This window comes from Castor canadensis, chromosome 3 (assembly GCF_047511655.1).
Source record: "Castor canadensis chromosome 3, mCasCan1.hap1v2, whole genome shotgun sequence".
In the NCBI taxonomy this organism is placed as follows: domain Eukaryota; kingdom Metazoa; phylum Chordata; class Mammalia; order Rodentia; family Castoridae; genus Castor; species Castor canadensis.
Window position 1 is genome coordinate 65,972,443 of NC_133388.1, and position 144,179 is coordinate 66,116,621.

Here is a 144,179-nt window from a genome sequence, read left to right on the forward strand (position 1 = left end):
AGTGAATCTTTATAAATCATTTCAAATGATTTAACAGTAAAATAAATGACAGCATAAAAGTAAAGACAGTGTCCTAATAAACAGTAAGGGTATGTCATTTTAAATGTTTTCTTTGCCTTCTCAGTGCCTCAGATCTACTTAGTAAGTTGCAGCCTTAAGAACAATTGGGAAATAAACCATTCAGAGGCACCAGTTGTCTTCATCAAACATTCTTTCTCAGCACACAGCTATAAACTTTCCATTCATTCAGCACTTGCTCATGGGTGAGACAGGCTCAGTCCTTCCCCAAAAGTGTAGATGGCAAGACACTCTTAATGGGTCTGGAAAGACATCTGGTAAGAGCTATAGAGCCACCTGGACTGCAGAGAAAGCTTTCTAGTTCCAGCAGGAAAACCTTATGAGTTCTTTTCTCTTGACTGTGTCTGTGACAGGCAGGTCCCCCTTGAAGGAGAATTTAAGTGATCTTCATGGGGTAAGTTCGCCCCCAGTGTCCCAACAAAGATGACAAAAAGAAGTTGGATATTGGTCCAAGTCAATGATAGTTGCAATGTGAACTATCTCTTAGGTATTATGTGTCTTACAGACTGTAAAATACATGGAATATCAAAACTTGGAAGAATAAAGGAATTATTAACTATGGCAGTGATGACAATGAGTGGATACAGGATCATCACTAGGTCCTACCACTCTTTAGTATCTGTTAGTATCTTTCACTTATGTAGGTATAAATACATGACAGCTTATTCACACTGTAATTATAAGGAAAGGATGGAAAGAAAATATATTAGAAAAAACTGAATCATATATCTAGTCAACATTGCACTCTTGCTTAGACATACAAATATTTCTATTAGAACACACACAAAGATGTTTCTTTTATACAACATTAATTTGTATTCCTATTTCATTCTTTCATAAATATAGCCATCTCTAACAAGCTTTCCGGTGATGAAAGTGCTGCTGGCCCATGGACCATACAAGGAGGAGCAAGACTTCCCAGGAAGATTTTCCTAATTCCTATACAGGAGAGATCCATTCAGGACACCCACTAGCCTCTGGTCCCCAACAGAGCACTCTTGTTTCTCTGGCTTTCCTTGTTATCTAAGCACCCGCCATCTTAACTTTGTTATCAAATTCTATGCAATTTTGAGAGCAGTTAAATCTACATTCAGTGATAAGAGCCAGTGTCTCTTAATAGCATAATGAGGATCTAGGGAGATGAAAGTCCAAATCCCACACCTGTCTACCTAGCTGAATTACCTCAAGAAAGTATTTTAACTCCTCTAAACCTTAATTTCCTCATCTGTAAAATAAAGGTGCCAATAGTAAATACTTCAAATGTTCATTCTTAGAATTGCATAAAATAATCCATATAGCACTGTCTGATAAGCACTCAACAAATGCCAGTTATTGAATCTATTGCAATCCTTCAGCATCTATACTTCATGCAATGTATTGAGGATACACACCTTTATTGATGATAGCTTTTGAGACTTGAAAATCTTAAGTTGACTACCTAGTAGAATATTTTGGTGATGCAACAACCAGCTGTACACATCTTCCAGGTATGTTAGTCAAAGATTTTTTTCTTAAAAATGCTGAGCAAAGGTCAACCCCTCCATCTTTATATGTATATTTTAGCAGAGGGGGTATTTATGATTTTTTTTGAACCACCTGCCACTTGAAACTATTAGTAAGGGCTTTTACTTGCAAGCAAAAGAGTTGGATTGAGGTTGTTTTAGCAGAAAAGGACTTACAGAAGAATATTATCTAGCTCACAGAATCCCTGAGAGAGCCACAGAACAAGTTTGAGTGTGAACTGACAGGATCAATGAGCCAAGAACTGTACAATGAGAGAAAAGGCATAGCATATTGTGGGTCAGTTCTAAGAGACCCCTTTGACAGCCCTACCAATTAGTACACTTGGTTTTGTTTTCCACTTGTTTGTTTGTTTGCTCATTTGCTTGTTTGTTTGTTTGGCAAATATAATGAAATGTCTATCATTGGCTTCAACACTATTTTTTTTTTACTTTTGAGATTCACTAATCCCTTTCATTTCAGCATATCTTCATTTGGCCAGTTTTATACTTACATAAAAGTAGAATAGAAAGTATAAAATGTTTTCTCCCTCCCATCTCACCTGCACTTCAGTCTCCCCTATTTTGTTAGTTGACACATAATAGTTGTACATATGTGTTGGGTACAGATGCACTTGATTCTGAATCCTAGAGATCCCTCAGAGTCACTCTGGAAAAAATCACCTTCACAACTATGCTTACAGAAGATCCAGTCTCCCAGAATGCAATCATGCCCTCACATGACTTGGCTCTGTACCCCAATCTTACACAGCTCTGCAGAAGCAATGAAGTCCAGGAATGGAATTCATCATATCCTGAAAAAGAGTAATCTTGAAAAGTGTTAGAATGGGTTTTGAGTACGCCAACCTACACTATTTGTCACAACTTACTTCCTATATTTTAAGGAGGCCTCACTTTATGAGACAAGGTATTAATGGGATAGGTGGCAGAGCCTGTCACACCTTATAAAAATGCAGATATTCACCTGCTAATGGATCTCCAGTGCAAGCATGAGCCTATGACCTGTGTTCCATGCATCATATGCATCCATTTTAGACCTCAAATTGTGAGCCAGTGAAGCAAAGAAGAGGAGAATGTCAGCAATTCACTCTAGCGATGACAGGAGCCCGAGCATATCATTCATGGGGTATCTGGCAATGGCAGCAGAACAAGTGGTCACACTCCAGGATCCATTACTACTGCTGTCAATGACACAACATACAGCATCAGGCTCAGCAGCAGCAGCAGCAGCAATGGTGCCATACAGGACATGATTTGGGGTATTTTAGCCCTGGAGATTCTGTGTAAATAAGTGTCCTTAAAATGAATTCATTTTCTGTTGACATCATGCAGAGTTGCTTTAACTAAAAACACTGACTAAGATATAAATTAGTACCAATTGCAGCTGCAGACAGTCATCCTTTTGAAGAACAGAATTAAATAAAAATTTGTGAATGTGGAAATTGAATCAATATTAAAGGGTGAAAATCTGGAACACTGTTGCATGAATTATCTTCAAGAAATCCTCAGTGAAGACAAGACTAACAAGGACATAGAAGTATATGAAAGGCGTGAGGAATTCAAGAACTCTGGGGCATGGAAGATGCTTCTAACAGTGCTATACCGCTTAAAGGAAAAGAATGACAAGCTGAAATCACAAATTCTTGGCTAGAGGCATGAAGTGAAATCCCATGTTTCTCTGACTGCTAAAAGAATCTCTTATCGCTTCCAGCCGCAGGGCTGAGATAACTGAAAATCAAACTCAAACTTTGATCCTGCAGGTTTCTAAATTATAATGTCAGTTGAATTCACAGCCCACTGAGATCACTTATGTGAAAGAAAAAGCATTGATCAGGATAGAACAAAACTGAGATATAGAATGGGGGGAAGTGGATGGATTTGGATTTCATAATATCCTAAACCCACCAAATCCCATGACAGTTCTTTGCTGGCCAAGGCAGTCCTATTTCCCTTTTATGATGAGCCATAGAAGGAATAAATTATCTATGATAATGGAGGTGGCTGTCATAAAAATCAAGTTTTTAGGTAGGAGAGAGAACAGAGCTGATAGCAGCTTCTGGAGCCCATTGCCAACAACATCAACAGTCAAAGCTATAGTTCTTAGCAGCAATGACAGCAATGTCCCCACTGAGCTGGTTCTGCAGCATGATTTGGACTGTTGCTTCCAGTTGCACAACCTCAGGACTGGTTCTCTATCCTAATGTCCTTTGTATAATAATTTTCTCCTCAAATCAGCCAAATTTGGTTTCTATTGCTTGCAACTATGAACTATATGCTTAGAAATGTCCATGAAGACTTTGTATTTTATTTTTAATTCTGCTTTTCCCTCTCCCAAAATGTGACCAAAGTGGAAAATATCTCAACTCTATTTGGTTGCTTTAGAACAATAATTCCATAACCATTCTAAATTTTCCTACAACAAGAACTCATACTCAGCGTTACAGGCCTCCTGCCTGTAAAATTTAATAAGAGATTCATGGCTATTTGTTCCTTACAGAGAAAATTTATTCCCTTCTACCTTTATCCATCTTTGTCTCTTTTATATGCAATATTATCATTCATGATTTTGCAGTGAATTATCAAAGAAAAGGCAAACGCAAACTGCTTCCTATATAGCAGCACTCATCTACTGTATCAAATCATAATCCACAAATTCCAACATGAGTAATTGCCTGGCCAATCTAAAATCACAACAAAATAAATGCTTGATAAGTAGTCACATCCCGTAGAAAATTGATGGCAAAGGCTTTCAAAACTTCGAGCAAAGGGCATTAAGGGTATGAAGACAAAAACCATAGATCAAGTATAACCCATGCCCTGTTGATAAGGCTATTTGAGTCCTTCAAAGTCTGAATATGTGTGTTTATGATATTCTAGACTACAAAGAAAAGTTGTTCTACTTCATGAGACCCGTCATAGTTCATTCTCCTCATGCTTACTCCATTGGCACCAGTTTATGCATCCTTCCAGATAAGGTCCACCACACCATCTCCTGGGCCTTAGGTGTTCATTCTGGGAGAACCCATCCACCTCACCAGCCTGTCTCCTCATCTCCTTCCTTACCCAGGCAAGGTTCAGTGTGGCCTTCTTTTCAGGGCCAGGCGTTAGGCACAGCAGCAACTCCTATTGCATCTAGGTTTACATGAAGCTCGTGCCCAGAGCATGGACTCTGACTTCCCCAAAGGTCACCCACAAGTACAGCATGAATTTTGATCCCAGGGGTGAACTCTGATCAATGTGGGAGAGATCGGAAGAAGCTGACAAGAAAATCCATGAGGATTTTAATTCTGCATGAGTTGTCTGCATGGGCATCTGAAGACACCCTTCATGCGTTTCTGTATGAATCTGAGGTTGGCATGATAATGCTATCTCTTATTTGCTTCCCATTCTTCCCTCCTCTCACACATCTTTCCCCTTATTCTTGGTGCCTTGGATTATATTTTTCAAGATAGAATTAGTATGTCAACTTTACCACAGGTTCCTTTTATTTTTAGATAAACCAGGCTAAGACAATTACATTTAGAATTAGAAATGGCAAAGAAGGGACTAGAGGTGTGGCTCAAAAGGTAGAGCACCTGCTTTGCAAGCACTAACACCTGAGTTCAAAACCCATTCCCATCAAAAAAGAAAAAAAAATAGTAAAGAAGGGAAATGAAGTAGACTTGCACAGACAAAATATTCCTGAAGGGAATATTGTTCATGAAAATTCCTGTCAACATATATCTCAAAATGATTATAGAAATTGTTATTACCTATATAGTCTGTCTTCCTTTAAGGACAATATTCCATTTATTATAGATACAGTTTGCACAATTATTTTAATCACAGGTTCCTACTCTGAGGAAAACCTGAGTACACAAACACCCAGAAAGAGGATCCACAAGGCCAAAGACTGGCCCTGAACAAATGTTAATAAAAAAATTCAAGCCACTGGTGAATTGATCAAAAAACAATAAAATATGCCCAAATAACAGTATTAGGAGTAAACAGATATAGCAATTCATATTTATAATTCATTCTGTTCCTTCACCTAATAAATATTAAATGGAGTGCCTGCTATATACCATACAGTTCTAAGTGCTGAATATATAGCCTAGAAAAAGAAAAGGCCTAAATTTAATGAGGAAGTACAGAGACTAAACAAAGTATTTTTAAGGGTAATGCCAGAGAGAAAGATAAAATGGAAAAGTTGGAGGTAGGAGATTCAAATGGAAATTTTGTATTTTATTTTAAATCTTCACTTTCAGCCAGAGAAATCATTACAACTTTATGTTTATAAAGTTTAAAACTTATATGAAATAGACAGTTTTCTTCAAAAATACAGTTTTAAGACCTGGCATAAGAAGAGTTAACTCAATACTCTTAAAAATTAAGTTTGAAATTTTAAATTTAAAGCATAAACACCAAAAATCAGCAGCAAAATTTACAAAGCTGGTTTCATCGGCGGGTTCTAACAAACCATCAAAGATAATCCCTCCCTGAAAATCTTTGCTATCTCACAAAAAATTAATAACTGAAACACATAAGGAGCTCAAAAAATTAAACCCCATTATCACAATGAAACCCCTTCATATTGTTAATGTATGCAAATTCAAAAATTACATTAAAAACAAAAGCTAAACTCCAAAGAAACAACAACTCAATGAATAAATGGGTAAATGAATTGAACAGATAATTCTCTAAAGAAGTACAAACAGCCAAAAAATACAAGAAGAAATGCTTACCATCCCTGTAAGAGGCTTGCACACCCATGTTTATTGAAGTACTATTCACAATAGCTAAGCTTTGGGATCAGCCTAGATTCCCTTCAACCAATGAACAGAGAAAGAAAATATGGCATTTATATACATACAATGGAGTATTAGTCAGCCACAATTATAGAAGAATAAAATTATGGAATTTGCAAGAAAATGGATGCAACTGAAGAGCATCATGTCTAGCAAAGTGAGTCAGATTTAGAGGACAAAGGTTGAATGTTTTCTGCCATATGCAGAATCTAGGCCATATATATGTGTATATCTACATATATAGATATACACATACATATATACATATAAACATGGCTATAATCAATGGAGTCGTGGAAAAGTGAGGTTGAGGACAGAAAAGGAAAGAGAATGATGAGAGGGACAGTGCCACATTACATTGTGTCTATGAATGAAGGTGGCACAAGGCAACTTAGTGAAAACTGTTGAAAAATAGGGAGGCTGGGGATGGAGAAGCCTGATAAATTACCATATGTGCATGTATGAAACGTGTGGTGTAACCCCTTTGTATAATGAGTCTACCCTAATAAAAATTCTTATTTGAAAAAGATAAATAGGAAAAAAGATAGCCCCTCCCTCACACAACCTATTGTGGAGAATATAAAGAGAGAGAAAATTACCCAACTCATTTTTGAAAACTCATTTTTGATTAGTATTATATAAAATTAAATATGCAATGATCCATGGAAGTTTATTCCAGTAATACAGGGTCATTTAATGTAGAAAATCTATTAGTATAATCTTTGACAGGTTAATGAAAGAAAAAACAATAATTTTATTTTGTTCAGAAAATTATTTATTGATATTCAATATGATTTTGTAATTTTTAAAAAAACCTCAGTAAACTAATTCTAGAAGCAAACTTCTTAAACATAAGTAAAGATTCTCGCCAAAACCAAAGTATCTTATTAAATTAAAAAATGTTAGAAACTTCCGAAACATGTCAGGATCAAGGAACAAATGCCACCACCATTTGTATATGATGTTGCTCCAGAAAATTAAGAGACAAAGTGTATTGAAAAGAAAGAACAGACATGTTAAAATTTGTAATCAATATAATTACCTACACAGAAATACTGTCAAGTGATTCAAATCAAAGAAAAGGTCCACACAATGTGTTCCTGCAAAAGCCTACCCATAATGTTTATGGCAAATTTAATCACAATTGCCAAAATCTAGCAACAACTAAGATGTCCCTCGGTGGGTAAATGGATAAACAAACTTGTGGTATATCCAGACAATGGAATATCATTCAGTACTGTCAAGTCATGAAAAGACATGGAGGAAATTTTAATGCTTCTTCCTAAGAGAAAGAAGCCATTCTGAAAGGATACACATGGTATGACTCCAATTTTGACATAGTGGAAAGGGCAAAACTAAGGAGGCAATAAAAAGATTGGTGTTTGACAGAGTTTGGGGGGAAGGAAGAGATGAACAGGTACAACACATAGCATTTTTAGGACGGTTAAGCCACTCTGTGTGACATTATAATGGAGGATCCAAACCCATAAAATACACAAAGACAAAAGTGAACTCTAATGTAAACTACAGTGATGCTATGTCATTGTGGATGTTGATTATGGTGGAGGCTATACATGTGTGGGAACAGGGGGTGTACAGGAATGGAATCTCTGTTAGACAAATCTCCAAAGGATTTGATAAACTAAAGCTAAATTCACTTTTAAGTATGAAATAAAGAATTCCCAGGACTGGGATGGGTGTGGTGGCTTATGCCTATAATCCCAGCTATGTGGGGAGGTGGAGATTGGGAAGATCGCAGTCCAAGGCCAGCCTGGGGAAAAAAAAATTAGCAAGACCACATCTCAACCAATAAGCCAGGTGTTGTGGTGTGTGCTGTGGTCTTAGCTATGCAAGAGGCCATAGTTAGGAGAACCCTGCCCAGGCTAACCCTGGGCAAAAACATACCCTAGCTAAAAAATAATATAGAACAAACAAGGCTGGAGATATGGCTCAAGTAAGGCCTTGAGTTCAAACCACAGTACCATTAAAAAAAATTTCTAAGATAATTTTGAAAAAGAACCAAGAGGAGGAGAAAGAGGCGGAAAGACATTTACCTTATCAGTAATCAAAGATTACTCTTACCATATATCAAAAATATAAAATTCCAGTGATTATAATAGTGAGCCATTAGTATTGGGATGTATCAATAGCAGATCAAAGTAAGCAGATTATAGAGTTAGAAAGTGACCCACCCACATATAATGGCATATATAAAGATGATATTATAATCTCTCTGAATAGCTTTCCTTATCTCAACTAGCAAAAACACTTTGTCTTTCTTATTATTGCTTATATCTACTCTTAACAAAATTGGAGAAAAAGACAGAACAGTTTCTGCCTGGAAGCAGGGTTGGGGAGGAGAAGGAGGGGATGAGGGCCAGGGGGGAGAAATGGCCCAAACAATGTATGCACATATGAATATATGAATAAAGAGAAAAAAAAAGAAATAGTCATTAGGAATGCAAATTCTTAATATGTAAACAAATAAAGATATTACAAATCAGTGAGAAAAGAATGGGTTATTCAATAAATGGTGTTGTGGCAACGGGCTATGAAATTCAAATATCTAATAGAAAAAATACAGAAAAATATCCTACCTGTGAGATGAGAAAGACATAGCAAAAAGCAAAACCAAAGGCAAAGTTTGACAAATCTGAGTGCATTAAAATTTAAAAAGCACTGTGTGATACAGAATGTCATAAACAAAGTTAAAAGTCAAGCTTTGGAGAAGATATTTGTAGCATGCAAAACCAACAAAGGAATAACATATTTTTATTATATAAATAGGAATACAATTCAATGTGAATCATTAAAGAAAAACAATTCAACAAAGCCAGGTGTAATGGTGCACATCTGTAATCCCAGCACTGAGGAGACTAAAGCAGGAGGATTGTGAGGTCAAGGCCAGCCTGGACTACAGAGAGACCCTGTCTTAAAAAATGAAATACATATTTTTAAAAGGTGATTAAACAGGTGAGGCACAGCTGGCTCATGCCTATAATCCTAGCTACTCAGGAGGCAGAGTTCAGGAGGATCGTGGTTTGAAGCCAGCCAGGGCAGATAGTTCAGAGACCCTATCTTGAAAAAAAGCATCACAAAAAAGGACTGATGGAGTGACTCAAGGTATAGGCCCTGAGTTCAAACTGCAGTGACAAAAAAACAAAAAAAGATGATGAACTATAGGAATACACAGAAGAGGATATTCAAGTATATAACAAATATTTAAAATAATGCTCAATCTCACTAGTAATTTGGGAAATGAAACTCAAAATAATAACATGATATTTAAGATCTATCACATTGCAAAACACAGTCATAAGTCACTTAATTATGGGGATACATCTGAGAAATGCTTCATAAGGCAATTTCACTACAGTGTGAACATCTTAGTGTATCCTTACACAAACTAAAATGGCTACAGTATCACCAGGTAATATAATCTTTTTGGGCTCACATGTGATCTGTCATTATGTGGCACATGACTATATTTGAAAGACTAACAATCTCAAACGTTGACAGGACATGAGTGAACCAGAAACCTCAAACACTGCTAGCAGAGTGGAACCAAGGGAACCACAAATTGAAAGGAGATGATGCTCACTGTCCTGGGACAGTTAACTTCTAGAGAGACACTCATATTCACACAGATGTGAAATAGCATAAATCCATACAGGAATTATCTATCATTTGTTAAGAAAATCCATAAATAAACTGCATAGGGTCATTCAGTAGAACCCTATGCAATGTCCTGTATGATAGAAAAATTTAATGGATTAGAACTACATAAAACAAAATAGATAAACCCCCAAAACACGATGTTGAATCAATAAAGTGAGATAAATAAATATGTGTATAATAGAGTACCATTTCACTGAAAGCTTAAAGACACCAGTCAATACTCTGAACAATTCTAAACAATTCACACATATATATTGACTATATTTAAACATGTATGAGAATAATATACAGCTACTTTAAGATAGAGCTTACACCTAAAGAGGGAAGGAGCAGAAAGATGGTGAGAACTTGGCCATGTCTATATCTGAATAATAAACATATTACCATTTATTTTTATAGTGTATTTAAAATTTTCAAAAATAAAATTTTCAATATTAAAAACATTTATTCATATTGATTCCATTTTCAGACTACAGTTTGCTAACAGGATTATATATGAATGAAAAGTCTTTTGTAATAGGACCTTTCTATCTCTCATGACACATTTCAGACAAACCTAGGTGGATGAAACTGATTGGATGGATGGATGGATGAATGAATGGATGGATGGATGGAAAGACATAGCAACACAAGTCAGTAAACAAAATATTCTGCTTCTCAATGCTTGTTGTGTCAGCCAGGATCTGTTCAAGAATATAAAGACTTCACAAGCTATTTTCAAAGAGTATTATTTAATACAGTGCTGCTGAAAGGGCTGGTAAAAAAAGATTAGCAAGAGAAGGAAGTTATTTCCTCCACTACAGCATCAGGAAAGAGGTGTTATTAACAAAGTCTAGGAGTTGGACAGGCTGCCAAGAAGTGTAACCGCAGTGACGGCTGCCTGATGGAAAATGGAACAAGAGAGAAAATGCAGCAACTGGGGATGGTTCTAGAGTTGAGGAAGGAAAGGTACTCTGGCTTCTCTTTTCCTCCTGCAAGTGTAACCAGAGGTCAGGTGGCAAAAGTGTGTAGGAAATGTAGTTTGCGGGAATTGGTCCCCTGAAAAACAGACTGAAACAAGAGAACAAGAAATAATATTGAGGGCAAACAGGAAAATAATGAGCTCATTTGTTAATGGAAAAATGGTGCTACTATTGCTGTCTGTAATTGAGGGGATCATGTGGGTATAACTAAAATTAGCATATGTATTTTCTAGCAAATAGCCCATATGTAGCCATATTACTTTGTTTGCACAGAAGTGGTCACATGTATGTCGGAGTCATCTTAAAAATAAGGGTTATGTCCAAATATTCATTTACTTTTTCAACAAATATATAATAGGCACCTCCAATTACATAGACCATGAGCTTACAATGGTAAACAAACTAGAGCTCGTCCTTGCCTAAGTGGAGCTTATAAGATTGTGAGTGAATGAAATTCATTTAATAATCATATAAATAAATATAGGTATAATTCCTAGCTACTGTCTGGCATCAGCAGAACGGTGCATGACTCAGATGTATTTAGAGTTGATGCCTCTGAAACATCCAAGTGGAGAGTCTTCTAGATGGCAGGAAACTTGGCCTGGAGGTCTGAGGCAATGTCAGAATTGGAGATCTATATTGGCTTTTTGTCAGCTCATAAATAAAAAGACAGTGGCCTGTGGGAATTACGTCAGGGAGAGCCACACAGTGAGAAGAACTAATATTGAGGAACACCAACATGTCAAGGCAGATGAGGAAGAAAATAAGCTTGTGAAATGGATTAGAAGGGAAAAGTCAGAAAAGAGACAGGAAACCCTGAAATGTTCCATGTCATGAAAGTCAAGGGAAGAGACCTTTCAGCAAATGGATGTGGTGAGGTGCTCCAGTGTAAGATGAGGCTTCACAGGGCAGATCCTTCTTGTTATTCAAACATCAGCTCAAAACTTACCTTCTTGAAAGGGCCGCCCAGACAATATAATCTAAAGGATTCCCCCATTCATTCTCTTACACCTCCCTCTTTTATTTTCATCATAACCCAATGTTCTTGTTCATTTGAGCTCCAAAATGCAGGAATTTCATAGGCCTTGTTCAACACTACCCTCAACACCTAGAGCTCAGTAATAGCAGCTCAGAACTGAGGATCAGCTCTGTTCCTGAATAAATATTGAAATTTTCTTATTTCAGTCTTTATTGAAGAGGGGATGAGTGACCTTAGCCATTTCAATAGCATTCTACTGTAGAAGGCTAATTGAAGAAGATAAGAGGTAAGAAAAAGGACAGCATGTAAGTCAGTTATTTAAAGATGAGCAGCTGGGAATATTGCTGGAAGAGTGAGACTGAGAAAGGGAGACTTTTTAAGGTGAGCAGATAAGGATATGTAAATGCCGATGTAAGGGGAAGAACTCAGGATTCAGACACTGTTCTGCTTTCATTCTTACCTTCACTCAGTCTCTTGGGCTTAGGAAACCAAGTGAAACTAATAAAATGACTAGCAGACACTCTTCAGGAAAAGCATCTGCTGTGGGAAATAGTTTCAATAACCAACATATTTGTGTGACAGAAGCATTTATGAATGCAGTGAAGTGAATAAACAAGCTGAACTTTTTGTCATTGGCCCTCAATGGGATAGCAGTTTTCCAGACAAATTCAATCTTTTCTGACTCTCACAAAACAATTGTATGTTCCAGGAAGAGTCTGTTAATATTAAATCTTAGGACTGAGGAGACTACAATGACTAACTCTGATGAATTTAAAAAATAGAAATAATAACCATTTCATGGTATAAAATGCTATCTTTCGGTAGCAATGTAAAAGAAGATAAAGAGGAATGTTAATTCTTTTCTTTCTTTTTTTTGGGGGGGGTGCAGGGAGTGGTACTGGGTTTTGAACCTGAGGACTTGTGCTTGCTAGGCAATCACTCTAACAATTGAGCCACACATCCAGTACTCTCTGCTTTAGCTACTTTTCAGATAGGATCTCTCACACTTCTGCCTGTGCTAGCCTCAGTCCCTGATCCTCCCACCTATGCCTCCTGCATAGCTGGGATAATAGGCTCATACCACCATTCCCAACTGAGTATTGGTTATCTTCAGATCTTCCATTGATCCATACAAAATACTAATTTTCAGAGTTGTCCATTTTTGCCCTTTTATTCTTTCAAAGTAAACTCTTCTTATCAAAATTAAGTTTCTCAACCAAGATAAATGTTATATAGTATAGCATAGTCATCTGAGGCAAACTCTGTAAGTGGTCATCCCAAAGGAGGCAGTAGAAATAGGTGATAAAACAAGAAAAGCACTTTTTTCTATATTCCAAATTTGAATTTGTTTATAAAGTAACACAAATAATAAAGCATACTGATATGCCCCTGACTCCTATTCCCACTTAAAATTACCTAGAGTTATTTAATATTTAAAAGAAAAAAATCCACATGCTATATAGAGAATAAAACAAACATAATTAAAGTCAGGGAAGGTGGCACATGCCTAGAATCCCAACACTTGGGAGACAGGAAGAACAATATTTTGAGGCCAATCTGGACTACATAGTAAGATAAGGCCAGCTTAAGATACACAGCAAGACCCTGTCTTGGAAGGAAAGAAAGAAAAGGAAGGAAGGAAGGAAGGAAGGAGGAAATATTTCAATCAGTATTTTAGAAATAATTCTCAAATACAATAGTGAACACACAACTAATATCATCAAAATACTTTAAGGAAAACAACATAATGAACAACATATTGAAAAAGAAGCACTAACCTCAACAGAGAAAACAAGAACACTGGATTAAGTAAGAATTGTTAGGAGAGAATATAAAACAAATTTAAAAGAAATTTAATTCATAACCTATGTGAAATAAAAAAGGACATACTATTTATTAAATAAGATCAAGCTATAAAAAAGACTCAGTTAAAGATTTTGCAAATTAAAAATACATTGCAAAGTAAAAACTCAATGGGCAGGATGAAAAAAGATTGAACACAGATAACTTTAAAGATTCCTATGCTATAACACAAAAGAAAGAAAAAGATGAAATGGTTTTAAATTCCAATGCTAAATTTCTTGATTTAAATTAATTATAATTGATTATATAACAGAATGTCCTTGGACGGGAATGTAGCTCAGTGTTAGAACATTTGCCTAGCATATGCCAGGACCTAGGTTTAAACCACAGCAATGCAAGAGAGACAGAGAGAGAGAATGTACTCACTCCTGGGAAATAAATACTACAGAATTCAGTTATAACAGAGAATCATCTCTGTGATTTACTCTCAAATGGTGCTGGAAAAAGTCTATATATATATCTTTATAATATCTTATATATCTTTATATATAGTCATATTTATAAATGATAAAGCAAATATGGCATAATGTTAATGATTTCTGAATCTGGTTGGAAGGTATAAAGGGGTAATATTTTTATTGTTCTCACAATATTCCTTTTTAAATTATTTATAAATAACTAGTATAAAAATTTTAAGCTACATGCAGGGTAAGTTCAGAAGATCCCAACTTTACCTCTCAAAGTTTCATAAGAAACTATTAGAAAGAAGGGAGCAGAGAAAATAATCAGAAAACTAATGCAAGGCATCTCCCCCAGCTTGTCTTAAAATTGAAGAACTGTGTGTCACTGAACTGCTTCCAGGAGACAGGCGAAGGAATTAATGAAGACTATCCAGTAGAAACTCATGAGCATTTGTCAACATTCAAGAACTCCATTGCTGCTGTGGGTTAGAGGCAGAAATCAGTTGTTGCAGAAGTTGGACCCACATATTACATCCAATGTTTTGGGTTTGCTTGGCAACTCAAGGAGTTAATCTTAAGGAGCATCCAATAAAGCAAGCACTGGAAAGGATCACAGTACTTATGAACAGAGTCTGAGAAATGTCAGGATAGGAAAATGCTGCCAAGTTTCAAAATTTGTTTAACAATTTTGCCCCTTCTAGGAACCAAAACTTAAAAATACATTGAAAGTTGCTAATAAAGGAAAAAGTAAAGGTTAAACTTTTGGTTTTGATGTAAACATATTCAAAAAGTAGATCATTTTCATGGTTTTCACAAAGTAGATGACTATGTGGCAATGCAAGGCTTAAATATACTCCTTTGTTAATTCATATATATGCATACATATATATTTACACTTTAAATTTGTGACGCCAAACTCCTTTTTCCCTGAAAAAGCTTTAGTTGTCTTTATTGATTTTCCTGTAGAGCACCCTGTTTTTTTACTGTGTTTGAATTGGTATATATTAACAGTACCTGGAGGTTCCATTGTAGTAATTCCATACATTCCATACATGTGTACCATGTGAACAGGTTCAGTTGTCCATTATATTCCCTTTATCTCCTTCTTCCTTGCCCTCTTTCTACACACTGTTTGGTGGGTTCCATTGGGCTGTCTTCAAACATACACATGTAGCTAATTTTGGTCCTCTTCCCCCTAAAATCCATTCCTTCCCCTTTCTATTGATCCTCCCTCAAACCATCCCCCTTTCACATTTATTTATTATTATTGTTGTTATTGTTATTGTTGTTGTTGTTATTATTGTCAGTTTTTCAACATCATCACCATTTTAGATCTAGGTTCCACAAATGAATGAGAACATGTGATATCTGGTTTTTTGAGCTTCGCTTATTTCATTCAACATGATCTGCAGTTCCATCCATTTTTCAGCAAATGACATAATTCCATTTTCTTTATGGCTGAGTAATATTTCATTATATATACATATATAATAAATATCATATCATATTTTCTTTTTTTATTAAGACCTTTAATTAACAGGTGCATGCAGTTTGTTGACTTTTTTGAAAAAAATCAAGTTCTAAACTTTTATTACAAATTAAAAATGAAGTTCTTAAAAATCTCAACTTGACCAGATATGAAACAATTTAAAAACCTTTAAAGGTGTATTGAGAAAAAACAGGTTTTTTAAAAAAAAAAAACACATTTTGTTACCAAAAAGAGATGTCTTTAGGCAAAAATAATAAAAAAACCCATGCTGCATAGATAATGCTGATAGTTCTAGTTATCTGGTCAATGGGCAAAATGTAAGCACTTGATTTCTTCAGCTCCTTTCCATTCTTTGGTTGTTGGACCTCTCTGCTGATTCCACAGTTTAGTTATTGTGAAGAGAGGTACAATAAACATGGGTACTTAGGTATCTCTCTTATATATTGATTTACACTCTTATGGGTATAAGTCCAAGAGTGGTATGGCAGGATCATATGGAAGTTCTATTTTTAGTTTTTGGAGGAACCTCCATACTGATTACATAATGGGTATACCAATTTGCATACCTACCAACAGTAGGTGAGTGTTCCTTTCCCCACCCCCATCCTCACCAGCATTTGTTGTTTTCTTGATGATTTCCAATCTGACTGGGGTGAAATGAAATCTTAGTGTAGTTTTGATTTGTATTTCCTTTATGGCTAAGAATGTTGAACAGTTCTTCATGTATTTAGTACACATTTGAACTCTCTGCTCAATTCATTTGCCCATTTATTAATTGGATTATTTGTTTTCTTACTGTTTAGTTTTTTTAGCTCTTTGTATATTCTGGGTATTAATCCTTTATGTATTGTATAGCTATCAAATATTTTCTCACATTCTGTGAATTGTCTCTTGATTCTGGTAACTATTTCGTTCAATGCACAGAATCTTTTAAATTTGGTACAACCTCATTTGTCAGTTCTTGCTCATTTCCTGGACAGTTGGTGTCCTATTCAGAAAATAATTGCTTATGCTTATATCTCCCAGAGTTTTCCCTGTTTTTCTTTCCTGCAATAATTTCAAAGGTTTGGTCTTACATTAAGGTCTTTGATCCACTTGGAGTTTATTTTTGTACAGGGTGAGAGATTGGGGTCTGGTTTCAGTCTTTAGCATGTTGATAACCAGTTTTCCCAGCACAATTTATTCAAGAGGCTGTCTTTTCTCTGATGTATGTTTTGGGCTCCTTTATCAAAGATCAGATGTCTGTAGATGTGTGGTTTTATTTCTGGGTCATCTGGTTTATTTCTGCATTACATTGGTCTTCATGTCTGTATTTGTGCCACTACCATGCTGTTTTTGTTACTGTAGCTCTGTAGTATAATTTGAAGTCCAGTATTGTACCTCCAGCATTGCTTTTTTTGCTCAGGATTACTTTTGCTATTGGGGATCTTTTATTTTTCCATATAGAATGACATTAGAATTTTTACAGGCATTGCATTGAAGATCTATATTGCTTCCAGTATTATAGCCATTTTCACAATATTGATTCTGCCAATCCCTTAACATGGGGGAATTTTTCCATCTTCTGGCATCTTCTTCAGCTTCTTTCTTCAAGGTTTTGTAGTTTTAGTTGTAGAGATCTTTCACCTCCTTAAACAGGTTTATACTGAGATATTTTTTAAGGCTATTGTGAATAAGATTGTTTTCCTAATTACTTTCTCAGTCTATTCATTGTTGCTATACAGAAAAGTTACTGATTTTTGTATGTTGATTTTATATCCTGCTCACTTCCAAAAGTGCTTATCAGATCAAGAGGTTTTTTGGTGTAGCCTTTGGGGTATTTTTAGTATAGAATTATATCATCTGCAAATAGGGACTTCTTCCTTCCTTATTTGAATCCTTTATTTCTTTCTCTTGTTTTATTGCTCTGGCTAAGAATTACACTACCTTATTAAATAAGAGTGGGGAGAGCAGACACCCTTGTCTTGTTCCTGACTTTAGAAGAATTGATTTTTGGTCTTCCCCATTTAGTATAATGTTGGCTATAGGTTTGTCTTATATACCCTTTGTTTATATTAAGGTATATTCCTTCTATTCCTAGTTTCTTCAAATGTTTAGCATGAAAGGATGTTGAATTTTGTCAAAGGCTTTTTCTGTATCAACTGAAATAATCATGTGATTTTTGTCCTTGATTCCACTTATATGCTGATTAGATTTATTGATTTACATCCCTGTAATGGAACCAACTTGATCATGGTGTATAGTCTTTTTCATGTGTTGTTGAATTTGGTTTGAAAGTATTTTATTAAGAATTTTTGTGTCTGTTTCTTAAAGAGATTGTCCTCTAATTTTTTTGTTGTGTCCTTGTCTGGTTTTGGAATGAGCGTAATACTGGCTTCATAAGATAAGTTTCATGGTGTTCCTTCCCATTTAATTTCACAGAAAAGTTTGAGGAGTATTAGCACCATGAAGTTATTAACATTGTGATATATATTTTATGCACAGTTTACCATCTCTTTTGACAAGACACTTATTTCCCTACATAGGTCGATCTTGGAATACCATTTTGTAAGCCACTGTGAAATTTAAATTAAATGTCCTTTGTAAACATTCAAATGGATCATGACTTTATGAGATTTACCATCTGAAGGCTGAAATGATAAGGATATCCATTTTTGATACTAAGAAAGAATTAAATGACTTAGATGTCCACTTTTATCTGTGCAGTTAATTCACTATGTTCTCATGATTTTAGGAACTGTTACTTCCTTGATATTCAAAGTATAAAATTAAAACTTTAAGGTTGTACTTTAATTTTTGGCAAGTTGCCACAATGTCTCATTTAAAATAAAATATATTCTCATCAACTTTAGATGGGAAATGGCTGCATTTTTGACTGATACCATCTTAATGAAGGTTATAGATATTGTATAGCTAAAAAACATACTGAAGTGCTGTGGAAGATGTATGAAAAAAGACCTGCACCTGGAAACATATTCATATAATTTCAAACCACCAAAGATAATGTAAAATATATGGAAGAAAAGTGAGGGAGAATTCCAAGATGTTGGCTAGAAGGATGAAGAAGAAAGTGAGCCTCCTATAGTGAAATCTTGGAGAGATGCCGGAGACACAATTTGCAGGCATAATCACTGAGAAAAGGCATAACTTTGACCCCTCCACACCGCCAGCCAGCACAGAGAATCTCCACTTCACATTAAACAGAGAAACGAGGAGGGCCCCCAGGCTGCCAGTTGCCAGCACCCAGACGGTTTGGGAAGATGCGGACCAGGTGAGCTAGGTGGTACGCAGTACTCCCACAGACAAGCCTGGGCCAGAGCAGCATAGCCCCCTGGACAGACTGACCTCCACCCCAGGAAAAAAGAGAAACTGAGTAATAAGCAATAAGAACAAATAAGACACGCAGGAAAGAGGGTGGGGCGCCCTGAGCGCCGAAGATTGGGGGAAGGGAATCCTTCCTGGAACTATAAATAAACAAACCAGGTGGGCCGGAGAGCCTCTGGTGGGAGCGGGGGCACACACCCAGCAACCAGGAGTGGGGAAGCTGGTGAGAGTGGCTGAGGGAGGAAAACTCCACAGGAGAGGAGGGAAGACCCACTTCCCACGTGAGCTGTAAACAAACATGGTGGCTGGCAGGAGCAGCAGCACCGCCCAGTAACCAGGAGCGGGAAAGCTTGTGAAAGTGGTGGTGGGAGGAGAACTGCACAAGAGAGGGGGAAAGACCCACCTCCCACATGAACTGCAAATAAACACACAGGCCTGAGAACGCGGGTGCAGTGTCACCTTTCCCAGTGCTTGGAAAGGAGAAAGTTTGTAGCAGAGGCTCACGCACAGGAGAAATCTGAGCAACAAGGCCTGTGGGTCCAGGTGAGTGCTAAGCTCACCCCAGAGATCTGCATAAATACGCCTCCAGCAACAGCAGGCAGACAGCAGCAGACAGGCAAGCCACAGTTGCAGAAACCGTTCTCAGAACTGTCTCCAGACTCTTTTTTTTTTCTTTGTCTCCCTACTTTTGATGAGAGAACAACCGAATTACACCAGCAAGCTGAAAAACTTACTGAAACTGTATTGCATTTGAACTTGGGACACTTGGTGGGTTTATTTTTGTGCGTGTGTGTGTAGTTTTGTTCTTCTTTATGTGTCCCCTTTGATGAGACAACTACAGAACAACATCTGAAGCACCATCTCCAGGATTGGAGACTGTGACTTCACTGCATTTGAACATGGAGGTTTTTTGGTTTTTTGGTTTTTTTTAAATATTCTATTTTTTCATTTTCTTTTAATGCATTTTTATAAATAGATTTTTCTTTAATTTACTTATTTTTTATTTTTATTCTTACCTTTTTTTTTTTTTTTGATTTTCAATCCTCTGTCTCTCTAATGTCTGTTCAGCTGACTGTCGATTACTACACTAACACTCCCTCTTTATACCTTTGAAATCTTCTTGTCTGACACCTTGTTCTGTTTTCTCCCTCCAGTCTATGTATTTGTTTTTCCCATTTCTTTAACTTCTTGCTTTCCATCTCAGCTCACCCTTCCATTCTAAATATTACTACTGTTATAATTACAAGCTAGAAAATACTTAACTGCACACAGTACAGGGACAGTAACAACACCAAAGACAATGACGGGAAGACAGAAAAAACAGGGAAACCAGTTTCCCCACAGCAAAAAATTAGTGCAGGAACCAGACGGGAATGAAGAAAACAGATACTCAGATCCAGACTCCAGCAAAATGAAGATAAACTATGCCAAAGGACCCAATGAAGCCCACAAGAATAATTTAAAAGAAGACATGCTACAGGTAGTCAATGAGAATTTAATAGAGATGATACTGGATAGGGTCAACCAAAATGTACAGGAGACACTCAAGAAATTCCAAGACAACAAAAATAGAGATTGTGAAAAAACAAGAGAAGAAATAAAGGAAACCATAGAAGCACTGTATAAACACCAAAGTGAAAGAGAGAACATGATGAATAAACAGATAAATGAACTCAGGACAAAAATAGACAACATAAAAGAGGAAAACAGCCAGGATATGGAAAACCTCAGAAGAAAGAATGAAACAGAACTGCAAAACAAAATGGAAGGCCAATCCAGCAGAATAGAACAAACAGAAGACGGAATCTCAGAACTTGAAGATGAAAAGGTAATTAAAGGAAAAACTGAAGAACTATTAATTAAACAACTCAAGACCTGTGAAAAGAAAATGCAAGAACTCACCGACTCCATCAAAAGACCAAACTTGAGAATCATGGGCATCGAAGAAGGAGAAAAGGTGCAAGTGAAGGGAATGCATAATATATTTAACAAAATGATAACGGAAAATTTCCCAAATCTAGAGAAAGATATTCCCATACAGATGCAAGAGGCCTCCAGGACACCAAACAGACAAGATCAAAATAGAACTACCCCACGACATATCATCATTAAAACAACAAGTTCGGAAACTAAGGAAAGAATATTGAAGGCTGTAAGAGAGAAAAAACAAGTAACATACAAAGGTAAACCCATCAAAATCACAGCAGACTTCTCAACAGAAACATTAAAAGCAAGAAGAACGTGGAGTGAGATCTTCCGGGCACTGAATGAAAATAACTTCAACCCCAGGATACTCTACCCAGCAAAACTATCATTCAAAATAGAAGGAGCAATAAAAGTCTTCCATGATAAGCAGAAACTAAAACAATATGTGACCACAAAGCCACCACTACAAAGGATTCTTCAAGGGATTCTGCACACAGAAAGTGAAACCCAACTTAACCATGAAAAGACAGGCAGCACCAAACCACAGGAAAAGAAAAAGCAAGAAAGTAGAGAGTAACCTGAACTTAGATACACATAATCAAACCTTCAAATAACTAAGACAACTAAATGACAGTAATCACCACATACCTATCAGTACTAACGTTTAATGTTAATGGACTTAATTCACCCATCAAAAGGCACCGCTTAATGAAATGGATTAAATTTGTTGCTTACAGGAGACCCATCTCACCGACAGAAATAAGCATAGGCTTAGGATGAAAGGCTGGAAGAAGATTTACCAAGCCAATGGCCCACGAAAACAGGCAGGAGTAGCAATACTTATCTCTGACAAAGTAGACTTCAAACCTACATTGATCAAACGAGATAAAGAAGGACATTCCAGGGCTGGGATGTAGCTCGGTGGTACAGTGCTTGCCTAGCATGCGTGAGGCCCTGGGTTTGATCCCAGCACCAAAAAAGAAAAGACAAAAAAAAAAAAAAACCTCTCCCAAGAAGGATATTCCATACTAATAAAAGGGAAAATAGACCAAAAGAAAATAATAATTATCAACCTGTATGCATCCAATGTCAACGCACCCAATTTCATCAAACATACCCTGAAAGACATAAAAGCATATATAAATGCCAACAAAGTGGTTGTGGGAGACTTTAACACCCCTTTATCATCAATACATAGGTCATCCAAACAAAAAATCAATAAAGAAATCAAAGATCTAAAATATGCAATAGATCAAATGGACCTAGTAGATATCTACAGAACATTTCATCCAACTTCTACACAATATACATTCTTCTCAGCAGCCCATGGAACCTTCTCCAAAATAGATCATATCCTAGGGCACAAAGCAAGTCTCAGCAAATATAAGAAAATAAAAATTATACCGTGCATACTATCTGATCACAATGCAGTAAAAGTAGAACTCAACAACAAAAGTAAAGACAAAAAAACATGCAAACAGCTGGAAACTAAATAACTCATTACTTAATGAAGAATTGATCATCGATGCAATAAAAGAGGAAATTTAAAAGTTCCTGGAAGTCAATGAAAATGAAAACACAACCTACCAGAACCTATGGGACACAGCTAAGGCAGTCCTGAGAGGAAAGTTTATAGCCATGAGTGCATATATTAAAAAAACTGAAAGAGCCCAAATCAATGACCTAATGACACATCTTAAACTACTAGAAAAACAAGAACTAGCAAATCCCAAAACAAATAGGAGAGAAATAATAAAAATAAGAGATGAAATCAATGAAATAGAAACCAAAAAACCATACAAAGAATTAATGAAACAAAAAGTTGGTTCTTTGAAAAAATAAACAAGATCGATAGACCCCTGGCAAACCTGACTAAAATGAGGAGAGAAAAAACCCAAATTAGTAGAATCAGGAACGCAAAAGAGGAGATAACAACAAACACCATGGAAGTCCAGGAAATCATCAGAGACTACTTCAAGAACCTATATTCAAATAAATTTGAAAACCTTAAAGAAATGGACAGATTTCTAGATACATATGATCATCCAAAACTGAACCAAGAGGAAATTAATCACCTGAATAGATCTATAACACAAAATGAAATTGAAGCTGCAATCAAGAGTCTCCCCAAAAAGAAAAGTCTAGGACCTGATGGATTCTCTGCTGACTTCTATCAGACCTTTAAAGAAGAACTGATACCAACCCTCCTTAAACTGTTACACAAAATAGAAAGGGAAGGAAAACTGCCAAACACATTTTACGAAGCCAGTATTACACTTATCCCAAAACCAGGCAAAGACACCTCCAAAAAGGAGAACTATAGGCCAATCTCCTTAATGAACATTGATGCAAAAGTCCTCAACAAAATAATGGCAAACTGAATTCAACAACACATCAAAAAGATTATTCACCATGACCAAGTAGGCTTCATCCCAGGGATGCAGGGGTGGTTCAACATATGAAAATCAATAAACGTAATAAACCACATTAACAGAAGCAAAGATAAAAACCACTTGATCATCTCAATAGATGCAGAAAAAGTCTTTGATAAGATCCAACACCATTTCACTATAAAAGCTCTAAGAAAACTAGGAATAGAAGAAAAGAACCTCAACATTATAAAAGCTATATATGACAAACCTACAGCCAGCATTATACTTAATGGAGAAAAACTGAAACCATTCCCTCTAAAATCAGGAACCAGACAAGGATGCCCACTATCTCCACTCCTATTCAACATAGTACTGGAATTCCTAGCCAGAGCAATTAGGCAAGAAGAAGGAAAAAAAGGAATACAAATAGATAAAGAAATTGTCAAAATGTCCCTATTTGCAGATGACATGATCCTATACCTTAAAGACCCAAAAAACTCTACTCAGAAGATTCTAGACATCATCAATAGCTATAGCAAGGTAGCAGGATATAAAATCAACATAGAAAAATCATTAGCATTTCTATACACTAATAATGAGCAAACAGAAAAAGAATACATGAAAATAATTCCATTTACAATAGCCTCAAACAAAATCAAATACCTAGGTGTAAACCTAACAAAAGATGTGAAAGACCTCTACAAGGAAAACTACACACTTCTGAAGAAAGAGACTGAGGAAGACTACAGAAAGTGGAAAGATCTCCCATGCTCGAGGATTGGTAGAATCAACATAGTAAAAATGTTGATACTCCCTAAAGTAATCTACATGTTTAATGCAATTCCCATCAAAATTCCAATGACATTCATTAAAGAGATCAAAAAAATCTACCATGAAATTTATATGGAAACACAGTAAGCCACGAATAGCCAAGGCAATACTCAGTCAAAAGAACAATGCAGGAAATATCACCATACCTGACTTCAAACTATATTACAAAGCAGTAGCAATAAAAACAGCATGGTACTGGCACAAAAACAGACATGAAGACCAGTGGAACAGAATAGAGGACCCAGATATGAAGCCACAAAACTATAACCAACTTGTCTTTGACAAAGGAGCTAAAAATATATGATGGAGAAATAGCAGCCTCTTCAACAAAAACTGCTGGGAAAACTGGTTAGCAGTCTGCAAAAAACTGAAACTAGATCCATGTATATCACCCTATACCAAGATTAACTCAAAATGGATCAAGGATTTAATATCAGACCACAAACTCTAAAGTTGATACAGGAAAGAGTAGGAAATACTCTGGAATTAGTAGGTATAGGTAAGAACTTTCTCAATGAAACCCCAGCAGCACAGCAACTAAGAGATAGCACAGACATAAAGCTAAAAAGCTTCTGTTCATCAAAAGAAATGGTCTCTAAACTGAAGAGAACACCCACAGAGTGGGAGAAAATATTTGCCAACTATACATCAGACAAAGGACTGATAACCAGAATATATAGTGAACTTAAAAAACTAAATTCTCCCAAAACTAATGAACCAATAAAGAAATGGGCAAGTGAAGTAAACAGAACTTTCTCAAAAGAAGAAATTCAAATGGCCAAAAAACACATGAAAAAATGCTCACCATCTCTAGCAATAAAGGAAATGCAAATTAAAACCACGCTAAGATTCTACCTCACCCCTGTTAGAATAGCCATCATCAGCAACACCACCACCAACAGGTATTGGCGAGGATGCGGGGAAAAAGGAACCCTCTTACACTGTTGGTGGGAATGTAAACTAGTACAACCACTCTGGAAAAAAATATGGAGGCTACTTAAAAAGCTAGACATTGATCTACCATTTGATTCAGCAATACCACTCTTGGGGATATACCCAAAAGACTGTGACACAGGTTACTCCAGAGGCACCTGCACACCCATGCTTATTGAGGCACTATTCACAATGGCCAAGTTATGGAAACAGCCAAGATGCCCCACCACTGACGAATGGATTAAGAAAATGTGGTATCTATATACAATGGAATTTTATGCAGCCATGAAGAAGAACGAAATGTTATCATTCGCTGGTAAATGGATGGAATTGGAGAACATCATTCTGAGTGAGGTTAGCCTGGCCCAAAAGACCAAAAATCGTATGTTCTCCCTCATATGTGGACATTAGATCAAGGGCAAACACAACAATGGGATTGGACTTTGAGCACATGATAAAAGCGAGAGCACACAAGGGAGGGGTGAGGATAGGTAAGACACCTAAAAAACTAGCTACCATATGTTGCTCTTAACGCAGAGAAACTAAAGCAGATACCTTAAAAGCAACTGAGGCCAATAGGAAAAGGGGACCAGGACCTAGAGAAAAGGTTAGATCAAAAAGAATTAACCTAGAAGGTAACACCCATGCACAGGAAATCAATGTGAGACAATGCCCTGTATAGCTATCCTTATCTTAACCAGCAAAAACCCTGTTCCTTCCTGTTATTGCTTATACTCTCTCTACAACAAAATTAGAAATAAGGGCAAAATAGTTTCTGCTGGGTATTGAGGGAGTGGGGGGAGAGGGAGGGCGAGGAGTGGGTGGTAAGGGAGGAGGTGGGGGCAGGGGGGAGAAATGACCAAGCCTTGTATGCACATATGAATAATAAAAGAAAAATGAAAAAAAAAATAATAAAAAAAAAATAAAATTTAAAAAAAAAAAGAAAAGTGAGGGATTACTTATATTTAAAAAGATCAGATTATGTCAGGACACCAACACTATATTCATTGGGGAAATATCTTCAAAGTTCTAAGTGGAAGTGATTTTAAGCCTGACAAATGTCTATATTTAGTCCAAATATGAAGGCAAAGTAAATGTATTTTCAGATTATCAAGAATAAATAAATTTAATATCTTAAAATCCTAAATAAACAACATGTGAATAACAAAAAAAAAAGAATCAATGAAGTGTTCAAGAAGAGACAATAATCAATAATGAAATAGGTAAGAAACATCAGTTAAATAGTTTTTCATTAAATAATAATGATCTGAAACCAACATCTTAGATGTTCTTAACACAAGAGAGGCTGGAAGTAGGAGGCAGTAGGTTGAAGAAAAAGATCCTAGGTTCCTGCCTTGTTCAGCAAGGAAATATTTACTTATTTACTTTAGATCTTGATAGAAAAATGTTTAAATGTGTGTCTTCAAAAGTAAAGGTTAACCTGTAGAGTCTAGAAGGACAGGATGCATAATTTCCTAACCATATGAAAAGAAAATAAAGTGCAAATATTTTTTATAAAAATAAGGACAGAAAATTGGGAAGATGAGAGGAGTAAATAATTTGAAAGTATATAAAAATACAAATTATAAATTAACAGAACAATTCCAGAGATATATGCAATGACAGCAAAGAACAATTTCATTAAATTCCTCTATTAAAAATAGAACTTGAGGGCTGGGGGTGCACCTTTGTAAGAAAAATGATCTTTTCTATCAAAGTATTTGTTACCCTCTTAGATTAATTAAAAATCCCTCAGGTAGCCATCTTAAGTGACTTGCATGTTTAAAGGGTCCTTGCTTCTTCTTCCAGATTCCTGTATGACTCCATTGCCCACCAAACTGCATGCCCTAACCCATCCCCCAAGTCTTTTAGCCAATCAGGAAAGACTGTGAAACTTTGACCTGGACAAATCCCAGGTGAGGGGCAGGTATGACTGCATCAGGGAAAAAAGGAAGAACCACTGTCAGCCATTGTGTGCCTGCGTGCTTGCTTAGCTGGAGTGAGCATGCTTGCACCCTCTTGATCAAGAGAAAATTGTCTTGTCAAGATTTTCTGTCTCCTGTGTGTCTGTTTTTGGCACCAGAGGGTTATTAATTCCAACACCTTGATAGTAGAGTGCCTAGCACAAGGAATGAACATGTCCCTGAGTTTGATCCCCAGCACTGCCACAATAAAAAAAGAAGAAATTTATAATACATTATTAAAACCAGGTTAAGCTACCTATTAAAACAATATGTCTCTGAATAAAATCATGGTGATATTAAATGCCTTTTAAAAAGCAAAACACAGTAAATCAAAGATTGGAATTAAAAGTCAAAATGTATTTTAAAGTAGTTATGTGTATGTATAATTAGGACATTTTATATGATAAAGCATGCAGTTAAGATATATCTTGAAATTCTAGGGAGAGTCTTAAAATATATAAAATCTGAAAGAAATGCACAAATCAAACTACACACACAGTAGGAGGCTATAACATTCTTCTCTTCATGAAAAATCAAGTACACAAGTATAAGTAGGGATATAGAGATTTTGAGTAAAATAGTTCAGATATGACATAATTGACATGCAGAGAAGGAATATGACATAATCTGCTTACTAAGTCATACTGACCAGAATTTTAACAATAATCCTAGAGGTTATAGAATGCTTATACAAATTTATTTCTGACATTGAGAAGCTGTTCCAAATCAATCACCCATATCATGATGAGCCAACTATAATAAAACAACTGCAGGCTGAAGTCTTGATGACAGCACCTCTCAAAGACTAATAAACACATTAGGAGAGAGGACAGGCTTAGGTTTGAAGGAACAGTGGCAGATGGTAAAGCCATTCTTCAACATGGAAAATTGGGAGTCAAGTGCATTTAGACCAGGAAGTACAGCACATATCCTGTCTTTATTACTGGGTTTAAAAGGTAGAAGTATAAAATGTTATGACCTTTTTAAAGTCATTGGCTCATTGAAAACTTTGACATTTGTAAGCACAGCATCTGTTACAAGTCATCCATTCTTCTTGCTTTTACAATTTCATGTACAAATAACTATATTATCTTGTTCAGGAAATTTGATTTAGCCCTAGTTGAGTGAGAAAAAGATATTTTTTCCTTTAGGACTTAACCCATAAAATAATTTTAAGGGAGAAAAACACAAAAAGTTAAAACTAGAAGTAGATATGTTGAAATTACTACTCTTTCTTGTTGACCGTAATAATTTATCTTATAAAATTACTCTTTCCACAATGATAAGGGTGTATTGAGTCCCACACAAGTATCTCCTAAGGGGAAAGTAGATAGGATGGTATCTCTAAAAGATTTGCACTTTTGTTTTCTTCAAACTATACATCCAAAAGAAAAGATTTGCACCTCTTAGAATTGTTTTGCTTTAAAATATTATTTCATTTGTTTCAATAGAGTTGTTATTTGGAGAATAATAATTTATCTCCCCTAACTAATTTTTCTACTAAGGGCATTGAACAGTAATAATACAGAATGTAATCAAAACAAAGACTTCCAGAAGGATGTTTTGAAGACTTTAGCATAACCTCTCCCCAAAAAAATAACATTTAAACTTAGCAAAAATAGGTTCAATTAGTAAAAATAGAGCACAAACATATTTGAATTCTCTGTTAATTATCCTAAGGGCACACAGGAAATGGAACTTTAAGAAATTCTACTATATCCTAGTAAAAACAGTAAAAGTCATGACATTTAAATCACACCCTGCTCCTATCACCCCTAACTCTATGTAATAAAAGAATCTCCTCCTGAGGCTCTAATCCTCCTTTCAAGTCTTAGTCTTGACCCCACCCAGTTCCTCCAAGCTCCAAGTCTCCTATTATCCCCATCCCCATGTTATAGAAACAATATTCTAGGAAGGTATGGATGAAAAGACTGGAAATTCCTTCCCCTACTCAGCTACCAGTCTCAGGACAAAGGTTCTACCCCAGACACCACAGACTAAGAAGACTGGCACCTTTCTTTCCCCTTCCTACCTCATAGGGAAAAGTCAAGAAGATCAGGAGCTACCACCAATGCCCACTCACTCAGTAGGGATGTCACTTGAGAGAAGAAAGTCACAGTGCCTACTTCCTAGTTTTAATTCAGAGGAGAGAGGGGAAAGACAAGCTGTAAGGATGGAAGGCTCTGAAGCTCTAGCTTCAGATTTATTTGGAACAGAACTTAGTAAAATTAATTTCTAAGGAATTTGCCAAAATTAACAGAGATTTTGGTGATGAAGAATTAAGAGGGAGTTAATATTCCCATAGTAACAAATGAAATGGCAGACCAGCTAGAAGTTTAACACAGAGAACCAACAAAAGGAATAGCCAAGAAGAGCCCTCTTGGGATTATAGTCACCACTGGATGTCCAGAAATCTGTATGTGCTAGACTGCACCCACTCAGGAATAATCAGAATAGGATGTGGGGAAGGCTTGGAAGAATTTCTCAAACTACATACAGATTCGTCAGCATAATTCAGAATACTTATTGGCTGAATTGACTTAAGTAAATTCTGGTCCAACACTGACTGAATACTAAACTACACTGACCCAGTGAGGACTCATCCCTGGTGATTCAGAAAACCATGCATGCCCAAGGCTGTGCAGTCTCAGGAGCCACCAGAGAGAGAACTTCTGAAGTACCAGTTCATGACTAAGTGCAGAGAAAACCATTTTGTACAGCAGCCACACATGTCCAATTCCAAAAGGTGAAAACCTAACCAGAGAAGGAGACTTTGGTCAATTTATAAAGACCCAGGAGCATACACTAAGAAGCCAGTCTAAAAGAAAGCAAAGTAAAAATATAAACAGTAGAAAAAAAGAGAGAGATTTAAAAATACAAGCAACATAAAAGGCTACATACTAATAGTAAAATAAATATCTAGAATTATTCCACAGAAGCCACTAAACAATGAAATGACCAAAGAAATAATCACAACAATTTTTAGAATACAAAGAAGAGAAAAGGTATCCAGGGTTGCTATAGTACATTATCTAAAATGTCCAGTTATGATACATGCAAAGAAAAAGTGTGACCTATACAAGAAAAGGATATAATAAGAATTGTCTTTTAGGGGCCTGAATGTTATATGTACCAAAGATTTTGAGAGCAGCTATTATAAATATGTGCAAAAAACAAAAGGAAGCCATATTTAGAGAATTCTAAAATGCATAATAACAATGACTCATCTAGTAAAGAATATCAATTTAAAAAGCCAAATTTTTTATGAAAAATCTGGAGTTGAAAACACAATAACTTCAAGGCATTGTGGTTCACACCTATAATTCTAGCATTTAGGAGGTTAATGTGGGAGGATTGGGAGCTCAAAAAAAGATGGAAAAAAGCACAAGAAGAGAAATGAAAAACTCACTAAAGAAGCCAAAAAGTAGATATGAGCTGATGGATAAAATAACCTCCAAATTTAAAGACAGAACAGTAGAGGTTGTGTATATAAAGAAAAAAGCATGAAGAAAAATAAACAAAGACTCAGAAAATGTGGAGTATCATTAAACGCCCCCCACAAGACAGAAAACAGAAGACAGAAGACAAAAAAGGGACAGAAAAAAATATGCAAAGATACAATGACTAAAACCTTCCCAAATTCAATGAAAAATGCTAATCTATAAAACCAGGAAGGTCAACAAATTTCAAGTAAGGTAAGCACAAAAAGGTCCATCTTCAGACACATCACAGCAAAATGTTGAAAACAAAGTTTTAAAAGTCACAAGAAAGGCTGACTCTGGTGGTTCATGACTGTAATTCCAGGCCTACCAAGGAAGCAGAGGTAGAAAGATAGAGTCCAGGTAGTCCTGGGTACAAAGCCCTATCTGAAAACAAACTAAATGCAAAAAGGACTGAAGGCATGGCTCAAGTAGTACAGCACCTATTTAGAAAGCACAAGGCCCTGAGTTCAAAACCCCAGTACCAGAAAAAAAAATAAGGCAAAAAATGGCTCATTACATAAAAAGGGATTACATTAAGATTAATAACTGATTTTGCATTATAAACAATGTAGACAGAAAGCAGTAGAATTATACAAAGTATTAAAATTTAAAAAACTGTCAGCCAGGAATCTGTTATCCAATAAAACTGTTTTTCAAAAATGAGGGTAAGATAAAGACACTATCAGAAATACAAAAGTTGAGTTTGCTGATGGAAGACATGCCTCACAAGAAATACTAAAGAAAATTCTTTATATGATTCATAGAAGATGGATAATAAATACTTGGAAAAGTGAAGAATTTGCTACTATGAAATTTCTTCATGTGATTAATATATAAAATGGGCTATTTAAATTTAATGAATTATCCAAAAGGTAATGGTGGACCTGGTTATTTAAAGTGACTGTTTCATTAACTATTTTCTTTTGGTAGAAAAAGGTTGCTTTTTAATTTCATGTTTCAAATCAGATCATAAACATGAAGTACTATATAAATGAATTTAAAAGATATTCAATATTTGAATTGGACATTATTTCCTCTGAATTTTTTGGAGAAATATACTTAGCTTTTTTACTTATAAACATCAAAAATGTACTATGTTAGAAAATAGGACATTAATAATCAGAGGGGTTTTTTTATTGTTGTGCTGAGTGGGGGTACATTGTGGCATTTACAAAGTTCTTATAATGTTTCAAATATATCATACTTGAATTCACCCCCTTCACTGCTCTCCTTTATTCCCCACTTCCCCCAATTCCTGGATAGCTTCAACAGGTATCATTTTTGCATTTACATACATATGGACACAGTATTTGCACCATATTCACCTCCTATGCCCTTTCCAACAGCATCTCTCCCCTCCCACTGGTACCAACCCTGCTCCCCCCAATATCCCCTCCCTGAAGGACCTGTTTTGCCCTCCTGTTCTTTTTTCTTCTAGAATAAAAAAAAGGAAGAAATGACACTTTTGTCTGATTAAGAGCTATACAGGGAATTTCCTTGTGACATTTCCATGTACATATGTATTATAACCCCAATTGATTCATCTCTATTTTTCTTCATTCTACCTATGGAAACAGCCAAGATTCCCCCACTACTGACAAATGGATTAAGAAAATGTGGTATTTATATACAATGGAATTTTATTCAACCACAAAGAAGAACGAAATTTTGTCATGTGCAGGTAAATGGATGGATCTGTAGAACATCATCTAAAGTGAAGTTACCAGTTCAGAAGGCCAAAAGCTGCCTGTTTTTTCTCATATATGGAATATAGACCTAATATAAATGCAGCAATATTATTTAACACTGGTCACACTAAGGGAGGTCAAACTTGAGAGGGGTAGGGTAAAAGAATGAAACTAAGAACTTGAATGTGGTTGATATACTCTCTATACAAGAATGACTATAGAATTTTTAAACCAGTTGAAACCATAATAAAAAGAATAGTCAGAGTTTTTAAATTGGCCCACATATGTTTTTCTAACTTGTTATTAGGTTAACTGTTGCATTCAGCATTTACCCTAAGATTAGTAAAGCATGTTCTGGAGAGCTATTCAAGAGATTCCATCTTTTGCATAAGTGGTCCTCTGGTTATATTTATTCATGACCAAGAAAACCAAAATCCCTGGCACCAAAAATTGTATCTATTATCAGATACAAGGATTGGTGAAAGTCAACATGAACCTTAGGTTTAATGATTTGGACTGAAGAAATCCTGTACTGCATTTTGCAGTTCTTAAATATATGATATGATAGCCATGCACAGTGGCTCAAGTCTACAAACCTAGTTACTCAGGAGGAAGAGAGCAGGAAGATTGCAGCTGAAGACCAGCATGGGTAAAAAGTTTAAGAAACCCATCTCAACCAAAGGCTGGGTGTGATGGCATGCACCTATTATCCCAGCAATGTATGGAAGCACAAAGGAGGGCCACACCAGACAAAAAGTGAAACCCTATCTCTAAATTAACCTAGGCATAAAGAGCTGGTGGAGTGGCTCAAGTGATAGTGTGCCTGCTTGGTAAGTGCAACATTACTACAACCAAAAAACTACTTACTACTTACCACCAAAAACCAAAAAGTGCATGTTTTAGCAGATGAAATCTTTTTAGTTAGACTATAAAACTTATTACCCTAGAATTTAGTTTGAAATATAATTTATAACCAAATCAATTATAGTATACATCACTGACACTTTAATACTAGGGCAAACTTGAAAAACAATTAAGGACTTTTAAAGTTAGGCCACAGTATAAAAAACAGTCCATGGTCATATGGTCAGCATATTCTACTTTGTAGGCAAAAGGCAAAAAGAAATTACATGCTCTATAAGTTTATTATATGTATCTATGAGGCTTTATCCCTAGGTACCTAAAACTCACATTATATAGCTCCCCACTTTTTCTCCTTTTTATATTGTTGTGTTAGGTGAGGGGGTGAGGGGGCACATTATGGGATTAACAGAAGTTCTTACAATATATCAAATATTTCATACTTAAATTCACCCCCTCCACCATTCTCCTTCTTCCTCTCCACCCCCTATTCCTGGAAAAGTTTCAGCAGATATCATTTTTCCATTTACATACATGTGTGCACAGTATTTGCACCATATTCACCCTCCTTCACCATTTCCCCACCTCCTCTCCATTCCTACTGGTACCAACCACCCCAGGCAAGACCTGTTCCGCCCACCTGTTCTCTCATTTTTCTATAAGAAAAGAAGCAGCAGAAAAAGACATTTTTGGTTGTTTAAGATAGTTATATAGAGGATCCAAGATGGATACTAGGGCACAGAATCAAACAGTGTGAGCTCCAAGACTTAAAACCTTGCTGAGATGCTGGAGCCACACTTGGCAGATATAAAGCAGCCAGGAGAATCAAAATTTCAACATCATGAACCCCTAGCCCAGGGAAAGCTTCTCCATGCCATGTTACACTGAGAAAACAGGAGAGCTGCTGAGCTCCCAGATGCTGGCTCCAAACCTGCTTGGGAGACATTCAGGAAACCAATAGGTGAGCACCAAGCATCACATGGTTTTCCAGTAGCCACCCCTGGGAAAAATCAGCATAACCCCCTGGGCAGACTGAACCCCCACACACAAGAAAAAAAACTGAACAATAAACAAGGAAATGAAAACTAACACACTGCAGAGGGACGGAGTTGCCAAAAGCATACTAAAGAAGTAGGGAGGAGCAAGGAGCTGATCTCTGCATGAACTTTCAGTAAACACAGGCTGGAAAGGCAAAATGGCTGACAGCGGATAAGTGATAAGCCGCTGCCTGAAATACGGCAGGTAGCAGTCCACAAAGCTCATTTCCTGAACCAGTGAGCAACATCCAAAGTCAAATGACACTGCAAAATTGAAAAATAATCAGTAAACCATCACAACACGCTGACAGCAGAGGGCCGGCTGACAGATCACTGACCTTGCCCCAGACAAGGGGCAAGGCAAAGAAACAATCCCCCAGTAATCAAGCACAATGAAAGCCCAACTCCAAAGCAGGACAGCTGATGGGCAGCAGAGCTGATTCTGGAACCTGAGGACAACATACAAATTTAAACGGCTACACCCCAGTGAGGGAGGAGCCAACCAAGCAGCTGCCTCTGAAAGACAGAAGAAAAAAAAAAAAAAACCACCAAACCACATGGTGGGACTATGACAGAGCTTCTGCTTAAATACCAACACCAGGATTGGATGTTGGTATTTAAGGTGATATTTGAATTCTGGAGTAACACCAGAACTCAAACTAAGACTAAAATTCTATTCTTCCTGAACCTGGAATTTTTTGTTTCTTTGTTTGTTATTATCTTCTGTTTCTTATTTGTTTCTGTTTGCTTGTTCATCTGTCCACATTAATTTCTTTGGGAGTTTTTTTTGCTTAGTTTTACTATTGTGAATAAGCAAATAATAAATTACACCCAGGCCAGGGACAGAAATAACACAAACACTTAGCTAAAAATGCAATACAAAATTAAATCAAGGGGGAAAAAATATGTGACTGAAACCACCAACTAAACTATCAAGAACGTACCTGCACAGTATCAAGTGCAACAATGGGAAGATGAAAAAGGGATGGAAACCATTCTCCCCAAAAAATAATTTAATACAGGATTCAGAAGAAAATGAAAAAAATGGATAACCAGTTCCTGAACTGAACAAAACAAAGACAAATGACACCAAGGAACCCAACGAAGCCCACAATAATGCCCACTAAAAAGAAAATCTGCAAGTAGTCACTGAGAATTTCATGGCAATGTTACTAGACCTGGTTAACCAAAATGGACAAGAGACACTCAAGAAATTTCAAGACACCAAAAATAAAGAATACGAGCAGACACAGAAACAAATAAATGCACTCATAGGAGCCCTAAATAAACACCAAAGTGAAACAGAGACCACTATAAATACAGAAATAAATGAATTAAAGATGAAAATAGACAATATTAAAGAGGAAGTGACCCATGATATGGAAAACCTCAGAAAAAAGAATGAAACACAAAACCAAAACACAATGGAAGGCCACTCCAGCAGATGAGAACAAGTAGAAGACAGAATCTCAGAATTTGAAGATAAAATGGAAATTAAAGGAAAAACTGAAGAGCTATTAGTCAAACAACTCAAGACGAGTGAAAGGAATATGCAAGAACTCACTGACTCCATCAAAAGACCAAACCTGAGAATTATGGACATGGAAGAAGGAGAAGAGGTGCAAGCAAAAGGGATTTGTAATATATTCAACAAAATAATCACAGAAAATGTCCCAAACCTAGAGAAAGCTATATCCATTGAGGCAAGGGAAGCCTCCAGGACACCAAACAGACTTGACAAAAATAGAACTTCCCCATAACATATTATCATTAAAACAACAAGCACAGAGAATAGAGAAATAATATTGAAGGCTGTAAGAAAGAAAAAACAAACAACAAACAAAGGTAAGCCCATCAAAATCTCAACAGAGATTTCTCAACAGAAATCTTAAAAGCAAGAAAAGCATGGAGTGAAGTATTCCAGACACTAAATGGAAATTATTTCAACCCTAGGATACTCTAACCAGCAAAACTATCAATCAAAATAAATGGAGCAAAAAAACTCTCCCACAATAAACAGAAACTAAAACAATATATGACCACCAAGCCACCACTACAAAAGATTCTTCAAGGAATCCTTCACACAGAAAATAAAAGCAAACAAAACCATGGGAGGACAGGCAATACCAAGCCACAGGAGAAGAAAAGACAAGGAATCAGAGAGTAACATTAATTCAGCTGCACACAATCAAACCCTCAAACAACAAAAACAACTAAGTGACAACAATGACCACATACTTATCAATTTAAAACTGAATGTTAGCAGACTTAACTCCACCATCAAAAGGCATGGTTTGGCAAACTGGGTTAAAAAGGACAATCCAACAATCTGTTATTTACAGGAGACCCATCTCATTGACAGAAATAAGCACTGGCCTGGGTGAAAGGCTGGAATAAGATTTACCAAGCCAATGACCCCCAAAAGAAGGCAGGAGTAGAAATACTCATCTCAAACAAAGGAGATTTCAAACTTACATTGATCAAATGAGATAAAGAAGGGCACCCCATACTAATAAAAGGGGAAATACACCAAAAGGAAATAACAATTATCAACCTATATGCACACCCAATTTCATCAAACATACTCTGAAGAAACTAAAGCACATATAGACTCCAAAACAGCAGTAGTGGGAGACTTTAATAACCCCCCATCACCACTTGATAGGTCACCCAAACAGAAAATCCACAAAGAAACTCTAGAACTAAATCACACCATAGATCAAATGGACCAAGCTGATGTCTACAAAATATTTCATCCACCATCCACACAATATACATTCTTCTCAGCAGCCCATGGAACTTTCTCCAAAGTCGATCATATCTTAGGGCAGAAAGCAAGCCTCAGCAAATATAAGAAAACAGAAATAATCCCTTTCATTCTTATCAAAATGTATTAAAACTAGAACTCAACAACAAAAACAACAGTAAAAAACATGCAAACAATTGGAAGCTGAACAAAACATTGCTCAATAATCAATGGGTCATTGATGAAATAAAAGAAGACTTAAAAGGTTCCTGGAAGATAATGAAAATGAAAACATGACCTACCAGAACCTACTGGACACAGCAAAGGCAGTCCTAAGAGGAAAGTATATAGCCATGAGAGCATATATTAAAAGGACAGAAAGATCCCAAATCAATGTCCTAATGCTACATCTCAAACTCCTAGAAAAGCAAAAACAAGCAAAATCCAAAACAAGCAGAAGGAGAGAAACAATATAAATAAGGGCTGAAATTAATGAAATAGAAACAAACAAACAAAAAAAGAATCAATAAAACAAAAAGTTGCTTTTTTGAAAAAATAAACAAGATTGACACACCCCTAGCAAACCTGACAAAAATGAAGAGACAAAAAAACCCAAATCAGTAAAATCAGAAATGCAAAAGGGGAGATAACAACAAACACTATGGATATCCAGGGAATCATCAAAGACTACTTTGAGAACCTATATTGCAATAAATTAGAAAATCTTGAAGAAATGGACAAATATCTACATACTTATGAACACCCAAAATTGGACCAAGAAGATATTAATCACCTGAATAGATCTATAACACAAAATAAAATTGAAGCAGCAATAGAGTCTCCCAAAAAGAAAAGTCCAGGACCTAATGGATTCACTGCTGAATTCTATCAGACCTTTAAAGAAGAACACCAACTCTATTTAAATTTTTCCATGAAATAGAAAGGGAAGGAACACTGCCTAACTCATTTTATGAAGCCAGCATTACACTCATCCCAAAACCAGACAAAAATCTACATAAAGTAGAATTATAGGCCAATCTCCTAATGAACATCAGTTCAAAAATCCTCAACAAAATAATGGCAAACCAAATCCAACAACACATCAAAAAGATCATTCACCATGACCAAGTCAGCTTCATCCCAGGGATGCAGGGGTAGTTCAACATATGCAAATCTATAAATGTAATACAGCACATCAATAGAAGCAAAGACAAAAACCACTTGACCATCTCAATGGATGCAGAAAAAGCCTTTGATAAGATCCAACACCACTTCATGATAAAAGCTCTAGGAAAACTAGGAATATAAGGAATATACCTCAACATTGTAAAGGCTATGTATGACAGACCTACAGCCAACATCATAATGAATGGAGAAAAACTGAAACTATTTCCCTTAAAATCAGGAATGAGACAAGGGTGCCCACTATCCCTGCTCATATTCAACATAGTACTGGAATTCCTAGCCAGAGCAATTAGACAAGAAAAAGAAATAAAAGGAATACAAATGGGTAAAGAAACTGTCAAAGTATCCTATTTGTAGAAAACATTTTCCTATATCTTAAAGACCCAAAAAACTCTACCCAAAAACTCCTAGACCCCATAAACAGCTACAGCAAGGTGGCAGGATACAAAATCAACTTACAAAAATCATTAGCTTTTCTATACAACAATGAACAAATTGAGAAACAATAAGTGGAAACAATTCCATTTACAGTAGCATCAAAAAAATCAAATACCTAGGAGTAAAATGAACATGGAGAACTACAAACCCCTGAATAAAGATCTCAAGGAAGATTACAGAAGGTGGAAAGATCTCCCATGCTTATGGATTGGTAGAATCAACATAGTAAAAATGGCAATACTACCAAAAGCAATCTACATGTTTAATTCAATTCCCATCAAAATCCCAATGACATTCATCATAGAGATTGAAAAATCTACCTTAAAGTTCATTTGGAAACACAGGACACCATGAATAACCAAGGCAATACTCAGCAAAAAGAGCAATGCTGGAGGTATCACAATACCTGACTTCAAACTATATTACAAAGCAATAGCAATAAAAATAGCATGGTACTGGTACAAAAACAGATATGAAGACCAGTGGAACAGAATAGAGGACCCAGATATGAATTGACACAACTATGCCCACCTTATTTTTGACAAAGGTGCCAAACATATATGATGGAAAAAAGACAGCCTCTTCAACAAATTTTGCTGGGAAAAGTGGTTATCGTCTGCAAGAAACTGAAACTAGATTCATGTTTATCACCCTGTACTAGTATCAACCCAAAAATGGATCAAGGACCTTAATGTCAGACCCAAAACTCTGAAGTTACTACAGGAAACAGCAGGGAATACTCTGGAAGCAATAGGTATAGGCAAGGACTTCCTCAATAGAACCCCAGCAGCTCAGCAACTAAGAGAAAGAATGGACAAATAGGACTACATGAAATTAAAAAGCTTCTGCACAACAAAATAAATGGTCTCTAAACTGAAGAAACCACCCACAGAGTGGGAGAAAATATTTGCCAGCTACACATCAGACAAAGGACTGATAACCAAAATATACAGGGAGCTCAAAAAACTAAACTCTCCCAAAATCAACAAACCAATAAAGAAATGGGCAATTGATCTAAACAGAACTTTTTCAAAAGAAGAAATTCAAATGGCCAAAAAACACATGAAAAAATGCTCACCACCTCTATCCATAAAGGAAACGCAAATCAAAACCACACTGAGATTCCACCTCACCCCTGTTAGAATAGCTATCATCAAAAACACCACCAATAACCGGTATTGGTGAGGATGTCGGGAGAAAGGAACCCTCATACACTGCTGGTGGGAATACAAGCTAGTGCAACCACTCTGAAAAAAAAAATTTGGAGGCTTCTTAAAAATCTAAACATAGATCTGCCATATGATCCAGCAATCCCACTCCTGGGGATATACCCAAAGGAATGCAACTCAGGTTACCTCAGAAGCACCTGCACACCCATGTTTATTGCAGTGCTATCCATGATAGCCAAATTATGGAAACAGCCAAGATGCCCCACTACTGCTGAATGGATCAAGAAAATGTGGTATTAAACGTAATAAACCACATTAACAGAAGCAAAGAAAAAAACTACTTGATCATCTCAATAGATGCAGAAAAAGCCTTTGATAAGATCCAACACAATTTCATGATAAAAGCTCTAAGAAAACTAGAAATAGAAGGAATACCTCAACATTATAAAAGCTATATATGACAAACCTACAGCCAGCATTATACTTAATGGAGAAAAACTGAAACCATTCCCTCTAAAATCAGGAACCAGACAAGGATGCCCACTATCTCCACTCTTATTCAACATAGTACTGAAATTCCTAGCCAGAGAAATTAGGCAAGAAGAAGAAATAAAAGGAATACAAATAGGTAAAGAGACTGTCAAAATATCCCTATTTGCAGATGACATGATCCTATCTTAAAGACCCAAAAAACTCTACTCAGAAGCTTATAGACATCATCAATAGCTACAGCAAGATAGCAGGATATAAAATCAACATAGAAAAATCATTAGCATTTCTATACACTAATAATGAGCAAACTGAAAAAGAATGTATAAAAACAATTCCATTTACAATAGCCTCAAAAAAAATCAAATACCTAGGGGTAAACCTAACAAAAGATGTGAATGACCTCTACAAGGAAAACTATACACTTCTGAAGAAAGAGACTGAGGAAGACTATAGAAAGTGGAGAGATCTCCCATGCTCATGGATTGGCAGAATCAACATAGTAAAAATGTCTATACTCCCAAAAGTAATCTACATGTTTAATGCAATTCCCATCAAAATTCCAATGACATTCATTAAAGAGATTGAAAAAATTACCATTAAATTTATATGGAAACATAAGAGGCCATGAATAGCCAAGGCAATACCAGTCAAAAGAACAATGCTGGAGGTATCACAATACCTGACTTCAAACTATATTACAAAGCAATAACAATAAAAACAGCATGGTACTGGCACAAAAACAGACATGAAGACCAGTGGAACAGAATAGAGGACCCAGATATGAAGCCACACACTATAACCAACTTGTCTTTGACAAAGGAGCTAAAAATATATGATGGAGAAAAAGCAGCCTCTTCAACAAAAACTGCTGGGAAAACTGGTTAGCAGTCTGCAAAAAACCGAAACTAGATCCATGTATATCACCCTATACCAAGATTAACTCAAAATGGATCAAGGATCTTAATATCAGACCACAAACTCTAAAGTTGATACAGGAAAGAGTAGGAAATACTCTGGAGTTAGTAGGTATAGGTAAGAACTTTCTCAACGGACCCCAGCAGCATAGCAACTAAGACATAGCATAGATAAATGGGACTTCATAAAACTAAAAAGCTTCTGTTCATCAAAAGAACAGAAGAAATGGTCTCTAAACTGAAGAGAACACCCACAGAGTGGGAGAAAATATTTGCCAGCTACACATCAAAGGACTGATAACCAGAATATACAGGGAACTTAAAAAGCTAAATTCTCCCAAAACTAATAAACCAATAAAGAAATGGGCACGTGAACTAAACAGAACTTTCTCAAAAGAAGAAATTCAAATGGCCAAAAAACACATGAAAAAATGCTCACCATCTCTAGCAATAAAGGAAATGCAAATTAAAACCACACTAAGATTCCACCTCACCCCTGTTAGAATAGCCATCATCAGCAACACCACCACCAACAGGTGTTGGCGAGGATGCGAGGAAAAAGAAACCCTCTTAACACTGTTGGTGGGAATGTAAACTAGTACAACCACTCTGGAAAAAAATATGGAGGCTACTTAAAAAGCTAAACATTCATCTACCATTTGATCCAGCAATACCACCCTTGGGGATATACCCAAAAGACTGTGACACAGGTTACTCCAGAGGCACCTGCACACCCATGTTTATTGCAGCACTATTCACAATAGCCAAGTTATGGAAACAGCCAAGATGCCCCACCACTGACGAATGGATCAAGAAAATGTGGTATCTATACACAATGGAATTTTATGCAGCCATGAAGAAGAATGAAATGTTATCATTCGCTGGTAAATGGATGGAATTGGAGAACATCATTCTGAGTGAAGTTAGCCTGGCCCAAAAGACCAAAAATCGTATGTTCTCCCTCATATGCGGACATTAGATCAAGGGCAAACACAACAAAGGGATTGGACTTTGAGCACATGATAAAAGCGAGAGCACACAAGGGAGGGGTGAGGATAGGTAAGACACTTAAAAAATTAGCTAGCATTTGTTGCCCTGAACACAGAGAAACTAAAGCAGATACCTTAAAAGCAACTGAGGCCAATAGTAGAAGGGGACCAGGAACTAGAGAAAAGGTTAGATCAAAAAGAATTAAACTAGAAGGTAACACACACATAGGAAATTAATGTGAGTCAACTCCCTGTATAGCTATCCTTATCTCAACTAGCAAAAACCCTTGTTCCTTCCTATTATTGCTTATACTCTCTCTTCAACAAAATTAGATATAAGGGCAAAATAGTTTCTGCTGGGTATTGAGGGGGTGGGGGGAGAGGGAGGGAGCAGAGTGGGTGGTAAGGGAGGGGGTGGGGGCAGGGGGGAGAAATGACCCAAACATTGTATGCACATATGAATAATAAAACAATTTTAAAAAAGGTAACGATTCCCATCCATATGTAATAGAAATGAGGTTTTATTGGTTCAGATTTCTCTATTCTGCTGCAACCAGCTTTTACTCATTTCCCTCCCAATGATATAGTAAAACTTGATTTCTTCCATTAAAAAAAAAAAGAAAGAAAATGTGGTATTTATATACAAAGAAATTTTACTCAGCCATGAAGAAGAATGAAATCTTATCATTCACAAGTAAATGGATGGAACTGGAAAACATCATTCTGAGTGAGGTTAGCCAGGCTCAGAAAACCAAAAATCATATGTTCTCCCTCATATGTAGACTTTAGATCTAGGGCAAATGCAGTAACATTGTTGGACTTGAGTCACACGCTGAGGGGAGAGCAGATGCAGGAGGAATGGGGATAAGTAGGAAACTCAAAACTTGAAAGTGTTTGATGTGCCCACTGCAGAGGAATTAATACAGTAACCTTAAAATGACAGAGGTCACTATGGGAAGGTGACCGAGAATTAGTGAAGAGGTCAGGTAGAGATGAATCAATTCGGGTTGTAATACACTTGTGCATGGAAGCAATGCTAGGAATCTCTTTGTATAGCTATCCTTATCTCAACTAGCAAAAACACTTTGTCTTACTTATTATTGCTTATGTCTTCTCTTCAACAAAATTGGAGAAAAGGGCAGAACAGGTTCTGCTTGGAAGCAAGAGGGGTGGGAGGGCTAGGGAGGGGCCGGGGAGCCAGTGGGAGAAATGACCCAAACAATGTATGTACATATGAATATATGAATAAAGAGGGAAAAAAAGGTAGTTATACAGGGAGTTTCCTTGTGATGCGTCTATGTTTATATGTACTATAACCCAATTTGGTTCATCTCCGCTATTTTTCTTCTTTCTACCTTAGTCACTTTTTTCTGGTGGGTTCAATTGGTTTAAAAATTCTGTATTCATTCTTGTATAGAAAGTGCATCAAAGATATTCACGTTCTTAACTTCCTTCTTTTACCCTTCCCCTCCTGTATGTGACCTCCCCTAGTGTGACCTGCTTTTCATAGTATTGCTATATTTGTATTAGATTTATATTCCACATATGAGAGAAAACACGCAACTTTTGGCCTTCTGCACCTGGCTAACTTCACTTGCAGGTAAATGGAAGGAACAGGAGTACAACTCCCCACTTTAAACAAGCTTTGCAGAGATACCATGGGGCCTGACCACTGTCAGAATAGCTTGTGCAGTGCTGTAACACAAAAATGTATTTTGAAAGCTACTGAGTGATTTCCAACATTATTTTCTGTAAAAACTGGTTTGAGTGCATCTGTTAGCAGATGTCTATCTGCTGCCACTAGGCTAAATTGTTCCTCATTCTGATAGGCTCCAAGTGCCCTGTACACATTCAGCACTGTACAATTTAGTAAAATGAAACTATGTATTAAGAAAAATTTCCCCTTTTTTGGCAGTACATTAGGTTGTTGACATGTTACTACTTTGGGTGTTCCTAGGACATTAAACTTTCAAATATTCATCGTTTTTAATCCTCGTATGTCATAGCTAAGTGCTTATACACTGATTCACTACTAGTAAATCTACTGACACATGAATCCTAAGTTACTATTTCCCCAGTAGACAACAGAAAAAGATATTTTTACCATTCCCAAATCTAAACTTAAATGGTTTCACTTAAAAGTTATTCAGTTGAAGGCAGGGCATTGTGTCACACCTGTGAAATACCAGCTATGTAGAAGAGCCATCTTTTTTTTCCTTTTTTGGTAGTACTGGGGTTTGAATTCAGGGCCTCATGCTTGCTAGGAAAGTGCTCTACCACTTGAGCCATTCCACCACCCCTAATACCAGCTACTTAGGAGGCAGAGATCAGGAGAACCATGGTTCAAGGCAAGCTGGGGCAAAAAGTTAGCAAGATCTCATCACAACAAAAAAAGCTGGGTGTGATGGTGTGCCCCTGCACACAGCTACATGGGAAGCATAAGTAGGAGGGTGGTGGTCCAGGCCAGCCTGTGCAAAAACAGGAGAGCCTATCTCACAAATAACCACAGTATAAAAGACTGGGGATGTGGCTTAAGTGGTAGAGCACCTGCCTAGCAATCAAGAAGCTCTGCATTCAAAACCCCAGAACTACCAATAAATAAATAAATAAGGTTATTCAATTGGAAACACTTACTACCAAATACAACTACTTAGCTATTTTAAGTTGCATTGATGCTGCCATTACACCACATTGCACATAGCACATAAAATAATCGAGATATAGTCTGATTATATTTTTAATTAGAAGTTTTATACAAAGAAATTAATGCCCTAGCGAATTGTTTCAGATTACTATTTTTAAACATAACTAAATTCAAACAGCACTTTATCTTATTTTATAACTGTACTTTAAGAAAGGCTTTAAGTTGAAATATAATTATTTCCTCTTCTGAAGGATTAAAGGAGATGTGAACCCAGCGGCTTGGTGGTTTGGTTGAACATTCTGGTGATAGCGGCTCACTAAACTTGGCATAGTTCTGATTAGCCTGAGAGTTAAAAAGCAAATTGGGACTTGATAAGACAGAGTTCCAGCTTGGATTATTTGGAAATTTTTTGCTCTTTCCCCCCATTTTAAATGGGGTGAAGCTGCTTGTGAGTAATAGTCACACCCTCTTTCTTTTTTCTCCTGAACAGCCTGGAAACTCTGATCCTTAGTCTTCTGTCTATGGAGCTGTTACTGGTTCTCACTAACATTTCTAGATTCAGGGGCTGGAATGTTAGACCTCTCTCCATCACCATCTCCAGCCTCTTTGTCACCGTCAGCCTGTTTTCAGACAGCAGTATTCCACCACCTGTCCTCTTCCTTGCTGCCAAGAAGCACCAGAATACTAGGTGCTTCTTTCTGATAAATGCTTATCTTTGTCTCAGTTCCGAAGTTTGCATGAGCCAATCTGCTGAGTTCAATTAAGAGTTGAGGCAAACATCTGAGTCTCCTCAGCACGTAAGTTTGAGAGAAGGTCTACTGACTTTGACTTCCAACTCAGGCAGCAGCAACTCCCCCTGGACACGGAAGCCTCACTCGCTCTCCAGGGAGAGATGAGGCATGGAAGGAACACAGCCATGACACTGACAAGCCAGCTGCTGGTCACCCCTGCATCTCTAACCCAATGTTCTCCTGCCTCTGCCAAAAATAATGGACTCATTAATTGTTTCTTGGTAGTAAACTAAAAGCATTTTTCAAATAACACTGTCATTTTTGAGACCTTAACTCCTGGTAGCATATCCACTGTTATGAGTTGAATTCGTATTTTGTAGAGTCAATCTCTAGTGCCTCAGAATGTAGCCATTTTTGGAGATAGTCTATAAAGAGGCTTTTATGCCAAAAATGAGGCCGTTAGGGTAGTGGCCCTAATTCAATTTGACTGGTGACCAGGGATGTACATGCATGGAGAAAAGACTTTGCAAAAATGTCACAAGAGGTAAAGTTGTGATGCTGGGATAAATTTTAAAAGAATATTAAAAAAAAAAAAGTCACAAGAGGGCAGCCATCTGCCAACAAAGGAGAGAGGGCGTGGAAAAAGCTAAACCTGCCAGTATCTTGACCTTGGATTTCTAGTCTCCAGGACTGTGAAAAAACAGATTTCTGTTCTTTAGGATACTCAACCCATAGTATTTGTTATGGCAAAACTAATATACCCACAAATCCAACTCTGAGGATAACAGTTCTAAATTTTCTAAATCAGAAGTTAAGGTATGTTGAACAGTAAAAATCCAGAGTTTCTTATGCAAAGCATTTTAACACTGAATCAGGTACCTTGATTTTCTGAAAGTTGTTAGAAGTTACAAGTGAAAAACCTACATATGAAAGTTATATTAAATAAATGATAAAATAATATTCTAAACTGATACTTTTCACTCTAAAATTATAATTTGGGTAACTTTAGTAGTTAGTATTATTAGCAAAGACATTTTGAATTATATATGATCATCCATGAGTAAACCAGGTCTCTAGTATGAATCAAACAAAACAACTAGTTAGCTGGCAGATTATAATGTATGAATAGATACCAAAATATTTTAGAATATAGTTGTCATCACCAGCCTCACAGTCTGCAAGACTTAATATTCAAGGCACTCTTCGAAGCACACTCAACATACTAATCAATTTAATCATCCAAACAACCAGATATAGTTATTTCCATGTTAAGGTGGGGAATGAAGATTAAGTAACTTGCTCAAAATCACAAAAGTTTTAAAGCCAGGTTCAAACTCATGTCCATGTTCCTTTCCATATGGTACATGTGTACCTGTTCTTGCTCTCCTCACTTAAGCTCACATTTCTTAAATTAAAGGAAAACTTCAGGGAAAAAAACATATCAGATCCAACTATAGGCTATTTTGCATCTTTTTAATCATTATATTTAAAATAATTTTCTAGTCACAAAGTTTCTATTTTACACCTGTCCTCAGTACCTATAAGAACAATTCATTTTTCTTGTTTTCCTTATACATCTACAAAATATATTCTTTTATGTTTTAAGTGAATATTAGATGAGGATAGAACTTTCTGACTGATTCCATAGGCCTATTGCCATAATTTGGCCACATGCAGAATATAGCCATGTTTAACAGATTTAACAGAAACCTGTGCATACAAATCTATGTACAGTTGTTCTGTTTACCTATGAATTACAGATAGCATGACAGAGGCAAAATTATGTTATTCCATCAAAGCTTTGCCATTATCGCACTTTCTCAGATTTAGCCAACCTTACATTTTAGAGGTTTTTCCCAATATTGACCCCATGATATGTACAATCCATGCTACAGAATAAATTCTATAATGAAATTATACCATTATACTGATTTATGGTCTTTGAGTTCCAGCCTCAGGTCTTTCTAATAAGTCCCTCCTTTCTATGATGTATGCTGCCATTAAGAGTGAAAGCTTTCATTTACTCTGCAAGGTTGGCAGCATCTAAGATAAGTCCCAATGATCTCTACCTCTTAGCATCAACACCCTGTGTAATCCTCTCCCTTTGACTCGGGATGGACTACTGACTTACTTCCACTGGAACATGGCAGCAGTAATAAGTTGTCATTTCAAAGTTACATTATAAACACTGTGACTTCTATCATGACTCTCTTGCTTCTTATGCATTCTGAAGGAAGCCAATTACATGATTAAGGCTGCCCTATGGGGAGCTCCAACTGGCAAGGAACTAGAAGAGGCCTCCAACCAACAGCTAGTGAGGAACTGAGGCCCTCAATCCAAAAGACTGAGAGGAACAGAATCCTGCCAACAATCACACGCACAAGCTTGGGAGTGAGCCTGCAGCCAAACCTACAATTTGCCTAGAATCTTATGAAGGACCTTGAGTTCCCACACAAACTGTTTCCAGATTTCTGATCTTCAGGGCTGTAAGGGTTTTTTTTTGTATTTCAGGCCGCTAAATTTAGGATGCATTTTTTATGCAGCAAAAGATCACTATATGTTTTGCATACTACACTCAGTGCTGTACATTTAGTAGGTGTACTGCTACACCCAAGGAATGGTTTCTATTCCTATTTCATCAACACCATGGGGGGAAATGGAAATCATAATGTAGAGGGTATGGACTTGAAAATCAAATCAATTTTTGGCCATGCTACTTAATACCAATATAGCATTGGAAAGATTACTTAATAATTTAGACTCCCTGTCCTCATTTGTAAGTATTTGTCCTATAGATTCAAAGAAATAAGGAATATAAAGAACTCAGCACAGTATCTGACACTGGACAAAAAAATGGCAGCTTTATTGTTGTTGTTATCATTATTTTTTAAATATACCGGTATAAATCCTTGAAAACAAAAGCCAAGCCTTGCCTAAGAACTCTTTCTATACGCATTCCTACCTCATTCATGAAAGGTATTGGGCTTGCTGCTGGGCTAAATTTTCTATTTTCAAGAAAGTAACAGACACATAAAGAAATAGAGGAGTAAACAAATAGTTTTAAAATGGTATTCAGCTGAACATGGTGGCACACATCCATAATCCCAACATTCCAGAGGCTGAGGCAGAAGAATCTACAGTTCCACACCAGCCTAGACTACATAGCAAGTTCCAGGCCAGCCTAGGCTATGTAGCAAGACCCTGTCTCAAAAATAAGCTAATTTATTAATTAATTTACATAATATTGCAGTTAGTTCTAAATAAAAAACATATATAAAGTATCACAGTTTAAATATGAAATGTTCCCCAAGGCTTATGTGTTCAGCTGACAGGGAGTAACTGGATTCATACATTGGTAGAGTTATAACTTGATGGCATTATTGGGAGTTGGTGGAGACTTAGGAGGTGGGTCCTGGTTGGAGGAAATAGGTCACTGAGGGAGTATCTATGAAGGGCTTATCTTATCTCTAGCCCCTCTCTCTGCTTCCTGTCCACCTTGAGGCAAGATGCTTTGCTGCACATACTCCCACAGCCATGATATTCTGTCTCATCAAGGGCCCAAAGCCAGCTGACCATGGATTGAAAGCTCTGAAGCCATGAGCCAAAATAAATCTTTCCCCCTTAAATGTCACAGTGATGAAAAGTCTAAATAACATACAAAGGCAATACAATACAGGGTGACTCCTTCTGCTGGGGTGTGGAAGACATCACAGAGAAGGACTATCTTAAGGGAAGCATGCTAGGGGAAATGCTACAGCAGAGGAAACAGGAAATGGCACACACAAGGTTTTAAAGAGTAGGAAACTAGAAGTTCAGTATTGCAGAAATACGTGTGGGTAGGAGTGGCAGGTGAGAGACATAGAGAAGTACACAGGACAGGTATCACAGAGGATTTTATGTTCCAAACTATGTTTGGATTTTATTCCACAGTTGAGATAGAACTGAAGAATTTTAAGTATGTGAATTTTGTGTTTTCTTATGAGAATTCTGGTACCAGATGGAAATATGGATTAAGAAGGGAAAAAATCTTGACCCTGGAAACTTCCACTGTTGTCTCCAAAAGAGATGATCTGAATCTGAACTTGGGTAGTGGGAATGGAAAGAATGGGTGGATTCCAGAGATATTTATGAGTTGATCACTGTGGAAGATGAAGCACAAAGGGAAATCAAGGCTGACTTTTGTATTTTCTTGAAGAAAAAACGTCCCCAAGAAGGAAAAAGGCACAAAAGTGAGAAAGAACAGCTAATAAAAGGACATGTTATCTTGCCCCACACCCAAAAGAACTTTTTCCCTCTAAAAAAATCACTTAAACAAATATCTTCATAGGCACTGTAAGTTAAGTTATAAAGCTGAAAAACTTAGAACATTAAAATCAAATCAGAAATGACTTTACTAAGCTTTTGCTTCTTTTTAAGTGAGCACAGTCAGATAAAAGAGAGAAGCACTTAGTGTTCTGCCTCTGCGTTTGCCTGTGACTAAGGAATCATGCAGACCTAATTTTTCTTGAGCAATTATGGAACATTTCCACTTTAAAATGGGAAGAAATATCTAATTTTGAGAATATTTTCTTTCCTCCAAAAGCAGTTGACTCCATAATTATTTTTAAGGTGATAATGGAAAGTCAACCACAGTATCCTGTGGTTACATCTTCTTGGGCTTACTACACAACCACATCCCAAATGGTTGCTCACAAACTTTAGAAGGACACTTCTCCCTTCTCATTATCTGTCTTCCTTCTAAAGGACCTCATGCCAATGTCCTGGCTAGCTTAATGAAGAGAGGAACAAATACAGGTACCCAAATTACAGTCAAGAAATCCACTTTCATATAATTAAGGCAAGATAATTTTTCCCATTGAAGTATCAAGGCAATTACCAATTCTCAGCTTCATTTGTCCCAGTGAAGATCTAGTTTAAAAAAAAAGCTTTTAGAAATTCAGAAAGTTGTTTCCTGTATATTTTATAACTTCAAGAAAAAGATTTCACAATTCAAATAGCTCTTTCAGTATCCCTGAAACAGAGCCTACAACAAAGTTAGGAGGAACAATACGATTGCAAATAATGAGGGTAATCTGTCCTCTGCATGGCTTCTGGTCAGAGAGAAATTGAAAATAAAAAAACAGGACACATCCTATATGTTATGTAACCAGGGATAGAAAAGCTTGATTATGTAGGCACTAGTTAAAACAAATAATATTTTAATAATATTTTGGACACTGAATCTGCATTTCATCAAACAAGATGAATAAAACTTGTAGTCAGGCAGAAATGCTTTGATGTCCTCTCCCTTAGTTGGAATATGACCATTTTAAAGAAAGTCCTCGACTCCCAGATTACCCTTACAGGTGCCTTTCTAATCTAAGGTACTGCATAGTGACGTTGTTTTTTGGGTTTGGGTTTTTTTTTTTTTTTATCTAGCTTAAATGTTTCCTGGCATCTCTTCTGAGCTGTAGGGTCCACAGCTCAATCACCCTAGGTAGTGAGGTAAGTGGCCAAGAAATGGAAGAAAATACCTGGAGGTGGTGTGTTGGACATAAAGGTTATCGAAACTTACTAACAGGAGAGCTAATGGGAAGATAAACTTACTAACAGAGAGGATCTGGTGATAATGGGCCAGACAGGTAGAACTTATCCTTTTCACAGTGCTTCCTGCACTGCTTGATGCAGGGACAGGTCTTTCCCAAGTTAGACTATATATGCAGTGGAATCATTAGCTTGATAGCTTGCTTTGTCCTTTTACAATCAGCATTCCAAGCAATAGCTGGCTTAGCATATGCATAAATGGCAGGTTCCCTGTATAGATAATGCCAGCTTGCTCACTTCCCAATATACTTGGGAGAAGTTAACCCTACCTTGACATTCCAGTCTTGGCCTACTCATGGTTTCTAACTTGGGAAGGGCCTTGGGAACAAAAAAGGATATTTCAGGGATGTGGCATTTGATGTCCTGCATCTCTGAGAGATCATAACCTCCATATCCCTTTTCAGTTAAGCCCCTTACAGCCCTGAAAAGATCTGGACTCTCCTCAAGGTTGTTAGAGTACATGTGACCCTTGGCATTTTCTCTCACTGCCTGGCATCCTTTCTAACAATTCCTCCATTTCCTGTAAGGAAGTATTTCTCTGCCGTAGGGAATAGTTTTGTTGGAACTATAATTAAGGTACCTTGCCTCCAACCATTGATGGAAGTCAAAGAAGTTCCTATAGAGTCTCTCTGAGAAATCAGTTTCTCCCTCTGCCTACCTTCCTATGGCCTAGGGTAGGACCTATCAAATTCTCAACCTTAGGGCTTAAATCTACTGTGCTTTTACTTTAATGATGGCACTCTGTTTCTGAGCTTAGTTCTCTATACTTTCCATCAGTCTCTGGGATTCCCAGAGATCTTCCCCCTCCCTCTGCCAAAAAAAAAAAAATCCTCTTTTGCTTAAATTATCTAACATTGATTTCTTCTACTTGCAATTGAAAAACACTGGTAATGTTATTTACAGTTTTTCAAGCTTTAAAATCAACCTAAACCCAAAACACAATTTTGATTGCATAAGTAATTTTAATGGTAATAACTTGGAATGCATAGGACATCATTGTCATGGTGCAGGATGTCATCATACTTTCTAAGATCTCTACAAAAATGCAGCCTTTTTATCAGCAAAGGTAGTGAGCACATTGAAGAGGATTAGGAAATCCAATGATGCTGGGTGTTCCCAATTAGATAGAGCCATTGCTTCTTATCTTCCCAGTGTTAAATTAAACTTCACTGAGTCTCTTGACATCAGATAAACTTAACTTATCTCTTAGCTGCTAAAGTAGAGTTCCTGTACTGAACTTAATTTCCCTTAGCCTTTTTCTAGCAGCTTTTACTCATCTTCCCTGAGCATCTCAGGCTATGGCTTCACAAGCAAAGCAGGTCTCAAAGACTCACTTGAGTTTTATCAAGGAGCCAATGTATACAGCCTATTTCAGGTACCTCACATTGCTTACGGACTGTTAGTTAATAAGAATTCACTCTGAGCAGTTGTACTGCATATTTATTATACAATCATTTCATCATTGTGCAGCTGCATGTCCTCAGATGTCCTAAACTGAAGCCAGGTTTCTCCACCAGCAATCTCACACTTGCTAAAAGGGGGCAACTGGGAGGATGGAAGAGTAGAATTGCTAATATCCTTATTTCTCATTAACAGGAATTGAGATACTGGCAGAAATTTGAAAGAACAATAAATAGGAGCACAAAAGATTACATAAACAAAATTAACCATTTGAACAACTAAGACAAATATATCATTTAAATAATGAGAAAGGACATGAAGTAGAAATAGAGTAAATACATAAAATCTTTTATACTTGGGAGTTAAAAATTGTTTTGATAGTCTGTTCCTGCACTACTACAAATGAATTACTGCACACTTAATGGCTTTAAACACAAATTATTATCTAATAACTTCTATGGATCAGGTGTCCAGCTACAGATTAGCTGGATTCTCTACTAAGCATCTCGCCATACTGAAACCAAGCTGACAACCATGGCCACTATCTCATTAGAGACTTGGAATTCTTTTCTAATCACTCTAATTATTGGCAGAACTCATTCCCTTTGCAGATGTATAATTAAATTCCCTGTTCTCTTACTGTCAGCCAAAGATTACTGTCTACTCTTTCAAGTCATGAAGCCCTCCTTTCAAAACACAGAAGCTTAGTACTTCAAAGCTGGTAGAATTTTTCTGGAAGGACCCATCAGTCCCTCTTTTCAAGAACTCACCTAAAAAGGTAAGGCACACCCACGATGATCTACTTCACACAACTAAATCAACAGATTAGGAAGCTAATCATTTAAGGGACAGCCAATCCTATTCACAGGTCCATCTCTCCTCAGGAGAAGAGGATGACAACAGGCCACAGAAAGGGAATCATAGGGATCACCTTAGAATTTCATTGCAAAGCAAGAGTCATGATCTTGGAATAGGCAGAGATTTCTTAAACAGGACACAAAATATGCTAGATACAAAAGAGAAGACTGACAAATTGAACTACAATAAAATTAAGAATTTCTAGTCATCAAAAAACAACTAAGAAGCTGAACACCAGTGATTCATGCCTGTAATCCTAGCCACTCTGGAGACAGAGATCAGGAGGATCAGAGTTTGAAGCCAGCCTGGGCAAATAGTTCGAGACCCTCTTAAAAATCCCAACACAAAAAGGTTGGTGGAGTAGTAGCTCAAGTGGTTGAATGCCTGCCTAGCAAGCATGAAGCTGTGAGTTCAAACCCCAGTATTGGAAAAAAAAAAAAAGAAAATGCAAGTTAAAGAGTAAAAAAAGGTACATACACATATAGACATACACACATATACAACAGAGAGCTGGCATCAACTATAAAGCAACTATGAATCAAATTTTTCCAAAGAAGAAAACAAGCACAATAAAAATTAACAAATCAGACTTGGCAGAAATAAAGCAGCAAGGAGAATCAAAACTTCGACATCCTGAACCCCCAGCCCACAAAAGTGTCTCCACACCACATTACACTGAGAAAACAGGAGGGCTGCTGAGCTGCCAGATGCTAGCTCCAAACCTGCTTGGGAAACATTTGGCCAACCAACCCAGGTGAGCACCAAGCATCATGAGGTTTTCCTCCAGCCACCTCTAGAATAAACCAGCATAGCCCCTGGGCAGACTGACATGCCCCCACCCAAAAAAAAACTGAACAATAAACAAGAAATGAAAACTAACACACAGCAGAGGGACAGAATTGCAGAAAGTGCACCAGAGAAGGGGGGAGGGAAAAAGAGATGATCTCTGCACAAACTTCAGTAAACAAATGACTGGAAAGGCAGAAGGTCTGAGAGAGGACGGGTGATAAGCTGCTGCCAGAAATAGGGCAGGAAGCAGTCTACAAAGCTCATCTCCTGAGCCAGTGAGCAACATCCAAAGTCAAACAACACTGCAAAATTGAAAAATAATCAGCAAACCATCACAACACAATGACAGCAGGGGGCCAGCTGATGGATCACTCACCTTGCCCCAGAGAAAGAGGGCAAGGAAAAGAAACAAGCCCCTAGTAATCAAGCACAATGAAAACCCAACTCCAAAGCAGGACAGCTGGTGGGTTACAAGCTGATTCTGGAACCTGAGGACAACATACAAACTTACATAGCCATACCCCATTGAGGGAAGAGCCAATCAAGCAGCAGACTCAGAAAGACAGAAGAAAAAAGAAAACCACTACCCAACCACCTGGAGAGATGACAGAGCTTCTGCTTAAATACCAACACCAACACCAGGATTGGATGTTGGCATTTAAGGTGATATTTGAATTCTGGAGTAACACCAGAACTCAAACTAAGACTAAAATTCTATTGTTCTTGAACCTGGAATTTTTTTTGTTGCTTTATTTGTTACTATCTTCTGTTTCTTGTTTGTTTCTGTTTGCTTGTTCATCTGTCCACATTAATTTCTTTGGGAGTTGGTTTTTTTTTTTTTTTTGGCTTAGTTTTACTATTGTGAATAAGCAAATAATAAATTACACCCAGGCCAGGGACAGAAATAACACAAACATTTAGCTAAAAACACAATACAAAATTAAAACAAGGGAAAGAAAACAGGTGACTGAAACCACCAACTAAACTATCAAGAACATAGTTGCACAGTATCAAGTGCAGCAATGGGAAGATGAAAAAGGGATGGAAACCATTCTCCCCCAAAAAATAATTTAATACAGGATTCAGAAGAAAATGAAAAAAATGGATACCCAGTTCCTGAACTCAACAAAACAAAGACAAACAACATAAAGGAACCCAATGAAGCCCACAATAACACCCACTAAAAAGAAAATCTGCAAGTAGTCACTGAGAATTTCATGGAGATGTTACTAGACATGGTTAACCAAAATGGACAAGAGACACTCAAGAAATTTCAAGACACCAAAAATAAAGAATATGAGCAGACACAGAAACAAATAAATGCACTCATAGGAGCCCTAAATAAACACCAAAGTGAAACAGAGACCTCTATAAATACAGAAATAAATGAATTAAAGATGAAAATAGACAATATTAAAGAGGAAGTGACCCATGATATGGAAAACCTCAGAAAAAATAATGAAACACAAAAACAAAACACAACGGAAGGCCACTCCAGCAAACTAGAACAAGTAGAAGACAGAATCTCAGAATTTGAAGATAAAATGGAAATTAAAGGAAAAACTGAAGAGCTATTAGTCAAACAACTCAAGACGGGTGAAAGGAATATGCAAGAACTCACTGACTCCATCAAAAGACCAAACCTGAGAATCATGGACATTGAAGAAGAAGAAGTGCAAACAAAATGGATTTGTAATATATTCAACAAAATAGTAACAGAAAATTTCCCAAACCTAGAGGAAGCTATGTCCATTGAGGTAAAGGAAGCCTCCAGGACACCAAAAAGACTTGACAAAAATAAAACTACTCCATGACATATTATCATTAAAACAAGCACAGAGAATAGAGAAAGAATATTGAAGGTTGTAAGAGAAAAAAAACAAATAACATACAAAGGTAAGTCCATCAAAATCACAGCAGATTTCTCAATGGAAACCTTAAAAGCAAGAATGGCATTGAGTGAGGTACTCTGGGCACTGAATGAAAATAACTTCAACCCTAGGATACTCTACCCAGCATAATTATCATTCAAAATAAACAGAGCAATAAAAATCTTTCACAATAAACAGAAACTAAACAGTATATGACCACCAAGTCACCACTACAAAAGATTCTTCAAGGAATCCTGCACACAGAAAATGAAAGCAAACAAAACCATGAGAGGACAGGCAGTACAAAACCACAGGAGAAGAAAAGAAAAGAAATCAGAAAGTAACATTAATTCAGCTGCACACAAGCAAACCTTCAAACAACAGAAACAACTAAATGACGGGAATCACCACACTCCTATCAATACTAACACTGAATGTTAACGGACTTAACTCTCCCATCAACAGACACCATCTGGCAAACTGGATTAAAAAGGAAGATCCAACAATCTGTTGTTTACAGGAGACACATCTCAATGATAGAAACAAGCACTGGCTTAGGGTGAAAGGCTAGAAGATTTACCAAGCCAATGGTCCCTGAAAACAGGCAGGAATAGCAATATTTATCTCAGATGAAGTAGACATCAAACTTACATTGACCAAATGAAATAAAGAAGGGCACTCCATGCTAATAAAAGGGGAAATACATCAAAAGGAAATAACAATCATCAACCTATATGCACACCCAATTTCATCAAACATACTCTGAAGAAACTAAAGCACATATAGACTCCAACACAGTGGTAGTGGGAGACTTTAATACCCCCCTATCACCAATTGATAGGTCATCCAAACAAAAAATCAACAAAGAAATTCTAGAACTAAATCACACCATAAATCAAATGGTCCTAGCTGATGTCTACAGAATATTTCATTCAACATCCACACAATATATATTCTTTTCAGAAGCCCATAGAACTTTCTCCAAAATTGATCATCTCTTAGAGCACAAAGCAAGCCTTGGGAAATGTAAGAAAATAGAAATAATCCCCTGCATTCTATCTGATCACAATTAAAAGTACAACTCAACAACAAAAACAACAGCAGAAAATACACAAACAATTGGAAGATGAACAATACATTGCTCAATGATCAGTGGGTCATTGATGAAATAAAAGAAGAAATTAAAAGGTTCCTGGAAGATAATGAAAATGAAAACACAACCTACCAGAACCTATGGGACACAGCAAAGGCAGTCCTGAGAGGAAAGTTTATAGCCATGAGTGCATATATTAAAAGGACAGAAAGATCTCAATTCAATGATCTAATGCTACATCTCAAATTCCTAGATAAACAAGAACAAGTGAAACCCAAAACAAGCAGGAGAGAAATATAAAAATAAGGGCTGAAATTAATGAAATAGAAACAACAACAAAAAGAATCAATGAAACAAAAAGCTGGTTCTTTCAAAAAATAAACAAGATTCATAGACCCCTGGCAAACCTGACTAAGATGAGGAGAGAAAACCCAAATCAGTAAACAGAAATACAAAAGGGGAAATGTCAACAAACACCACAGAAATCCAGGGAATCATCAGAGACTATTTTAAGAACCTATATTCCAATAAATTTGAAAATCTTGAAGAATGAACAAATTTCTACATACTTATGACTATCCAAAATTGAACCGAGAGGATATTAATCACCCAGATAGATCTATAACACAAAATGAAATTGAAGCAGCAATAAAGAGTCTCCCAAAGAAGAAAAGTCCAGGACCTGATGGATTCTCAGATGAATTCCATCAGTCCTTTAAAGAAGAAATAATAACAACTCTCCTTAAACTTTTCCATGAAATAGAAAGGGAAGGAATACTGCCTAACTCATTTTATGAAGCCAATATTACTCTCATCCCAAAACCAGACAAAGACATCTCCAAAAAGGAGAACTATAGGCCAATCTCCTTAATGAACATCAATGCAAAACTCCTCAACAAAATAATGGCAAACCGAATTCAAAAACATATCAGAAAGATCATTCACCATGACCAAGTCAGCTTCATCTCAGGGATGCACAGGTGGTTCAACATACACAATTCTATTACTATAATACAGCACATTAATAGAAGCAATGAAAAAAACCACTTGATCATCTTAATAGATGTAGAAAAAGCTTTTGATAAGATTCCACACCACATCACGATAAAAGCTCTAAGAAAAATAGGAATAAAAGGAATGTACTTCAACATTATAAAGGCTACATATGAAAAACCTATAGCCAACATCATACTTAATGGAGAAAAACTGAAACCATTTCCCCTAAAATCAGGAATGAGAAAATAGTGCCCACTATCCCACTCCTATTCAACATAGTCCTAGAATTACTAGCCAGAGCAATAAGGCAAGAAGAAGAAATAAAAGAATACAAATAGGCAAAGAAACTGTCAAAATATCCTTATTTGCAGACAACATAATCCTATACCTCAAAGACCTAAAAAACTCAACCCAAAAACTTCTAGACACCATAAGCAGTTTCAGCAATGTAGCAGGATATAAAATCAACTTACAAAAATCAGAAGCTTTTCTATATATCAACAAGGAACAAATTGAGATAGAATATCTCTCAAAAAAAGTCAAATACCTAGGAGTAAACTTAACAAGGGATATGAATGACCTCTACAAGGAGAACTAGTACCTCTGAAGAAAGAGATAGATAGATAGATAGATAGATAGATAGATAGATAGATAGATAGATAAAACATGACAGATTAGTGGGTCTATCCCAGGGGTCTATGGGAGGTGCAGAGGGAAAAAGAGTGTTAGAGAGTGAGAAATGTTGAAACACTGCCCCTGTGCCTGAAGATGATTCAACACAAGGCTCTGTAAGCTGCTGAGTAACAGTACAGCAGGGTGATAGAGACAAAGTAAGCAATGGGGCATTAATCTGATTAAAGCATAGTATATACATGTCTGAAATACCAAGATGAAACTATGAATATACAGTTAAAAAAATGAAGGACAAGAAGGTAAAACAAGTCCTTCCTGGGGGTGGATGCCAGTGGGAGGCAGCATAAGGAAAGGTGAAAGAGGGCAAATATGATGGATGTATTTTGTATTTATGTATGAAAGTAGAACAATGAAACCTGTTGAAATTGTTCTAAGAAGGAATGGAGAGGGATGAGGGAAATCAATGGAGAGAATGAATCTAATTAAGGCATGTTGTAAGCATGTATATATCCATCCATACAACTATTTATGTGCTAATAAAATAATAATAAAAGTACATAAAAACACTAACATATACCTGCCTGATGAGCTGAAATTAAAGACTGACAATATCAAAAGCTAGTGACGTTATAGAATAACAGGAATGCATATATAGTACTGGTGACCACTAACTGTGTGACAGAATCTACAAAACTGTATCCACACTTGCCTGATTGCCCTGCTTTGCCACTTCTAGGTTGATACTCACAGATACCCATACAGACATCACCAAAGAGCATGAACAAAAATGTACAGAAAAGCACTATTTGTAATAGTTTAAAATTGGAAACAAAAATATACCAATATATTATATACCAATATACTATATTATATACAATATATATAATATATATTATATATATTATATACAATATATATATAATATACCAATAGCATGGATTAATAAGTTATGGTATATTCATAAAATAAAATATTATATGCCAATGAAAATGAACAAACTATTGCAACATACAATACCATTGATAAATTCACAAATAGAATGTTGGAGGGATTCCAAGATGGCAGCGAGAGGGAGGAAGCAGAAAGCGTGTCTCCTAAAGTGAAATCTTGGAGAGATGCTGGAGACACACCTTGCAGTCAAGGTCACAAAGAAGAGGCAAAACTTTGACCCCTCCATACATCCAGCCTGCGCAGAGAATCCCCACTTCACATTAAATGGAGAAACCAGGAGGGCCCCCAGGCTGCCGCCAGTTGCCCACTTCCAGGTGGCTTGGGAAGATGCGGACAAGGTGAACAAAGCAGTATGCAGTACTTCCACAGACAACCCTGGGCCAGATCAGCATAGCCCCCTGGACAGACCAACCCCCACCCAGGGAAAAAAGAGAAACTGAGTAATAAGTGATAAGAACAATAAAGACATGTAGCAAAGAGGGTGGGGTGCCCCGAGCGCTGAAGGAGTGGGAGGGGAATCCCTTCCAAAACTGTAAATAAACAAACTGGGACTGGCCGGAGAGGGCAGGAGCAGGGACGCGTGCCCAGCAACCAGGAGTGGGAAAGCCGTAAGAGAGGCTGAGGGAGAAAACTCCACAGGAGAGGGGGGGAAGAACCACTTCCCACATGAGCTGTAAACAAACACACCGGCCAGCAGGAGCAGCAGCACACGCCCAGCAATCAGGAGCAGGAAAGCTTGTAAAAGCAGTGGTAGGAGGAAAACTCCACAGGATAGGGGGGAAGACCCACTTCCCATGTGAACTGTAAATAAACATTGAGGATTGAAAAAGTGGGTGCAGTGGACCTCCCTCAGTGTGCTTGGAAAGGGGAAAGATGGTAGCAGCGGCTCACACACAGGAGAACTCTGACTAAACAAAACCTGCAGGGCCAGGTGAGTCCTAAGTTCACCCCAGAGATCTGCATAAATAAAACTTCCAGCTACAGCAGGCTGACAGCAGTGGGCAGGCAAGCCACAGCTGTAGATAGCCATTCACAGACATGTCTCCAGACTATTTTTATTCTCTCTCCCTACCTTTGATGAGAAAACAACCAAACTACACCTGCATGCTGAAAAACTTACTGAAACTGTATTGCATTTGAACTTGGGACACTTTGTGGGTTTTTTTATTCTTTGTGCAGTTTTGTTCTACTTTATGTTTCCCCTTTAATGAGACACTACAGACACCATCTCCAGGATTGGAGGCTGAGGGACGAACACCAAAATTATTAAAACTGAAACTTCATTGCATTTGAACTTGGAGGTTTTCTTTTTTAATTTTATATTTTGTTTCATTTTATTTTGTTTTTATACATACACATATTTTTCTTTCATTTGCTAATTATTTATTTTTATTCTTATCTTTATTCTTTTTATTTTTTATTTTCAATCCTCAATCTGTCTCTCTAATGCCTTTTCAGCTTATGGTTGATTAGGACACTGTCTCTCCCTGCTCATATCTTTGAAATTTTTTTGTTTGCTTCTTTGTTTTGTTTTCTTTTCTACTTGATTATTTGTTTTTTCCTTTTCGGTTAATGTCTTTGCTTTCCATCCCCTCTCACCCTTCCATTCTAAATATCATTAGTGCTATTATTACAAGCCAGAAAATACTTAATTGCACAGTACAGGGACAATAACAGCACCAAGGGCAATGACAGGAAGACAGAAAAAACAGGGAAACCAGTATTCCCACAGCAAAAAATTAGTACACGAACCAGAGTGAAATGAAGGAAACAGATACTCCGATACAGACTCCAACAAAAAGAAGACAAACTATACCAAAGAACCCAATGAAGCCCACAAGAATAATTTAAAAGAAGAAATCCTATAGGTAATCAGTGAGAATTTTATAGAGATGATACTGGATATGGTCAACCAAAATGTACAGGAGACACTCAAGAAATTCCATGACAACAAAAATAGAGAATTTGAAAAAGCAAAAGAAGAAATAAAGGAAATCATAGAAGCACTGTATAAACACCAAAGTGAAACAGAGCACAATTAATAAATACATAAATGAATTCAGGACAAAAATAGACAACATTAAAGAGGAAACAACGCAGGATAGGGAAAATCTCAGAAAAAAGAACAAAACAGAATTGCAAAACAAAATGGAAGGCCAATCCAGCAGAATAGAACAAACAGAAGACAGAATCTCAGAACTCAAAGATGAAATGGTAATTAAAGGAAAAACCAAAGAACTATTAATTAAACAAGTCAAGACCTGTGAAAAGAAAATGCAAGAACTCACCAACTCCATCAAAAGATAAAACTTGGGGAATTCCAAGATGGCGGCTAGAGGTAGGAAGCAGAAAGCGACCCTCCTATAGTGAAATCTTGGAGAGACGCTGGAGACACACTTTACAGGCATAATCACCGAGAAAAGGCATAACTTTGACTCCTCCACATCTCCAGCCGGCGCAGAGAATCTCCACTTCACGTTAAACGGAGAACCGAGGAGGCCCCCGGGCCGCCAGTGGCCGGCGCCCATACGGCTTGGGAAGACGCGGACCAGGTGAGCTTCGCGGTACCGCGGTTCCCCCACAGACAAGCCTGGGCCAGAGCAGCATAGCCCCCTGGACAGACTGACCTCCACCCGGGAAAAAAAGAGAAACTGAGTACTAAGCAATAAGAACAGTTAAGACACGCTGGAAAGAGGGTGGGGCGCCCTGAGCGCTGAAGATTGGGGGAAGGGAAGCCTTCCCGGGACTGTAAATAAACGAGCCGGGCGGGCCGGAGAGGCTCTGGCGGGAGCGGGGCGCGCCCAGCAACCGGGAGCGGGGACGCTTGTGAGAGGAGGGAAGACCCACTTCCCACGTGAACTGTAAATAAACACGCAGGCCTGACAACGCGGGGCAGTGTCACCTTTCCCAGTGCTTGGAAAGGGAAAAGCCTGTAGCAGAGGCCCCCCTCCCCCGCACAGGAGAACTCTGAGCAAACAAAGCCTGTGGGACCAGGTGAGCTCTAAGCTCACCCCAGAGATCTGCATAAATAACGCCGCCAGCTACAGGCTGAGAGCAGCAGGCAGGCAAGCCACAGTTGCAGATACCACTCTCAGAACTGCCTCCAGACGCTTTTTTTTCTTTTTCTCCCTACCTTTGATGAGAGAACAACCGAAATACACCTGCAAGCCGAAAAATTTACTGAAACTGTATTGCATTTGAACTGGGGACACTTGGTGGGGCTTTTTTTTTTTTCTTCTGTGTGTGTGTGAGTGTAGTTTTCAACAACACATCAAAAAGATTATTCACCACAACCAAGTAGGCTTCATCCCAGGGATGCAGGGGTGGTTCAACATACAAAAAATCAATAAACGTAATAAACCACATTAACAGAAGCAAAGACAAAAACCACTTGAACATCTCAATAGATGCAGAAAAAGTCTTTGATAAGATCCAACACCATTTGATGATAAAAGCTCTAAGAAAACTAGGAATAGAAGGAAAGTTCCTCAACATTATAAAAGCTATATATGACAAACCTACAGTTTCTCTTAATGGAGAAAAACTGAAACCATTCCCTATAAAATCAGGAACCAAACAAGGATGCCCACTATCTCCACTCCTATTCAACATAGTACTGGAATTCCTAGCCAGAGCAATTAGGCAAGAAGAAGGAATAAAAGGAATACAAATAGGTAAAGAGACTGTCAAAATGTCCCTATTTGCAGATGACATGATCCTATACCTTAAAGACCCAAAAAACTCTACTCAGAAGCTTCTAGACATCATCAATAGCTATAGCAAGGTAGCAGGATATAAAATCAACATAGAAAAATCATTAGCATTTCTATACACTAACAATGAGCAAACTGAAAAAGAATGTATGAAAACAATTTCATTTACAATAGCCTCAAAAATAATCAAATACCTAGGTGTAAACCTAACAAAAGATGTGAAAGACCTCTACAAGGAAAACTATAAACTTCTGAAGATAGAGATTGAGAAAGACTACAGAAAGTGGAGAGACCTCCCATGCTCATGGATTGGTAGAATCAACATAGTAAAAATGTCTATACTCCCAAAAGTAATCTACATGTTTAATGCAATTCCCATCAAAATTCCAATGACATTCATTAAAGAGATTGAAAAATCTACCGTGAAATTTATATGGAAACACAGGAAGCCATGAATAGCCAAGGCAATACTCAGTCAAAAAACAATGCAGGAGGTATCACAATACCTGACTTCAAACTATATTACAAAGCAGTAGCAATAAAAACAGCATGGTACTGGCACAAAAACAGACATGAAGACCAGTGGAACAGAATAGAGGACCTAGATATGAAGCCACAAAACTATAACCAACTTGTCTTTGACAAAGGAGCTAAAAATATACGATGGAGTTTATTGCGGCACTATTCACAATAGCCAAGTTATGGAAACAGCCAAGATGCCCCACCACTGACGAATGGATTAAGAAAATGTGGTATCTATACACAATGGAATTTTATGCAGCCATGAAGAAGAACGAAATGTTATCATTCGCTGGTAAATGGATGGAATTGGAGAACATCATTCTGAGTGAGGTTAGCCTGGCTCAAAAGACCAAAAATCGTATGTTCTCCCTCATATGTGGACATTAGATCAAGGGCAAACACAACAAGGGGATTGGACTATGAGCACATGATAAAAGCGAGAGCACACAAGGGAGGGGTGAGGATAGGTAAGACACCTAAAAAACTAGCTAGCATTTGTTGCCCTTAATGCAGAGAAACTAAAGCAGATACCTTAAAGCAACTGAGGCCAATAGGAAAAGGGGACCAGGAACTAGAGAAAAGGTTAGATTAAAAAGAATTAACCTAGAAGGTAACACCCACGCACAGGAAATCAATGTGAGTCAATGCCCTGTATAGCTATCCTTATCTCAACCAGCAAAACCCCTTGTTCCTTCCTATTATTGTTTATACTCTCTCTACAACAAAATTAGAGATAAGGGCAAAATAGTTTCTGCTGGGTATTGAGGGGGGGAGCGGGAGGGGGTGGAGTGGGTGGTAAGGGAGGGGGTGGGGTCAGGGGGGAGAAATAAACCAAGCCTTGTATGCACATATGAATAATAAAAGAAAAATGAAAAAAAAAAAATAAAAAAAATAAAAATATACGATGGAGAAATAGCAGCCTCTTCAACAAAAACTACTGGGAAAACTGGTTAGCAGTCTGCAAAAAACTGAAACTAGATCCATGTATATCACCCTATACCAAGATTAACTCAAAATGGATCAAGGATTTAATATCAGACCCCAAACTCTAAAGTTGATACAGAAAAGAGTAGGAAATACTCTGGAATTAGTAGGTATAGGTAAGAACTTTCTCAATGAAACCCCAGCAGCACAGCAACTAAGAGATAGCACAGATAAATGGGACCTCATAAAGCTAAAAAGCTTCTGTTCATCAAAAGAAATGGTCTCTAAACTGAAGAGAACACCCACAGAGTGGGAGAAAATATTTGCCAACTATACATCAGACAAAGGACTGATAACCAGAATATATAGGGAATTAAAAAACTAAATTCTCCCAAAACTAATGAACCAATAAAGAAATGGGCAAGTGAAGTAAACAGAACTTTCTGAAAAGAAGAAATTCAAATGGCCAAGAAACACATGAAAAAATGCTCACCATCTCTAGCAATAAAGGAAATGCAAATTAAAACCACGCTAAGTTTCCACCTCACCCCTGTTAGAATAGCCATCATCAGCAACACCACCAACAACAGGTATTGGCGAGGATGCAGGGAAAAAGGAACCCTCTTACACTGTTGGTGGGAATGTAAACTAGTACAACCACTCTGGAAAAAAATTTGGAGGCTACTTAAAAAGCTAGACATTGATCTACCATTTGATTCAGCAATACCACTCTTGGGGATATACCCAAAAGACTGTGACACAGGTTACTCCAGAGGCACCTGCACACCCATGTTTATTGCGGCACCATTCACAATAGCCAAGTTATGGAAACAGCCAAGATGCCCCACCACTGACGAATGGATTAAGAAAATGTGGTATCTATACACAATGGAATTTTATGCAGCCATGAAGAAGAACGAAATGTTATCATTCGCTGGTAAATGGATGGAATTGGAGAACATCATTCTGAGTGAGGTTAGCCTGGCCCAAAAGACCAAAAATCATATGTTCTCCCTCATATGTGGACATTAGATCAAGGGCAAACACAACAATGGGATTGGACTTTGAGCACATGATAAAAGCGAGAGCACACAAGGGAGGGGTGAGGATAGGTAAGACACCTAAAAAATTAGCTAGCATTTGTTGCCCTTAAAGCAGAGAAACTAAAGCAGATACCTTAAAAGCAACTGAGGCCAATAGGAAAAGGGGACCAGGAACTAGAGAAAAGGTAAGATCAAAAAGAATTAACCTAGAAGGTAACACACACCCACAGGAAATTAATTTGAGTCAACTCCCTGTATAGCTATCCTTATCTCAACCTGCAAAAACCCTTGTTCCTTCTTATTATGGCTTATACTCTCTCTACAACAAAATTAGAAATAAGGGAAAAATAGTTTCTGCTGGGTATTGAGGGGGTAGGGGGGAGAGGGAGGGGGTGGAGTGGGTGGTAAGGGAGGGGGTGGGGCAGGGGGGAGATATGACCCAAGTCTTGCATGCACATATGAATATTAAAAAAAAAACAAGAAAGATCTCAAATAAACAACCTATTGCCACATCTCAAACTCCAAAAAACCAAGAACAAGCTAAACCCAAAACAAGTAGAAGGAGAGAAATAACAAAAATAAGGGCCAAAATTAACACACTAGAGACCCAAAAAACCATACAAAGAATCAACAAAACAAAAAGCTGGTTCTTTGAAAAAATAAACAAGATTGATAAGCCCCTGGCAAATGTGACTAAAATGAGGAGAGAATAGACCCAAATTAATGAAATTAGAAATGAAAAAAGGGGAGATAACAATAAACACCAAGGAAATCCTGGGAATCATCAGAGACTACTTTGAGAAACTATATTCAAATAAATTTGAAAATCTAGAAGAAATAGACAAATTTCTGGATATGAATGATCATCCAAAACTGAACCAAAAAGATACTAATTACCTAAACAGATCTATAACATCAGTGAAATTGAAGCAGCAATAAAGAGTCTCCCCAAAAAGAAAAGTCCAGGATCCAATGGATTCTCTGCTGAATTCTACCAGACATTTAAAGGAGAACTAATACCAACAATCCTTAAACTTTTCCACAAAATAGAAAAGGAAGAAACACTGCTTAACTCATTCTCTGAAGCCAGTATTACACTCATCCCAAAACTGGACAAGGACACATCCAAAAAAAGGAGAACTACAGGCCAATCTCCTTAGTGAATATTGATGCAAAAGTCCTCAATAAAATAATGGCAAACTGAATCCAACAACATATCAGAAAGATCATTCACCATGACCAAGTCAGCTTCATCCCTGGGATGCATGGATGTTTCAACATACACAAATCATTAAATGTAATACAGCATATAAACAGAAGCAAAGACAAAAACCACCTGATCATCTCAATAGATACATAAAATTCATAATTGCATAATTAATAATTGCATAAAATTCAATACCATTTCATGATAAAATCTCTGATGATACTAAGAATAGAAGGAATTTACCTCAACATAATAAAGGCTATATATGAAAAACCTATGGCCAACATCATACTTAATGGGGAAAAACTGAATCCATTTCCCCTAAAGTCAGGAATGAGACAAGGGTGCCCACTCTCTCCACTCCTATTCAACACAGTCTTGGAATTCCTAGCCAAAGCAATAAGGCAGGAAGAAGAAATAAAAGAAATACAAATAGGTAAAGAAGTCAAACTATCCCTGTTCACAGATGACATGATGTTATACCTAAAAGATCCAAAAAACTCATAGACGCCATAAACAGCTTCAGCAAAGTAGGGTACAAAATCAACATACAAAATTCAGTAGCTTTCTATACATCAACAGTGAACAGATTGAGAAAGAATATAGGAAAACAATTTCATTTACAGTAGCCTCAAAAAAATCAAATACCTAGGAATAAACTTAACAAAGGATGTAAATGACTTCTACAAGAACTATAAACCATTGAAGAAAGAAATCAAAGAAGATTACAGAAGATGGAAAGATCCATCTTCTTACAAGAAATTTACAAGTTTCTTACAAGGAAATTCCCTATGTAGTTATCTTTATCTCAAAATAGCAAAACATCATATTTCTCATTTTATCTTTTATGTTTTTTCTTCTACAAAATTGGAGATCAATAGGGCAGAACAGGTTTGGGGGGCAATAGTGCCAGTGGAAGGGGGGAGGTGGTGGGGAAAGGAGTAGGAGGATGAATATGGTATAAACAATGTATATGTATGTAAATGCAAAAATGATACCTGTTGAACCTGTTCCAGGAAATGAGAAAAGGAATGGGGGAGAGAAGTGGAGGGGGGCGGGAATTCAGTATTATATATCTGATACATTGTAAGAACCTTTGTAAATGCTACATTTACAAAGTGTAAATGTGTGGTATGCTACCCACACCAGCACAACAATAAAAACAAAAAAGATACCTGCTATCCTGGGGTGGGGGGAGGCTGGCACAATGGTTTAACTGATAGAGCCCCTGCCTGGCAAGTACAAGGCTTGGAGTTCAACCTCCCAGTACTGCCACACGCAAAAATACTAATAGTCTTCTTAGTCAAGGGTTAGGGAATGCTGGATGGGTAAGGATTCCTATTTTATGTAGAATGGTCAGGGAAGTATTTCTGCATAGGAAATACTTGTCTAGAGCAAACCTGTGATACCTAGGGCATGCACACTGCAGGCAGAAAAAAACAATTGCAAAGAAACCAGCATGGTGGAGTGCTATAAGGAAGGAACTCTACCAAACAGGTAATAGAAGGAATGGACCTTTAAGGTTCTTATCAGAATTGTGTCTTTTACTTTGAATGAGCTGCTGAGTATTTTCAGCAAAAGATGATAAGGAAGTGATCATATTTCAAATGTTTGACTCTAGCAGTGGTGTGGAGAACGGATGGGCAGAGAAGAAAGCTGGGTATTCATTTGGATGCTTTGCAGTAATCCAAATGGAAGGTGACAATGACATGAACCAGACTCCAGGTGAACTCTGAGTAAGGAAGCTGGTGGCTGAAGCAAAGACCTGTAGGAAGGCTTCTCAATGATGATGTTTTGAATGTGTAACCATCTGAATATAGTGTCCATACAAAAAAGTTGTGCAAATTCCATACATACTACATTGCAATGAGTTTCCATTTCTTTGCTTCAGATTTTCAAAGCAAAAAAAAAAGTTAAGATTATACTTAAAGTTTTCAAATTATTAAAGAAAAATCAGAACCAGACAGAAGTTGGAGTGGTAAAAAGAGACTTATTGAGGAACTATTGCAATAGGGGAAATAAGACTTCAGTACAGACACAGACTCAATTCCAAGTACAGCATGCATGAGTGGGGATTTATAGTCAAGTACGGGGGTTCAGATTAGTTCATAGAAATCTACTAGGAGAAAACATTGAGGGTGATGGAGTGAGCGGGTATTCTAATAAAACCAATTTGACAGGACTCTTGCTGAAAGAAGATCAAGGATAATCAGGTGCCACTAGGGGGCAATGGTGATGAGGAATTTGATGGAAGCTGATCAGATCACAAGGATGGGACAGTGTTGCAAAAATGATTTTTGCTGAAATCAGACTATGCAAAGAGAGAGAGATACAAGGGTCAAGGCTTATTCAAGAAAAGGATCTAAAGAAACCCGACTAAGGAAAGACTTTGTCAACAGACACATGAAAAATTCTATTAACCAATGTTTTAGGGTACTAAGTGTTCTTTTTCATGTACTGCAACATATAAAAGTGATATATACTTGTAAATAGCTCTTTGGTAAGAGTTTCACTATCATTGTTATAGTAGTTGAACATGTATATGAAATAAACAGAGATTTGTATACTTGAGAAAAACACTATCATTATTCAAGATGCTTGTATTGGTATAAATATTGGAAATATCAGAAATTTTTTAATTAAACTTTACAACTATATGCATTGAAAAAGTTAGTACCTTGCTATACTCAGTTCCCAAACATAACAATTTTCTTGCATCAGAGTTTAGAAGAATCTTATTTATGTAATGATTTCTATAAAAGAGATAAATATAACTATTAATTTGAAAAGATAGACTATATATAGAAATAATCAACATATAATTCAAATAAACCAAGATAAATGTGTAAACTTCAAAAAAGATCTGTGATTATTTTAAGACTTGAAAGCCTGTTTATTATGAATTGCTTAAATGATTCAAGGCTATTTGTTATCATGCATGCTTTAATCTACAAAGAAGAATACCACACTTATTTTAAGCCTTTATTGGCAAATCAATTAACCATGAGTGTCAAGTGAGATCAATTATAAATGTGAGTCACAAAGATTATGTGCCTTTTAATACAAATGCTTTTAAAAACCTTAAAGAGCATTTTATTACACAGGTAATGTGTTGCAAGTTTATGGCAAACATACAGGACCCAGAAAATGGTGTCTAGATAATCATTTAAAATGTATTAAATATATTTAAAATGTTATTCTATGAACACTAACATCCCGAAACAACTATTTATATTATTATAGAAAAGCAACACTGAAATTCCTTACTCTAAAGATCTTTTTTCCTCTTAAAATTTATGGAAGGCCTCAAAAAAGCTTTTGTTTATGTGGATCTATCAATTGATTATTATAATATCAAAACAGAAAATATCTAAATATGAATTTACTTATTTATTTAAAGGTCATAACAAACCCATTATATGCTAACATCAGAACAGTGATGCCACAACTTCATGTAGCTTTTGGAATGAAATAAGCAAAAAAAAACGTGTATTAAGAAAACAGTTTTAACCTTGCAGACTTCCTGAAAAGAAATGCATTCAGAACCACTGCTCTAAATATTTCCTTGTTTATAAGAAATGTTGGACTTGTCTACTAATATTAAAATTTAGTTTTTAGATGAGAAAACTTGGTTTTATTACTGTTAAGTAACCAAGCCATTCTTAGGATTTGCACAAATAGTCCAGACCACTGATCACACGGGCTATGGTTCTAGCACAAGCTGGTTGAGTTCTTATAATGAATCGGTAGCAGCACAGCATGGGTACCTTCATAGACAGGACTACTGTTTATGAAAGGCAATGGCCATGATAAATTAGTTAACTTGACAATGCTTAGTTTTAAAATTCAACCTAATGATTTCTTCATGACTGTTGGATTCATCAAAGTTAATTACATACCAATATTGCAATTAACTTGCAAAAGTGTTAAACTATGCTTATGTTCATTTTGTGTTGTTTAAAATTTTGTCTATGTGCTAAAGATCCTCAGGACAATGAAATAAGGCCTTGAATTAGATCTGGAAAAATTATCAACTAAGAGTATATGCAATATATTGCATTTATGTGTGTGGCCAATATATATTTATTTGACATATGTAAATGTGCACCTATATTTTCACAAATTTCCTAGATTTCTCAGTTTGCCATGTTAATTTTCCTTTTTCTAACTGAAATTAAAATATGAACACTTCAATGAATTCTAACACAACATTATGAATATTTCAAATAATTTTTGGTGTCTACATAGTAAACATTTTGTTTATCCACCAACAATCCCCCAGAACCTTATTCTTTAGTAGTATTCTGAAGAATCTTGACTGATGCAATCTGAAAGGGCTGCAAATTGATTAAAACCCAACAGAAAGACAAATAAATTAACAACCATAAAAAGTACTCATTCTAAAATAGAATGTAAGAATTTCAAAATCAGAGATCTTTTTCTATTTTCTTATCAATTTCAGACTCTAGTACAGGACCTAATACATGCAATAAATATTTATGGAAAAGATAAAAAATAAGTATCTATCTATCTTGGTGATATATGTAAACAAAATGTACCAGTGTGAGTTATTGTTCCATATTTCCCGACTGACACACTAACATTCAGGTTTGACAGTGTGGAAAGCTAAGTGATATGTGGGTCAAATGTAGAAGCTACTTCCTATAAATAGACAGATTGTACCAAATCTACAATAGTATCACTCCGCAACACAGAAAATCATGAGAGCTTTTCTTCTCTCCTTTAGGAAAATGTAAAGTTGTGTATAATATAGTTGCCAAATAAAATATGTGTCAACTTAACAGAGCTACAGCATACCCAGAGAGCTGGCAAAACATTTCTGGGTGTGTCTCTTCTAGAAGAGACTAGCATTTAAATCAGCAAATTTAGTAAAGACAATCTTTCTCACCAATGTAGGTGACCATCATCCCATACTGAGACCTTGGATAGAGCCAAATGTGGAGAAAGGTGAAATCACTTTCTTCGCTTGAGCTGAGACACAATCCTCTTCTGCTCTTGTACATGACATTACTGGTTCCCAGACATTTGGGCTCAGACCAGAGCTCACAGCATCACTTCTGCACCCCAGTTCTCAGGCCTTTGGAGTCCGTGTAAGTTATGCTACCGGCTATCCTCATTCTCTAGCTTGCAGATGCCTTATAACCACATGAGAAAATTCCTCTGATAAATCTCCTCTTCTATATCTTCATCTTTATTGACTCATGCATTGCTTAGCGATGTAGATACATTCTCAAAATGAGTCATTATGTGATTTTTTCATTGGGTGAACATCACAGAGTGTACTTACACAAACTAAGTGCAATGATGTCACTCTGGGATATAATCTCATGGGACCACTATCATATATGCAGTCTGTCATTGACCAAAAACATTGTTATGCAGCACATAACTAAATATGTGTGCGCATCCTATTGGTTCTTCTTCTCTGGAGAACTCTGATTTATACAATATGTTTCTCCCATCTTTCAACAGTGATGATAATCATGAATTTACCTAGATAACATTTTATTGTAATGATCTAGTGTAATTATAGGAATGAATTTAAGTCAAAACCAAAAAAGCATTTACTATTTACAAAAGAAAATTGTTTACAAGTACCATTTAAAGAATAAATTCTCTAAAGCCCCAAGAATGTAAGACTGTATTCTCAAACTAGTTTGTAAAATTTATTTCCATTTTCCTCTTCTGGTAATTTCAAATCATCCCTTCTTTCCCTTCCCATTCCTACCCACTTTTGATTTTCTTCCACTGAGATATTCTTGTTGCAAGAAAGTGGAGCCAATTCTGGTTACTGTAAGCCAAAAAATAATATTACATTTAATAAGACACTAGGATAAGGGACAGAATTTAAGAAATAATAGAAAAAGTAATACACAGGAAGATTAAGAATAAGGTCAGTTCAGGAGATCTCTAAAAGATTGTGACTTTGAAAGAATTGCTATTAGTAAAGTTCCCCAAACTTCTGGTCTCTGTATGTATCAGTTTTAAATTCATTTTTTTCCTCCCTCCCTTCCTCCCTTCCTCCCTGTCTGGTATTGAGGGTTGAACTACACGTTTCAAGCTAGCTAAGCAGATGCTCTACCACTGAGCCACTCCACCAGCCTTTTTTGTGTTGTTGTTTTTTTTTTTTGAAATGAGGTCTTGATTTATGCCCAGACTGGCCTGAACCATGCTTTTCCTATTTGTGCTCCCCTACATAGGTGGGATGACAAATGGAGTCACCATGCCCAGACATAGGTTGATATGGGGGTCTCTCAAACTTTTTACCCAGGGTTGTCCTTGAACCATGATTCTCCAGTATCCACCTCTCAAGTAGCTAGAATTACAGGTCAGAGCCAACATGTCCAGCCTAAATTAAATTCTTATGAGAAAGACTCTAATTGGCCAAAGTTAGATAGCTATACTCTCTGAGACTATTATAGACAGAAAGTCAAGGTCACTATAAAGATGTAGTCACTGGGTGCCCACTGTATGTGCTTAAAATTATTCCAGGTAACTCTTCTAAGTTGAACAGTGATCATACAAGGTGTCCACTACAAGTATCATCAGAGACAAAACCATCTTTGCTCATTTATTTGTTGCAAATTAATGAAATTTTCTTTTATGAATTTTTTAATCATTAAAGATTATTTATGAGGTTTTTGGCATTCAAAGGTTTTATGAATAAATAAGATGAGATACTAAAAATAATAGCTAAAAAACAATTGCATCCCATTTGAGACAACCTAAATCTGGCATGTTTCTATAATTAGGCTAATGGTAAGATCAAACAAAGTTCAGAGAAAGCAAATTACCTTTGGTTGAAATAATCATAATTCAAAGGATAGGCTCTGACAAAGAAACAATAATAACAACTTAAAGCAATGTTTATATCATTTATAAAGAAAGTCAGCATAACTATAATTTAATAAAATAACAAACCCCTAACACTGAATGGACAGATTGAGTAATTCAAAATAGCGTAAGTAAGCTTTAAGGTCATATTACTCCTCTATACCTGAGTCTAATTTTATTGTCATTTGATTCATTTTTAATGTATTAATATGTATCCATAAAGGGACATCCTATAGAACGAACAAAATAAAGTCATTGCTGGCTTCCTCACTACCACCATATCCATATAAACTTAAATATTGGTGTTAATCTAAACCATAACCCCTGTCCCATAAATTAGATTATTGTGAGACCATAAATGAGATCAAATCCTGAAACCACGTAATTTAGACTTTAAGAATTAAGCATTGTTGATTGCAAGAAAGACAAAAAGGAAGAGTATAAGAAAACACAATAGAGGTAGTGAATATGATCAAAGTATATTACATACATGTTTGGACATCTCACAATGAAATCCCTTTGTATAATTAACATGCACTAATGAAAAATTAGTCCACTATTATATACATATCCTTAGCTAAAAAGGTAAACTGCAACTTATAGATACACTGAATAGGATACAGACAGATGCTCTGGATCACTAATATGTGTGGTAAGAAAACAGGAAACAAGAATGTGCATATGATTTGGTGGAAATAAGTTTTGTTGTGCTCTGAAATGAGGCAAGAAAGACTGAGAATGAAGTGGCTTATTTTGGGGGGATTTTGTTGATTTGATTATTTCCTTTGGTTTGGTTTTGGTTTTGGTTTTTTGAGAAAGGGTCTCAGTATGTAGCAATGGCTAGCCTTGAACTCTCCATTTTCCTGCCTCTGCCTCCTTAATGCTGAGATTATAGGTATGAACCACCATACCCAGCCTCAAAGTATTTTGGATATATTATTTTACTAAATTCTTCATTCTCTAATTGGGTAGATCGATGCATTCAGGTAAACAGACAAACATCTGACCTCCTTGGCTACACAAAACTGATTCACTTTGATTTCATGACTGACTAGAGCCCCAGCACCAGCTGAGCCCAAGGAAGGAGTAACAATTCAGAGCCTCCTCCACACAAGACTTTCATGTGTAATAGCTTATTCATCTTGAACTTCATGGGTTTATAAATGATAAAGAATGAAAGTAAATTTTTGAGCCCAAACTGAAGATTGATACCTTAAATTTAAAAGTCCTGTAGAGAAGAAAGCTACCAAAGGAACAATGGTCATCTCAGACACTTTCAAATTAACCACCTCATACTGAATTTTTATGATTACCACTTACATTCTGTCTTTCAAAAGTAAATTCAGAACATAATCTGGCTTGATGTAGAGCTCAGAAATGTCAATTATATCATCTAAACTTGTGAGTCTGGGCTGCAGTGAAATATTTTAATTTAAAGCCTAATCCTTTTTACTAAGTTGGCTCTCCACAGGCCAGTGAGGCTCTGATGAAGTTTTCATCAGTGTGCAGCAAAATAAAAAAGGTAAGGGCAATACAGCAATTTTTTCATAAAGCTAAACTTAATTTTTCTTGCTATAGGTAATATTTATATTACAATTAATATAAATAATATTTATACTAGATAGTATATACAACTAAGATATGACCCTAAGAGTAATGGAAGAGGTTTAGAGACAAAAGTAGGGTATAATCACAGTGGGGATACATCAAGAAATCCCTTTGAACATTGACTTAGAAATTAATAACAAAAGACAAGACTGTAAAATTGGTACAGTGAGGGGGTACTTGTGGGAAGGAGGAGAGTGAATGAAGGAGATTGAGGTGAAGGAATATGGTTAATGGACTTTATATACCTATATGAAATAGAACAATGAAACCTCTTGCAACTGCTTGAAGTGGGGCAGGGAGGAAGTTGAGGAGGACAGATAGTGGAGGCATCTCTCCTTATATTGTACAATTCCTATTTGGAATTGTCACAATGAATCCCCCCTTTACAAAGAATAAATCCTAATAAAAAATTAAAAATAAGTAAACACTGGAATAATAATAGAAAAAAAAGATATCATCCTAAATTTCCCATGAATTTAAAATATCAGTAAGACAAGGCTATCAGTCTGTGTTCAGTAGGGAGGCAGAAACCATACCAGTCATTTGAACAGAGAGAATTTAATGCAAGTAAATGGTAACTGGAAGGGTAATGGACAATTCTGAGATATCAGAGATACGACCTGTAGGATGTGATATGGGGTAGGTGGGTAGAGAAAGAATAATAACAGAAAGAAGCATAGAGTAGGTGCAGCAACATATCCAGATACATTTTGCCACACATCCTACTCCACCATTGTCCTAGAGTTACCATTAACTGCAAATGAGACCACTTCTTGGTACAGTGGCCAACAGTCCCCAGCAACAACCCTAACAGACACTTTCCCAACTCTAGAGGTTAGCCAGAGGACTCATCTACATCTCATTACAGTTGCTGTTTCATGCATGCACCTCCCCTCAAATCGACAACCTGGCTCTGTGAATACCTTATTAGATAAGCCACTCCCATTCTCAAGTTCTTGGAACTGCCCTACCATTTCTTGGAAAACTCCACAGTTATGTACATAACTTTAGCATAATCAATGAACCCTATCCATGTAAGGGCCTAAGACTGGGGGCCCTGGGTAGTTGACTGCATGGTCAAGCTGACTACCTTCAGTTTCTTTTGTGGGTATACTGTCACTTCTTGATCACTTCTGCTTTAATAAAATCTAGCTTTTGCTTTAAGAAATGTGCTCTGTCACAAGGGAGGGGTGAGGATAGGTAAGACACCTAAAAAACTAGCTAGCATTTGTTGCCCTTAATGCAGAGAAACTAAAGCAGATACCTTAAAGCAACTGAGGCCAATAGGAAAAGGAGACCAGGAACTAGAGAAAAGGTTAGATTAAAAAGAATTAACCGAGAAGGTAACACCCACGCACAGGAAATCAATGTGAGTCAACGCCCTGTATAGCTATCCTTATCTCAACCAGCAAAACCCCTTGTTCCTTCCTATTACTGCTTATACTCTCTCTACAACAAAATTAGAGATAAGGGCAAAATAGTTTCTGCGGGGTATTGAGGGGGGGAGCGGGAGGGGGTGGAGTGGGTGGTAAGGGAGGGGGTGGGGGCAGGGGGGAGAAATAAACCAAGCCTTGTATGCACATATGAATAAATAAAAGAAAAATGAAAAAAAAAAAAAAAAAGAAATGTGCTCTGTTAAAGACTCCTCTGTGTGTCTGCCCCTGAATTCTTTCTTTGGGAGACCAAGGACTTGCCATCTGTCTCCTCTGACAGGAAGTACCTATTAACCCTTGAATTGGGAGAGCAAGGGAAGACATTAAAACTTAAAAAGGTGAAGGAGGGACCCCATGGGGACCAAAACCTCTGAAGAGGGAATGCTGCTTTCCCAGTGCTTACTTTGGTGCTAGAGGCCATTGCACATAAAAAAAATTTTTTCTACTAGTGTTGGAAAATTAGTACCCTGGCTTCAGATAACCTACAGGAGAGTTGTGGGTTGATGCTTACAGAAACAGAAAGGTAGCAGGAAAAAAGCTAAAAAACCACAGGAAAGAGGAAGTCTCTTTTTTTTTTTCCTCCATCCTCCCAGTATCTCTCTACAACCCCTAATGCAGAGCTTGACAGGAAGCAGCTAATAAAATCATGATGTGGTCTGCAGAGTCACAAGACTAAGCACAACAGGACTTAAGAACTAAACAACTTAAGTTTACTTACCTACAAAGTATCATTTAGTGACATAATTTATATAAACTTGGTGACGATTCCAGTTCTCATCTTGTTTTTGATGTGATTAATAAGAATAAAGCTACTTGGAGCACTTTCTGCTCTTCAAAACACTCTCAAATACAGTCTCATTTGATTCTCACAAAGCAGGTGATCTGAAATATTGCTATATTTCTTTGTTGACAATTCTCCTCAGAAAACAGAATAACTAATGAGGAAACTGTTATTCTGAACCAAATTTTAACAAAGAGGGACTGATTAGAGAAGTGACAGAGACCCTGAGAGAAAACAAGCAGAGTATCTACCACCTTTGGATTCATGTAGCTAGAGAGGAGAATGCTGAGTTACTTTTCAGGCTCCATGTTGCCATCTGAAGATTTTTTTTTCAATCCTTCAAAAATTTCCTCTTTTGAAGCTCCCACCACTACATAAAACTGCTATTTGCTTCCCATCCTCATCACTGTCATTACCAACCTCCAAACCACTTCCCCACCTTCATTAAAACTTCAGGCATCTGGCTCAGAATCCTCCACTATCCCCCAACTCCTGTTGTGGCTGGTTTAACCACATATCTGAATATCCACTAAACACTAACTGCACAGTTTTCTGGCCCAGACCCCTACAACAAATGGCCTCTTCTCCACTGTAGCAATATGACTTAAGACTATACCCAAAACTTTGATATAATTACTACATTTCTGAGATCTTGAACTCCAAAACAAAACTCCATCTAAATTCTGTATTTCATTTATTCATCTCAAGGATTATACCACAATAAACCTGTCTGTCTTACCACTTTCCCAATCTATTAGCCCCTCCTTTATTTTTGTCTCTATAATTTAACCAGAAAAGAACAGTGAGCAAGCATGTGCAAAGGAAATTATAATAAGTCCCCAATCCCACCCCTTGCCTCTGTTATACCTTCCCTCAGAGGTCTCCTCTGCTTTCTGAGAAGATTTCTCTCAACCCTCTGGCTTTTTTCTTGGTTTTCATTCTACCTATTTCACTACCTGTTGTCTGTCCCCTCTTCCTACTCCTTAAACTTAGATGATACAAAAGGCTCTATCATTAACTTTTTTCCTCCAAAGTACACTTTCCTTTTCAAATCTTTTCCAATTTCATGATCCATAAATTATGTGTCAGTAGTAATCAACTCTGTTTGTACATTAGAATCATCTGGGGAGCTTTACAAACTAGATAAATGCCAGGGCCCCACCCCACACTAACTCAATCAGTCATGCTGATTAAATCAAAGTGGTTAGCCTTGCCAATTAAGTCAGAATCTATGAACCTATCAATTAAAGCAAAATCTCTGGGAGCCAGGACATGTATTTTTTTTAATTCACCAGGCACAACTTATGTGTGACTAGATTGAAAACTGCTGCTCTATGGAGATGAAGTTATAATCCATGCTTCAGGTTCTGAGTTTTTTTCCTAACCCCTTGCTTGCAAGGGGTTAGACATTTCTCCTGGACCCCACTAAAATTTTCATGGAACTATCTTTCTTGAGGCTCAGAATGGAAACCTCAGAATAAGATGATTCTTCTCTCTCATGTTCCTATCAACATCCAATTAACTTCTAAGAATGACTGGGTTTAGCTCCTTATCAGAGCCCTCTAATCCAATTCTTCTCCCACTGTCACCAAGTTCAAGTCATCCAATGACACTTATCAGCAGCTCTATTACATTTATCACCAATCTAATTGGTTCTCTCATCCTCCAGACTCCAGATCATCTAAAATATGTCAGTATCATCTTCAAACAACAGAACTCTCATGTGTCCACTTTGCTCAAGGAGGTCCAGAGCACCCTACCATCCTCAAAGGAAATGCAAATAACTTGGTCTGGTGTGCAAGTCCTTTCCAGACATATTTTCCTCTGCTTCATTTTATTTCCTGTTCATCCTAACCAAACACCTACTTCTCTGACTATGGAATGCCTGACTTTACTTTATTGAATTAAAAACCATTTACTCTTCAAAATCCAGTTTAAAGAAGATTTCTTCTTAAATACTAGAATAAACCTCTGCCTCAACTAATTCCAAAACCATTACATCTATATTCTTATGATATTTATTTCATACCTTATAAATAATTATGCATATTATATATATAGATATACACATACTCATACAACACACACACACTTCATCTTTAATAGGATAATGCTATCTTTAAATAGAAGGTTCTGGATAAGCCTAGTAAAATTTAATGATATTCAGATTTTCCTCTGTAATTAATTATTGAAAAATAGAAGAATCAATATAGCATAATTAAGAAATCAGATTTCACACATTAATAGAAGCCAATACAAAACCACCTCAATAGATGCAAAAAAAAGCCTTTGATAATATTCAACATCACTTCATGATAAAAGCTTTAATAAAACTAAGAATAGAAGGAATGTACCTCAACATTATAAAGGCTATATATGACATCATACTTAATGGAGAAAAACTGAAACTATTTCCCCTAAAATACAGAACAAGACAAGGGTGCCCACTCTCCCCACTCCCTTTCAACATAGTACTGGAATTCCTAGCCAGAGCAATAAAGCAAGAAAAAACTGTCAAAATATCCCTATTTGATGATGACATGATCCTATATTTTAAAGACCCAAAAAACTCTACCCAAAAACTCCTAGACACCATAAACAGCTTCAGCAATGTAGCAGGATACAGAATCAATTTACAAAAATCATTAGCTTTTCTGTACACCAACAATAAATTGAGAAAGAACATATGAAACAATTCCATTTACAATAGCCTCAAAAAAAAAAAAATCAAATGTCAATGAGTAAACTTACAAAGGATGTGAATGACTTCTACAAGTCATTCTACAATGTAGAATGACTACAATGTAGTCATTTCTACAAGGAAAACTACGAACCCCTGAAGATTGAGGAAGACTGCAGAAGGTGGAAAGATCTCCCATGCTCATGTATTGGTAGAATCAACATAGTAAAAAGGCTATACTACCAAAAGCAATCTACATTTTTAATGCAATTCCCATCAAAATCCCTATGACATTCATCACAGAGATTGAAAAATCTACCCTAAAGTTCATTTAGAAACAGAACAGACCACAATAGCCAAGGCAATACTCAGCAAAAAGAGCAATGCTGGAGGTATCACAATACCTGACTTCAAACTATATTACAAAAACATCATGGTATTGGCACAGAAACAGACATGAAGCCCAGTGGAACAGAATAAAGGACACAGATATGAATCCAAACAGCTATGCCCACCTTATTTTTGACAAAGGCACAAAAACATATGATGGAAAATAGACAGCCTCTTCAACAAATGTTGCTGGGAAAAGTGGTTATCCACCTGCAAAAAGCTGAAACTAGATCTATGTTTACCCTGTACTAGTATCAACTCAAAATGGATCAAGGACTTTAGTATATATGTTGGTGGAAATATTTTAAAGGTACTCTATTCACATTGCCTGTGTTAATGCTTTGTAAAGTTTATACACATGAAATGTATATTTTTGGTTTGGCACAAGCTACTACTGTAATGTTTCTTGGGTTTTTGTTCATAAAGAATTTTCTGAAGGAATGGTAACTTCTCAAGGATTGTGAATAAACACATTTTTACATTTAAAGATAAAAAAAAAAGGACTTTAGTATCAGACCCAAAAATCTGAAGCTAGTACAGAAAAGAGCAAGGAATACTCTGGAAGCAATATGTATAGGCAAGGACTTCCTCAGTAGAACCCCAGCAGCTCAGCAACTAAGAGAAAGGATGGACAAATGGGACTACATAAAATTAAAAAGCTTCTGCACAACAAAAGAAATGATCTCTAAATTGAAGAGCCCACCCACAGAATGGAAGAAAATATTTGCTAGCTACACATCAGGCAAGGGACTGATAACCAGAATATACAGAGAGTTCAAAAAACTAAACTCTCCCAAAATCAATGAACCAATAAAGAAATGGGCAACTGAACTAAACAGAACTTTTTCAAAGGAAAAAGTCCAAATGGTATAGGCAAAGACTTCCTCAATAGAACCCCAGCAGCCCAGCAACTAAGATAAAGGATGAATAAATGGGACTTCATAAAATTAAAAAGCTTCTGCACAACAAAAGAAATGGTCTCTAAACTGAAAAGAACACCCACAGAGTAGGAGAAAATATTTGCCAGCTATACATCAGACAAGGGACTGATAACTAGAATATACAGGGAACTTAAGAAACTAATCTCTCCTAAAATCAATGAACCAATTAAGAAATGGGCAACTAAACAGAAGTTTTTCAAAAGAAGAAATTCAAATGGCCAAAATACACATGAAAAAAATGCTCACCATCCCTGGCCATAAAGGAAATGCAAATCAAAACCACACTAAGATTCCACCTCACCCCTGTTATAATAGCCATCATCAAAAACACCGCCAACAACAAATGTTGGCCAGGGTGTGGGAAAAAGGAACCCTCGTACACTGCTGGTGGGAATGCAATCTAGTACAACCACTCTGGAAAACAATATGGAGGCTTCTTAAAAAAACTAAACATAGATCTGCCATATGATCCAGTAATCCCACTTCTAGGGATATACCCAAAGGAATGTAACACAGGTTACTCCAGAGGCACCTGCATACCCATGTTTATTGCAGTGCTATTCACAATAGCTAAGCTTTGGAAACAGCCAAGATGCCCCACTACTGATGAATGGATTAAGAAAATATAGGATTTATACATGATGGAATTTTACTCAGCCATGAAGAAAAATGAAATCTTGTCATTTGCAAGTAAATGGATGGCACTGGAGAACATCATCTTGAGTGAGGTTAGCCAGGTTCAGAACACCAAAATCCTATGTTCTCCCTCATATGTGGATTATAGACCTAAAAAAATTGCAGTAATATTATTGGACATGTGTCAAACACTAAGGAGAGAATGCATACAGGAGGAATAGGGAAAGGGGAGGAAACCTAAAACTTGAAGGTGTTTGATGTGTCCACTGTAGAGGAGCTAATAAAATAATCTTAAACTGACAGAGGCCACTATGAAAAGGTGACCAGGAAGTAGTGAAGAGGTCTGATAGAGATGAAACAATTTGAGTTGTAATACACAATTCCTAGCAATGCTAGGAATCTCTCTGCACAGCTATCTTTATCTCAAGCTAGCAAAAATGCTATGCCTTTCTTATTATCCCTTATGTTTTCTGAATTGGAGAAGAAGAGGGCAGAACAGGATCTGCCTGGAAGCAAGGGGGGTGGAGATGAGGGGGAAGGGAGAGGTCGGCAGGGGGGAAAAATGACCCAAACAATGTACACACATATGAATAAACAATAAAAATAAATAAATAAATAGCAGGGTACAGCTAGAAAGGAAATATTTTTTTAAAAAAAGAGAGATCAGATTTCAGAGTTAAAGACACTCAGGTTCAAACAAGGAACCATGTTCCTTGTTCTGTCACCTGATCTTGATAAGTAATTCTGCTTGGTGACAAGTTCCTCATCTGTAAAAGTAATTATGATAACAGTAGCTATTATAAGACTTAAATGGCATGGTTCACAGGAAGAGGTAAGTCACCATGACTCACTTAGGTGTTCTTAACAAATGCCAGCTACTTTTAGTAGACACTGGTCGCTCAGCATGTATTCTAACTAGAAAGCTAAAAGCTGTTTCTCAATCCCTTGTACCCAAGGTTGGTGTGGCTTACAACTATGGTAGAACAGTCTGCAACCACAGCTGTAGCCATGGCTTCCAAATTTGGTAAGCTATTTTCTGTTCAAAGCAGATGCTCTAGAGCTGGCACCTGTGCTGCTACCTTTCCAATCCACAACTTCTTGACTGTGCCAAAGGTATAATTGGTTGGCAGCCAGTGAGGCTTTGGGAACCATTCCCAGAAGCTCATCTGGTATCTTTCTCTTTTTTTGAGGGACTAGATTTTGAACTTAGGGCTTCTCACTTGCAAAGCAGGCACTCTACCACTTGAGCCACACCTCCAGCCCCCTAGAAGTCCATCTAGAATCCATAAGCCACTAAGTACTCTGTGATGAACCTCTGCTTATATTAGAGTGAGTTTTATTCTCCACAACTAAACACTAACCAAAGCACTATTTGTTTGGCCGGTGGGTAGCCACCTCCTGACAATCAGGGACTTTCCACCCCACCCTTCTCCTCTCTCTTCCACCCTCTGGTTGCCATGGCAACTGGGGCAGGCCTGTGATGATCAGGGACTTTCCACTTCACCCTTCTCCTTCCTCTTCCTCCTCTGGTTACCATGGCAATTCCTGACGGTGGGAAATAGGTCTGGACCTTTCCTATAGGTCCACATTACCCTGAGCTCCTCCCCACTAGACTTCACCCTATCCCGATGCCCCACAATACCCAAAGCTCTTGACTTCACCCAGGATATAAAAATTGGGCTGCCATTTCTCCAGCACGACTTCTCTGGCCCTATTCTTTGGGAACTGTGAACCTCGCGAGAGCCTGCTCCCAATAAAGCCTGCTTGCTTTATCATTTGACTCTGATCTGGCCTCTCCATCCGCATTGACCTAACACTATTATTATTTCCTCTGGTGAAATTTCCCACCTGGAAGGAAAAAGATTTTTAACCAAGATGGCAAATTGGAGGTAGATTTCACTCTGCGGGGTATTTGACCAGAAGTAACCTAACCAGGCAGGGTGGTGCATGACTGTAATCACAGCACTCCAGAGGCTGAGGCAGGAGGATAAAGTCCTTCCTGAGCTACATGGGGAGACACTGTCTCAAAAAAACAAAACAAACAAACAAAAAAAAAAACACTGCATTGAGATTCTACCTCACCCTAGTCAAAATGGCTGTCTTCAAGAAAACAAACAACAAATGATGGTGAGGTTGCAGGGAGAAAGGGACTCTTACACATTGTTAATGGGAATGTAAATTAGTCCAGCAACTACAGAAATTGGAAATCAGAATGTATGTTCCTCCAAAACCTAAAAATAGAGCCACCACTGTACCACTCCAGGGCATATGCCAGAAGGAATGTAAGTCAGCATTCCTTCACACCCATGTTTACTGCAGCACTATTAACAATAGCCAAGTTATAGAATCAGCCTAGGTGTCCAACAATGAATGGATAAGAAAATGTGAGATATATATATATACATATATAATGGAGTTTTATTCAGCCATAAAGAACTAAATTCTTTATTTCTTCAGCCATGAAGAAAAATGAAATCTTATCATTTGCAGGTAAATGGATGGAACTGGAGAACATCATTTTGAGCGAGGTCAGCCAGGCTCAGAAGACCAAAAATTGTATGTTCTCCCTCTATGTGGACTTTAGATCTAGGGCAAATGCAGCAATGTGACTGGACTTGGATCACAAGACAAGGGGAGAGCACATACAGGAGATATAGGAATAGGTAGAAAACCCAAAACATGAAAGTGTTTGATGTCCCCACTCCAGAGAAACTAATATAGAAACCTTAAAAAAAAAAACAGGTTATCATGAGCAGGGGATCAGGAATCAATGTAAAGATCATTGAGTTAGAGTTGAATCAACATGGGTCATAACGCATGGGTACATGAAAGCAATAGTAGGAATCTTTCTGTATAGCTATCCTTAACTAGCAAAAACACTTTGTCTTTCTTATTATGCTTATGTCTTTTCTTCAACAAAATCAGTGATAAGGGCAGAACGGGACCTGCCTGGAACTGAGGGGGGGAGAGGGGAAAGGTGGGAGAGGGGGGCAGGGTGGAGAAATAACCCAAACAATATATGCACATGTGAATAAATGAACAAAAAAATAAAAAGAACTAAATTCTGCCATTTGCAGGAAAATGGATGAAACCAGAGATTACGTTAAGTCAAACTAGAAATACAAATACTGCATTTTTCCCTCATATACACACTCTAGATTTAAAAACAAAAAAAAAAGACATGCTTGTAGAGGGGTGATTTGGGAAAGAGTAAGGGGACCAGCAGAATAGTGAATATGACCAAAGTACCTTATATACATGCATGAACTGTCATAATGGAAACATGGTTTCAAAAAAACCCAAAGAATGGCAAGCAGTGGTTTGTAACGGGCTTCATGAGCATTTGGGGTAGTGAAATTTTGGTATGGCATTTGAAAACATATCCAAATTCTTTGATTATAACTTCGTTTAGAAAAATGTCATTCCACTGCCTTGTAATACAGTCCTTCCTTATAGGATTTTCCCATTTAAACATCCTAAAGGAATAATATCTACTCACCTACATGCACCTGCAACTCTGGGAAGGTCAAGTGCTAAATCTGATCTCCAGGAGGAAGCATAGGAGATCTTAGAATTCAGGTCTCTTATTTGCTGAGACCTGGATGCTGTTCTGTCTGAATTAGCTGTTCTTTTTCCTCTCTTCACCTCTGTGCCCTTAAGAAATTCTCAGAATCATGTCCTCTACCTTTAACCCCACTTCAAGTACTGAATGATGAACAGCTGAGAAACCTGTGTGCCGCTCTCCATGGTTTTGACCTCTATGATCCCATGATTATTTTCTATGTGAACAAACAGCAGCCATAAAATAGACCCAGTAAATTTTTGTGGCAAATTGCCTGGCTGGCAACAAATATTTATTGGGTGCCAAAAGTATAAAGCATTCCAGGTAGTTCAGATTCACATCAAAAAATAGACCTAGTTCCTGCTTTTAACTCACAAGCACTGGCCGTTTCACTGCTGAGTGTTTCTGCTTACTTGTAATGTCACCGAGATCAAACAGAACAACAACAAAAGCACAGACACAGACCTTAATCTGAGATGCATTTCTGTACATATAACACAACATCCACCTAAAGTCCCTTTTCTTATAAGTAACGCCCCCACCTCCAACAGGTTACTCTGATGTGGAAAATTCTAGAATTTAACATGCAGGAAAACTAAGAAAAAAATCTTCCATGGAAATTTTTTAAATCTTAATAAGGATCTAAGTAACTTAGGCACATGCCTTTGTCAAAAGTTATCTAATGGTACACTTAAGATTTGGATTTTACTATATGCTAATTTTACTTCAAACAAACCTAAAACCAAATTTTAAGTGCCAGTTAATTGTGTGCATACTAAAATGTCTAGGAATAAAATATTTGATGTCTGTAACTTCCTTTCAAATGCCCAAAAAAATAAGATGATGGATGGATGGATGGATGTGTGGATCAGTCAAATATATCACAGTGTTAGCAACAGTAGAATCTAGATGATAGATTCAATTTTTTCTTTATACTGAAAATTTTCATAATAAAAGGTTAGCGGTGGAGGGAAAGTCCTTTATAGCAGACCAATCACAATTTGCAAATTGGCAGTAATCCTGGGACCATGTTTAGTCACACAAAGGACCTGAAAGAAAAAAAACACAAACAATATCAACAGCAAGTAAGGCAAATATAACAGTCAGGCTATATTATGTTCTAGAAGCATGGAAGGTGGATGGAGCAGTACAGAACATTAGCAAACATTAATGTCACCCTGCTTGTGACATTATGAAATCACCCTCATGATTCCAGGGTTTGTTTATCTTTTTAAAAAATATTTTTTATCACATGGAAAACAGATTGTTTTGCTTTCTGTTTCAGGGTAATAAACTGAAGTCATTGCCATCTGGGAAGTAAGGGTTGTGCTCAGTGAAAGGCCCTTTTCTATAGAGCACATTGGTGGTTTGAAACATGGGGAGGGGGTGCCTGCAGGTAAAGAAACAGTGGGGGGGGGATGGAAAAAGGGGGAAAGGTAAAATGAGGAAGGATAGGAGAGAGAGGGAGAATAATTTGAAGTTAAAGGGCCGAGCAGCAGAAAAGAGAAGGCCACCAAATAAAGAAAGGCTGAAACAAGAGAACTGCATGGCAATGCTGGCTGAGGACATTTTGAAAGCAGTGAGACCACGTGGTCCATTAGAGGTTGTTTCATTGCTGCTGTGAAAACTGTGCTGCTATCCTTTTCCCAAATCTTCACTAAGGCATTTTAAACTCATGAATGTTTTATGTGAATGGGCTTTTAGTGGACATCAAGCAGGGAGCTCAGTTTTGTTTCTGGGTCACTGCAGTGCAGAAATCTCGAGAAGGGCTTCAGATTCCCCACAGGACTTGGACTGGGAGGTGTCCAAGTCAATTTTATGTAGATCTCTTGGGGCTCAGGATGAATGAGAAGCGGAGGAGGGATCAGACATCAGCTTATTCAAGGAAAGACTGGCTTTCAGAGAAAAGAATTTCAAAACCACATTTTCTCATCCATTTTTAACCCAGACGACCCTCATTACTAGGTTCAGAAATTCAGGAGACATGCTCAAGCTTTTTTCATGGGGTAACATTGCCACCTGCTGGCATTTATAAAAACCACCATTTATAATCATTTTAAACTTGTGATTCTTTGGAAGCCTTAAGAATTTCATTTACTTAACACGTTCTTCCTTTGTGTGGGAACACAAATTTGCTAAGATGAAGTCCTTTGTCTACTTTATCATCTAATGGCAATCTTAATGATAACATCTTGCTTTTCAGGAGTCAGGCACTGTTTCAACACTAAAACCTTTCTGCATAGCAGATTTCCATTCTTGAGCAGAATTTGTATCTGTTTGAGCCCTAGGCCATCCTGTAACTTATTTCCTCTTTAGCACATACAGCATACTATTGTATTTACTTTATTACCATAAGCTCTTTAAAATTCAGGGACTGTCTCTTCTCTGCATTTTTATTTCCAGCATCTAGAACAGAACCTGCATACGGTAGCTAACTATTAAGTATATAATAAAGGAAAAAAAGAATAACAATGAATCAGAGAGCATAGGTCAGATTATACAAACTTTTATTAAGAAAATTTTAAGTAAGTATTTTAATTCCAGAAAGGTACATTATGTCCTTCCTTGTGTATGTGGTAACTTTTCCCCAACAACACTTCATTTTTAAAAATCCATATACATGAAGTCAGACTAACGAACAAATATGAACTCATCTCTGCAAATTTTCCCATTACCTATAATTGATAAACTCTTAATTATCATAAGATGATATAAAACAACATATTGATGGACTCTGCTATTAGCCATTAAGAAGACCAAGAGGAAATATTCAACATAAATTTTATTTATTTGATAATGCATCAGTATTAATGAGGTATAAAGGAACCTAAAATTTTATTATTTGAATTATCCATTTTTTTGAATTATCCATATTACTTACATAATCCAAATCACAAAGTTGAACTTGTGATCTATTGAAATTCTCATATCTATTCTGGGAAACACTAGGGCACTCAGACCTCTCTTTAGAAACTGATTGGCCTGCTGAGAGAAGACACTTGGTCTTCAACCAATTCTCCTACCTAAATTTAAACAAGGACTGAAGTGCTCTCCATCAGAGTGCTCTGAGAAGGCACTTTTAGGGAGCATGGTCACTCACCTTAAGGCAAGTGTCAAAGATTGTAAAAAAGAAGTGTGGGTGGCAGGAAAACAAACCTGGTGACATGGCCCTGTTTACAATGCAATTGTCGTGGGGCTCTGGACATGTGTTCTCTCAAAATCTGGTGTGAATTCATTCATGTTCTTACCATTTGCCTCAGACTTTCCATTTCTCATCCATTCTTCTTTCCTTCCTATCTTCCTTTCTAAGGTTGATCTAATCCCTTCCTAGGTAAGTTCTGAGACTTAAACTCATAAGCCATCTCCTTTTTCCATCTTCCTTCTTTCCCTGTCCACCATTTCCTCTCTATATAATATAGCAACACATTGAGTCTCTTCTGTCTTAGGGGAAAAGAGCTCTCCATGAGTCCTGTTTCTGAAAAACCCAGTAACATCCTAATTTCTTCTTCACTTTGCTACTAACATTCAAAAAAGACTACCCACTACCACAATTTTTTTCCTCCCTTTTACAGAACAATTCCTTGAAATCTGCACTTTTCCAGGTTTATATCTTAGTTCCACTTTCCCCAAGCTTACTAGTAAGTTCAATTATTACCAAGTTGCCAAGTTCAATTATCCCTGCTCAATTTCTGAAGCTTTGGGCACCTTCCTGATGCATACTTCTCCTACTTCGACACTACCAACTCTTCACTTCAACTGTCTTCAATTCTTCCCTGGAGACACTTCTGCCTTCTACTTCTAAAATAGAAAGTGGATGTATGAAACAGTTTTCATCTTATTCTCACTTGACATGTTCTTCCTTAGGGAATTCATCTATTATTTTTATCCTTCCTTCTTTCACTGATTTAGCACAGCTCTGTTAAGGGCCAACCATATGACAGATGCCCTTCTGAGAGCTTTTGATTCAGCAGTGAACAAAACTGACAAGATCCCCATTACCATAAGATAATATTTTAGTGTATATTCCCACTAGAGAAAGAAGGGTGGGCAATGATAGTTCTAAATAAATCAAAAGCAAAATCAATATTAAAAAAAGATAGCAAAATAAACTTTACAACTGATCCTGTCATTAGACGGTATATGAGTTTAGCTTTCCCAAAGCTGGTACACATCAGCCCCAGAGCATCTAGCTAGGGACCTTGCCAGCTGAGGTCACTGCATGGAAGAAAGCACCAAGACTCAAAGCAAGCAACTAGCCTGAGCTGACTCCAACTCACAGTCAGATTTCAGAGGGGCCCCTAATGTCAGAGGCCATGTAAGCCATAAATCATCTCTAGGCTCTGTCCAAGCTGTGGGAGAAAGTCTAGCAATCCAAATGCTGGCAGGAACAGCAGCGACCAACAAAGGATATCACTATGGCAACCAGAGGAGCCTTGGGACAATATGCAAATCTAAGAATTCTGCCTTCCTCCAGCCATAAAATTTGAAGAAATCACCTTGCACAAACTCAGATGCCACCTCAGGGAGAGGAGATAGCTGAGACCCTGGACAATTAGTCCAATATGCTAAGCAAGCATTACTGAAAGAAAATGTTTAAAATCTTCCATGAGGCTGCGTTTTCAATCTGATTAAATATTTCCTTGTATGCTTGGTGCCATTGCTTACTTCTTTGTTCCCCCATTCTCTCAATGCCCTAACAACCAGCAGGTTGAAAATTATAATGGGTGTATTAGAACAGACATAACAAACTTTTCCCCACACTTCTGAGTTGAGAAATGAGTTGGCTCACAACATGGTTATGTTTGTCTCTAAGTCTGACCCTTTTCTTCAGTTTCATATCAACATTTCTGATAGTCTGCTCGTCTAAAGTGAACTTTATCTCTCCAACCTACATAGCAACGTTTTCTTAATCCTTTGTCTCAATTAAAATGAATCTCTGGGCCAAGTACAGTGGCTTATGCCTGTAATCCCAGCAGTTTTGGGAGGATCGTGGTTAGATGCCATCCTAGGCAAAAAGTTAGTAAGACCCCCCATCACAACCAATAAGCTGGATGTGGTGGCATGCACCTGTCATCCCAGCTATTGGGAGCATAGGTAAGAGGATTGCAATCTAAGGCTAACCCCAGGCAAAAAAACTCAAGATACTATCTGAAAAATAACTAAAGCAAAAACTAAAATAAAATAAAACTCTAACTGGGCTTGATGGCACCTGCCTGTAATTTCAGTAGTCAGGAGGCTAATGAAGCAGGAGGATCATAAATTCAAGGTCAGCCTGGTTTACAGAGTGAGACTGTATCTCAAAAACAACAATAATACAATAAAGTGAATCTCTGATCCTTCTAGTTGATCAAATTAGAAACTTTAGGGTTTCCAAAATTTCACAAGCCCAGCCTGATGTTCCACTCAGATATAACAGTTTATATATCTTCTCTCTACCACTCTGCTAGCTGAGATCCTCAACTCTCATGTAAAAGATTCCCACACCTGGTTTTCCTGAGGAAAATACATGATAGGGCCTGCAAGAATGAAAACAAAGTATGAGCATCTTGTATCACATGTTAACACCCACCAAAGAACATCTTCCATGGAAAAGGCACTGAATAATGAAGCATGCAGAATGCTAACCAACTAACATCACCAAGTGACAGATTTTATCATTGCCATCTTGGTGCCAACGTAATGGGTAAAGAAGCCATGATGACAGGAATGGAGGCCATGAACAGGCTACTGCTACTGTGGATTATACAACTGCTAGTAACAAAACCCAAAGCTGAGCCCCCATACAGCATATTCCTTCAAAGATGTCAACTAGACAGTCAGTTAGAATGGATTAGATTGAACCCTTTCCATGCTGGAAGGAACAGTAGTTTACTTTGACAAGAATCAACACATATTATAGTATGAATCTGCCTTTCTAGCTTGCAGAACTTTAGCAAGCAGCACTATCTGAAAGCGTACTCATTCATTTTAACCAAATCCCACATAACATTGCCTGATATTAAAGAAGATGAGAACATAACCATGAGTTCCACTGCTCCTATCACAAACTGCAATATCCAGAAGATGCCAGCCTAAACAGGAATGAAGAACATTCTGAAGGCATGGCTGAGCCACCCCCCCTTGGAGACACCATGTGAGGATAGGGTGCTCTTCTCCAGGATGCAGTCATAGACTAAACCAATAACCATTACATAGTGACTGCATCTGCAATAGGTAAAATACTGTCACCAGGAAACGGGGAGAAGCAGTGACCCATTTAACAATTTGTATTTCTTACCCCTGCCATACTAGGTTCTCTGAATCAAAAGGTCCTGATACCACCAAGGGAAACATCTCATTAAACTCTACATTTAATAGCAGTTGCAACTGCCACTTGGTCACTTCAAGTACCTTGGGCCAAGAGACCAGAAGGCAAGAAGAGGAGTCACTATTCAGGCAGGGTAACTGACCTTGATCATCAGTGAGAAGTAGGACTCCTGTCACACTGTGAGCACAGGGAAGAACATTTTTAGCCCCCAGTGATGAACATATTACATTTGTCATATGAAGGGCATGCATGAAAGGGTATCTCATCCTACTCCTTTGCCCAATTTTGATGGCAAGTAGACAAATTTGAAAGTTACAGCTTATAGCAAGCAAGGCAATGTGAGCCGTCGAGGACTGGGACACAGAGGTGTTAGCCAAGGGTAATGGGAGACTGAGAAGTGACAGAAGGAAATAATGAGCACTAATTGCAGCCCCAAGACCAGCTATGGTGAAAGAGACAGGAATAAGTCCTACTTACCTTCCTCTTATATCCCCAGACAAAGACTGCTATGGTTTGAGAGTGGTGTTTGAGTGCCCTTCCCATCCTCATTGTGAAGTATCAAGAGGATAGAAAACCTTATGTGACTATAGTGTTTAGAGGTGGAGCCTTTGGGAAGTGATTGGGATTAGATAAGGTGATTGGGGTGGAGGCTCCATGACTGAATCTTGGTGGATTTATAAGAAGAGGGTGAGAGAACAGGCACACACACACTCCCTGCCTCTTGCTATGTGATGTCCTGTGCTACCTCAGGATCCCATCAAGAAGATGCTGTCCCCTTAATCTTGGATCTCCAGAATGGTGAAACAACAATGAACCACTTTTCTTTATAAGTTACCAAGCTTCATGTATTTCATTATAATAAAGGAAAATAAACTAATACAGAAATTAGCCAGAATCCTAAAGAAGCTGTTCCAGATGGGGTGAATGTATTACATGAAATAAGTAGATGATGTTAGAGATTGCCACACAGTCTAGGAATAAGGCTTTCTTCCATAGTGGCAAGAATGCAGAAACTTTAAAGCAACAGAGGCCAATAGGAGAAGGGGACCAGGAACTAGAGAAAAGGTTAGTTCAAGAAGAATTAATTTAGAATGTAACACATATGTACAGGAAAGCAATGTGAGTAAACTCCCTGTATACCTATCCTTATATAAACTAACAAAAATCCTTGATCCTTCCTATTATTGCTTATACTCTCTCTTCAACAAAATTAGAGGTAAAGGCAAAATAGTTTCTGCCTGGTAGCGGTGGGGGGGGAGGATGTGAGAGGGCGGAGGGAAAAGGAGAGGGTGGGGAGGGGGAACATCGTATGCACATATGAATAAAAGAAATTTTTAAAAAAGCAATACACCAATTAAAAAAAAAAAGAATGTTGCCCATGACAGCTCACAATTTGCATTGCTCCAGAATCTGCTCTCCATTGAAAGGCGATTGCTCACCCAGGGCTAAGCTCCCTCTCCAGGGAAAGCCTACATCAAATGATTGGTCCATGTGGATACCAGAGCCAAGCCCCTTTGTCCCAATTCAGGACAACTAGAAAGGGTCAGCTTAGGTTCAGAGCTTCCATGTAGAAGATGGCCTGTATCATACTACAACTTCTCCCTCTGATAGTCCTGCTTTGCTCACTTCCTTTCAATGTTTTCTCTGAAAAGCAACCCCTGTCCCCTGCATGACCTTTTGATATGCCCCCATTCAACTCAGGATTTCCTTGTTTTGTGGCATATAAAAACAATACAGGCTTTTCTTCTACTTTTCTGGCCTTGGGACAGGCCATTTCTGCACTAGTATTTCTGAATTAAAAGAGAAATACTAAATTATAAGACAAATTGTTGAATCTAGATAAGTCTTCCAAATCTTTTTGTTTGAAAGTTTTCAAAATGCAATATGGAATAAAAAGAATAATTCTTTTTTTCCTTTTCTTTAATTTTTATTTTATTCATATGTGCATACAATATTTGGGTCATTTCTCCCCTCTTTCCCCACCCCATCCCTTGCCCCCCGCCTCGCTCCCTCCCTTACCCCCCTTACCTCTCACTACCCGGCAGAAACTATTTTGCCCTTATCTCTAATTTTGTTGAAGAGAGAGTATAAGCAATAATAGGAAGGACCAAGGGTTTTTGCTAGTTGAGATAAGGATAGCTATACAAGGAGTTGACTGGCATTGCTTTCCTGTGCATGTGTGTTACCTTCTAAGTTAATTCTTCTTGAACTAATCTTTTCTCTAGTTCCTGGACCCCTTCTCCTATTAACCTCAGTTGCTTTTAAGGTATCTGTTCTAGTTTCTCTGCATTGAGGGCAACAAATGCTATCTAGTTTTTTAGGTGTCTTACCTATCCTCATACCTCCCTTGTGTGCTCTCGCTTTATCATGTGATCAAAGTCCAATCCCCTTGTTGTGTTTGCCCTTGATCTAATGTCTGCATATGAGGGAGAACATATGATTTTTGGTCTTTTGGGCTATTCTAACCTCATTCAGAATGATGTTCTCCAATTCCATCCATTTACCAGTGAATGATAACATTTCATTCTTCTTCATGACTGCATAAAACTCCATTGTGTATAAATACCACATTTTCTTGATCCATTCGTCAGTAGTGGGGCATCCTGGCTGTTTCCATAACTTGGCTATTGTGGGTAGTGCTGCAATAAATATGGGTGTGCTGGTGACTCTAGAATAACCTGTGTCACAGGCTTTTGGGTATATCCCCAGGAGTGGGATTGCTGGATCATAAGGTACATCAATGTTTAGATTTTTAAGTAGCCTCCAAATTTTTTTCCAGAGTGGTTATATTAGTTTACATTCCTACCAGCAGTGTAAGAGGGTTCCTACTTCCCTGCATCCTCTGTTGTTAGTGGTGTTGCTAATGATGGCTATTCTAACAGGGGTTAGAATTCCACCTCTAACAGAGGTGGAATCTTAGTGTGGTTTTACTTTGCATTTCCTTTATTGCTAGAGATAGTAAGCATTTTTTTCATGTGTTTTTTGGCCATTTGAATTTCTTCTTTTGAGAAAGTTCTGTTGAGTTCACTTGCCCATTTCTTTATTGGTTCATTAATTTTGGGAGAATTTAGTTTTTTAGGTTCCCTATATATTCCGATTATCAGTCCTTTGTCTGATGTGTAGATGGCAAATATATTCTCCCACTCTGTGGGTGTTCTCTTCAGTTTAGAGACCATTTCTTTTGTTGAGCAAAAGCTTTTTAGTTTTATGAAGTCCCATTTATCTATGCTATCTCTTAGTTGCTATGCTGCTAGGGTTCCATAGACATAGTTCTTGTCTACACCTATTAATTCCAGAGTATTTCCTACTCTTTCCTGTACCAACTTTAGAGTTTGGGGTCTAATATTAAGATCCTTGATCCATTTTGAGTTAATCTTGGTATAGGGTGATATACATGGATCTAGTTTCAGTTTTTTGCAGACTGCTAACCAGTTTTCCCAGCAGTTTTTGTTGAAGAGGCTGCTATTTCTCCATCGTATATTTTTAGCTCCTTTGTCAAAGATAAGTTGCTCATAGTTGTGTGGCTTCATATCTGGATCCTCTATTCTGTTCCACTGGTCTTCATGTCTGTTTTTGTGCCAGTACCATGCTGTTTTTATTGCTACTGCTTTGTAATATAGTTTGAAGTCAGGTATGGTGATATTTCCTGCATTGTTCTTTTGACTGAATATTGCCTTGGCTATTCGTGGCCTCTTGTGTTTCCATATAAATTTCACTGTAGATTTTTCAGTCTCTTTAACGAATGTCATTGGAATTTTGATGGGAATTGCATTAAACATGTAGATAACTTTGGGGAGTATCAGCATTTTTACTATGTTGATTCTACCAATCCATGAGCATGGGAGATCTCTCCACTTTCTATAGTCTTCCTCAATCTCTTTCTTCAGAAGTGTATAGTTTTCCTTGTAGAGGTCTTTCACATCTTTTGTTAGGTTTACACCTAGGTATTTGATTTTTTTTGAGGCTATTGTAAATGGAATTGTTTTCATACATTCTTTTTCCGTTTGCTCATTGTTAGTGTATAGAAATGCTAATGATTTTTCTATGTTGATTTTATATCCTGCTACCTTGCTATAGCTATTGATGATGTCTAGAAGCTTCTGAGTAGAGTTTTTTGGGTCTTTAAGATATAGGATCATGTCGTCTGCAAATAGGGATATTTTGACAGTTTCTTTACCTATTTGTATTCCTTTTATTCCTTCTTCTTGCCTAATTGCTCTGGCTAGGAATTCCAGTACTATGTTGAATAGGAGTGGAATAGTGGGCATCCTTGTCTGGTTCCTGATTTTAGAGGGAATGGTTTTAATTTTTCTCCGTTAAGTATAAATACTTAACGTTAAGTATAAAACTAGTTCCCTGTATATCACCCTATACCAATATTAACTCAAAATGGATCAAGGATCTTAATAGCAGACCACAAACTCTAAAGTTGATACAGGAAAGAGTAGGAAATACTCTGGAGTTAGTAGGTATAGGTAAGAACTTTCTCAATGAAATCCCAGCAGCACAGCAACTAAGAGATAGCATAGATAAATGAGACCTCATAAAACTAAAAAGCTTCTGTTCATCAAAAGCTATGGTCTCTAAACTGAAGAGAACACCCACAGAGTGGGAGAAAATATTTGCCAACTATACATCAGACAAAGGACTGATAACCAGACTATATAGGGAACTTAAAAAACTAAATTCTCCCAAGACTAATGAACCAATAAAGAAATGGGCAAGTGAAGTAAACAGAACTTTCTCTAAAGAAGAAATTCAAATGGCCAAAAAACACATGAAAAAATGCTCACCATCTCTAGCAATAAAGGAAATGCAAATTAAAACCATGCTAAGATTCCACGTCACCCGTTAGAATATCCATCATCAGCAACACCATCAACAACAGGTGTTGGTGAGGATGTGGGGAAAAAGGAACCCTCTTACACTGTTGGTGGGAATGCAAACTAGTACAACCACTCTGGAAAAAAATTTGGAGGCTACTTAAAAAGCTAGACATTGATCTACCATTTGATCCAGCAATACCACTCTTGGGGATATACCCAAAAGACTGTTACTCCAGAGGCACCTGCACATCCATGTTTATTGCGGCACTATTCACAATAGCCAAGTTATGGAAACAGCCAAGATGCCCCAGCACTGACGAATGGATTAAGAAAATGTGGTATCTATACACAATGGAATTTTATGCAGCCATGAAGAAGAACGAAATGTTATCATTCGCTGGTAAATGTATGGAATTGGAGAACATCATTCTGAGTGAGGTTAGCCTGGATCAAAAGACCAAAAATCATATGTTCTCCCTCATATGTGGACATTAGATCAAGGGCAAACACAACAAGGGGATTGGACTATGAGCACATGATAAAAGCGAGAGCACACAAGGGAGGAGTGAGGATAGGTAAGACACCTAAAAAACTAGCTAGCATTTGTTGCCCTTAATGCAGAGAAACTAAAGCAGATACCTTAAAGCAACTGAGGCCAATAGGAAAAGGGGACCAGGAACTAGAGAAAAGGTTAGATCAAAAAGAATTAACCTAGAAGGTAACACCCACGCACAGGAAATCAATGTGAGTCAATGCCCTGTATAGCTATCCTTATCTCAACCAGCAAAACCCCTTGTTCCTTCCTATTATTGCTTATACTCTCTCTACAACAAAATTAGAGATAAGGGCAAAATAGTTTCTGCTGGGTATTGAGGGGGGGGAGCGGGAGGGGGTGGAGTGGGTGGTAAGGGAGGGGGTGGGGGCAGGGGGGAGAAATGAACCAAGCCTTGTATGCACATATGAATAATAAAAGAAAAATGAAAAAAAAAAAGTATAATGCTGGCTGTAGGTTTGTCATATATAGCTTTTATAATGTTGAGGAACTTTCCTTCTATTCCTAGTTTTCTTAGAGCTTTTATCATGAAATGATGTTGGATCTTATCAAAGGTTTTTCTGCATCTATTGAGATGATCAAGTGGTTTTTGTCTTTGCTTCTGTTAATGTGGTTTATTACGTTTATTGATTTTCGTATGTTGAACCACTCCTGCATTCCTGGGAGGAACCTACTTGGTCGTGGTGAATAATCTTTTTGATGTGTTGCTGAATTCGGTTTGCCATTATTTTGTTGAGGATTTTTGCATCAATGTTCATTAAGGAGATTGGCCTATAGTTCTCCTTTTTGGAGGTGTCTTTGCCTGGTTTTGGGATAAGTGTAATACTGGCTTCATAAAATGTGTTTGGCAGTTTTCCTTCCCTTTCTATTTCGTGGAACAGTTTAAGTAGGGTTGGTATCAGTTCTTCTTTAAAGGTCTGATAGAATTCAGCAGAGAATCCATCAGGTCCTGGACTTTTCTTTTTGGGGAGACTCTTGATTGCTGCTTCAATTTCATTTTGTGTTACAGGTCTATTCAGGTGATTAATTTCCTCTTGGTTCAGTTTTGGATGATCATATGTATCTAGAAATCTGTCCATTTCTTTTAGATTTTCAAATTTATTTGAATATAGGTTCTCAAAATAGTCTCTGATGATTTCCTGGACTTCCATGGTGTTTGTTGTTATCTCCCCTGTTGCATTCCTAATTGTACTAATTTGGGTTTTTTCTCTCCTCATTTTAGTCAGGTTTGCCAGGGGTCTATTGATCTTGTTTATTTTTTCAAAGAACCAACTTTTTGTTTCATTAATTCTTTGTATGGTTTTTTTGGTTTCTATTTTGTTGATTTCAGCTCTTATTTTTATTATTTCTCTCCTTCTATTTGTTTTGGGATTTGCTTGTTCTTGTTTTTCTAGTAGTTTGAGATGTATTATTAGGTCATTGATTTGGGATCTTTCAATCTTTTTAATATATGCACTCATGGCTATAAACTTTCCTCTCAAGACTGCCTTAGCTGTGTCCCATAGGTTCCGGTAGGTTGTGTTTTCATTTTCATTGACTTCCAGGAACTTTTTAATTTCCTCTTTTATTGCATCGATGATCCATTCTTCATTAAGTAATGACTTATTTAGTTTCCAGCTGTTTGCATGTTTTTTTGTCTTTACTTTTGTTGTTGAATTCTACTTTTACTGCATTGTGATCAGATAGTACTCACGGTATAATTTCTATTTTCTTATATTTGCTGAGACTTGCTTTGTGCCCTAGGATATGATCTATTTTGGAGAAGGTTCCATGGGCTGCTGAGAAGAAAGTATATTGTGTAGAGGTTGGATGAAATGTTCTGTAGACATCTACTAGGTCCATTTGATCTATTGCATATTTTAGATCTTGGATTTCTTTATTGATTTTTTGTTTGGATGACCTATCTATTGATGATAATGGGGTTTTAAAGTCTCCCACAACCACTGTTTTGGTGTTTATATATGCTTTTAGGTCTTTCAGGGTATGTTTGATGAAATTGGGTGCATTGACATTGGGTGCATACAGGTTGATGATTATTATTTCCTTTTGATCTATTACCCCTTTTATTAGTATGGAATGTCCTTCATCTCATTTGATCAATGTAGGTTTGAAGTCTACTTTGTCAGAGATAAGTATTGCTACTCCTGCCTGTTTTCGGGGGCCATTGGCTTGTAAATCTTCTTCCAGCCTTTCATCCTAAGCCTATGCTTATTTCTGTCGGTGAGATGGGTCTCCTGTAAGCAACAAATTGTTGGATCTTCCTTTTTAATCCATTTCGTCAAGCGGTGCCTTTTGATGGGTGAATTAAGTCCATTAACATTAAGCGTTAGTACAGATAGGTATGTGGAGATTCCTGTCATTTAGTTGTCTTAATTGTTTGAAGGATTGAATGTGTGTACCTAAGTTGAGGTTACTCTCTACTGTCTTGCTTTTTCTTTTCCTGTGGTTTGGTGCTGCCTGTCTTTTCATGGTTAAGTTGGGTTTCACTTTCTGTGTGCAGGATCCCTTGCAGAATCTTTTGTAGTGGTGGCTTTGTGGTCACGTATTGTTTTAGTTTCTGCTTATCATGGAAGACTTTTATTGCTCTATTTTGAATGATAGTTTTGCTGGGTAGAGTATCCTGGGGTTGAAGTTATTTTCATTCAGTGCCCGGAAGATCTCACCCCACGCTCTTCTTGCTTTTAATGTTTCAGTTGAGAAGTCTGCTGTGATTTTGATGGGTTTACCTTTGTATGTTACTTGTTTTTTCTCTCTTACAGCCTTCAATATTCTTTCCTTAGTTTCTGAACTTGTTGTTTTAATGATGATATGTCGTGGAGTAGTTCTATTTTGATCCGGTCTGTTTGGTGTCCTGGAGGCCTCTTGCATTTGTATGGGAATATCTTTCTCTAGATTTGGGAAATTTTCCGTTATTATTTTGTTGAATATATTACGCATTCCCTTCGCTTGCAGCTCTTCTCCTTCTTCGATGCCCATGATTCTCAAGTTTGGTCTTTTGATGGAGTCAGTGAGTTCTTGCATTTTTTTTACAGGTCTTGAGTTTTTTAATTAATAGTTCTTCAGTTTTTCCTTTAATTACCTTTCCATCTTCAAGTTCTGAGATTCTGTCTTCTGTTTTTTCTATTCTGCTGGATTGGCCTTCCGTTTGTTTTGCAGTTCTGTTTCGTCTTTTTACTGAGGTTTTCCATATCCTGGGTGGTTTCCTCTTTAATGTTGTCTATTTTTGTGCTGAGTTCATTTATCTGTTTATTCATCGTGTTCTCTGTTTCACTTTGGTGTTTATACAGTGCTTCTATGGTTTCCTTTATTTCTTCTTTTGCTTTTTCAAATTCTCTATTTTTGTTGTCTTGGAATTTCTTGAGTGTCTCCTGTACATTTTGGTTGACCCTATCCAGTATCATCTCTATAAAATTCTCATTGAGTAACTGTAGTATGTCTTCTTTTAAATTATTTTTGTGGGCTTCATTGGGTCCTTTGGCATAGTTTATCTTCATTTTGTTGGAGTCTGGATCTGAGTATCTGTTTTCTTCATTCCCCTCTGGTTCCTGTACTAATTTTTTGGTGTGGGGAAACTGGTTTCCTTGTTTTTTCTGTCTTCCCGTCATTGTCTTTGGTGTTGTTACTGTCCCTGTACTGTGTGCAATTAAGTATTTTCTAGCTTGTAATAATAACAATGGTAATATTTAGAATGGAAGGGTGAGCTGAGATGGAAAGCAAGAAGTTAAAGAAAAGGGAAAAACAAATACACAGACAAGAAGGAGAAAACAGAACAGGGTATCAGACAAGAAAGTTTCAAAGGTATAAACAAGGAGCATTAGTGTACTAATCAACAGTAAGCTAAACAGACATTAGAGAGACAGAGAGAGGATTGAAAATCAAAAATTAAAAAAAAGGTAAGAATAAACATAAAAATAAGTAAATGAAAGAAATATCTATATATAAAAATGAATTAAAATAAAATGAAAAATAGAAAATTAAAATAAAACAAAAAACAAAATAACCTCCAAGTTCAAATGCAATGAAGTTTCAGTCTTAACAATTTGCGTGTCCGTCTCAGTCTCCAATCCTGGAGATGGTGCCTCAGATGTTGTTCTGTAGTTGTCTCATCAAAGGGGACGCATAAAGTAGAACAAAACTACACACACACACACACACACACACACACACACACACAAAACCCCACCAAGTGTCCCAAGTTCAAATGCAATACAGTTTCAGTAAGTTTTTCAGCATGCAAGTGTAATTCAGTTGTTCTCTCATCAAAGGTAGGGAGAAGAAGAAAACAAAGAGTCTGGAGACAGTTATGAGAATGGTTTCTGTGGCTGTGGCTTGCCTGCCCTCTGCTGTCAGCCTGCTGTTGCTGGCGGTGTTATTTATGCAGATCTCTTGGGTGAGCTTAGCACTCACCTGGCCCCTCAGGCTTTGTTTGCTCAGAGTTCTCCTGTGCGTGAGCCTCTGCTACAAGCTTTCCCCTTTGCAAGCACACTGGGAAAGGTGACATTGCACCCGCGTTCTCAGGCCTGCATGTTTATTTACAGTTCATGTGGGAGGTGGGTCTTCCCCCCTCTCCTGTGGAGTTTTCCTCCCTCTGCTACTCTCACAAGCTTTCCTCCTCCTGATTACTGGGTGGTGCTGCTGCTCCTGCCAGCCACCACATTTGTTTACAGTTCACGTGAGAAGTGGGTCTTCCCTCCTCTCCTGTGGAGCTTTCCTCCCTCCGCTACTCTCACAAGCTTTCCCACTCCTGATTGCTGGGTGTGCAGCCCCGCTCTCACTAGAGCCTCTCCAGCCCACCTGGCTTGTTTATTTACAGTCCCAGGAAGGATTCCCTTCCCCAATCTTCAGTGCTCAGTGCACCCCACCCTCTTTCCTGCATGTCTTTATTGTTCTTATTGCTTATTAGTCAGTTTCTCTTTTTTTTCCCCAGGTGGAGGTCAGTCTGTCCAGGGGACTATGCTGCTCTGGCCCAGGCTTTGTGGGAATACCATGGTACCGCGAAGCTCACCTGGTCCGCGTCTTCCCTAGCCGTCTGGGTGCGGGCGACTGGTGGCCCGGGGGCCCTCCTGGTTTCTCCGTTTAATGTGAAGTGGAGATTCTCTGTGCCAGCTGGAGGTGTGGAGGAGTCAAAGTTATGCCTCTTCTCAGTGATTATGCCTGCAAAGTGCATCTCCAGCATCTCTCCAAGATTTCACTATAGGAGGCTTGCTTTCTGCTTCCTCCCTCTAGCTGCCATCTTGGAATCTTGTTTTGATTTTTGAGACAGGGTCTTATCATATAGCTTAGGATCCTCCTGCCTCAGTCTGTTGAGTGCCAGGATTACAGAATCCTGTGCCAATAATTACAATGTTATTTAAATTATTCCATACCAAATAACAAGGTGAAATGTTTTCCAATTTATTTCATGAAGCCAGTATAACTATTACCAAAATTTAATTTTAAAATATACCTAAAAGAGTTTGTTCTGCACCTGGTGGAAAGTGCTGTCAAAGGAGATAAAGGAGCTTGTGGGTACAGACCAGCTCGGGAACAAATACTACTATATCCCAAAGTACAAGAACTGGACAGGACAAATTATTCGAGAGAAAAGGTTTGTAGAAGCTGCAAATAAAAATGAAATTGACTATGACATAGGGAACATCCCAACAGAATGGGAAGCTTGGATTAGAAAAACAAGAAAGATTCCACCTACTGTGTGGAGAGAAAAGTCATCAACAAATAATAAAACCGGTAGGATCCAAGATGGCAACCAGAACACAGCCACAGACCTTCTGACCTCTATGATCCAGGGACTTTATAAGAAGCTGGAGACATGCTTAATTGAGGTAAAGCACCAGGGAGAGCTGAAACATCAGCACTATGAGCCCCTAGCTCCTGGGAGGCCTCTCCACGCCACCATATACTAAAAGAATAGCAGGCGCTGCATGCTAAGCCCCACCCATAGACCTACAGAACCACTGCTCTGCACACTGTGGGAGTTCCAATCCTCCAGCCCTGCTCCTTTGCCCCGCCAGGGCTGTGCTATCCCAAACTCCCACCCCTCAGAACAGCAAAATCTCCACGGGATAAGCCCTTAAGGCTGGGGATCCACAGACATTTACGATCTCCACCAGGCCACGCCCCCCCCAGGCCTGCACAGCCCTACACATGTCCGCTGGGCCACACATCCAAGACCTGCACAGCCCTGCATGATCTCTGCTCTTCTGTGCCATGCCCCCAAGGCCTGCACAGCCCTGTAGAAGCTCCGTTTTGCCCCCCCCCAGCCCTGCATGATCTCTGCTTTGCTGGCCATGCCCCCAATGCCTGCCACACCAGAGATACAAACATGCGCAATCTCTGTTCCACTGGGCCATGACCCCAAGGCCGGCACAGCCCTGCACGATCTCTGCTCTGCTGGGCCAGGCCCCCAAGGCCTGCACAGCCCTGCACAATATTCACTCTGCAAGACTGTGCCCCTAAGGCCTGCCAAGCCAGGGACCCACAGATGCACAATCTCCATTCTGCTGGACCATGCCCCCCCAAGCCTGTCAAGTGGGGAATCCACAGACATGCAGGATCTCTACTCCGCAGGCCTGCACCCTTCAGGCATGCCAAGCCCACACTACAAAGCCTGCTACTTCACCTCAGCTAAAGGCCTCCACCCATAGGCCCATGGGACCCCACCCACCGGCCACTTGCCACAGGAAGGCTCCAAACCTACCTAAAAGACACAGACAGACAGGTTTGGATGCTAAAAATGTAGAATCAGAACAACTAAGACTGCAATTCTAGTGTTTCAGAACTGGTGATTTTTTTTTCCCTTCTTTAAGGGATTTGCTGCATGGTTTGCTGTTTGGTCATCCACCATCTCTACCATTTTTTTTCTCTTTTCCTCTCTACTCTATTCCTTTTATCTTTCCATCTCTCTCTCTTTTTTATCTTTCTTTCTTGGTTTTGTTAGTATTAATATTGTTACCCAGCCAATACCAAATTACACATAGTCCAGGAATAGAAACGCTACCTAGTGGAAATATGGGAAGAAGAAAAAAGGGAAGGAAACCATTCTCCCCTCAAAAATAAAACACTACAGGATTTAGAGTGAAATGAAGAAAACAGATACACAGATCCAGACTCCAACAAAACAAACATAAACTATACTAAGGAACCCAATGAAGCCCACAAGAACAACCTGAAAGAAGAAATTCTACAAGTAATTAATGAGAATTTCATAGAGATGTTACTAGACATGGTCAATCAAAACATACAGGGGGCACTCAAGAAATTCCAAGAGGACAAAAATAAAGAATATGAGAAAACACAGAAACAAATAAATGACATCATAGAAGCTCTAAATAAATGCCAAACTGAAACTGAGACCACCATAAACAGAGAGATAAACAAATTAAGGGCAAAAATTGACAATATTAAAGAGGAAGTAACCCATGATATGGAAAATCTCAGAAGAATGAAACAGAAATACAAAACAAAATGGAAGGCCATTCCAGCAGAATAGAACAAACAGAAGACAATATCTCAGAACTTGAAGATGACATGGCAATTAAAGGAAAAACTGAAGAACTATTAGTTAAAAACCTCAAGACCTGTGAAAAGAAAATGGAAGAACTCACTGACTCCATCAAAAGATCAAACCTGAGAATCATGGGCATTGAAGAAGGAGAAGAGATGCAAGCAAAAGGAATGCGTAATATATTCAACAAAATAATAACATAAAAAATTCCCAAATCTAGAGAAAACTATGCCCATTCGGGTACAAGAAGCCTCCAGAACACCGAACAGACCTGACCAAAATAGAACTACCCCACAACATATTATCATTAAAACAACAAGTACAGAGACTAGAGAAAGAATATTGAAGGCTGTAAGAGAGAAAAAAAAAATAACATACAAAGGCAAACCCATCAAAATCACAGCAGACTTCTCAACAGAAACCTTTGAAGCAAGAAGAGAATGGAGTGAGGTCTTCCAAGCATTGAATGAAAATAACTTCAACCCTAGGATACTCTACCCAGCAAAACTATCATTCAAAATAGATGGAACAATAAAAGTCTTCCATGATAAGCAGAAACTAAAACAATATATGACCACCAAGCCACCACTACAAAAGATTCTCCAAGGAATTCTGCACACAGATAATGAAAGCAAACAAAACCATGAAAGGGCAGGCAATAACAAACCACAGGAGAAGAAAACACAAGAAAGTAAAGAGTAACATTGATTCAGCTGCACACAATCAAACCCTTAATCAACAAAAACAACTACATGACAGGGATCACCTCATATTTATCAATACTAACATTAATGTTAATGGACTAAATTCCCCCATCAAAAGACACCATTTGGCAAATTGGATTAAAAAGGAAGATCCAACAATCTGCTGCATACAGGAGACCCACCTCCTCCACAGAAATAAGCACTGGCTGAGAGTGAGAGGCTGGAAGAAGATTCACCAAGCCAATGGTCCCTGAAAACAGGCAGGGGTAGCAACACTTATCTGGGACAAAGTAGACCTCAAACCTACTTTGATCAAATGAGATAAAGAAGGACACTCCATACAAATAAAAGGAGAAATATACCAAAAGGAAATGACAATTATCAACCTATATGCAACCAACGTCAATGCACCCAACTTCATCAAACATACTCTGAAGGACCTAAAAACATACAAACTCCAACATAGTGGTAGTGGGAGACTTTAATACTACCCTATCACCAATATATAGGTCATCCAAACAAAAAAATCAATAAAGAATTCCTAGAACTAAATCACATCGTAGATCAAATGGACCTAGCTGATGTCTACAGAATAATTCATCCAACTTCTGCACAATATACATTCTTCTCAGCAGCCCATGGAACTTTTTCCAAGATTGATCATATCTTAGGGCACAAAGCAAGCCTCAGCAAATATAAGAAAATAGAAATAATCCCATGCATTCTGTCTGACCACAATGCATTAAAACTAGAAATCAACATCAAAAACAGCAGTAAAAAAGACACAAACAATTGGAAGCTGAACAACACATTACTCAATGATGAATGGGTCACTGATCCTGGAAGTTAATGAAAATGAGAACACAACTTACTGGAACCTATGGGACACAGCAAAGGCAGTCCTAAGAGGAAAGTTTATATATATAGCCATGAGCGCATATATCAAAAGGACAGAGAGATCTCAAATCAATGACCTAACACTACAACTGAACTCCTAGGAAAACAAGAACAAACAAATCCCAAAACAAGCAAAGGAAAGAAATAATTAAGATAAGGGCTGAAATCAATGAAATAGAAACAAAAAAATTATACAAAGAATCAATGAAACAAAAAGCTGGTTCTTTGAAAAAATAAATAAGATTGACAGACCCTTGGCAAACCTGACTAAAATGAGAAGAGAAAAAACCCAAATCAGTAAAATCAGAAATTCAAAAGGAGAGATAACAACAAATACCACGGAAATCATCAGAGACTACTCTGAGAGCCTATGCTCTAATAAATTTGAAAATCTCAAAGAAATGGACAGATTTCTAGAACTTACAACCACCCAAAACTGAACCAAGAGGATATTAATCACCTGAATAGATCTATAACACAAAAAGAAATTGAAGTTGCCATCAAGAGCCTCCCAAAAAAGAAAAAGTCCAGGACCTGACGGATTCACTTCTGAATTCTATCAGACATTTAAAGAACTAATACCAACTCTCCTTAAACTGTCCCACAAAATAGAAAGGAAAGGAACACCGCCTAACTCATTTTATGAAGCCAATATTACTCTCATCCGAAAACCAGACAAAGACACCTCCACAAAAGGAGAACTGCAGGCCAATTTCCCTAATGAACATTGATGGAAAAATCCTCAATATAATAATGGCAAATCGAATCCAACAATACATCAGAAAGATCATTTACCACGACCAAGTTGGCTTCATCCCAGGGATGCAAGGTGGTTCAACATATGTAAATCTATAAATGTAATAATACATTACCTCAATAGAAGCAAAGACAAAAACCACTTGATCATCTCAATAGATGCAGAAAAAGCCTTTGATAAGATCCAACACCATTTCATGATAAAAACTCTAAGAAAACTTAGGAATAGAAGGAAAGTACCTCACCATTATAAAAGCTATATATGACAAACCTACAGCCAGCATTATACTTAACAGAGAAAAACTGAAACCATTCCCTCTAAAATCAAGAACTAGACAAGGATGCCCACTATCTCCACTCCTATTCAACATAGTACTGGAATTCCTAGCCAGAGCAATTAGGCAAGAAGAAGAAATAAAAGGAATACAAATAGGTAAAGAAACTGTCAAAATATCCTTATTTGCAGACGACATGATCCTATACCTTAAAGACCCAAAAAAAACTATCCAAAAACTCTCAGACACCATAAACACCTACAATAAGGTGGCAGGATACAAAATCAACCTACAAAAATCATTAGTTTTTCTATACACCAACAATGAACAAACTGAGAAGGAATACATGAAAACAATTCCTCACAATAGCCTCAAAAAAAAAATCAAATACCTAGGAGTAAATTTAACAAAGGATGTGAATGACCTCTACAAGGAGAATTACAAACTCCTGAAGAAAGAGATCGAGGAAGACTACAGAAGATGGAAAGATCTCCCGTGCTCATGGATAGGTAGAATCAACATAGTAAAAATGGCTATACTACCAAAAGCAGTCTACATTTTAATACAATTCCCGTCAAAATCCCAATGGCTTTCATCACAGAGATTGAAAAATCTACCCTAAAATTCATTTGGAAACACAAGAGACTGTGAATAGCGAAGGTAATACTCAGCAAAAAGAGCAATGCTGGAGGTATCACAATACCTGACTTCAAACTATATTACAAAACAATAGCAGTAAAAACAGCATGTTACTGGCACAAAAACAGACGCGAAGACCAGTGGAACAGAATAGAGGACCCAGGTATGAATCCACACAACTATAGCCACCTCATTTTTTACAAAGCTTCCAAAAATATACGATGGAGAAAAGACAGCTTCTTCAACAAATGTTGCTGGGAAAAGTGGTTACCTGTCTGCAAGAAACTGAAACTAGATCCATGTCTATCACCCTGTACTAGTATCAACTCAAAATGGATCAAAGACCTAAATATCAGACCCAAAACTCTGAAGTTACTACAGGAAGGAGCAGGAAACACTCTGGAACAAATAGGTATAGGCAAAGACTTCCTCAATAGAACCCCAGCAGCCCAGCAACTAAGATAAAGGATGAATAAATGGGACTTCATAAAATTAAAAAGCTTCTGCACAACAAAAGAAATGGTCTCTAAACTGAAAAGAACACCCACAGAGTAGGAGAAAATATTTGCCAGCTATACATCAGACAAGGGACTGATAACTAGAATATACAGGGAACTTAAGAAACTTAATCTCTCCTAAAATCAATGAACCAATTAAGAAATGGGCAACTAAACTAAACAGAAGTTTTTCAAAAGAAGAAATTCAAATGGCCAAAAAACACATGAAAAAATGCTCACCATCTCTGGCCATAAAGGAAATGCAAATCAAAACCACACTAAGATTCCACCTCACCCCTGTTAGAATAGCCATCATCCAAAACACCACCACCAACAAGTGTTGGTGAGGATGTGGGGAAAAAGGAACCCTCATACACTGCTGGTGGGAATGCATTCTAGTGCAAACATTCTGGAAAACAATATGGAGGCTTCTTAAAAATCTAAACATAGACCTGCCATATGATCCAGCAATCCCACTCCTGGGGATATATTCAAAGGAATGCACCACAGGTTATTCCAGAGGCACCTGCACACCCATGTTTATTGCATCACTATTCACAATAGCCAAGTTATGGAAACAACCAAGATGCCCCACTACTGATGAATGGATCAAGAAAATGTGGTACTTGTACACAATGGAATTTTGTCAGCCATGAAGAAAAATAAAATCTTATCATTTGCAGGTAAATGGATGGAACTGGAGAACATCATTCTGAGCACGGTCAGCCAGGCTGACCAGAAATCATATGTTCTCCCTCATATGTGGACTTTAGATCTAGGGCAAATGCAGCAATGTGGTTGGACTTGGATCACATACGGAGATATAGGAATAGGTAGAAAACCCAAAACATGATGTCCCCACTCCAGAGGAACTAACACAGAAACCTTAAAATGACAGGTTATCATGAGCAGGGGATCAGGAACAAATGCAAAGATCAGTTAAAGTTGAAGCAACATGGTCGTAACACATGGGTACATGAAAGCAATAGTAGGAATCTTTCTGTATAGCTATGCTTAACTCAACTAGCAAAAACGCTTTGTCTTTCTTATTATGCTTGTGTCTTTTCTTCAACAAAATCAGTGATAAGGGCAGAACGGGACCTGCCTGAAACTGGGTAGGGGGAAGGTGGGGGAGAGGGCAGGGTGGAGAAATGACCCAAACAATGTATGCACATGTGAATAAATGAACAAATAAATAAATAAAATATACCTAAAAGTATAAACCTAATTATTTGTTAGTATGGATACATTTTTTAAAAATACCCCAACACTTGGTGGCCTAAAACAACAATATTTTGCTTACTAATATGCTATCTGGACAAGTCTCAAGCGAATAGCTCATCTCTGCTCCCCTCAACATCACCTGGGGTGGCTCAAAGGCTGAGGACTGAAGTCATAGGGAAGCTCACTCACTAATATGTCTGTTGTTGATGATACAGGGGTTAGGCAGGAAGTTAGGAAATGCCTAGCCAAGAGCAATAGCCATATAATGTTAAAATACTGTTGACAGAACTCATGACTTGCAGCTGTATCCTGTTGATCCATGGACTACAAAAAAAAACAGAGATTTCAGGCAGCCATATTGATTGCCAGGCAAACTTTGGGCTAATTAAGTGATTAGCATTGTGGTTAAGCAAATTTCCACCCACCTGTATATCATGACAGTTCAAATTTGACCATCTAGAGTTAAAAATTTCCCCATCCCCCAAAAAGTTCCCCCACCCAATGTGTGGGAGGAGTTTATAACACATGGGTCTAACCCCAATAAAAATTCCAACACTAAAAACCTTGGGGAAGTCACTAACTCTCAAGCCTGCCCTTTCTCTTGTCTTGAGAGTATAATTTTGCTTTGCTTTAACAAACCTAACCTATTCTCACTAAATCTCCTCTGCATCCATCCTTGAGTTCTTTCTCTGATGAGACCAAGAACCTCCATGACCTCTGATCTGGTAGTAGTAAGACCCTAGCTATGACCAGAATACCAAAACATGGCTTCCTCAAATTGTGGTAAATGAAAGACCTCTTTTCATCTTATACTATCTCTGTGGCCTCTCAGTCCAAGATGATATAACCCTTTTTTAAAATTTTACAGATCAAGAGAATGAAAAAAAAAAAGCCACCAACAAAACAAAATGTTTGCAAAAGATACATCTGATAAAGCATTGTTACCTAAAACATACAGAGTATACTTAAAACTCAATAATAAGAAAATTAACACATATGCCCATTAAAAAGTAGGCAAAATATTTGAACAGACACCTCAATAAAGGAGAAATACAGATGGCAAATAAACATATGAAAAGATGTTTCACATCCTATGTCATCAGTGAAATGTAAATTAAAACAGCAAACAGCAATGAAATACCACTACATACCTATTAAAATTGTGAAAACCCAAAAACTGACAGCATTGTGCTAGGAAAAGATGTGAAGCAATGAACTCTCATTTGGTACTGGTTGGAATGCAGAATGGTTCAGTCACTTTGGAGGACAGTTCGACAGTTTCTTTCAAAACTAAGCAAACTCCTACCTTACAATCCAGCAATTATACTTCTTGATATTTACCCAAATGAGTTGAAAACTTATTACACAAAAACCCACAGATACTTGTAGCAACTTTATTCATAATTCTCAAAACTTGAAAAAAAATGTACTTCAGTAGGGAAACGGGTGGTAAGTAAACTCTTGTATATCCAGACAGCGGAATAGTATTTAATGCTAACAAACAAACAACAACAACAACAACAAAAAAGCTACCAAGTCATGAAAAGACATAGAGGAAAATTTAACTAAATGAAAGCCAATCTGAAAAAAAACAACACACTGGATGACTCTAACTATTTTAGAAAATGCAAAACTATTGACACAAAAGATTTGTAGTTGCCAGGGATTAGGAGGAAGGGAAAGATGAACAGACAGAGCATAGGGAATTTTGGGAGCAGTGAACCTACCCTGTGTATACTACAATGGTAGATACATGTCATTATATGTTTGTCAGAGCTATAGAATATATAACACCAAGGTAAGCTCTAATGTAAGCTATGAACTTGGAGTGATATGATATCTCTCTCTCTCTCTCTCTCTCTCTCTCTCTCCTGGTAAGGAATGTTGATAGTGTGGAAGATTGAAAGGAGAGGGGGAACAAAGGATTCATGGGAATTATCTGTAATTTGAGCTAAATTTTGTTGTGAATCTACACTGCTGTTTTTAAAGTTTATTGAAAACAAAACACTGTGAATTTCTTGTGAATCCATTTATAACCCACTCCGTTAGACAAACCCACTTACAAATCTCTTCAAGATAAGTTCTCAAGCTTCCTATAAAGGTGCAGAAGGACAATATTCTTAAAATTCTTAGAGGACCTTTTGTTTAATGAAGAGGAACTGTAAGGCAAGGCATTTCCTTAAGATCCTTGGACAGACTATTACCTGGGTGAGGTCTGACACTAAATTCACTGCAGTCTTATTTAGAGTTTTACAGTCACTCTCTTGGCTTTCCCTAACCATGTTATCCTGACAATACCCTAGATCTGATCTCCTTCCATAAGCTTTTTCTTAATTTTAGAATTTTTTGCCATCTGGAGAAACCGGAAAAGAGAAAAGTTTTATTTTCAAACCCAACAAGATTGGGCTCCTCTATACATAAAAATTCCTTCTTTAGCTTATCTCTCCCCTATCATATTTTATTATTAGCAGCAAGAAGCAGACAGACAACACCTTCAACTTTCTCACTGGAAATATCATTATTATACAATTCATTATAACCATTTTCTACGTTTCATATTACCGTAGGTAGAAAGGTTGCTAAACCTTCTGCCTTTACAGAGCAAGTATCTGCTTTTCTCTAGCTTCCAATGACATTTTCTCACTTTCTTTTGAGCCCTCTGACAGCCTCCTTAAGGGGACTCAGGGTTCCAGAGTCTCTTCAAGGTCTTCTTTCCTCTTGCTCACTGTCCAGTCCTGTCCAGTCTAGTATTAGCTACTGCCATGGTTTTAAGTTTCTGTTACACAGCACTCCACTTCCAGATACCAAAATCTATTTTAGTTTCTATTACCACATAACTAATTATGCCAATATTTTGTGACTTAAAACAACAGTATTTATTTTGGTCAAGAATCTGGGCTGAGATGTAACTTAATGAAGTGGTAGAACACTTGGGTAGCAGGCATGAGGCCCTTGGTTTAATCCCAGCACCACAAAAGGAGGAAACGAAGAGGAGATGATGATGATTGAGCTGAGTATGGTGGTATATGCCTATAAATCCCAGCACTCAGGAGACTGAGTCAGGAAGATCTTGAGTTCAAGAGTTCAAGACTACATAATGAGACACTGTCTCAAAAAAGAAAAAATCTACAGTTTGGGTAGAGTTGGAGAGAATGACTCAGTTCTATTCCATTCAGCATAAGCGAGGGCAACACTAAGGCTGGGGACTGGAATTTCTGAAGATTCATCCACATATTCGCTAGTTGATTCTGGCTGTTAGTTGAGGCCTTAGCTAGAACTTAAGCTGGTTACCTCAACTGGTCTCCCTACGTGGCCTTGGCTTCCTCACAATTTCCCAAAAGCCTAGGAGGTACCTCAATGTCAACTCGTGGACACAAAGTCCAATTCAAATTCAAGGAAAGGAAAATGGATTTTACCTCCTAATAAAGAGAATGGCAAGATTCTACATGATCATAAGGGACCAGAAGTATTTGGGACCCATTATAAAGAAATACAATCTACCACACAAGTGAAAATGCAACTCTCTTAAGTCAAGTACAAATACAACCTAGCAATTTATCAAATGAATATTACCATATGACCTAGAAGAGCATGCTGCAGTAATAACAGGAACTATGGAAATATAACTCACTAGCTTCATGAATTGACATAATGAAAAATACACCATCAACAAAAGTCATATACAAACAATAAATTTGGGGAAAAGTACTTAAATAATAAATGACAAATGGTTACTATTGATACCATAGCTTACTTTTCACAAAAGAAAAATGCACAAATCAGCAGAGAATTAGGCAAAGATATAAACTGGCAATTTATACTAAAGCAAATGCAAAAAGTAAAACATAAAAAGCTATTCAAACTCACTAATACAGAAAAGCAAAATAATGAAAAATCCCTTTATACCCATCAGATTGGCAAAAGTTAAAAGAAGCCATTAAACCTAAATTGGTAGGCTATGGGCAAAAGAAAGTTCTCATGCACTGTTGGTGATAATGTAAACTATTATAATTTTGGGGGAAAGCAATCTGACAATCTATTAAAAATAAAATTAATTGATTGGCTGGCCATGACTTGAGTGGTAGAGTGCCTGCCTCACAATCGTGAGGCCCTGAGTTCAAACTCCAGTACCATTAAAGGAAAAAAAATCAAATTACAGATACATTCCCACCCAATACCCCTTCCTAGAAATCTATCCAACTGAATAGAACTTCCAGCAACTGAAGACCATAGGTACAAAGGTATACCGCAAAAGAAAAATAAGAAAATAAATTGATGAACAGCCAAATAAATTACAGTACACTCATACACTAGAATATTATGAAGATCCTTAAAAGCAATAAATCAGAGTTAAATTATATTTGGACAGAATTTACATGAAATGTTGTTGAAAAAGAAATGCAAGAGGCAGAAAGGTACATATAAATGATCTTATTTTATTAAAAAGTTAATGATAACTAGATGTTTATATGTACATGTACAAAGGCAATATGTATGGTGGTTAAAGCATTCTGCTCAAGTTCAAACACACATAGACTCCATGCCACAAATGTCTCATGAGTAAATGGGTCTGACATGAGCAGCAAACTTACAAAGATGTAAATCTTAAAAGAGGTAATATATGTAGAGCACTAAGAATGGTGCCCAGCATTATAAAAGGTACTTTAAATATGTTCACTCTCATTATCATTTTATAAGCACAGTGAAAACTAGGAAAGACACACTCTTAAGTGGTTAATTTGGACTATGAAAGGAGGAGAAAAAAGGAGCTGAGAGAAATAGAGGGGGAAATGTTTGCACTAAAATATAAGGATGAAAGAGATGGTGGAATTAATACATTTTATATGAAAATAAAGATGGCTCTCTTGAGATGGGGTTAGCTTGGTGTAGTTTACTGGTACAGTAGGCACTTAGCATGTGTGGGGTTGTGAGTTCAATCCCCAGAATCAAAAAAGATATCTTTCCTTATCAAAACATTAGAAATAGGCTGGACATGGTGGTAATGGTCTATAATCCCAGCTACTCAGGAGGCAGAAATCGGGAGGATTGTGGTTAGAGGCCAGCCCTAGCAAAAAGTTAGCTAATGAGACCCCATTTCAACCAATAAAGCTTGACATGGTGGCATGCTCCTGGGATCCCAGCTACACAAGAGACTTAAACAGGAGGATTTCAGCCTGAGGCCTGGCAAAAAGCTACACCCTATACGGAAAAAAACTAAAGCAAAAAGGACTGGAGGCATGGTGCACATGAAGGCACCTATATAGCAAGCTAAGGCCTGAGTTCAACTCCAGAACAGACAAAAAATAGGAACACAAGCAGTAAAACCTCTAAATATAATAACAGAAAATGTTATTATCCTGGTAAAGAAACCTCACTGAGAGAACAACTAGATATCCCAGACTTGTTTAAAGGGGGAGTATTAGGGCTCATTTAGATCACAGAAACTGTTCTTCCCAGTGTACAGCAGTTAGAGGGATTTTTGATGTCCATATTTTCTGAGTTTATATTATCTCTATGACATATATCGCAAGTAACACCTCTACATACCTGAGAATTTCTGGAGATAAGGGCAGAATCAAGCTTTTGAAAGTAACTATCTACCTTTTGCATACCAAATAGACAGCTAGGATCTTAAGTGTCTATAAACTAGAGGGATAGGAGAAAGGTAAGTGGAAGCTTTAAAAGGAGATATCGAAAATATATATGCAAATGAGGGAGTACAATCTGTTCCTTATTAAATTAATTACCAATCTCTAGTGCTGACTGGATATTGGCAAAGGGAAGAAGAGCTACAGTTTTAAGTGTTCCTGCTTGCCTATTAATTTAACTATTCTATTTTAATATTAAGGTTTTGTTTTTTTTTAAAAAACTATAATTGTTTTTAGGTTTTTTAAATTTTTGTTTTAATTTAATTTTTAATTTAAGTTTTTAGTAATTTTGTGCACTAAAAATCTCAAATTACTCTTGAAATTACTCATTACTTACTACTTGTTTTCATTAACAGTATAACTTTACAAATAACAAACTTTTTATTTTATCCACAACATAATCAAGTACTGTCAATAATACTCCTGGCCATTTTATAGAGTAGGAATTTCTTGTTTGGAGAGATTACTTGAACTTCTCAAAATGACACACATAAAGTAGAGCTGTTCTGCTACTTGGATCTTGCTTATCTGACAGCTGATACTCTTTGAAGACATGTAAAGTTGGTAATATTGCTGCACTTGATTACATAATACAATTAATATGTGTTGTATAAAACTGAGGGGGAAAATACTAATATGCATATAAATTGTCCTCACTCCTTGTTAAAATTTCTTATTTCCATATAAAATCCATCCCAAACTTAGTGTCATAAAGCAACTACCATTTATTTCACTTTGCTTACAGATTCTGCAAATCAGGAATTCAGGAAGGGCACAGCAGGATTGCTCATATTTGCTCCACAGTGCCAGGGCCTCAGATGAGAACTTCAAGTTGAACGTGACTCAGGAGCTGGGGCTGACCCCACCTGAAAGGTTCATCATTCACACGTCTGGTGGCTGATACTGGTTGTCAGCAGGACCTCACATCACAGTGTCAGCATGTGAGGAATGGATCCACAGCAGAAACTAGAACTCCTTTTATCAGCCGGTCTTGGAAATTACAATGTCACTCCTGCCATAGTCATACTCCCACCCAATTCAAAGGGAGGGAGCAGAGAGACTACCCGTCAAGGAACAATTCAAAGTCATGTTGTAAGTCATATTGTAAGGAACCCCAGTAGGATGAGGTCTAACCATTATGCTCATTTTTGGAAAACACAACTACCATACTTGTTCACTTAAAATAGTAACTATGGGTCGAATATTCCTTATCCAAACTGCTTGGGAAAAAAAGTGTTTCAGATTTTGGAGTTTCTTGCATTTTGGAGTACTTGTATTGACTTTACCAGTTAAGCATCCTTGATCTGAAATTCTGAAACCTGAAACTTTAGTTGGAGCATTTTACATTTCAGATTTTAGGATTTGGGATGCTTAATCTGTAACATGCTACGTATATAGTATCATGCAAGACATCTTGTCTTCATGCTAAATGAGAAATACTTGATTACAGAAAAATTAAAACCAATCATCCATAAAAAGCAACAAAGGAGAAAATCCAGATAATCATATCATTAGCTGCTGAAAACATTTCAAATAAAATTCAGCAACCATTCCTAATAAAAACTTTAAGAAACACAAGTTTACATGGAAACCACAAATACGATAAAGCCCAGTCATGAAAACCTACAGCAAATCCCTTATTGAAGAATGGAACACTGAACCATATCAACTGAAGTTGAGAAGAAAGTCACTTTTGCTGCTATTCACCAACACAAGCTCAGTCTTTTTGTGTGTGTTTGTTTGTTGTTTATTTTTGACAGTACTAGGGTTTGAACTCAGATGCTCCACTACTTGAGCCACCCCTCCAGCCTTGCTTTTGTGTGTGTGTGTTGGGTTTTTCTGAGATAGGGTCTCATGAACTATTTGCCCAGGCTGGTCTCCAACTAATATCATTCTGATCTCTTCCTCCTAAGGAGCCAGGATTACAAGCATGAGCTACTGGCACCCAGCGTCTTTTTGTTTCTTATTGAATCCTTTCACCAAATAGTGCTTGACACACAGAAAGTTCTTAAGAAATGTTTGTGGAATTAACTTTTAAAGAATGAAAAAATTAATGCCAAAATGAAGTAATTTAAATAAACATAGAAGAAGAAAATTCTGACATTTGGAAAATGTGGCTATAAAACATCCAGATTTAATGAAAGAATATGTTAAGGTGATTATGCTTAAATTAAATTTTTAAAAATAAAGTTTTTCTTTATACTTGCAACCAGTAACTGGAAGAAGGTGAAAAATTTTACTCTTACAAAACAACAAAAACTGTAATATGTATAGTAATATACAAGGAACTCATAGAACCTATATGAAGAAAACTACAAAATCTTATTTAAGGATACAAATTAACAATGAACACTAGAAAGATACAAATTGTAAATCCTCTCAAGGTTAACATGAACTGAATTTAGTATTATATTCATTTAATTAAATTATCTTAAATTTGTATGGAAGAAACAAAGCCTGAAAATAGTCTCAAAAAATATAAAATAAAAGAAGAGTAAAGAGGGGCGAGTCTAACCAGATGCACATAATGAAGCCTCTACATGAAAATCAATACGATATTAGCATTGGATGGAACAGGGGTTATTGGGAGAGAGTCAATAATATAGATATAGACACCACAATAAACAAGAATTTCGTGTATGAAAAATTCTTTGGGAAAAAAACAGCTAGATTAAAAAATGAGTCTGGTTATCCACATGTGAAAGAAAATGACGGCTACTTTGATAAATGATGTTTGTTATCCACAAGTAAAAAAATAATGTTGGTGTTAGGAAAGGGAATCCTATTCCCCTGAGAGACAGAGAGCCAGGCGTGAATGCAATCAACAAAGCAGAGTTTATTGGGCTGGCTAGCCAGGGTCAAGCTCCCACATGGACACGCAGGACCGGTTAGGAAAACACGACCCTGAGCCTCTTTAGGGGAAATCTTATATAGACCACTACCTGCCGTTACAGCAAAAGCCCACGCAGCACTTAACCAATGATTTTGTAACACAGAGTAAAAGGTCAGCAGTTGCGCGCGTATTTTCGTTATCAACATTGAGCAAGCAGGTAGAGCACATCTTGCACATACATCCCGTCATCTTTTGCAACCTTCTCACATTCCTCACATTCTATATCCCCGAGCCGAGCCCTGCTGCCCTGCTTATCTTATCTACACGGGGCATCTGGTACCGGTTTCTCCAACAGGGGGGTGGGGTCCGCTGAAACATCTCATTCCTTCTTATCCCTTTCATTCCCCCCTTTTCTTATGGCCTAAATTGAGGAATCATTTTCAAGGGGATGAAGAGCCTGATATTGTTGGCGGAGGACCAGAAGTTGGATAGTATTAATTCGACCTTTGACAAAAGTCATAAGTCGGTTTAGAATCCAGGGTCCTATGGTAACAAGTAATAGGAAGATTATTATTGGCCCTGCCAGTGCAGATAAAAGGGTAGCTAACCATGGGGACTGGTTAAACCAAGACTCGAACCAGCTTTTTCCGGCCTCTTTTTCTCATTTTCTTTGTTCCAGGCTCTTTTGAAGTTTAGACATGGAGTCACGAACAACTCCGGTATGGTCAGCGTAAAAAACAACATTTTTCCCCTAGAGCAACACATAGTCCCCCCTTTTGGAGGAACAACAAGTCCAGACCTCGTCGGTTTTGAAGTACTACCTCAGACAGAGAAGTGAGGGATTTTTCTAGGTGGCTAATGGAGGTTTTTATTCTCTCTATATCTTTGTCTATGGCTGCGTGCAGCGAAGACATCCCTTTCTGCTGGGTGGCCAAAGAAGCTATGCCGGTTTCTGCTCCCGCTAACCCTAGGCTGAGTAGGGTAGCAATAGTTACTGCGGAAATAGGTTTTCTCTTTTTTTTTTTTTAACCATTTTTGTATTTTAGTATGAATATAGACTCTCTTTCGAATGATAGAGGATGCGGGGCAGCACAGCCACTATAACACAGAATTCTTTAGAGCTGTTAAACACCTTAGTTGATAGGCACGGGGTGAGTCCAGACCTCGAGCATAGCCACCACCCATTGTCCTTTGGAATTACCCATTTAATAGCATTTTCCCAGGTAGAACTGGCGTTAATAACAGTACATAAGTCTCGTCTATTCTTTGGCACTTTTTTTAAGCAGGTTCCTTGGCTGCTTACCTGTTGTATGGTCAGACTTCTTTTACGGTCTCCCCAGGAACACTGAGCGGGGTTTTCCTCAGATGAGGTATTGTGAGTGGTGTTTAGCCCTATTGCCTCATAGAATGGGGGCCTCACATCATAACATAACCAACAGAAGTTAGTCATGTTAGGGTTGGTGTGGTTTAACGTCAGGAAGGCAGCACCCACTAGGTCCCAGAGGGGGTCTTTAGATCCAGTCATGAGACTGGGCCTCACCAGGGGAGGGCTGGTTCCTGATGGTCTTGGAGTTGTAACATTAGCCCGGGCTATGGTTGAGGGAAGGTGGTGAGTTGTGGAAGGTCGGGGAGGTGGCTTTACATAGGGTGGCCTAAGTACCTTATTAAGGCCTACTGCTGTGGACGGTGGCCCCGTGGGCTCAGTTTTTAATCTGACTAGTATGGTTGAGCCAGAGTGTCCACCATATTTATAAAATACAATTTTCCATGCCCTTCCTTGTATCCATCCTGGGGTGTCCTTTTTGCCAGCTTTAGTGAAAGTGACCTTGATTCTATCTAGATCTGCAGGCCGGCACTCGCGGGTGATATGCGGAAGGCGCAGCCCCCCCCATCTGCTTCCCCATGGTACCCCATTTACAAAGGCAAATTTGAGCAGGTCTGGTTTTGATACTCCCCATTTTCATTTACCATCGTTAGATGTGACGCATGCCCATGACTTACAGAAAGAGTATTGTATCCCCCGACAGTCTTTGCTCTTTTGGTGGCCCAGGCAAGCATAAAAACCATAGCGTCGAGCTGAGTCCAGGGCGGTGGCCCCGTAGGCAGGACTGATGTCTCTGAAGCAGAATTGTAGTTCCAGCCACCAAGTTCCCAATGGGGCAGTGTGAGTAGTCTTGTTGAGGGTGGTATGTGTCTCCCCATCGGTGAGTATCCAGGTTTGTTTATAAGGCTGGTGAGGGTTGGTTTCGGCAAGGCTCCTACTCCAGGCAATGAGCAGGATCAGGAAGATCATCCAACTCATTCGTGACGGCTCCTGAAGACTCTGCATGTTTTTGGGGCCGCAAGAGCTTTAGCTTTAATGGGTTGTTTGGGTGCCGCCATAAGGTCCACTCTTTAGCCCCTTTTTGTTTTTGATGATTGGCTCAACGCAAGTGGGAGTAATGGATCCAAGGTCCGATGCCGTCAACCTTGAGGGCAGTAGGGGTAGTAAACAGTACAACATAAGGTCCTTTCCATCTAGGCTCTAGGGTTTTGGACTGATGCCTTTTAACCCATACCACATCCCCTGGGACTATGCCATGTTTCGTGTTCGGGGTCCTCTCAGCAGTATGGTACGCTTGAATTAGGGGCCATATTTGTTGTTGTACTTTAGCTAAAGCCTGTAGCATAATCAGATAATTTGGGGCCAGATCATCTAGTCTCGGGCCTAAGGTCCTTTGAATGATGGGGGGGTGGAGCCCCATACAGGATCTCAAAGGGAGTTAGCCCATGGACATATGGGGAGTTCCAGACTCGGAAGATGGCCAAGGGAAGGAGTGTCACCCAATCACTGCCAGTCTCCAGGGCCAATTTGGCTAAAGTCTCCTTTAGTGTCCTATTCATCCTTTCTACTTGCCCTGAGCTCTGGGGGTTGTATTCACAATGTAACTTCCAATTGGCCCCCATAGCCTGGGCTAGTCCCTACAGGACTTTACTAATAAAAGCTGGACCATTATCTGACCCAATTGCCTCGAGCACCCCATATCTGGGTATGATTTCCTTTAGCAAGGCCTTTGCCACTACCTGACTCGTCTCCTTCTTTGTAGGAAAAGCCTCCACCCAGCCCGAAAAGGTATCTATGAATACCAGCAAATATTTATACCCAAACTTTCCTGGTTTTACCTCAGTAAAATCCACTTCCCAACTTTTTTCCCAGAGCCCTCTCCCGTTCCCGAGTACCTGTATGGTGCCCCCCTCTTCGTCCTGGTTTTATGACTGTGCAGCTGGCACAATCTTCCACAATTTGGCGGACTGCCACTGTCTGGTTTGGAAATCGGAGCTGCGCGGATGTCAGCAGGTCTAGCAATTTTCTCCGCCCCAAATGGGTGGACTTATGTAAGTTAATCAACAGGAATTGTCCGAGTTTTTCAGGCAGAATTAAGTTGCCTTCCAAGTCACTTCTCCATCCATTTTCCCCTTCTCTAATGGGGGAGCGGGCTCTCATCCAGGTGAAATCCTCCGTGGAGTATTTTGGTCGGGGGGGTAGCGAAGGGAGCTCTGGGACAGGCACGTCTACAGCCGCGACCATGGAAGGACTCACCATTGCTGCTCTCTTTGCTTCTTGATCTGCTCTGTTGTTACCGACAGCTTCCGGCGTCTTGGCAGACTGGTGGCCTGGGACATACATCACTGCCACTGCCTTCGGTTTTTCCACTGCCATTAATAGACGCTGGACCTCGGCCAGGTTCTTTAGATTTTTCCCTTCTGCTGTGCGGAATCCCCTTTCGTGATAGATGGCCCCGTGGACATGGATGGTACCGAAAGCATAGCGACTATTGGTGTAGATATTGACTCGCTTTCCTTTTGCCCTCTCCAGGGCCTCTGCCAAGGCAATTAATTCCGATTTTTGGGCTGAGGTTCCGGGTGGGAGAGCGCTGCTCCATACCGTATTTCCTTCTTGGTCGACTACAGCTGCCCCTGCCCTTCGGACTTCATCTTGGACAAAGCTGCTTCCATCCGTGTACCAGTTTAATTTGCAGCCGGACAGGAGGGTATCCTTTAGGTCAGCCCGTACCTGTGTAACTTCGGTGAGGAATTCTTTGCAGTCATGGACAGGTGTCGGTAGTTCCGGGTTAGGCAACAGGGTGGCAGAGTTCAGGGTTACGGGATCTGTGAATGTGATTCGAGGGGAATCCAACAAGAGCCCCTGGTAGTGGGTGAGCCTGGCATTTGTCATCCATTTCCCAGGGGGTTGTTTAAGGATTCCCTCCACTGGGTGAGGGGCCATTACCCAAAGGGCCTGTCCAAAAGTTAATTTATCGGCTTCTCTCACTAGCATGGCGATGGCCGCTATGATGCGGAGGCAGGGGGGCCATCCCGCTGCTACTGCGTCTAATTTCTTGGAAAGGTATGCCACAGGTCTCTTCCAGGGGCCTAGTTGTTGGGTCAGGACTCCTTTGGCTACCCCCTTTTTTTCATCTACAAATAGAGTGAATGGTCTTGTAGGATCTGGCAAGGCTAAGGCAGGGGCCTGTAAAAGAGCATCCTTTAGCTGGTCAAAGGCCTGTTGTTCTCTTTCCCCCCATCTCCAATCCAGAGCCTCTTTGGTGGCCTCATATAAGGGTCTGGCTATCTCTGCAAATCCCGGAATCCAGAGTCTACAGAATCCTGCGGAGCCCAGGAACTCTCTCACTCCCCTAGTGGATGTGGGGGATGGGATAGCCAAAATAGTCTGTTTCATGGCATCAGTCAGCCATCTTGCCCCGTCTGCGATCCGATAACCCAGATATGTCACTGACCTTTTACAGATGTGGGTTTTCTTGGCACTCGCCCGATATCCCAGCTCACCTAATTCTGTTAGCAGGTGTTCAGTAGCCTCGTTGCATTCCTCTCGGGTTTCTGCCGCTAACAGTAAATCATCAACATACTGTAATAGAGTGACTCACGGGTGGCTCAGGCAAAAGGGTTCCAGGTCCTGGCTCAGGGCCTCGTTAAACAGGGTGGGAGAATTTTTAAATCCTTGCGGCAGTCTGGTCCAAGTAAGCTGTCCAGATTGGCCCCCATCCTCGTGCCACTCGAAAGCAAATAGCGGCTGGCTAATTTCTGACAATGGAATGCTGAAGAAAGCATCTTTCAAATCAAGGGTTGTATACCACACTTGCGAGGGGGGTAGGTGGCTGAGCAAGGTATAGGGATTCGGAACGGTGGGATGAATGTCCTCCGTCCGCTCGTTTACCTTTCGCAGGTCTTGCACAGGCCTATAGTCCTTGCTTCCTGGCTTTTGGACGGGGAGCAGAAGTGTATTCCAGGCGGACCGACAAGGCCACAGTACTCCTTCCTTTAATAGCCTGCGGATATGAGGGGCTATGCCTCTTTGGGCCTCCTCGGGCATAGGATACTGTTTCACCCGAATGGGAAGAGCGGAAGCCTTCAATTGTATAACTACGGGAGGGAGGTGTTTGGCGAGCCCAATTCCCGCAGTCTCTGCCCAGGCTGTGGGAAATCTTTTTACCCATTGGGCCATGTCCCCTCCTGGCTCCTGTTGACTCTCAAACAGATGATGTTCGTCAACCAATGATAGGGACAGGACATGTATCGGGCTCCCCTCTCGATCAGTCACAATTATTCCATCTGGCTCAAAATGGATATGGGCCCCTATTTTGGTGAGTAGGTCCCGTCCGAGTAGGGGAGCGGGGCTCTCAGGAATGACCAGGAAGGAGTGTGTGACCTGGTGTTTTCCTAAGTTTACTCTTCTTTTGGTAGTCCATGTACATAACTGTGTACCGGTGGCCCCCTGAACAACACTTGTTTGTTCCTTGTTCAAAGGTCCATGTGCCTTGTTTAAGACCAAATACTGGGCGCCGGTATCCACCATGAACCCCATCGGCTTCCCCTCCACATATACTGTTACCCAAGACTCGGGGAGGGGGTCTGAGCCCCGTCTCCTTCAGTCCTCTTCTCCAGCTAGGAGGACTCTGGCCTGCTCTACTGCTCGTTTCCTTTCCCTTTTATCCCCCGGTCTCCTTCCAAACCCTCTTCTTCCCTTTAACTTAGGGCATTCTCTCTTCCAATGCCCAGTTTCCTTACAGTAAAAACAGTGTTCCTTATCCGGGGTCCTGGCGTGGCCCCCTCCCCTGGGTTGGTCCCGGACACCCGCTAGGAAGATATGGGCCATTTCTCTTTGTTGCTTTTGGTTTTCCTTAGCCTGGAACTCCCTGTCCTCCTTTCTCAATTTCTCCTGGGCCTCCCTGTCTTCCTTTCTCCGCCTTTCCTCCCTTTCTTTTGGAGTTTCCCTAGCAGTAAAGACCTTCTCTGCTATTTGTAGCATTTCCCTAATGGTCATTTCCCCTAAGTTTTCCTGTTTATTGAGTTTTCTCCTAATGTCTGGAGCTACCTGATTAATGAATGAGAGCACCACAGCAGACCGGTGGAGCTCCTCCTCAGGGTCAATAGGGGTGTACTGACGGTATGCCTCGTAGAGGCACTCTAAGAAACCGGCCGGGCTTTCGTTTTCCCCTTGGACGACTGCTTTTACTTTTGCAAAGTTGGTGGGCCTTCTAGCGGCTGCTCGGAGACCGGCCATAAGAGTCTGGCGGTAGATTTGGAGACGCTCCCTACCTTCTGTGGTCCCGAAATCCCAATCAGGGCGGCGTAGGGGGAAGGCCTCGTCTATGGCCGGTTGGAGAGTTGTGGGTCTCCCATTATCCCCCAAGACATTTTTTTCTTGCTTCGTTGAGGATGCGCTCTCATTCCTCCATCGTAAAAAGAGTATTGAGCAGCTGATGACAGTCATCCCAAGTGGGACGGTGTGTATGCATGATGGACTCCAAGAGATCTATGAGACACTTGGGGTCTTCTGAAAAGGGCGGGTTCTGCGTCCTCCAGTTATATAGATCACTGGAGGAGAATGGCCAGTACTGAACCTGTTGCCCCCCTCCCGGTCCCCCTTGGCCTACCATCCAGACTGGAAGTGTAGGGACAGTTTCCTCCCCCTGTGTTGATGAGGAGGGCCCATCTTCCCCCTCCCTTTCCCGAACCCCTCGGGGGCAAAGTCTTCGACCCATTCCTCCTCCTGCTGCCAGTCCTGTTGAGGAGGATGAGGAAATTTCCTCCTCCGGGGCACTGGCTTGGCCAGGGGGAGTCACGTATGGAGGTGGCCGATCTTCCTCTGCCCCTGCGAGGGATGGGTAAAGGGGGGAACTCTCTGGTAAGACCGGAGATGGTAAGGGAGGTGCCCTATTCTGAGGACCGGTCAGGGTGGGAAGAGGAAGTTTCTCCTCCTCTTTTATGACCAAGGCGGGCATGACTGGGGTTTTAGCCCCGGGAGCCGAACTGGAGGGGTGAGTCAGAAAAGCTGTTAACCAAGGGGGGGGGGGGTTCCTCGCCAGATCCTCCCAAACCATAATGTAAGGGACTTGGTCTGGATGGCCTCGATTGCCTGGCCGAGAAATGACTGCTTTAACCTTAGTGATCATGTCTAGGGAGAGGGAACCTTGAATGGGCCACCCGACTCCGAAGGTGGGCCACTCTGCAGAACAAAAGGTGTTGAACTTACCTTTCTTGATGACCAGACCCGCATTTAAGGCCCTTTCTTTAACTTCTGAAAAGTGAGAAAGGATCAAAGACTTTGGGGTTGTTTGTCCCTGTCCCATTGTGGAAGGAGAATCAAACACCAAGAGAGATAGAACAAAAAGGGTAAAGGCAACAATAATTCCACACACACACAACACTCTCCAGCACTCGCTTGGACCGGTCCTTCTTTCACACTGGTGCGCACCCCATTCAACATCCTCACCGTCTGACTTGGATATCAGGCCGAAAGGCTTCCACTTGACGGGTGGTTGGTCGACTAGCTCAATTAGTTCTTCACCTGGCGCCAGGATTCCTAAAATGCTTGAGCCCAAATGAGAGGAGAACCTCTCCTGGCAGGACCCTGCAGTCCTCCTAATGAAATTCTCAGAATAGAACTCCCTGGGGATTGGCCGAATCCCCACCGCGGCCCAAATGGAACACTCAAGTTCCTCCAAATGAGGGTCTTGGATCCCCTCCCAACACCTAGGACTTGGGATCGCCCCTGCTTTCTCGCAGGCAAGTTCTGTCTCTCAAGAAAATGGAATCTCGGTGGAACCTCCAAATGTTAGGAACGGGAATCCTATTCCCCCGAGAGACAGAGAGCCAGGCGTGAATGCAATCAACAAAGCAGAGTTTATTGGGCTGGCTAGCCAGGGTTGAGCTCCCACACAGACACGCAGGACCGGTTAGGAAAACACGACCCTGAGCCTCTTTAGGGGAAATCTTATATAGACCACTACCTGCCGTTACAGCAAAAGCCCGCACAGCACTTAACCAATGATTTTGTAACACAGAGTAAAAGGTCAGCAGTTGTGCGCGTATTTTCGTTATCAACATTGAGCAAGCAGGCAGAGCACATCTTGCACGTACATCCCGTCATCTTTTGCAACCTTCTCACATTCCTCACATTCTATATCCCCGAGCCGAGCCCTGCTGCCCTGCTTATCTTATCTACACGGGGCATCTGGTACCGGTTTCTCCAACAGGGGGGTGGGGTCCGCTGAGACATCTCATTCCTTCTTATCCCTTTCAGTTGGGTTGATATATCAAACTGTGTTCAAAAAGCACAGGTGAATTAAAAATTTAAATATAAAAACTTGGAGTGATATAGCTTAGAGTGGATGAGACCTTCTTAAGCAAGAGAGTTAAGAACATTAAGATGGATTTTAAAACTATCTATATGTCAATGATAAATTATGTATTGATACTTTCCATCTCCAGCTTATACTTCTTCCTCAAATGCCACAGTTATATATTTAACTACCCACTTGCTGTTTCTATTTGAAAATCTAATAGCAACCAGACTTACCCTTCTACCGTGTAAGTCACAATCTTTTACTTCCTTGCTCAAAACACTCCAATGTTTTTCTGTCACTCTCAGGAAAGAAAGAAAATGTTTTCACTGTGGCTGAAGGCCTTAAATGACCTGTCTCCACTTGCTCTCCAGCCTCAACTCCTACCACTTTTTTCTTTGCTTATAATGGTTCACTTTCAATGGCTTCCTTGGTATTCCATGAATATGGCAGGTCTGCTGCAACCTCAGGGTCTTTGTGCTTGCTGTTTTTGCTGCCTAGAGTTGTCTCCTAACAGAAAATAACATATTCTCTCTTCTTCCTGATTACTGACATTTTCTTAGAGAGGGCTTCCCTGACCATACTATGTAAACAAGCAACTATTCTCCAACTCCTTATCTAGTTCTGCTTTCTCCATAGTGTTTAACACCTATGATATATTACTTCCTATCTTCACTCATTGGAACAACACTTTGCAATAGCAGAGATTTTTTTTTTTGTTTATCCCTGTATCCCTAACACCTGTAACAGTGCATGACTCATAGTGGACACTCAATAAATAGCTGCTTTTATACCTTTCTAAATGAACATGTCTCAGCCTCCCTTCACCTGTTCTCAGGCCCAACCCTGAACCTTCCTTGCCTCAGGACAGGGAAACAATGTGCTCTACATTTCAACAAGAAAGACACACCCCATTCAAGATTCTGCTTATATAAAATTCAGATGAATCACTTGGGTGAGGTCAGTGGTGCCTGAAGCTTGCAATGGGAGTACAGACCTGGTGGTCAATAACAGGCAGTGTCCTCCCTTTGGGTTGTGGACACAGAATGCATGAAGGTCCTTTCCAAATTTATAATGTCACAGAGGGAAGAGAAGAAAAAGGGGGGACTGATATTTGACAAGTACCACCTATGTGGGACATTAGGGTATGCATTTTACATCTGTAAGACTGGCATTATCTGCCATTACTACGGGTGAGGAAACAGACTCAGAAAGATGACTCAATTTAACCTTAATGGGGTGAAGCCAGATTTCACCATGCAAAACCTACAAAGATCTCACAATTTTTATAAAATGTACACAGCTATAATTTGCTGCTGAATTTAAAAAAATAGTTGCTTTTAAAAAAAGAGAGGAGAAAATTCCAAAAGCAAAAGTATGAAAGATGATCATGATGTTCCACAATAAGAATATAGTATTTCAAGCAAGAAGTTTGCAGCCCCTTTTGGTTTTTTCTGTTTTCTTGCTCCTGCTGTACTCTTACAATAAACTCAATTTTTAACTCTTTTTTTAACTGTTTGATTTTATTTATGATTAACTTGTATTGATTTTTCATATCAATGCAGTTTAATGTAACATTTCAGCATGTGCACCAATCAAACCCAACTTCCCTTTGTCAACCCTTCCCACAAAGACACCTTTCCCAGTTTCTAGTAATCACTCTTTTATACTTAGTTCTACTTTGTTCAGGTTCCACATATGAGAGAAAACATGCAGTACTTGTCCTTCTATGTATGGCTTACTTCATTTGGCATAATGTCCTCCATTTCCATCCATTTTACTGCAAATCACAGGACTTCATTTTTCTTTATGCCTGAATAGTATTACATTATGAATAGATATATATTTTATAGCTAAAACATAAATATGATAACCGCTCTTTATATTCATATATTATAGCTCATGAAATACTTTCATATACATTAACACGTTTGATCTTTACAATAACACCAGGAGATTGAGACTGAGGCATTATTATTCCTAATTCTTTTTAAAGGTGGAAACTAAATTCAGAAAAGTCACTTGGCCACTAAGCAAGTGAGGTATTCATAACTTCTCCAATGCCTATTCTAGTACTACAGATATACAGGGGTTCTTACTCACTAGTGCACATCAGAACTACTGTGGAGATTAAAATCCACACTCCCATGTTGCAGCCCATAAATTTTGAGTACTTCAATTTGAATGAGAACCTACCATGGTTATTTTCTACAAACTTCACAAAGGATTCTCATACAGAGAGTCAATTAAGAACTATTTCATTATACAATTCTACCATCTGTCATTTGCTTGCTCAAGACTATTTGATGGCTCTCAATGTTGTCCAAAATACTGTTTGACATTCACAACCCTTCAAACAATGGTTCCCATGCTGCCTTTCCAGTCACTACACACAGACAAAGCTATATTGTTCTGCCTTTGTTCCCTGGTCATGCCCCCTTCTTTCTTGTTTCCATGCTCTGCTCATGTTGTTCCCCTATCTACAATAGTACTCTTTCCTTTCCTATTCAGCTTTAGAATGTGTCCAGTGTCACATTCCTCCAGCCTTCAAAGACCAGCTTAAAACCCACCATATGCACCAAGTCTTTGCCCAGTTTCCCTCTCCTTGTATTAAAGTGACTAACATCTGCTGGCAGAATGGCTCAAGTGGTAGCACACATGCCTAGCAAGTGTGAAGCCCTGAATTCAAATCCCAGTACCACCAAAAAAACCTGACATCTTTGTCTTCTCCACTATCATATAAACTCCTGTAGACCAAGGATTATGTTGTGATTATTTTTATATATCCTATCATAACTAGTACTACTGGCCTAATTTAATAAATATATGTAAAATTGTTTTTTAAATGGTTGCTGTCTTTCTTTAAAGATCAGTATAACACTATTGCCACTCCGTGTGGGCTGGAAGGAACAATGATGAAAACTGCCATTTAAAGAGAGTATATGGGAGTGTAGCTGTAAGCTGTCCAGCTGCCAGGCTCATTCCTTCATTCATTCAACAAAATCTTAATCTATGCTCAACAATTGGAGATAAAAGATGACTAAGACTTTGCATTCAAGAATTGCAACTGCTAGGAAAGGCCCCTAGGAGGACAGCCAGTTGTAAGAATTAGTGCCAAGAACCACTATCCAAATATAGTATGATTCTCAGAGAGGTAGCTGAGGGGTTGATTGGTTGAAAAGCCACCAAGATGAAAAGTCCTTACTTGGAGCAGACAGAAGGTCAGACTAGAATTCCTCACACATTCTGTATTTCTAACTTACATATCCACACCTTACAGAGAGAGAGAGTGGATCAGCCCCATTGTCACAGAGATAGCAGTGACAATGAGAATTTCAATATACTTTCCCTCTGGCAAATCTATACTCAGTGAAGTCTGCAGTTAGAGAGACTGGATTACTCTCTTGGCTTCATGGTAAACCAATCTCAATCTCTCTCTCTCTTTCTCTCTCTCTCTCTCTCTCTCTCTCTCTCTCTCTCTCTCTCTCTCCCTCCCCCCTTCCCTCCCTCTTATTAAATCTATTTTATTTCCATATAGCTACACATTAACAAATTAATCTTATTAAAAACCCACCAAAGCCAACAGCACAATCTGTATTAAATCTATTACATTTTTTCTACTTAGATGCACATTTTTTATTCAGCATTGGTACTTTTTGGAATAGAATTGAGAATAAAATTTTAAAAAGGATTATTACTCTGTAAACACTATCTTACCAAGCCTTTCTTTCCTGACAGATACAAAATCTAATCACACTCTCTATGCCAAAAAAAGAGTTATGATGATAACAGACAATGTTATGCATCATTATAGCTCAAGTAGGTAAGAATTATAGTGGAAACTTCAAATAGAATCACCGGCGCAAAAACCACATCCACTCAGATAAGAATTTTAAAGATATACATATGGAGAAAAGAAGCAGAAAAAAGTGTCTCCTATAAACTGACAAACCATGAACACTATGCCTAACAGCGTAGACTTTGCTTATGTCTGAAAACAAGCTTAATAATAATGAAACTTAAATAGAACTTATTTGATGAAAAAATTTTAATTTGGATTCAGCCTTCTCTAGCAGAAGTTAGTGGATCTCCATGTTAATGTTTCAACATTGCCATGACTATTATTTATCTGTGCTTTTCTGATTTTTGTTCCCATAACCAACTGCCTGTGTTGCTGTAACTTCTATCTAAAAATAAAACTCACAGAAAGAGTCTCATTGACCTGAAAATGGTTCTTGCATCTAAGTGGGCAGCATCCTGAAGGTAGCTTCTCATAACTAACTGGCCTGGCTTCAGCTGCAGTGAAGGAGCACTATATCCACAATCCCTAATTACTATAAACTGAGCTGGCAATCAGACAGCACTGCACAGCGCCACCATGTGCAAAGAACTGCATAGAACTTCTTCCCTGACAAGGACTGGGGCCACAGCAAGCTCTACACAGATGGAGGAGGATTCCTCTTTAGGATCTCCAGGCATTAATGTGCTTTGTTCTCAGCTCTGGGACCTCAGCTCAAAATCAGAGGGAACACTTTGAAAAGTCCCATTTCTCAACTCACTACATTGGCCTACTTTGAAATTTAAGTTATATTTTTATTATTTATTTTTGCAGCTCTATGTAACAGTCTCTTTTTTAAAAGATACAAATCTTTATGTAAAAATCTTGACAGGCAACAAAAATCTTCATGTTCTTTTGATGTATGCAGTAGTTTCTTTATTCCAAAATTAGTACCAGAGGGCGTGCTCCTGCCTGCGACGCTGCTGCGGCAACGGGCCTTCCCTATGCTCTCCAGTGGATCTGAATCGCCATTATTCCGAAGTGCAGCTGGCCTGAGGCTGCCATGGAACAGGGAGCTGAGGAGCTGAGGAAGTGGCCCGCAGCGCACCAGCCCGCCCTGGATAATGAGAAGTCCATGTCCATCTTGGATATGTCTCTGACTTCTGGAAACAGTGGAGTGCACACTTCTTGGAACCATGGTCCACCAGGCATTCAATGCTATCCTCAAGGCACAGAGATGTTGAGGACCAGTTTTGTCTCTGCTGATGCATCCAAGCAGAACATGGGTGAGGCAGGGTCACAGTTCAGTATGTCACTACCTGAGCATGGTGTGCACTACTGTCCCCAAGCCACTCCCATTTCTTCCCAGATATATCAGCAGGGAGTATCTCCCTCCCAGCCTGGGTCCCAGGTGATGCCCTTAGGAGAAGCCTGTATTCCAGTAGTGGTCATGACCTTCAGTGAGAATCCAAGGATGCCTTCCAGTGGGCCACCAGTCTCAGCTTCCAATGAGACGTTAATGATGTCCCACTCCAGTGCCCCAAACAATGCCATTTTCTGGTCCCCCAACAGTGCCTTCCACCAGAGCTTCTTCAACATTTAAAACGTTATTGACACCAACCATGTCTTCCTGTGAGGCCCAGTCTGTGCTCCCATCAGTGGCTCAGTTGTTGCCCCCCAGAGATTCCTATGGCCTTGAGATGCCCTCAGCTGGGTCTCAATCATTGCTGAGTTTAGAAACACAGAACTTTCTTGTGAATCAGTCAAACTCCCAGGAAGGCCCTTTTCTACCTGAGCAGCCCATACCTGCTCCACAGAGAGCAGAAAACTCCAGGGCCCGGGAAAGGGCACCCAGGAGACAATCCTCAGCGTCGAGGCCTTACCTCTGCGTGTATAATAACTGTGGAAAGGCGTACACCAAGCGCTACCACCTCGTGAGTCACCAGCGAAAACACACAGGGGAGAAGCCCTATAGATGCATTTGGGAAGGCTGCACTTGGTCTTTCTTCCGTTCTGATGAGCTTGGATGACATATGCGGATACACACCAGGTATCGACCTCATAGATGTGATCAGTGCGGCCGCCAGTTCATGAGATCTGACCCATCTCAAGCAACACCAGAAGATTCATCAGTGGATGCCAGGAGCTGCAGAGCCAGGATCTGCACAGCCTGAAACCAACAATGGACAGGTGGATGGTGCTTGTGCTCCTAACCTTTAGGGAGGTCCACCCTGATGGAGTGGCCATAAGGAAGAGGAGCTCCTAAAGAGGAAGATCAGAGAGAACATCTGGAGGGGAGATGACTCTTGATTCCAATAAGAATCTCAATACAACGGTGTCCTTGAGGAAGAGGAAAGCCAAAGATACTGGACCTACTTGACAAAGAGTTTGAATTAACTTATGCTAAATATATATTCATAGAAGTATAGAAAAATATGAAAATGATGTCTCACCAGTGTCTGCTCAGTGGCAGAGTGCTCACCTAGCACGCTCAAGGCCCTGGGTTCAATCCCCAGCACTACAAAAAAATGTTAACATTTAGTTATCCCTCAAGCGTTGAAGTAAACTGACAGGTGAATGAGGAGGGAAGAACATTCCAGGAAGAGGAAACACTGGGCAAGTGCTGAGAAAAGTCAGTCCATGTACTTCTGCTACACAGTGCCAAGGCTGTGCAGACCCACAGTGAGGAGCACAGACAACTAAAAGATGTATCAGGGAAGAATAGACTTCCCAAAGAGGTACCTGAGTTACAGCTATCAAAGGACATAGACCTTTGATCATGCCCTGTGTTGGACCCTAAAGATTCAGATGTACATGAAACCATCGTCTGTGGAGCAGAAAGGTTATAGATGTGATCTGAATGTGCTCTGTGCTATCGAGGAGAGGAACCAGGCCTCTGCAGGCTCAAACTGATTCTGGGCCTCTGGGGAAGTCCCACAGCTTTGGCTGTGCTGGCCCCTGCCTTCCCTTCTACACTGACCTCATCACGCATGCTGCAAACTCAGAGTGACCATTACTAAAAAATAGGCACAAGGGGCTCCCTTGTGAGTAAATCACTGGCTCCAAGACTGAGTGAGGTTTGAGGTGCTGAAGTCTTTCATCCATGGCTGGGTACCAGGCCCTTTTCATGGAGCAGGCCATCTTAGATTCAATAGGCTAGGGCTGGTCTCTGACTTTTGTCCCACTTGATTCACACAACCAGTTCTGTGGGTAGGGCCAACAGGCCAAATTGCTTATTGTTGGGATGAAAGAAGAGAGTTCTGGTTGGTGTCCCATCATTTGTCAAGGAATAGATGAGGGGAGAAAACAGACCAAACAGGCTCTTCCCTATGCAGAGCTCACGATCTAGTAGAGGAGGGATGTTATTAGAAATGTTGCTGGGAATGGTTCGTGTTATTGTAAGTAACTGAAGAAAAGTGGGCAAATATTCTATGTATTGTGATCCTATCAGGCAAAAATTTATATATATATATATGCAATTATATATGTATATACATATATATATGCAATTTAATAAATATTTACCCTTTAGGTCACTTGAATAATTTACTAACACATTTGAAGCTTTTTGTCCTCCCCAGATATAACCACGATCCTGAATTTTGGAGAATCTTGTCTTTACTCTTTTTTTTTATAGTAAAAGTAATAGTAAAGTTTATTAGGCAAAGAAGTTAGTAAAATAACAGGATAAAAGTGGGGAGAAATGGAAAAAAAAAAAAAAACATTTCCTGCTCCCCATGTAGGAAGTGGGAGCAAAGACTACTATTTTTATCCTATGTGTATATTCCTAAACAACTTTGTATGATTTTATATAGATGATATTGTATGGTTTTACTGTGTCCATTCTCTCTGGGGTTCTTTTAAAAATGTAGTCTTCATAAAATTTAGAAAAATTTGGAAAAAAAAAAAAAAAAAAAACAAAATTAGTACCAGAGAAATCCCAATACACCCACAGGCATTCACATTCCACTCCACAAAAAAATAAACAAAAGTTCCCTATGCTATCCAAAAGGAACAAAGATATTTTCCCTATGTTTAGCTAACAATGTTTGAAGGTTTATTAGGTACAAGAGTCAGCATTTGAATGAGTTGGTCAGCATCTTGTGTAATCTATTCTCAAGTGTGAACAAATAATAGCTTGGCTATTGACAAAAGGAAAGACAAGCATAAAAATAAAGGCTATTGTATTTAGGTAGTGATCTGATGGTCAGTGATGGAAACATTGCAAACGATGGCACTGGCTACCAGTTACAAAACCGATTTTCCATTATACAGCTAAAAGTTTATCAGAAACAAGTCTGTTTTCTGCATAATCTCCTGAAGACACCTCACAGAATTGCCACACTCATTTTTGAGGCATATGGACTAATAGAGAAACAAGAAAAGAATGAACGCAGAAAATCAGGTGTCTGCCATATATAAATAATAAACTATCTTAAGTCTACTACTACAATTTAATACTAGCACTCTAAAAAACTGCTCTATGGTTGCCCTACTTAAATGTTCCCTCTTCCTAAAATCCCTAGCAACCACTGTTAGGCTTTCTGTTCTATATGTTTTGCCCTCTCTAGAAAGCCATATAAATGGAGTCATTCAGTAGACAGCTCCTTTGGTCTGGCTTCAACTTAGCAAAATGCACTTAAGATGCATCTGTGATGAAGGGATAATAGTTTATTCCTGCTTATCGTAAAATAATAACCCACTACATGGATGTACCACAATTTGCTTGCATATTCACCAACTGAATAATTAGGACTTCTTGGTTGCCTCCAGTTTTTGATAGCTATAATAAAGCTGGTAATGACAAATACAACACATCTGTGGGTGCACAGTTTCAAATCAATTTGGTTGATATAAGAGTACAATTGCTGAGTCATATGATAACTCTGTGTTTAACTTTAGAAGAAATAGCTAACCTATCTTCCAAAAAGGCTATATCATTTTGCATTCCCATCAACATGTATGATATTCTCAGATTTCTTTTATCTAACTATTCTAATATGTAGGTAGTAGCATCTCATTGCTTTAGCTTTTGCTTCCTTAATGACAAATAATGTTGACAATCTTTTCATATGGCTGTTATCTATAAATCTTAGAATTATTTGTTCAGATCTTTGGTCCATTTTTTAAATTGTTTATTTTTCTTAGTGATGGGTCTTAGAAATCTTTATATATTTTGGATATACACACTGTCAAACATGCAATTTGTAAATGTTTTATCCCAGGTATAGCTGTCTTTTTATTCTCTTAGAACAAAAAATTTTAACTTTAATAAAATCCAATTAATTTTTTCTATCATAGATTGTGAAAAGATTGTCTCTAAGAAGAAAGTGGATTTTTTTATAACCAAGTGTAACAGATAAGTCAGTTAATATTGAGACTATGATGAAAGGATTTTGTCAATAAGAAGAAAAAAAGTAACTCTATTATTCTGGGGAGTAGCTGTTACCACTCAATTATAAATCAAATTATGGTATTATATAATTTTGGAAAATTTTGTGCAGTAGAAGACAAGATAACCTATTTGACCCTGATCCAAGAAACCTTATTGTTAAGGTTGTAGCTTTGGACCCAGAGACAAAGTAATGAAATCATAGTGTATTACTGCTTTCTGCATTGTGTAATCATAATAAATTAAATAGTTACATGATGGATGCTGAGTTTAACTTTTAAAATAAATTGAAAGCATAAAAGAGTTAATTTTGATTATAGAATAATTATGATAATACTAATAGCAATAATTTATTATATATCAGGCCATTTAAAATACTTTATATAGGTTAAATCACTTGATTTTCACAATGATCATGTGAAATACGTGCCATTGTTATTCTTACTTTATAATTAAGGAAGAGAGGTACAGAGATATTAAATAACTTGCCCAAGTCACACAGCTATACTGTGGTAGAGCTTGGATTTGAATCCAGGCAGCCTGACTCCAATATCTACATTCCTAACTTCAGTGTTATATTGCTTTCCTTAAATAACATATAAATATTATAAACTTTGATAATATAAAGTAAACGGATATTTGACAGAAGTTAAAAGGCAGAAGGAAAGTAAAATCTGAAATAAAGGGTATGAGTGGTAATATCCTCATATTATAAAAAGGGGAAAAAGAGATACTGCTAATAGTTAGTGGAATATGAAACAGAGGTTTAAGTACATTGGATTTGAAAAATAACCAAAAGAAGAAATAACAATAATATATAACTATTCCACAGATGTGGCATATTGCAGCACAATTCCCACTGACCTCCGGAGTCAAGCATCACCAGTGAGAGGGCAAGGCAGGGGTTTGCCATATTTGACAAGCTCAATTGTTATGGTGCCACTTCTTGTTCATGTCCAAGGCTTACATCATCATTTTGGAAAGAAGAGACGCTAACAAGCTGTGTCCTTTAATGGAAAGAAATTATAAACATCTGAGTTCCTGCTGGTTCTCAAGCCAAAACCAGGGTCAATAAGGCCATAACAAGACGAAAAAGCAGAATCAATGTCCAAATGTTCCTGAGCAGCCCCACTTCCTCCAGCTTTCTAGTGTTTAGAAGAACTATTCTCCACAGATCGCCTCTGAGAAGTAGAACTTGGGTTCTGAGAAGTAGAACTTGGGTTCTGATCACTATGGAAGATAAAGTATTAAAAATTATGGTCCCTGCCACAAATCTCATTAGCTCATTTGGGGAGAAGGAACATAAAAGCAATGCAAGTCAACTCCCTCTATAGCTATCCTTATCTCAACTAGCAAAATCCCTTGGTCCTTCCTATTATTGCTTATACTCTCTCTTCAACAAAGTTAGAGATAAGGGCAAAATAGTTTCTGCCTGGTAGTGAGGGGGGGCGGAGAGAGAGGGGGCAGAGGAAAAGGGAGGGGGTGGGGGAAGGGGGGAGAAATGACCCAAACATTGTAAGCACATATGAACAAAAGAAATTTTAAAAAATTATGGTCCCTGCCACAAATCTCATTAGCTCATTTGGAGAGAAGGAACATAAAAATATGATAAACTTTACAATATAGACAATATTAGGAGGAGTGGAATAAAGACGCAGAATTTTGCAAAACGAAATAGAACAACTGGTGTTTGGAAAATAAATAGGTCTTTCTGCAGTAATAAGATAAAGCTGCTTGGAGAAAACTGAATTTAAGCTAGGTAGAAAGTAAGGAAGAAAACACTAAGTGTTTTTTAAAGGAATAAAAGTGACCGTAGGAAATCAGCAATGCAAAAGGAGAGTTTAGGCAACATAAGTATTCCAGTTTGTTTGTTTTAGAGGCACAGGGGTTTGAACTCAGAAACTTGCATTTGCTAAACAGGCACTCTACCACTTGAACCATACCACTAGCTCTAGTTTTGTTTTCTTCTGTTTTGTTTTGTTCCAAGACAGGGTCTCACTTTGTTGCCCAGGCTGGCTTCAGACTCCTGGGCTCAAGAAATCTTGCCTCTGTCACCCAAGTAGCTGAGACTACAGGTGTATACATACCACTGTACCTGGCTAAATATTCCACTTTGACTAAAGTAACAGATTTATATGAAAAGTCATGGAAAACCTGTGGGAACAGGAAGTGGTAAGGTATAGCAAAAAGTTTAATCTTGTTCTACACTTATTCTCTAAATGGCTCAACTCCTAGTTTTAAATATTATCTCAATATTGATTACTCCCAGACCTGACTGAACTTCAGGCAAAAGTTCACATAACTTTACCAGTCTCTCAGTGAACATGAAGCAGGTATCACAAACTTAGCACATCCACAGCTGAACTCCTGAAAATCCCCCACCTAACCTGCTCCTCTCAGAGCTACTACCCCCATCTCAGCTCTTCCAGCTACTCAGTCCTCCAAATAGTCCTTTAATCATCTCTTCCCCTCACACCTCCATGCAGCCTATCAGAAAAGTCTGTTGTCTCTACTCCAGATATAGTCCAAGCCAGACTCTCTCACTATTCCCACTATCCTTGAAATCTGAGCACCATGGTCTCTGTTCTGTATTTCTAATGTTCCTGTGATGTCTGCCTCCTTGCTCATCTCAATATAGTTGCCAAAGTGATTCTGCTAACATACGAGTCAAAACATATTGCTTATATGCTCAAAATCTTCAAAGGATAGCCATCCAGCAGAGTAAAAACCTAATTGTGAGCTATGAGACCCCATTCAGTTTGTGCATCCTGCTTCATACCTGTCCCCAACACACACCCATGCCTCTACTACTCATCGTCCAGCTTGCTCTGCTCCTCCCCAACATTCAAAAGTGCCAGGCATGGTTACACTTGCCGTCCTCTGCACCTGCTGCTCCCCTCCGCCTGGAACACTCTGCCCCTGGGTATTCCATCTTCCTCATTCACGTTTTCACTTACACGCACCTTTACAGCACGGCCTTCCCGCACACCTTCTCCACCTTTGATACGGTGTCTTCATTTGATTTTCTTTCTTTACAGTTGTTACCACCTAACACGCCATGCATCTCGCTAATTTATCATTCCTCCCCTGCACTAGAACGTAGGCTCCCAGAGGTCCTAAGTTTTTATTTATTTGTTGTACTATATCCTTAGTACCTAAAAGAATCCTAGATTCTTTTAGATTCATCCTGGCAGGCATGGTGGCACACACCTCTAATCCCAGTGACTTAGAAGGCAGAGATAGAAGGATCAAGATTCAAGATCAGGCCAGGAAAATTTAGTGAGACCCTATCTCAAAAACAAGCTAGGCATGGTGGTGTACATCTGTAATCTTAGCTACTCAGGAGGTAGAGGCAGAGATTGCAGGCCAGCTCTGGCAAAAGTGCAAGACTCATCTGAAAAGCAAACTCTAGTACCATAAAATAAAAGTCCTTTATACATAACTAGCTTTCATTAAATATTTGCTTAAGGAATGAGAGAGCTTAGCAATGCCATTCAAAATACATTAGAAAAAGAAGACTTTATAGTTAGAATACATATCTTCAAAAAACGTTTGAGTACTCTTGATGCAAGGCTTCTGATGGTTATAAGGGTGAAAAAGACAATGGTGAGCAAAGGATACATAGGTACTGTTCTCCTTCCTTCACTCTGTTATTGTCTGGTTGTGCTTACCAGCTTTTCACTTACCAAGGGGTAAACTCACTGCACTCAGTTACAAAGGGACAGAAGTTATAACAGTGGGCAAACACAGTTGGTAGGACTTGGGGACTACTTGAATAGGGAAAGAAAGATCTCAGAGTGTGAAACTTAATGATGAGAACAGTAGTGCCATTTTACAAAGGGGGTAGGAAATGGGGGTGTAGCTCAGTGATAGAGAACAGGCTTAGCATGAGCCAGGCTCTAGGCTCAATCCCCAGCACCAATAAATAAATTAATAAAGGGGGTTGGGACTTAAAGTAGAAGAATGATGACTCCAACAACAAACATCTTTTGTTTGATGTAAGAGTACACCATATAAGAGAAAATTCCAGGTCACAGCTTTTGATTCAGAACTGTGACTCAAAAATAAGAAACTCAGGCTTAGGAGGCTTTTATCCCACAGAGAGATAATTGAAACTGAAAAAGGTGAGATTTCTAAACAAAAAACTAAGGCGCAAACCATAGGAAATAGATGAACTTACAGGTCAGGGGAAGGAAGATGTACAAATGAACATGACAGAAAACAAGAAGTTAGGAAGAAATAAAATTAGGATGGTGCTCTCTCTCTCTCTCTCTTTCTCTCTCTCTCTATATATATATATACACACACACACATCTGTGTATATACAAGTGTATGTGTGTATACGTACATATGTTTATATATATATGTGTTTGTGTAGGTACACATATATATGTGTATACATGTATATAGCTATAAAAATTTTATCCAGGTTTTTTAAAATAACCAAGCTACCATCCACTTTCATATTTAATAACTTTGCAAATATGTTCACTTAAGTACTCAAAATCTCAGATGAAATCAAAGCAATATTTTAATTCAGTCTTTATTTATAATTGTTAGACTTACATATTTTCCTGATGGCCTCTGAAGCAAAAATATAACTTGTGTATTTTTTGCACATTTAACTGAAATTTGGATGAAAGATAAAGAATATGATGCAATAGGAGTCTGTCACCCAGGAAACCAACTAATATCATGAAAAATTGTACAACCTTCTTTATAAATGTAATTCAACCCTGTTTAGTATCTGGGCCAGTTCCACATGAAAAGGGAGAATTCAACATATATTCAATATACAGTCATTTATTTTGATAGCAAGTTAAAATACAGAAATTGGTAAATTTAGAATTATTAGTTCAGGGGAGGGAGGGGAAGTAGTTATTGTTTGTTGGTACAGAGTTTTAATAAGGGAAGATGAAAATGTTCTGTAGATGTATGGTGGTGATGGGTGTACCACCATGTGAATGTACTTCATATCACTGAGCTGTACACTTAAAATATGTATGTATATTTTATCACAATAAAAATAACTTGATCAACTCACATTTTATGCTACAAGCCAAATGCTAATTCTCTAGGAACAATGGTTATATTAATTTTTTTAATCCCAGGTCTCTGAATTCATGACTGAAATTCAGTAATGAGGAAGGAAAGGTTTGGTCCAAGATGGTACTGACAAAGGAAAATAAAGAATTCACACAGCTATACCCACCTTATTTTTGACAAAGGCACCAAAAACATACAATGGTGAAAAGATAGCCTGTTCAACAAATGTTGCTGGGAAAAGTGGTTATCTACCTCCAGAAAACTGAAACTAGATCCATGCCTGTCACCCTGTACTAGTGTCAACTCAAAGTGGATTAAGGACCTTATCAGATCCAAAACCTTGCAGTTAGTACACAAAAGAGCAGGGAATACCCTAGAAACAATAGGTATAGGCAAGGACTTCCTCAGTAGAACTGCAGCAGCCCAACAACTAAGAGAAAGGATGGACAAATGGGACTGCATGAAATGAAAAAGCTTCTGCACAACAAAAGAAATGGTCTCTAAATTGAAGAGACCACTCAGAGTGGGAAAAAATATTTTCTAACTATACATCAGACAAGGGACTGATAACCAGAATATACAGGCAGCTCAAAAAACTAAACTCTTCAAAAATTAATGAACCAATAAAGTGGCAACTGAACTAAACTGAACTTTTTCAAAGGAAGAAGTCCATATGGCCAAAAAACACATGAAAAAATGCTCACCATCCCTGGCCATAAGGATATGCAAGTCAAAACCACACTAAGATTCCACCTCACTCCCTCAGAATAGCTATCATCAAAACCACCACCAACAACAAATGTTGGCAAGGATGCAGGGGGAAAAAAAGGGGGGGGGGGGTGCGGTTCCCAAACAATGTATACACATGCAAGTAAATGTAAACATGATAAAATAAACGAAAGAAAAAAAAGACATGATCTAAGTGAATTTAAAAAAAAAGAATATAGGATACCTCATTAATGATTTTTATATTAATTATAGGCCTAAATTATAATTTTGAATATGAGTTACATAAAATTATTAAAATTTATTACTAAGCATTAAATATTATTAAAATCAAGAAAAGAACACGATAAATACAGGCTTTTAAAGTAATTTTATCAATTACTTCTTAATTTATTATATTTTATCTTATTTAGTTTCATATTAAAGCTAAAATATATTTAGCAATGGCATACTAATAAGCAAACATCTAATTTCTAAAGGCTAATTTTCTTTGTTTCATGCACACAAATTTTAAAATGTACTCACAACTATGAGTCCTGCAGAAAAGCAGCCATAATTGAATGGGGAACAGAAGTCTTTCCTCATGCCTCAGCTCAAGAGCTAACCAAATAAGCAGGAAATGCTCATGTTGTCTGGTATCTGGTCAGCTCTCCACTGATTTGATTTGTAACTCAGCCTGGACTTTTTCTCTCGGGTCACCAGAGAACACATTAGCACACCTCTCCTCATGTGTAATCTAAAAACTTGTCATTCATGCTCAGAATGACCCAGTTCTTTATAGTTGTCCAGTTTCTATGCACCCTTCAAGAAGCGATTTCATCTCCACCATGAAATCCTCTTCTACTAGAGCAAAACATACTGATTTCGTCATCACTAAAGATTCATCTTCCTTGTGGCCTCAATTAGTGCTTCTCAAACTGTCTATAGTGAGATGCCATTGTAGACTGCTACTTTTATAAAGCACAATTAAAATTATTAATTCAATAATAATTTTTAAAACATACAAAAACAGGAGCCATATATTTGGGGGGGTACTGGGGATTGAACTCAGGGCCTCACATAAGGGCTCTACCACTTGGACCATGCCCTCAACCCTTTTTGCTTTAGTGATTTTTTCAGAGAAGGTCTTGCACTTTGCAGAGGCCAGCCTCAGACCACCATCCTCCTACCTATGCCTCCCATGTAGCATGTTCTTTGGAACAGGGTCTCCCTAACTTTTTGCCCAGTCTGGTCTCAAACCACAATCTTCCTATCTCTGTCCCCAAGGGGCTGTGATTACAGGAATGAGCCATTGCATCCAGCCTTAGGAACCATATTTTTTAAAATTATACATTTCAACAGACATAAAATTACTCTGTTGAACTGTTATAAGAGTTTCTAAAACTTATTCTCAGTTTCTTATATTCCAGCAAAAGAGGAAAGCAAATGTTCTTGGACCGGCATCAGTCGGCAAGTCATACTTTGAGAAGCACTAAATAACTCAGGGTTTCAGTAGTCAACACTTATCATGTACTTAGCAAGAACTCTTGACTACACTATACTCTGTAGGGTAATAAAAAAAAAGTATATAGAAGAGGTTTTTCCTTTAGGCAGTATATATTCTGTGGGAGAGAACACAAACAAGTGTAAAACAGCAGTAAGTAATATGGAAATATAGACTTTGTTGCTGATCAAAGGAAAAAAAATACCACTAAAGTATAGGTTAGGCCACTTTAGTGTATGTGCTCACACATACACCAAAACTGGAACAATACAGAGAATATTAGCATGGCTCTAGCACAAGGATGACACACAAATTTGGGAAGTATTCCATATTATTTTTCAAACAGATACCTAAACAATGAAGGACAAGAATGAAAAACATGTCATGCTAAGGGGAGAGCACTAACAGGAAGGGGAAGGTAAAGGAAGGAAGTTAAGAAGGTGAATATCATTGATGTACTTTCTATACAAGAATGAATACAGAATATTTAATCTGTTGAAATCACCATAATAAG

The 144,179-nt window shown here is 38.2% G+C and overlaps 1 protein-coding gene, 1 non-coding gene and 2 pseudogenes across 2 annotated transcripts; 3 read left to right on the forward strand and 1 right to left on the reverse strand.

Moving 5' to 3' along the window:
* The first annotated feature begins 11,550 nt into the window (after nt 1-11,550).
* On the forward strand, nt 11,551-15,026 carry LOC141421403 (nuclear nucleic acid-binding protein C1D pseudogene; annotated as a pseudogene).
* A 29,918-nt stretch (nt 15,027-44,944) lies between these two features.
* LOC141421404 (proline-rich nuclear receptor coactivator 2-like) lies at nt 44,945-112,417 on the reverse strand (annotated as a pseudogene).
* Nucleotides 112,418-132,075: 19,658 nt separating this feature from the next.
* On the forward strand, nt 132,076-133,238 carry LOC109698974 (Krueppel-like factor 17). The gene is given in 3 exon segments (XM_074066969.1): nt 132,076-132,561; nt 132,563-133,120; nt 133,122-133,238. Coding segments are annotated over 3 exon segments (1,155 nt in total). The 5' UTR covers nt 132,076-132,081.
* A 10,659-nt stretch (nt 133,239-143,897) lies between these two features.
* Nucleotides 143,898-144,001, forward strand: LOC141422019 (U6 spliceosomal RNA). The gene has a single exon (XR_012446688.1). It is a non-coding gene; the product is annotated as a U6 spliceosomal RNA (small nuclear RNA).
* The last annotated feature ends 178 nt before the right edge of the window (nt 144,002-144,179 follow it).